Source organism: Takifugu rubripes, chromosome 2 (assembly GCF_901000725.2).
Source record: "Takifugu rubripes chromosome 2, fTakRub1.2, whole genome shotgun sequence".
NCBI classification, from domain to species: Eukaryota; Metazoa; Chordata; class Actinopteri; order Tetraodontiformes; family Tetraodontidae; genus Takifugu; species Takifugu rubripes.
The window spans coordinates 3,610,310-3,746,089 of NC_042286.1; the positions used below are offsets into that span (position 1 = coordinate 3,610,310).

A 135,780-nucleotide genomic window follows, 5' to 3' on the forward strand; every position below is an offset into this window, starting at 1 on the left:
TCTAGTGCCTGTCTATCGCAGGCTCAGGTTGCAGGTAATGTGGCTTGTGTGTGTGCGTGTGTGTGTGTGTGTGCATGTTGTACACATGTGGGGGGGAGGGGCTTGTTATTATACCCGTGCATGTGTCACTGTTTGTGATTCATGCCATGACATCATCTGCCATTACAACCAGACTGTCTGGGGAACCATAGGGCAGAAATAATCTCTGAGACAACACACACACACACACACACACGCACGATGTAGACATGCTATACAAAGACAAAGACATAAACAGAGATAAGCCTGGAGACATCTAAACAAGCAAAAACACATCTGCCAAGATGGAGACTTGCGCGTGCACACACACACACACCCCCACACACACACACAATGGACGGTGGTCACGACGGTAACCTTGCCGTGACCCTGGTCTATCCTGACCCAATGACCCCCGCTGGCCACCCCTCCTCTGTCTGCACTGATGATCACACACTTGACTTCCTATCCTTATGGGGACGCGGGGTCAGAATTAGCAGTCGGCGTTCCCCTCCTCGCCGCTGTGCAGGAAGGGCGACGTTTTAAGCGGCTCCCTTCCGATAAACGCCGTCCTGACGTAAAGCTGCGCGTGGCTGTGTCGTAAGAGTTTTATTGATTGTTGCTAAAGGTAAACGGCTGCGGGTCACCTGTTCAACTTTTTCCTCATTGTGTAATTATTGACAGCCCGGTCCCATAAACCCACATAAACCCCTGTGGCCACACAGGGAAGGGAAATCCCAGATTCCAGACCTGGATCCATGATTCCAACAGAACCATTAGGGCTCAACAGACAGGCCGAATTAGGTCATTCAGGCGGGCACAAATCCAGAGGCGTCCTCGGGCGCCCGAGGCAGGACGCCGCACCGTCCACAGCAACTGTCCCGGCTTACGTAACCTCGCTTATTTCAATGCCGCCTCCCACACTATTATTTTTAAACAGGCATCTTTGCCGGAGTCCCGAGTGCCGTCCTCACTGGCCGTCGCAACTGCAGGGAGGAACGAACCGCTGACGCGTGTGTTTTGAACACGCATGAAGGCGGATCAGCGCTGAAAGGTGTGAAACTTACAAATGTGTCCAAAGCTGCGACTGGCGTGAAGCGAGCGGGTTTCTAAGGAGGCCTGCAGAGTCTCCACCGGCGCTAATGGACGCACAGTCATAAGATTAATGCATCCAGGGTCAGATGCTGCTACGGCTGACGACAGATGGAAATTTGGGAGGGGAAAAAGAGCCTCCAACGATGAATCTGTGATTAAACCGCCGTCAAATCCGAGCAGGAAGAGCAGAGAAGCCCGTTCGGGAGCCACCGGGGGGGAACTGCAACCTTGGGCTCCGAGGACAAGAGAGTTCTTGAAACCTGATAAACGTTAGCGTTTGATGTCGGCCTCCCGGCCTGGTGCCGCGCTAGCATAGCAACAGGCTGAAACTGTAGCCGGGCGGGCTCTGGCCCGGGTCCGGAGAATGCACAGTTATTATCAACATCGGCGCGTCAGAGGCGGAGTGACGCGCTCGCATAGCTCTGGGTACGAGCCGCGCCGGTCAGGAATAGCCGAGACGGGAGACAGGGGCAGACGGAGCGGGGCGCCGCAAGCTCGTCTTTGCCGTTTTCACCTCCTATAGACGAACGCAACCTGACCTCTGGCGTCACAGGTTCATCATCAGCCCCCCCCCCCCCTCCCCAAAACCAGCCAGTCACAGTCTGTCAGAACCACAACAAGCCTCTCTTGCGTCAGTGCTCTGACGAGCGTTCCCCGCGGCGGCCGTGCAACAAGTCGAGACAGCGACGCCGTGGCGACGCCAGCGGCCGACCACCTGCTCGCTCGGCTTCACCTGATTCATGGCGTCGGCCACAAATAACCCGCGTCCCTATGCCGCTGGAAACTTGCTAAACAGCCAAATGCGATGTTTCCGACCCATCGGTCCTGGGAAGAGTCGTGAACACAGACGCACAGCGGCCACCACCCCCCCGTCCATCTCTAAACTGCTCAAATCAGCCACAAAACGTCTTCAGGCCTCTCCAGTCTCTCCAGGTCCAGCCACATCAGGACACACAAAAAGCCCGTCTACTTTTCCAGAGCCCGTCTAGGTCCCCCCAGCAGCGGGGATGGGCAGAAGCGTGGACTTTCTGACCAGATCCAGCTCCAGACAAGCTGTCCGAAATAAAAGCCAGCTAATGATGACAGGGAGACGCCAGGATGAGGCAAGAAGGCGGCCAAAGGGGAACGGACGCGTGCGAAATCTGCTGACAAAGGGAATTAAAAACGTTTAAGTTGATCAGAACGCGAGCGCGTTTCTCCGAGGGGGGAGGATGACGAAAACTTGGCTTGTGACCATCACGACGCCACAGAGAGACAAGTTCTGCTGCAACGCGCTCAGGGATTTTTGGAGGCGTCCTGCAGCGGGTCAGAACCATCTCCAAAAATCCTGACGGGCACATTTGCCTCATCCACCAACCAGAACCAGAACACATGGGTCAGAATCCTGAACAGCTTCCGAACGGTCGACATAAAAGAAGCCCCTGCAGAGCAATAAGCCATTAGAAGACCAGGACCGGGACCGGGCTCTGAAAGGCCACTTAAGGGACGTTTCAGGATCACGATAGTTGGCGTTGTGACAGCAGTTTTACCTTTCGTAAAGCTTGCACGAAAAGGCCTCTCCATTTGTGACTGTTCTCGTCACTTGAAAAGTCGTATATCTGCTGGGGCTGCATGGCTGTAGCGGCTCCTGGCGTTGCCGTGATCCGGGCTGAACTGTCAGCATCGGCCCCGGGTAGATAGTCCTTGTGGGTGGGTCAGTCCAGGGCAGGCACGGTGGGAAAAGTCAAAGCGCCTCGCTTGCTAATACAAGAGGAACGCAAAAACACGCCGCCCGTCCTGGCTCGAGCGTGGTCAAACGCCGAAAAACGAGCAAAAGTGTAAATAAGCACATGTAGGTATAAAGTTAACTCGTTAGCTCGGTGGCTAGTGACGCTAGCCTGCTACTGCTGTAAACACGGGACGGCGGCTAACTAAAAGAAGCTACTGGCTAACAACAATGTTGCTAAGTGTTCTACTTGCTACTTGGCGGTTGTTAAAAGGCGGATAACAGGCACACAGAGTTCGGAAATTAATCACGCCATTTGAGCTGGGCTTGTTGCCAGAAAACTACGGCTACCAACTAAGTTTGGTTATTTGCTGTCTAAACACCTGTAACGTTAGCAGGCTGTCGTTAGCCGACTAGCTAACTAATGCTACAGGCTGCTGCTGGCCTTGATGCGCTCCGAGTTTTATGTTGTGGCACACGAGCCTTTCCTCTCCAAACAAGGCACACTTTCTCCGGCGCCGCGTACTTCAACTTTAGTCATCTTTTCCGGAGCGATCGGGCGCTAAATCCAAAGCAGATCCCCCGAACGGCGGCAGTTCCGAGGCAACGTCCATGAGCGGAGCAGCCGAAGGGAGGTCGAGGTGTTTTTGGTTCGATGAGGCGAAGATGTTCGTACCAACTCGGCTGCCTGCCTGCCTGCCTGCCTGCCTGACTGTCTGCTGCTCCCCTCTGAGCTGCGAGTCCCGCTGTCAGTCACGCACGCTGCGTGATTTCACATTTTATTGGACGGGGCGGGGGGGACGAGGCTGGACTTCTCTCTGGTTTCAACTGGAAGAGCCTCAGCCTAACAGTTCCAGCGACACTCCAAAAGGCCCCGGACGCACGAATTTAGCCCCCAATTATTGACTTTTCTTATCCGACAGACGTGTTCACAAAAAAGCAGCGCAGGCATTCCAAAAAAATGCGTTTTATTGGATGCACGTGTGCGCGTACATGCGTTTTAATTTTGCGCAATTGCGCAGACAAACAGTCACGCAGGATTAAGTGGTTTTCGTGGCATTTTGCGGTAGATTTTAATATTTGCGCGTCCATTAAACCTCAGGTTGTCCGTCGCGCTGCTGCCACCTTGTGTACCAACAGGTTCCATTTTTAATTCAACCACAATTCTTCACTTAGTACCTCGGAATAAGATATAAAAAGGACGATACATCAACAAGCGCCAACAATTATATGTTCATAGATGCCTTTTGACTTTCATTTGTCCACAAATGAGATGATATAAGTGACAGTTTAGATGATAATGGCAGATCCTGATATGTCGATCTTCTGCATCATAGTGGAAACATACACAAGTAAATATGAGCACAAGTGTGTTGAGATGCTCGTAAATTCGATGGTAAACTGCCCGAAACAATAAAACACACACACCAACTATATTTTGGTGTGTGCAGCATCCTTCATCCACACTTCTGTATTTATATTTCACTCACAGTTCACCGTTAAAATTCATTGATAAATTATTTTTTTGGAGTATATTTGCTAAAATGAGAGAAATCCCATATATAAAAAAGTCGATATATATTTTATTTTAGATGTGGTCACCGTGTAGCGCGACCAAGGCTCTTTTTACGTGGCGTGAGTGAGATTAAGGCTTGAGATTGGGAATTAAAGGACAGTGGTGATGAGGTAGTGGCTCAAATCTCTGCTTCGCTTCTCTTCCTACAGGGCGAAGCGACTCTCCACCTCATCCGCGATCATTTCAGCAATGGCGAGCGAGGAGGTGGCCGCCGGCGAGGGGGCGTTGCGCACGTGGAGCACCCGGCTGCCGACCTCCCCGACGCCGCCGTCGAAGACGAAGTCGTCCACCAGGTTTCCGGCGCGGTCGAGCGCCTGAGCTCGGACCCCCGACGGACCCCTGTGGAGGAGACAACGGCGGAGGGATTAACCACCTGGAATTCTGTCCTCCCAAATTAACGTTCCCATTAAAAACAACGTTCCCATAACGCGGAACAGGCAAAGACGCGACGCCTCACCTGAGGACGTCGCTGGGCGAGATTTCAGGAATGTACTTCTGCAGGAGCTTGACCTGCGCGCTGGTGAAAATCCCTCGATACATCTCTCCGATCCCGTAGGCGACGTTCCTGAGGACCAGCTTCTGGAGGCCCCTGGATTAAAAGGAGGCGAGACGTCAGCGGCGGCCTTCAGACAGCCGCTCACAGAGGAAAAGCCTCGGGTACCTGAAGGACATCGCGTCGGCGAAGTCCCGCACGTTGAAGTCGTAGACTCTGTAACCCTCCCTTTTGAAGGCCAGGACGGCGTTGGGGCCGAGCCAAACGCTCCCATCCATCCTCGGGGTGAAATGGACTCCGAGGAATGGGAATCGCGGGTCAGGAACCTGGGTGTGAAAGGGAAGGAGCGGGCGTGTTAATTATGACGTGCGTCTGCTGCACGGATGATGAGTCCCATCTAAAATAACACTGGTGGGCGGAGCCTATGCTTTAACCTCATCCTACCGCCAGACTCAGAAAACAGGGTTAAAAATGCATCAGATCTGTTCTTCCTGTTTGAATTGTGAGTGTTTAGACCTGACAATCATCAACAATCCAGGTTTTTAGCTAGAAACGGTGATTTCACCCACGGGGTAGATGTTTCCTTTGACCAGATAATGTTTCTCCGGCTTCAGGACCAGATAGTCTCCTCTGAAGGGGACGATTCTCGGCTCCCGGCTGCACCCGGAAATCTGTGAGAGGCGGTCCGAGTACAGGCCTCCACACGTCAGGACGTACCGGCACCGCACCTTGTTGCCCTGTTGATACAAGCAGAGCCTGTGAGATCACGCCAAGCAGGTGAACACAAGCTGCCATTTTTACCTTCTTGTCTCTGATTTCAATCGGATATTTCATTCCTGCAGGTTAAAAAACGTGACGCATTTCAAAGGGGGCTTCAAATGTGCTGTTAATAGATGTAATGAGGCATTCGTTACCTTCGGCGCTCCCGGCCGGACTCTCGTTGGACACGGATATGTCGTTGACCTCACAGTCCGTCACCACCTCGCCGCCGGCCTCCACGAAGTCTTTGCCGTACTGGAGCGCCACCACCCTCCAGTCCACGATGCCAGTGTAGGGGGAGTCCAAGGCCATTATTCCCTGTAAGGACGAGAGGATTTAGGCTCCCGCAGCCGCCCTCGTCTCCGCCCAGCATCCCGGCCCCTCACCCTGCAGTACGGCTCGCGCTCTCGGATCTCCTTGGCGTCGATGATGCTGAGGTCGCGGACGTTGTTCTGCATGCCGCGCTCGTACAGCGCTTTCAGCCGGGGGATCTCCTCCTGCTCCACGGCCACGATGAGCTGCGGGTGCGGAGACACGCGGATCAGTGGCGGCAGAAACCGGAACACCAAGCACATCATTCACTGGAAGTCCGTATTCTGGGCCTGAGTCGGACCTTTCCACATCTCTTGTAAGGGAGTCCTTTCTTGTCGCAGTACTCGTAGGCTAAAGTGGCTCCTCGCACACACAGACGGGCCTTCAGGGAGCCGGGCGTGTAGTAGATCCCGCTGTGAATGACTCCGCTGTTGTGGCCACTCTGGTGCACAGCTGCCCAGTGACAGAGAAGTTGGACATCAGAATATAAAACACTCCGAATTTAAAAGCCTGGCTGAAAGAAAGGACTCAAATAGAGCTGAGGGTACTGAGTGTACGGGTTATTTATGTTCAAACAGCAGAAGAAGAACTGAAACATCCAACCCTTGGCTGGCGGAGGCTAATAAGAAGAATCATCAAGCTCCGTCTCCAGCAGCATCACAGAAAATGGATCCATTCAGCCATAAAGTTGCTATACTTTCACTGTCTAGACGTGTGGTTTTAATGACAGTCTCAACATTTTGTTGCTGCTCCCTCCTCAAACATCTCGAACCCACCGAGCTCCTTTTCCTTCTCCAGCAGGATGAAGCTGAGCGAGGGGTGCCGCAGGAGGAGCTCCCTGGCCGTGGCCAGACCCACGATGCCGCCTCCCACCACCGCCACATCGTATGTGCTGAAACGCAGGTCAAAGGTCAGGTTACACGCTGTCAACAAATGAAGACGTTCGCCTGATAACGGCCACATCGATGTGTTGCAAAACACTGCGAGTACAACAGAAAAATGTAGGTCGGCGGGTCAACGTCCTGCTGGTCACGGCTGCAACGGCTGGACCTTTGAGATGGATCTATATTTTTAAAAAATGACCAGCGTCAGCACCCACAGGCCACTTCTGTCTAAAGAGAACAAAAACCTCCATTTTAGCATGTAAGCGACCGCCGATTGTTCTCTTGTGGGCGGAGTCAGAGGCCAAAGAAGCATATCCAGAACATCAAATCACATGAGGGTCTGCGCGGGAATCGAAGCGCCCCGTTTTCAAACCAGGAAGAATATTTGGAATTCTTTGGCACTGAACCCTGGTTCGACATCTAGAAGGCGTAGTTAAATAAGGCAGACGCGGGGAGGAACCGATATATTCACAGCTTATCTGGAGCATCTGTAACTAAAGGGACCACTTGAGCAAATGTCCCAGAGAAAGGCAGCTCCACCCAACAGGGCCAATCAGTCCCTTAAATAATCCAATTAGGAACGAAGAGAAATGTGATTCACTCCTCACTATCAATGATGTGATCTTAAAACGCTTAGATATCACGGTTTACTTTAAGCAGGCTGGGGAGGAAGTGTTATGTAAGGCCTCACCCCCCACACATGGCCCCTCATTCCTTACAACGGTGCCAAAACTCAACTGCTGGACAGATGGGCCGAACGACATAAACTTACTATAGTTGTTCTAAACGCACAGATTATAGGTTTGCTCAAGAGGTCTGCCGTCTTCTGCACAATTTAAAGATATTTGTTCAGATGAGTTAAAACATTCGTGTTACAGGCTACAGCAGTATTTACAGCATATTTACATTTGTGTCTTCCATTTTTTGGGGAACTTTTACTACCCAAAAAACCTGTTTTAATTTTTAAAAAAAAGTCTAGTTGCAGCCCCGCTAGGAACTTTATGGCTTTAATGTGAAACACATGTGGACTGCATGCATCTCCAGAGGTGCATTATAGAGCCGGCCTGTTACGCAACAGTTTAAAACAAACAACAAAAGAATAATTACTTCCTTTATGTATAAAAATATGTCTACAAGTCCCTTGTGCACAAATCTGGAACGGCACATGCATAATTGTGGACATGTAAATATTTTGCGTGGGCAAAATATGAAGCGGTTCGTGCACCAAGTGCAGGTGAAATGTGGATCTGCTCGTGTGTCCTTGGCGACGTCTGGCCTCGATTAAAAAGTTCCTTCTCGCACTTGGACTCGACTTTGGTCTCTGCCCTTCGCCTGTCTTTGTCTGTCTGGTGCAGAAGATGACAGTTCTGGGAAGTTCCCTCAGCCAGCGCCACGGAAGTTAGCGGTAGCCTCTTAAGGTCGCTCCTACCTGTGCAGCTGCCTGCTCGGGGAGGCCTTCAGCAGTCTGGGCTGCGCTGGCCCGGCAGCCCGGAAACACGCTCCGCTCAGCGTCCGGATCATTGCGGTTACTGGGCCGACTGCATCGTGCAACTGTCACAAAATCTTGCCGACTTCTGTTTGCTTTTCCTCCTCCCGGTGACTCTCCGTAAGCTCACTCCCCGTCCACGGACGGACCCGACGTCCAATGGAAGCGCGATGAGGCGTTCGGCCAATCACGAGGCACGTTGCCTCTGACGTCATCACGCCGCGCCCGACAACAATGGCCGTCCCCGGAATGTAAACAGGTCGCTTCGATGACCGGGGAGAATCCTGCTTTAACCCAGCGTGTCAATGGAATTGCAGCCTTAAAATATACAAGCATTTAAGGATATCTCTATTTTATTTTTGCGCAGGTATGAGATATTTATTTTCGGCAGTGACGTCAGCTGTGGGTTCGAGAGGGTGGAACAGGAGACACTTCTGGGGTTGGCTCAACGCAGTCTTCAACAAGTGAGAGCTCGCTGTTATTATTCTTAAATGAGGGATAAGGACGCGCTTCTAAGCGTCCAGATTACGCCGCATTACGTCGTCCTGATGCTGGTGTTGCTGGTTTGTCAGGGTGGACTATGAGAGGATCAAAGCTGTGGGCCCTGACCGAGCTGCCTCAGAGTGGCTGCTGAGATGTGGGGCCAAAGTCAAGTTTCAAGGGTTTGAACGATTTCATCACGACTACAACGGGCTGCCCGTTGGCCCCCTGGGCAAATACAAGATCCAGGCTATTGATGCAACTGAGTCGTGCATCATGTACAGAGGATTTGACTATTTAGGTCAGTGACCCATCTGGCAAATGTGTCATTTTTTGTGTGGATTCTTCTATTTTCTTCCAACAGATTTTAATACTCTTCTTTCTCAACGGATTTCTGCCCGTGCCACGAAGCCGCAGATCATTCTAAACCTCTCTTCTTCTCCTTTCTGCTCATTTGCTGCCAGATGGTTTAAAACATGTGGAGGAGATCAAGTTTAACAAGTGTATCTACATCGAGGACGCGTGTCTGGAGAGGTTGAGCTCCGTCGAGAGTCTCCAGGAGAGCGTGGTCACCATGGAGGTGGTGTCGTGTGGGAACGTCACAGATAAAGGCATCATCTCGCTGCACCGGCTCAGGTCAGTTCAGTGGCTGAACGGCTGATTCTGTGATCCAGACGGTCAGGAACAGTCACTGTCTGTGTCTCCCACGCAGGAACCTGGAGAACCTGTTCCTCAGCGACCTCCCGGGGATCACCGACAAGCAGACGATGGTCACACGGCTGCAGACGGCGCTGCCACGGCTGGACGTGTCGCTGGACCTGGACTGACTGGTTTTCAGTTGAAAACTGCCTGAATGACCGTTCCAGCATGTTTCATCCTTCACCTAAATGTTCAATTAAGATCTTTGTTCAATAAAAGAGTGTGAAAACAACAAGTTATCGTTGCAGCATTTCCCAAATCCTTAGTATATATGATACTGTAGCTGAGGGAAAAGGAAATTTCATCATGAATATAAATCTTTTTGATTAATTGTGAGTAAAATAAGGACAAATTCCAAAAGAAACAAACTTAGTTAATAGCAGAAAAAGGAAATCAAGTCAGTTACGCCTCAAATTATAAACTCTTGGTAGAATAAAGTGTTTATTACAGTTTCAGCATATATGTGAGCACAACGGGACATTTTTACATCTGTTCTCCAAAGACAAATTTGGCATTTGTGCGATATTGGAAAGTTATTAGCACCATAGTTCCAGTCGGTGGAATTGTTTACATTGTGATGCTAATGAATATTTTCAGACAAAACCGTCAACCGTTATTATAACTTAGTGACTATCTCATACTGGAGTCACTGGCTAAAACACGGGACTCCTCCAGAGTCCGCCGTCATACAAAAACTACGTTTGGCAACCCAGGCGAGGCACTACGTGATGGCGCGACCTCCGGTCCCGTACGAGCAGAGCGACGCTTCACTCTTTGTCTTTGTGCATCTACAGGAAATCTACAAGACCTACTGGGATTACTGGGAACACGGGGACCAGCGTGGCTGCGCGTTGGCGAACAGTGCATAGACTGAACCAGTGGTCCATCCTCCTGGGCTGGAGATCCTGAGCGGAGCAGAAAATTCCTCACGTTCGGCTTTAGATGTTGGGGAGGTGGTAGTTGAACTTCCGCAGGTTGTAGTACCTCTTGTTGTCCACAGCGGGGAAGATGCTGCTGCTGGTCAGCTGGGGGAGATACTGGGAACAAAGGGAAAAGGGTCAGGAACGGCTGGGATAACTGTGGAGGGTAAACTTTAGGAGTATTGAGGAGTGTTTGATGGATGCGTGCTCACCCCTGTTATAGAAACAGGGGTAGTTGTGTGGCTTCTGGAGGTAATACTGTTGAATATCGTGTGTGACAGCAGGTTATTTTACCCCGGGAGGATGGTGTTTCCGAGGGAAGCGCGTCCTCCTGCTGCGGTCCTGCTCCCGAGAGCTGCTCTCGCTCTTTTCCCTCAGGCTGTCGAAGTACGGGTGCAGCAACAGCTGCTCGCAGGTCAGCCGCTCTGACGGGTCCATCCTCAGACAACCCTGAACGTTGGAAACCATGGAAACCGTCAAAACAACAGCAGCCGCAGAACGGTAGCATTTGTACCTCATCCATTTCCATAATCTGGAAATGGATTTTTGTGATCTTTACCTTCATGAGACTCAGAGCCTGGACTGAGACATTTGGATATTTCTGCTCCAGAGGGTCCTGGAGGAAGAAAAGAGAAAAGTTCAACTGTATTTTTGCATAGAACAGCAGCTGAGGATGAGGAGGATGAAGCAGCTGCCCGGTCTCACCATCTCCTGTGGTTCTGGGATTGAGACGCCACAGAAGAACTGGTTGTTGCTGAAGACCTGCTGATGCCGAGGGATCAGATCTCCTGCCGACGACAACATAAAACAACAAATCATTCCGCCTTCATCAGAAATCCACACCTGCCCTCGTTCATCAGAACGGCTGCTCCCACCCAGAGTCTTTCTGATCAGGTACAGCTGGTCCATGTCCGACTTCCCGGGCCACAGCGGGATCCCTGACAGCAGCTCTGCGAACACACAGCCGATGGCCCACACGTCCACCGGAGGACCGTACTGAGTGTCCCCCACCAGCAGCTCGGGGGCCCGATACCAGCGGGTCGCCACATAGTCCGTGTAATAGTCAGATGGTCCAGCTGAGGACGCAGGAAGAGAAGTGTCACGTGTTTCTCAGGAGGGTGGAGTTAGTTTCACCTTCCCCTTTCAAAAAAATATTCAGTCTTTTCAGTTTCAAATTAAAAAGTCGTCTCCAGTGTTATGGAAGTGGGTGTCCAGCAGGGGGCAGTGTCAGGAGGAGCTACATTCTTACTGAGAATCCTGGCAAAGCCGAAGTCGCAGAGTTTGATGACCTGCTGTTTGGTGATGAGAATGTTTTCAGGTTTGACGTCTCGATGGATGCACTGAAGAAAAGACCAGGGAAAATGGAATCATCGCACGGAAAACACCAGATCCTCAAGATGCAGACAGTAAAATCAAGCAGCGGCGCTGTGTTTTCTGGACCAGGCCGCCCTATTAAACGGTGGCCTGGTAGCATTCGTTGTGTCTAGGTGACACATTAACTGCTGGACAGCCGAGGGGGAGGAATTCTTGTTAAAGCAAAAAAAAAAAAAAATACAAAGAAGAACTGAGCCATAAAATGAGAGGAGAGCTGGAGGAAGGCAGAGCCGCGAGGAACCCAGAGTCAGAATGAGCCACTTACACTCTGTTTGTGACAGAAGTTGACAGCTTGAAGAGTCTGCCAGGTTATACTCCTGACCAGCGGCTCTGGAACCCTGCAAACCGGACCAGATGCAAAAAGTTATTTTGACTAAATACATCACTGCTGCTAAAACTACTGACTCTTTAAAGATATCAGCGTAAACAGTCCGTTACGACTTTAATTACTGGCAATTAAAAACATTTAACTGGTGGTTTTGTATCATGTAGCTCATGTAGCATTGAGACGTTCAGGCCTCGATGTTCCACGGTGTCTCTTGTTGTTTAGGGGGAACCGTCGTCGATCGGCGTTGCCGAGGAAATACCTAAAGGAAACTTTGTGAGCAGCAGTTAATAACCGCCTCCACCCCCCCCCGCCCTCCTCCTCGCCTGTCTTCTTTGTGTGGGAGGCCTCGGACGGCCAAAACACTCCTTGTAAAATGTGGCCGAGGCCGGTCAGCAAAGCCTTCTGGGAGAGCATCACTGTAAACATTCCGCAATGAGCGGGGTCAGCGTCCCCGGAGACGAGCGCCGTGCCGGCCCGAGCCCAACAAAGCGGGTGGTGGAGTGTGTGATGGGAGGGAGGCAGAGATAATAGCGAGTACACAGAGGCGGGATTTATGCTCTCTGTATCGCCATTTATCTCCGCTCAGTCCACTGAGCTGTGTACTCACTCCAAGTAATCCAGAAATAGGTCCTTTAGAGCATATTTATTCTGATGATTCTATTATGAAGGATAGTTCCCCCCAATAATCAGCATATAAGGAGTTATTCCTTCTTATTTCATTAGCCGTGATTCAGTTTCGCCCTAAACTTGGGTTTTTATGGATTATTTCAATGTTTTTGTTTTGCTTTGTTAGTTTTTCTGCAGACAACCGTCTGGTTTCATCAGCAGCAGCTTTAAAATCAAAGAAAATGGCAAGTTTGCTGCTTCAGGCTGACATGTGAGGCCGCGGACGTCTCTGAACAAGCGCCGCCATCTTGGATCCAGCGTCTCGCCACGCTGACCTAAACAGAACGGCCGCTTTAAACGCGCGTTTGTCCCGTTGACCCGGTCCACACTCACCCTCTGGGATGGCGGTCCAGCTCGTTGAGGACCGTGTGGTCGCAGTACTCGAACACCAGGTGAAGCTTCCGTTTGCGGCGGAACACCTCGATCAGATTCACCAGGTTGGCGTGTTTCAGTTGCTGCAACCAGGAGAAACAGCAGCGTCTTGGCTCACAGCTTCAGGGTGGCGTATTGTCTGACAGCTAGTCATAAACATGCAGTTGCCCCTGACGACGGGTTCGAATCATGCCATATTTATGAGCCTCTGGTGTCCAGCCCCCCCCCCCCCCCCCCCACACACACACACACACACAGCATGACTAATTAACTGACTGATTCATTGTTGCACCTTTGATAGCAAAATAAATCAAGGATCTGGGACGGGGGACTGAAGAGTCATGAACATCACCCTCGGCAGGATGCTCCTTTTATTGGATTGGTTCACGTCTCAGCCTCTTTTTAAAATGTTGCCCCTTTAAATGACGTTTTTATCAGCTACAAAAGTGCTTCCCGTCCCATCTCCCGCTGTTCGCTCCTGCTGGCTGCACCAAGAGGAGCAACAATGGACAAGGAGCATCAATTAGCCTCCGTCTCCATCGCAGCAGTTTGATTGACAGGAGCTTCTGTTCATACGTGAAAGGTTCAAATGATGTTTAATGTTCAAAATTGTGCCTATTTGTTGCTATTTGAATGTAATTATGTTCTTTTCCAAACTGTCAGTCTCAAAAGTTTATCTTCATAAACCAAAGTTGGATGTATTGGAGAATGTGAACCTTCAGCATCCGGATCTCCCTCAGCGCGATCTTTTTGATGACGGGATCGTCTTCGGACTCCACGAACTTCTTGATGGCGACGATCTGGCCCGTGTCTCTGTTCCTGCACTTGAACACAACACCGTAGGAGCCCTCGCCGATCTTCCCAATCTTCTCGTACTTCTCCATCTTCAGGGATCTTTAAGGCGGACTGACAGATACGCGGAGGGTCAGGACAGGTCGATGGGAGGGTCTGATGGAGACAGTCACTGGAAATGTGAGAAATGTGACTAATGCTGGTTTGTTAAATCAGAATTATGAAACAAGCTCTTTCTGCCTTTAACCTCTTGAACATGCAAAGTGTTAAGTAACCTCTTACATTGCCTCCAGATGATGGATCTAATGTCCTGAAGGCAACAGTACACCCGAGTCTGGACTGTCTACAACTGTCTGACAACCTTCACCGTATTGTATCAGGATGCTGGTTAAGGCGCCCAGCAAGTTGAACGAGCCAATTAAATATTGGGATTTTAGAGCAGGTTTACTTTCCTTGCTGGTCATAAAGGCTTTTTAAAATCAAGATTTTTTTTTACATAATTATTTAGTTGTTCCATAAATCAGAAAATATTGCTAGGGTATATATATATATATATATATATATGTGTGTGTGTGTGTGTGTGTCAAAGTAAAAGTTATATATATCTAAATGTCTAATATATATGTCTAATCTAAATCTAAGTTTAAATAAATGTAAATTCAAAATAAATAAAATAGAATCATTTATAAAAAGATTTAGAGATAAAATGACAAATAAGAGTAAACCGATATTAAAGGTTTAAAATAATAACAATAGTTCCAACAATCCTCGGAGGCGCATCAGAAAACCGGTTGATCACAAAAAGTTGATTTTTATCACATCCGGTTTATTCAGAATTTAACATTTGGAACTTACCTTCGGGCCAGATGCTCAGTTGTCGGTCAGTCAGAACCAGTCAGTGAGTCTGGAGCTTCCAGCACCAGCAGGGTGGTCCAGCACTCCTCGACTGGCCCCGCAGAGCCGCAAATGGACCAGTTATTCCAGCATGAACAGGGACATCCGCTCTGGCCTTTCAAAATAAATTCCCAAACTCCGCGTCATCGCTAGCTTAGGCAGTCATAAACGACGGCGCTAAAAATAAGTTTTTATGGGCGTTTTGACTGCATTAAATCTTTTATTTTTTATTTTATTGGGCAAATAAGAGAACAGTTTAATAAGCAGCCCAATTCAGACAACTCAAAATTAATTAATGTACGTATAAATTTTAATAAAAGCATTTGAGATACAGCGATTAACCCTTCAGGTTTCTGATTAATTTTGAAGGCGAACTCTGACTTCCTGTGCTGACCAGCTCTGCTGAGCTCTGACGTTACTTTTCCACCCCAGTCCCAATAGGAAGCAACTACACCTTCACTTAAATAAAACCAGTTAAACTAGACTCCTACTGGGTTTGTGACATCCAACAGACTTTGTGTCTGAGACGGTGTGAAAACAGAAGCTGTTTGTTCATTTATGAAGTTAATATCATTAATCTTTACTGAAACTACAGCCAGTAGATGAGTCTGTGCTGCACTGATGATGATGGTTTAGTTCTTCCACCCTTGGATCCACTTGAGCAAAACCTTCATGCATGACATAATCATGCATGTGACAGCGGGTCTGACGCGCTGCACTGAGACCAATTAGTGCAGACGGGAGACGCCTGTGGAATGGCAGACAAAGGAGACAAATGATGGAAACAGGAGTCACTCACCATGGTTCCTCCCAGTGGAGCCCGTCCTCAGCTCAGCCGTGATCTCACAAGAAAACCAAACCCGTCACATAGTCACGTTAACAACTGGGTTTTTTTAATTACAAAAAAACAAACAACAAAACAGCATACAATTAACAATTTGAGAAGGGAATGCAAAGATGTTAACGAAACCTAGCAAAATCCCTTATTTTGTCATTTCATTTTAAATAAAAATGTACAAAAGTGCTTACATGGTGCAAATAATGAGAAGTAAAAGGTCTATAAAAGATGGAAGTAAAGCAAAAAAAGAAAAACAAATGTACATTTCCCAAATATCTAAAAATGCAGTAGATGCTGAAGAGATGTGAGATTATTTATCTTACACAGCATTAAAAGAACCCAAAGCTGCTCAGAATCTGTCCATTAGGTAGTTAATCCTCATGCAGCAGGACTGCATGTCACTGTCTGTCAGAGGGGTCCTGGAACACCCCCCCACAGTTAACATGAGGTTAATAAATATGGTTTAAATAGCCCAGGATGCTGGTGGGTTTCTGCCTGGATTTGGCTGCTAGTCGGACTAAATCAAACCCTAAAAACCTTTGTGATTTCTACACGTTACAAGGTAGCAATGATCTCCCATTATCTGCTAATACAATCCCAGACTTGTGAAACTTAATGGCACTTTAGTCGACAATACCTCTAGATAACGGTGTCTGGAAGTCAGACTAGGGAAAATGGCTGAGTGACAGCTTGAGATGCTAATGTTTGCCCTCCATCGGTCGAGGCGAGCGTGTCGTTGCTGGTCTTAAGGCTGTATGTGCGGCTCCGCGTTCTCTCGCCGCCCCGCCATCAGCAACAAAACTACTGTCTGAAAACGGACATTTTCCTGGACGCAGACCTTTGCATCCCGAAACGGAGGCGTTTTCGGTGCTTTCCGATCTGTGCGTGAGGCTCAGTAACTGTTCTCGTGACCTGCCAGGATGTAGAGGTTGCTCAGGGCCGTGGGGTTGTCCGTAGGTCGACTCTCCAAAACCACCACCCTGCGGAAGACACACAAACACACCCCCATCTTCAGACACCAGAAATCGCCTGGAAAAATCCATATATTCAATTTCCTGATCAACTTTGGATGAGGGGATGGAAGCGGAAGAGCAAAGCTAGCTGTTAGCTTAGCATAAAACAGGAAACGGCACGCCAGTCAGGTCAGGACAGCTGTGTGTGTGTCCTCAGGTCCAGGTCTTGTGGTGACAGGTGAGCTGGGATGCTACAGTCCATACCGCCTGTTCCATCAGATGAAATTACAGAGGCGAGGAGATGGACGCAAACCAGGCTGGCAGTGAATAAAACATGGCCGTGTGGGCAGAGAGGGGCGCAACTCTGGTGCCACAGACAGATCGGCGACATCGGGAGTCGCATGTGAGTGGAGATTAATCACAACTGGTGTATCGGCGAATAAAAGTCGTGTTTAACCGACTGACCCGGCAAACCGAGAGCAACCTGAGGCGACAGGAGGCGAGAGCTCCTGACACGGCAGGCGAGGAGGGAGTTTGCTGGTTTCCAGGTAATAACACCTGGGAGACAACAGCTATAATCACGAGGCCGCCTAATGACAACAGGGCTGACAGAAATAAGGAGGGTGAGAGAACCTCTTTACACCCTATGATTTTTAAGACTGATCTGAAATCAGCACCAACCTGTCAGATCCCAGGAGGTGAAAGACTCTGCTCGGATCAGAGATCTCCTGAGTCACCTGTGGGAAAAATAAGTAAATGACATCAATGCAAGGCAAGTGAACAAACAACAATAACCAAAGTAAAACCATGTTTTCAGTGAAGATGAGGATCGTTGTGCATAAATAAAGCAAGTCAATCATCACAACTATGTCAAAGGCGACAAAGGTTTTTTTTGTACAAATTAAAGAGGAACATGTCCACTTGTGAACAGTCATTATGTAATAATAAGAGTTTCTAAAAATAAATATTGTTTTTTATTGTTTTTAAAAAAAAAAGAACTTTTGAAGCGTTTGGTGAGAAGGCACAGATTGAGAATAGGTGAAACAGCGCCCCCTCTACTCAGCGGATGCAGCTGGTAATTACATCAAACGTCAACCATTTAATACAAAAATCATTGTCAAAAAAAAAAAAAGGATTTAGTTGGTAACTGTCACTGCAAAACGCATCATCTTAGTCACAGTCTGTGTCCAGCGTGGCTGTTTACCCTCAGATCAGTGTGTCAAACACAAGCCAACACCTTGAAACACACCTTTGTGGTGTTTGGGATGGATTCACACACTTTGCAGAGCCCCTTCAAAACACTCCTTTGTGTGTTAAAATAAAGACCTGTGGACAGATGTGAGGCGGTTGGCGTATGACAACTGACAGGTGTGAGCCCTTGGCCTCGGGGGGAGACCTGATCTGTTAAGGTCTAAAGGAGAACAGGGTCTCGGGTGTGCCGCGGAGCGCCCGCCGAGGCGAGCACGGATCAACGGGCCCTCCCGCTTTTCAAAGGAATCATAAGGAGACAAAGGTTGAATAATTTAGCGCTGCTCTCTGCCGTGTGACGGTTTTCGATTATAATCGGGCATGAATTTTGCATGGCTGCTGACATTTCAAAAATCCTCGCCTGGGGGGGGGGTAAACAAAGCTTTGTCTGGCCCGAGCGTTACGGGACCACGTCTGACGCCGCCGGCATTCAAAGAGGGCGACCCGGATCGCTTTCCATGAAAACAGGCTTCACCTGTCCGCGATCTCCTGAACTTTTGATTGGCGCGAGTCCTCATCGGGTTCACATGGGCGCCCGCCGTTAATGAGGGGCAGCAAATTCATTACCTCAGCCTGACACACAGACACCACCGCGGCGGAGACCTGATCCGGGATCAGAGGTGTTGACGTGGAGAGCAAACAACTCTAATGCTTCGGAATACAGCGTTCCTCACCTCATTAGACTTGAAGCTCTTTCCCTGCATGCCGTGTTTCCAGAAGGCCAGGACGCTGTCCTGAAGACACACTGTCAGGGGACAAAGGTAAGGCAGAGGCTCAACACTTCCCGGGATCTCTCCTGTATGAAAGCTCACCAACACATTCGATGGAGAAGTCAAAGCTCAGTTCAGAAGCCAGCTTCTTGTTGGACTTCAGTCTGCCCTGGAGGTTCACAATCTTTAAATTTTCTGCAGAGAAGAAGAAAAAAAAAAAAAAACGCATAAGAGGTTGAGGCTGCAGGAGCGCAGCTGCTGACATCTGCTGAGGAGGTACTCACGGTCCAAACACACCAACACCGTGTCCCTCTCCAGCTGGGTGACGTGGATCGCGTCCACCTGTTGATTATCTGGGGGAAAAAAAACCAAAACCCCTCCAATGATTCGGTTCTCCAAACCTCAAACATCTCCCATCTGTGGGACTCACTTGTTCCGATCTCTGTGAACCAGGACGAGCAAGAGTTGAGGTTGATGGTCTCGAAGCGGACCACCTGGCTGGGGTCTGAGCCCTGGCTGATGGCCACGCACACCAGAGGATACTCCTGCTCCGGGACCACCAGCATCTCAAACACCTTCAGGGGGCTGGGGAGCGGGAAGTCAAAGAGCTGCGGGAGGAGAGAGTGAAAAGAAGGGTCGGTCTCGGTCTCAGTCTGAAGATCTTTGACCTTTCCACGCTCTGGGACACCGACCTTGAGGAGCATGAACCTCTGCATGGGCTCGTACCACTGCAGCAGGACGATCCCAGACTGCAGCGCTCCACACAGATACTTGTGGCCCGTGTAGGGATTTCTCACTGTGATGCAAACGTGGACAAAGTCCAGTCAAAACAAGAATCTTGGCAAACTCTTTATTGGCCAAGTTTAATCTGATAGACAGGTGAGTAAATAAAAACAGAGGTTAGGAGGAAGCTCACCGATGCAGCATTTGTGACAGCCCTTTGTGTCGGGGATCTTGGTTGTCAAGGCAAACCTCCTAAAGAGAGAAACAGTCAGACCACTGGCGAAGCAGTCTGCCTACTTTCGACCTCTGACCCCGTGGAGTGTCTGCCGATGGACGCTCTCACCTGGGTAATATCCTGTCTGGGAAGCGGTGAGTCTGGAACTGAGCCGCCAGGCCGGGTTTCCTCAGCTGCTCAAACAGCCCGATGAGGTTGTGCGAGTACAGCTGGAAGGTTTTTCCTACACCGCGTTCAAAACACAAACACGGCGTGATGGACGAAAATAAGACCCGCGGCAAGCATCCGGAGCATCTGAGCGATGAGGCGGGCTTTTATGTGGACTGGTTAGGTGTGCAGAAGCAGAAGTGTGGCGATGATGTGAAGCATGATTACCTTCTGATGAAGCCAGTTAGTAGAATATCAAATCAAGCCAGGCGAGAGGAGGGTGGACAGTGTCCAAGGGAAGAGAAGAGAAAAGAGGTTACGTAAATCGAACCTGATGAAAGCAGACATCGGCGCTTTGTAACCTCAGCCTGAACCGTTAAACTCCTCCTAATGTTTCTGTATCGTACATGAACATGTGCTGCTTCCACTCTATCCTACAGAGGTCAATAAATGAGCAGAAGCACCCCTCCGCTTGTAAAAAGGCCTCTGGTGGCAAAACAAAGAAAGGGCTGTTTCAGGGTGCAGATGTAAACGACCGTTTTGCCCTCAGAGACGACACAGGAAAAAGAAGCAGCGGGTTATGACAGTGTCCAGGGAAGCACGGGGGAGGCCACAGCCTGGTACCCACCAGAGAGAGACATCAGGTTGTTGTTGATGACGTAGAGCCACGTGCACTTCCTCGGGAAGAGCTGAACGAAGAATCCAATCAGATACGGACAACCACGGAACGACCAATCACGGGTCGGCAGTCGGATGCTAAAATAAGGAGACGTTCATGTTACCTGCTCCATTGTGGCCTCATGCAGCTCATTCAGGTTCAGCGTGTAGATGCCATCCTCAGTCCCAAAGATGAGGTACTGATCTGCAAGAAGACGGGAAGCGTGTAAAAACGGACCTCGGCTCTCACAAACCCTCTTTATGAGCTCCACCTTTGGTGTCAGGATGGATCCATGACGTGGCACAGTTGATCTTCAGCGGACATCCGTCGAACACTTTGGAGAAGCAGGCTCCCATCTGGAGGTAAACACAGCAGTTCAGCACGGTCCCGCTCACTGAGGCACCGCGAGGTTACCAGAATTCCGGAAACTCACCAGGACTTTAGGAGTGGGGGGCAGACCGTTGATAGCTGGTTTCTAAAGGTCACCAAAAGTTCACAGAACCATCAATTCGGTTACTGTCACATTAAGACGCCAGCGGGAATCATTCTGACTCACAGGAAACTCCTTTTTCTCCTTCCTGTGCTGGCGGTTGGGCGGTTGTCTGGGGCTGCCGTTCACGTCATCGTCCGAGTCGTTATCTGGCAGGAGAGAGCAGGCTGTGAATGCATTTACAATCAGCAATAACGTGAGCGTGACAGCATCTAAATACAAGGCTCAGGTTTATTATGTCGGGCTGCCTTACCTTTACATTCAGGCTTACTGAGAGCTTGCAAAAATAAAATATCTGCTCATTTAAATGTCAGCTTTCACGAGAGAAGACACTGTCAGATAGACAGCGGGACTGACCTGGATCTGAGGCGTGAGACAGGAGGCCAGGGCTGCTGACGCTGGCAGACAGGTAATCGGGGGAGGAGTTCTCCACCTTGTGGCCCTGCTCTGGCGTGCTCTGCCTCCGGGACGCCTGGCTCGGCCCGTTCTCGTAGTTTGGGAACCTCCGGACCGTCAGGATTCTATCATCGTTCAGAACGATTTCATCTGAAGAGCTGTTCAGTCGAGGCTGAGAGGTCCCAGAGGAGTAAAGATGACGAAGAGCTCAAACAACCAACAATCCGAATCTGGGGTTTGACTCTCACCTTTGGGGGTAAAGGAGGGGGAACCCCTGGCTTCAGAGTGGAACTGAAATTCAAATCTGTGTTTTAGAACTACATGAAAGTTCCAAAGGGAAGAATTATTTGCAACATCACTCACATTTCTAACTCAAATGCATCTTCAAGGTGGGTGACGTGTCCCCTGCAGAGAGAAGAAAACAACAACAAGTCAGCAAGCTAAGACTGAGCACAGCTCAGGGGCTGATGTTTGTGTTGAAATCCTCCTCAGAGATGGAGAAAATATGACTCTGAGGGGAAGAATGAGAGCACGGAGATGGATGTGGGAGGTAAAAACATCAATATGAAATGCTCTTCCATACAAATGTCAAACTTAGTAACCAACGAGCAGCAGATACACGTTGGTAAGATGCCAGCTGAGGATCCTCTAGTGCATCCTAAACTATGCAATGGAGTGATGGCGGTGGGATGAGACAGGTGGGAACTAATCTTTGTCTTAAAAAAGGGGGCCAATGGGTGGTGTTAGGGTGCTACAGTGCACACAGTGTTAGTGTTACCGTTGGAACAACTCGTCTTCAACGCTTTTGAGAAGGCTCCTTAGAGGGAAAGGAGGAGAGAAACAGAGAGAGCGACAACCAAAAGGCACAGGGACAAGTGAAATAAGTGGAGGAACGTTCATGCGCAGTTTCAGTGAACGAGCAGGTTAATGTGAGACATGGATGAGCAGCAAAAATCAACTAATTTACACTTTGAGCAACGGACATTAGATTACAGAACATACGGGATCACATTTGTCTGAGTCTAAGACGTAAGCAAGTCAGAAGAGAGAGTGAGACAGAGACAGAGAGGAGGAAGTAAATAAGAGCTGCTCCCGTGACAACAGTTTCCATAGATTACCTGGTTGTTATTCCTCCCTCTGCAAACGGACTCCAGGGGGAAGGAAAGTCATTATCTTTACTCACATCCTGTGGAAAGGCACAAAAATAGACTACTGACAACGCAGCCCTTTTTATGTGGAAATCCAATTATTCATTCATTCGCACATAACACGAGGTGGTGACAGAGCAGCGGTAAGTTTAAACTTGTTATGATCACCATTTCAGAATGAGCCTCTGTTTCCTTCCGGAGTGGAGGTTCAAACTGCAGCTTGTCGACTGTAAATGAAGAGGAAAATATTGTTTTTTAATTCGTCCAACAGGAATATCGTCCACTAGAGGGCGCCAGAGCTCAGCACAACATGACATGGGGGGCGGCGGTGTTGTGGGTATAAGCCTTGCAAAAACACTCATTCTCAAAGAAAAAAAATGATCAGACTGTGATGCAAAGACCTAAACATTTCACAGAAACAGTGAGATGACTTTTTGAGGAACCAGAAAACTCATTTTTGAGACCGTTTAAATAATCTTGCTCTAATTATGAAGCCGAAGGCAACAACCTGCTCAAACATTCTCCCATGTAATCGGCTTGTTATTGACAAAGAAAGCTTGTATCCCTTATTAACAGCCCAGATATTTGTTCTTTAGTCAGGTTTGAGGAATGTTGGACCTTTTAAATCAAATACATTCACCACCAACGAGGTTAGTTTCCAATATTAAATGTGAGAAAAATTGAAAATCAACCGCAGTCATGTTAGGATTTGATTAGTTATTCACTATATTATTTAATTGTAAGAGGAACCAATATGTCAATGAGCTCAGTATGCACCTCCTCTCATTAGTATCACTTCAAACCTTCACACATTTACCTCTTTTCGCTACTTTGTTCTACTCGGGCAGAATCTTGGGAATGGGATGGCAAACAGACACACACTACGCTGTCACTAACCTGCATCCCCCCTGTGTCCCCCAGTGAGGTTAGGACTTGGGCATGGCCTTCCTTGGTCTGCCTCATTGTTTGCTTCATGCAGAAGAGGAAAGTCAAATGTGACGGTGAGAAGCGAAAGCAGAGCTAACCGTGAAGGTGCATCTACTGCACGATGAACTTTTGAGTTTCCGGAACAATGCCAAACGTTCAGACGCGGCACCACGAACACGACCAAACGGCAGCTTCCCCAAGCGTTGCGAAATAATAGACACACATCTGTGAGGCTGTTAAATTTAGGCTCGCTGACGTCTGATGAGCTGTGAGGAAGTTACATGCACATCCACTTTTTCTTCCATGAAGGCCTGAGCTATAATTACACTCCAGACTGGAAAAGTGCCAGCCAGTGCTTCTGTATTACGGGGATGACCCTCCGATTGGCGGCCAGATGACTATCCCGGCTGACAACGGGACTGATGCTGGTGTCGAACGGGGTGTTTGTTCACTTACAGTCGATCTCCGAGCGCGTCCTCTCAGCTCGGGCATGTTTGTTGGTGGAGCGGATGGTGTGTCGGACTGCAGACAGAGGCTGAAACAAAGAGAGTGAAGCAGGCAGAGATGTTCAGATAAGGAAGCAGCTCCTGGCGATGGGACCGGACAAGTGGCTCGAATTATGTAACGTGGGCGCAGCGGTTCCTACAGCTGCTCGACACAATTGTGACTTTTATCTCCAGGAAAGTTGTGATGCAGAGCTGAGCTGCTCCTCTGTGCTGCAGGTCTGCATCACCACATTACTATGCACCCCCTGACTTGTCTGCTCTGCTGCTGGGAGTCAACAGCCTGCAGGGCTGGTTTCATTCACCGCAGCCAACAGTGTTGCTGCTGTCAGGGGGAGAACAGCACAATGATCTTTTAAAAAGCCACTGGTACCACCTCTTTGGCTCCCATACTGTTGTGACGCTGATTCCAGTGGGAACCAGAGTGCTGCAGTAGACTGGGGAGAGGGGACGGGAAAGTTCAACTTCTTATTGCGACATAATTGAAACAGTTTGTGCCGTTAAGCGAGTTCAGTGCTGCTGGATCAACAAGGGGCTGGTTTTAATGTATCACTTTCTGCAACCAAAACAAATATGTCATCAGCTTTTACTTCCTCGCTGTCTTCTGTGACCTTAAAGTGAGGGCGTTACCTCCAGGTCGTCGTCGTCCACCTCGCTGTAAGGCTGGTGGTTGTCTGGGTTGTTCATCTTATCCAGGAGATCGACGGCGAGCCGCCAGGTCAAACCAGTCTGGGCCACAAACACATGCTGCCGCAGAACAGACGAGTCAATGCTACTGACCAACACACAGCATGTGCATGTGTGCACACACAGAAGCATAAAGATGTGATCCAATGTTGAGAAACATTACTGATAAAAGCTTTTCTGCTGTGGGCCTCTTCTTTGGGTTCTTGGTGAGGGACACTTTGACAAAGTTATGGAAGCTGGTGGACCTGAAAGAGGAGACGGTTTGGTTTTCAATGAGCCCATCGGCACCGTTTCACCAAGAACAGCTCGTTTAACATTCCGCTCACCCACCATTTGTTTTTGTCTTTTAGCTTTGGAGGCTGGAAGCTGCTCTTTGACATCAGGAACAAAGCTCTGAGGAAACCAGAGGGAGAGTTAGAGGAGCTACAAGACAACAGGATGGCTGCAGAGAGAGGCTGGAGGTAGCTGAAGAGACCTCATGGGGTGAAGGTCAAACATCGGCGGCTGCAGCTCGGCCAGCTCTATCGACGTGATCCCGACAGCCCAGATGTCACACAGCTGGTTGTAGCCACCGTTCTTCTCCACCGCGGCTACTTCTGGAGCCATCCTGCACAGAAGAGAGTTCAGAGGTGACACAGGGGAGGGCTGATGAAGAAGAACTGGTTTTTTTTGTAAAAAGCAGCAGGCCAAGTCAGCAGAAAAATCAGATAAAAACGTCCAGTCCACTCACCAATAAGGTGTCCCAATAAAAGACTTTCGTTTCGCAATAGTAGCTGTAATTTTGGCCGCGACTCCAAAGTCGGCTGGAATGAAACGGGACAGGATGTTTGTTTTAAACAGATTGTGACATTAGGCTGAAGTGGAACTTGTTAATAACTTACCTAATTTTACATCTCCTTTGTCTGTTAGAAGAATGTTTGCACCCTGCAGAAATACCATCGTTTTTAATACACTTAAGCAATTTGAGGAACTTGAAAAGGTCTGTAACCATGACTGGAGATATTCTGAGTGATAGTTGCGTAGCATTTGCAACCCTGCAGCTCATCGGTTTCTCAATTCTTAATTTGAACATTCTCTGCAAAATCAGCCACAGCTGAAATCTGTTCTTGCTGCCATCTATAACTGCAGCGTTTCTGGTGGCATCCTGCAGCGAGAGCAGAGGAAACAGGAAGTGCTCGCTGTGTCGAGCCGAGCAGAAATAACAGGTCCAACCCTGACCTTATATGATAACAGGCAGGACGGGGGCTCCTGACACACTGTTCGCTCTGGCTACAGTGACTCAACAAATTGTGACCGTTACACCTTTCTGGTGTCTTCAGCCGACACACCTGAGAGGTGAGGAAAAAGGGCTCGAGGGGGAAATGTCGAGTCTTCTGACTTTAGATTTCACAGCTAAACTGTTGTGAAGAGTGAAAAATGTGGCATAACACTACAGCAGAGCAATACCTTAATGTCACGGTGCATCTTGCCCATGCTGTGCAGATATCCCAAACCCTGTAAAGAATGATCCAAAGTTTAATAAATTCAGCCTGAATGTCCCAGCTTGAAGATATGTTCAAAAGCAAAGCAATAACCTGTATAGTCTCTCTGCAGACGTAGGCTATCTGGAGCTCCGACAGAGGGCCCGTCACTGGAATCACATGATGACCGTTCACGTTATCACCTTTGGGATGGGAATGTTCTAACTGGTTGAGAGTGAAGCTCACCGTGGTAGATGTCCTGCAGAGATCCTCCGCCGCAGTACTCCATACATATCCACAGCTTCTCGCGACTGAGGAAACCAGACCAAATCACCACGTTAGCATAACGCTTGGCTAAATATTCTGCTGACTACAGGGTAAATACAGCCAAGCACTTCAAAATGGTGTACACAAATGTTCACCTCGTCTCTGGGCCAGAATCTAAAAGCTAAGAGTCTGGTCTGACTGTGACAGTGTGTTCACGTGCACAGCTTAAAAAGCTATACTCAGAATTGAACTTTGCCGTCTCGTCGGAATCGGTCCTTGTCCTACTTTACATTACACTACTACACTGCTTTACATTAAATAACATGCTGTCCTCCGGAACACTAGGGGGCGATATTTGTCTTTTCAGCAAGTTAAGGTGGCCGCCTTTTGGGTCATTCCTATTACGTCACATGATAGTCAACTGGAGTCAGGCGGCAGACCGGCATTTACAACAGGTGGGTGGATAATTGTTCAGCTTCGTTCGTCTCCTACGTATCGTATGCTGGACAGATACGATGGCTTTCTTGGATGGTTTTGTTTGAGGGGGTCGTGAAGTATTTGCACATGCATTGCGCACTTTAACCCTGCTAAAGGCGCACACATGATGGAGCGAAGCGATTTCCAATGGCATTATCTGTGGGTCTTACACCAACAATACACAGGATGTGATTCTCTGTCCTCGGCCAAGATACACCGGCTGTGTCTTCAGGTGTGAAATTCCAGCACTTACTTTCGATTGCACGATATTACCACTTTTTGGTGTATGAAACGCACACCACACAATTGTTTTCGTTGAGATTCGTGTTTCTTTAGTACGTAACTCCATCATTTCCGCACAAGGTTGAATTCACAGATTATTTATTGTGTATGAGGTTTATTTTTTTCATATAAATGGGTTTTGTAAGTGCGGATCCCTATGAAACCGCTAAAAAATACCCTGCCCTAAACAGAAAATTGTATTTTGTAGGTGACTTCCTGTCCCACATGCACTGCATTGCCAGATGGCTGCAACGTGCTCCGCCATCAGGCAAAAATAGGAGCCGGTGTACACACACATTGATTTGAATGTAAACAAATCAGCTCCGCAGAGATGCTCCACAAGCACATCCGCTGCATTTCAGGGGTCAGTTGGACCACTCGATTACTAATCAGACGAGCATGTTTACACACTTCAGTTGTCTAGTTGGTCAGATTAAGGCCATCATTTGGTCTTTCAAGCGTTATGTTTATGGATCAGGAAATCATAACTGCGCCACATTTCAAACCTGGACACAGAAGTGAATCTGAATCCGGAGAGTTACTCTCCCATTTTACCGTTAATCAAGTGAAATGTGGCGCCCATTTACATTTTATAGCCAGAGTTTGTCCTTTGTGTGCTGGGATACAACACGTGTGTCTCTCTGGGCCGAGAGCCACATAAAACACATCAGAGGCTCATGTTCTTGTTAAACCTGCTGGAGGTTGGAGGCAGCTGTGGGCAGATTAAGCACTTCCTCTCAGATACCAGCCGCAACATACACAGGACACATGCTGGCACTAAAGGGCCTGAGACAGCACCGGTGGGCCCGGTTCAATAGGCTGAGTCATGCTTCACACACGGCTGTATGGGAATACACACAAAGTGACAATTTCAGGCGTCACAGACAGTGTTTTAAGATGGCTCCTACCAGAGGTAGCTCCCGAAGTAGGCAACAATATTCTTGTGTGTGCATTCCTTCACCATGAAGATTTCCTGCTGGATGATGGAAAAGTCATCCCCTGGAAAGAGTGAGAAAAAAAACACAGACGTGGAAAAAAAGCCTTTAATTTCATCTTTTCCAATGTAAACTGAGAGACTTTTGGGTAGAAGAGACCGTGGTCATCGGCTTTAGTTCTGCCTTTCTGATCACGTTCACTGAATTTTCCCCTAATCTCTGTGGAATCCCAAACTGGACGGAACACCTTGTGCTTTGAAAGTTTATGCGGAGCGAGCAGATATCCTGGTTGTTTTCGACTTCGGCGGAGCCCTACGACACATCCGACCAGTAGGAAGTAGGGAAACAAAAAAAAAATCTGCTCCAGCTGCTGCCAATTATGCAGACACACAAACCCTGGAAGACATTAGCAGTTTAACTCCGGCGGGGCTGCCAGCTACGGTGCTCCATCATTCCGTTGTCAGGCTTTAAAACTGAAGCAGCGCTGGAAACGGCAGCCACGGTTTCAATCAGGCCAAAAGCACCCGTCAGCCTGTGTACATGCACAGCTTAAACGACCACGGCTCAAAACCAGACCCTGGCGTCTCGGAAGAATTGGTTCCTCGTCCCGGGTTACATGCAACTCTGGAGGAAACTGATGGGACCATGTCATCCTCCACCACACCAAGCGGCGACAGGCATCTTCCCAGTGAATAAAGCCTGGTCGACCTATTCCGTCAGGTAACGACGGATAATCCAACAGCTTTTTACATCTCGTGTGTAAATGACACTTCTCTTTATTAATCACATTATCTGGGCGTCTTAGTTTTACATATTAATTGGACTCGCACGCTTACGTGCACTTCCCAATATCGATGATCAAGGCAATTTCCCCCTAAATTGTTGCGTGAATATACAGCGACGAGTCGGTTCACTCTCTGTTAGCCTGCGCAGGTAATATTCAACAACAATGCCTCTGACTCAGCCATGAAGGTGGGATGACCTGCGAAACGCAGAGTCACGTCACATCGACCCGTCACCAGAGCGGAATGATGAACGAGCGTTTGATAAAAGCCCGATAAATGCCTCTCGCTGCCGTTACACAAGCCTCCGCTGCAGGCCAAAAACAACAAAGCCGCAGCTTCTTAACGACGGGCTGGGGAAGTGCAGTTTATCGGGTTAACTCGCGCGTCCTCAAGCAGAACAATGCTGCCGTTTCTGTCGGGGCACCGCGATAAACTGGGTCCTGACAGCACAAAGAGAAGGGAAGTCTGGAGACACTGACACACGGCTGACTTGGGTTTTAGTTTATCTGTTGTCAGTGACAGAAAATAGGTAATGCGACTAATCCTGAAGATAAATCAAAATGAGGAGGCTACTTTTTTTTTTTTAGCTTTTGCACCCAACAGATGTGTTTGGAAACTGGAGCCTTGAGTCTGACTCACACGGTCGACTCTGATAAAGGACGTCTGCACAGAATCTCCTCCCGCTGCTGCATCTTTCGAAGCCACGACCCACAAAAATGTGAGACGGACGATTTCAGTGACGCATCTCTCAGTTTGGTAAAAATAAACTGAAAAAGAAAACCCACAGCCACTTCCTGTCCCTGAAGCTGCGAGTAAACATGCCACCACTTGGTGCTCATCTGAGCTTTTTAATTTGCATTTTGTTCAGAGAGAGACGTAAAAAAACACGACATAAAGATGTCAGAGGGAAGACTGATGTGACCCAAATGTGAAACCAAATCTAAACAAGCAGAGACCCCAAACAGAGGCTGGACTTTTCTCCTCGGGAAGAGAAAAATCCATATTTTGGTATCACAACAACAACAAAACTGAGAAGATGAGAAAGTCATGTGACTTTCAGTCGTTGGTGATACAGAACGCTGGACGGAGACGTCGGTACTGATAAGATCCGATCATGCGGATCATTTCCAGTCATCTCTGCCTTGTGAGCTAAAACTTATTCTCTTATTTGGTAGGAAGGGTTGCTCGGCACTCCTCCCTCGCTCCCTGCTCTCGTACAAGCGTCACTCCTCCCGGTCAAACCAGTTTGAGTACGCGGTCCACCTCAAAAACTGTTTACCTGAAGCTCAGGGAGGAAGAGCTGGGCAGATCTTTGTTTAATTAGAGATAAAATAATGTAAATATGAACAGAACAACTAAAGATAAGTCAAGAAAAACCTGACTATTCTTCTACACCAGCTTTCACAGTTCTCTCGGCCTCTTTTTATTCTAATTAACGACTATCCTTTACTCTGTGTGGGTGTTACATGATCATGTGCTCAAGTTGGGTGTGATATCATTTGGTGCAGCTCCTCTAAAGAGCAACTGGCCAGTATCTTTCAAAATGGAAGGTCTATACCAGGTTTTTTTTACATTTGTTAGAAAAACCCATCAGTTTAAATAAGAAATATGGAGGTATTCTTCCTGATCTTCCCTCACACACATACAGACGCCCAGACACATACACTATTCTGATTCTACAGGTAGAATGCATCTGCCCTGTAAATAACCGGCTCCAGAACCAAACCAGAGCAGAAATATTGCAGAATATTGCTAATCCTCCTCTTCAGCGCCGCTCCGTCTGTTCTGATGGTGTAAAGCTCTCGTCGTAATCCTAGTAATCTAGATCTCTGTCAGTAGGTCAGACTACATAACCTCACAGTCACAACACGATTACAGATGTGGTTTGTGGTCCGGTGGGGCAGCGGTTTCTCTTACCTGGTTCCAGCTTTATGATCTTCACAGCAGCTAGCTCCCCTGTTTTTATGTTCCGAGCCTGAAAGACACAACAGGAGACAGTCAGAGCAGGATTCCCGACCTTCCCGATCCCATGTTTTTGCACAAACTGCTGTGGCTGTACAAAAAGAATCCCGATTTTACAATGTGTTGATGGGGTAACTGGAGGGAGAAACTTTATTTTCCAAAACCCAACCTGAGAACTGTGTAACCTGATGCTAAAGACAGTGGCCCTCAGCCTGGATAAGCATTAATCCAATAAAAGTCACATGGGTGATGGTTTTGTTGGAGAAGTGGAGCGAGAAATACTCATGGCTGATCATTAGCCACAACAACAGTCCGCTGATAAGCATTTCCAAACCACGTCCGTCCCCATGGGGGACACGAATACCATAAAGTAGGCTGATCTGACATGTGAATTCAGGTCAAGATGGGATGCTCCTTAATCTGAGACGAGCTGCTCAATCAACCATAAACCCCGAAACCCCCCCATCGCGACCCGCTTCAACACAGGAAGTCCGAGCAAGTCGTTCCCAGAGCGTTGCCTGCGGCGAGACGGCTCAGCACGCCACGCTGTTCAGATCAAGCACCTGCCCCCAAAGCAGTCTTTACTCAACCTGAGAAGTGATCCCAGAAAGGGGAACTTGTCAAAGGTCAACATCACATTTGCCAATGACAGCGTAAACCACAGCAGGAGCATTCAAGCAGCAACGACACCCGAGCAAACACAAGAGAGGATAAACAGGTGCGTGCATGCGTGCGTGCACGGATGAAGGCCCCAGATAATTGTAGTGAGAGTGTCATAAGACTAATTACCACCAACACGAGCAGCCGCCAAATTTCCCTTGTCGGTTAACATTTCTTTGGTCAGAAGTGCCTGAGGATTGTGGGTAGTGTAGTTTCTGAGACTGACTAAATCATTTTGTCTCCTCCAGAAGCATATGTCCTCTATGTAAAGGCAGCGCGTGGTCACGACAGTAAAGCCGATCATCGCATCAATAAATCGCACCTTTGCTTCCAGAGGCGCACAAATGACCTCAAAAACCGTATAAGTTACCGGGATGCAGTCCATCAAAACTGCGCCCATTCAAAGTGAACCCAGCACAGCAGCCACGGCAGGACTCTTCCCCATGTGAAGCGGTTCCTCTGTCAGCGCAGCCCTGAACACACCCATGGAGGAACACATGTTTAGACAGGGGCCTGATCATATTTCAGCCTGCTGCAGCCCCATGGCCTGCAAGCTGTGGGAGAATACCAGGCGCAGCATTCCACCAGTGGCCCGTCTGGGGGTGGGGTGCTGTGTGTGTGTGTGTGGGTGGAGGGAGGGGGCGAAGAGCGTGACCACGAGAAAGTGCCTCAACCATCACACCCTGTGGCAGACGGATAAACAGGAGAAAACACCTCGCCGGAGCCACCCGGGGGTCACCTGGATAAATGAGCCTGTTTATCTTCGAGGTTTCTCATATTTCACTGCAAAAAGGCTCCATTAATAAAACCAGGGAAGGTGAAAGCTGATATTTAAGCAGCCCTATAATTAAATATTTGATAAACATCTCAGAAAGCTCCTGAATTACTGCGGAATGTTTCAAAACTGCTCCCCAATAAGGGAAAAAGTCTGTGAGGAGTTTTTCCAAAGACGATTTTTTAAATAATAAAGCGTTCACGTCCTCTCAATCTCTACCTACTCACACACTATTTCAGTTCTCCAGTTACTGACCACGGCTTCAGAGATGGCGAGCGTCTTCTGCAACAGAGGCGACCGGCGCCGTCTCCCATGAAGCATCAACGTCCATCAGACAGACAAACACTGATCACTCGGTGTGACCAACCAAATAAGTTCAGGAAATGGTTCCGTGTCACCGACACGGAGCTGCACACAGCTACCAGTTAATTCACTGGCTAATTCAAAGAAAAGCAGCTGGTTTAAAGCGGAACTGGAACCCCGGTTAATCTGTTGATCTTAATCTAAGCTCTGAATGCATTTTCAGAACATTATAAATTGCAACGACCCGGGTGGAACCCCCCGCTGAGCTCTCAAGGGCCCTGAAATGGGCCCTCAATTACTGTCTAATGTCAGAGGATGATTAAAGTGTCAAATCCAGGGCAGCGGCGTGGCTCGACACAACTGGGATGCACCACTGGTTGTGTGTTCGGATCTCCCCAGTTCAGCAACTCCTTTATACCTTGTACACGTCTCCATAGGTGCCACTTCCAACCCTCTGGATGAGCTCAAAGTCTTGATGAGGGTTCCTCCTCTGGATTTCTCCACTAGGCCGAGGAAATATATCCATGGTGGATCTTTGACATCGAGTAGATCAAATCTGATGAAAACTTGTTTGTGGGTCCTGGATTCAATCTGAACACTGAGATTCAGGCGATCCTTCTGCGCGCTCCATAGGCTGGAAACAGATCAGCAAAAAATAAATTAAAGACTGGGTAAAAACCAAAAAGACAACATCAACCTGACAAATATTTAACTTGTGACGCTGAAGGAAAACCAGAACAGACGGCTACACTGGTATTTATCTGTCAGCCAACATATCATTTATCACTCAAAAGACAGTTTCCCAATTAGAGCAGGCAACAAAGGAGAGGCCAACAAGAGGAATCACTAGTAGAACAACTTGTTAAAACATCGGTGTGACCACTGAGGCCAGCCAAACTAAACTTAGCCTGCAAACTACCGGGAGTTAGTTGTCTCGGCGTTCGGGCAGATCGGCTAATGCTAGCAAACCATAACTTAGCCGCGCTACTGCTCCAAACTCAAGTCGTAACTACCTTTCTCGACGCACACGTCGCGGGCGAGTGGGAGTCGCATTTCTAAAGATCCCCGAGACGATCAAACGTAGGCTGGCGTCGAGTAGGTGCAGAAAAAAAACACAGGCGCCCCGTCGTTATCGAAGAAAAGGTAATAAACTTCCAGCAGGCTGATCGCCCCGTCCCCTTCAATGGCAGTCGTTAACAGCACAATTCCCGCATACTTTTATTAAGCACAGCCCGTGACATGTCGGTTCCTCCCGGATAAAGTGTGAAGAGAGGCGTCGGATTAGCCCGTCAAACAATACTGGTAAAGTTTTGAATAATATCAGGTTTTCCTGGTAGATTCACTCCAAAACAATCAGCCGTAGGAAAAGCAACAGTGTGCTGCTAATCTCCCTGGGGTAGCAGGGTAGCTACTGATGCTGCGTTCACGGCGCCTCGAAAATATTACACCCCTAACACAACGTTGTAAAATGACTGAATAACATTTTGCACCGACGCTGTGTATCAAAAGCATTTATTGAATTAAAACAATATTCTGTCGTACTGTACTGAATTAAAACGCCTCTGTCGGACCCATATTCCACGATGACGCGAGTCCGGATTGTAAATCCGGGAGTATCTACAACGGTCCGGAATGCATCAAATTTCCCAATCTCTTTGTACGTGTCGCCATCTTGTGGTGAAACCTAAAAATGTAAAAACGCCACACAAGAACTATTGCACCAGAAATGCTAAACGTATCCTGCGGTTACGCTTCAACACAGTACACAGTAAATGAGGAACCACTTTCTTTTCCCGTCCGACATCATCAGGCTTCCTCCCTACAGGGACACATCAGCGCCCCCTGGCTGCGTGTTGAAGCTCTGCGTCGCGCTGGGAATAAAAGCTCCATCATCGTCCTCCTTTACGAGGATCGGTGGATCTCGGGCATCCTCCCTACACCTATGACTACCCATTAGGGTCGCCTATTAACGCAGAAACAGAGGGACACACGGACAGCATCATGTCGAAACACCGTAAAGACAGAGACAGCTGGGGTGAGTGTACGTACAACATTTCATATTTCATTGACGCACAGATCTGTTTTCTCCATCATGCCGTCGAGGCGAGGACCTTGCCCGAATCGATGTTTATTTCAGGCTCCACCACCAAGGGCTTGTTCGCCTTTTCGTGGCAAATGTGCATTTATCTGCACCTCGATCTTCTTGGCTGGGAGAGAAGCAACGCGATTCCTTCTCTTCGTGTGTGACTACGGGCCAGTCGTGCAGAAGCGAGCGGACATTTTTTTTTAAGAAAATGCTTATTACGTCTTGAGAGATGTCTTTAATAAGCACAGTGGAAACCGACTGGGCGGTTCTGTCCCCCCTCCCAAAGGCCTCAAACACACCACCCTGTCTTTATTATGATCACTGAAGTATCACAGGGGCTCTGTGGTGCATCTGCCCTCAAATTATGTAATATTGCATCAGTAAACCTCTTTAAAATCCTCTTTAAAGCATCATTTGGGTCCCAATTATCATCCCCATATGATCCAGCATCCTCCACGGGCTGTGACCTCCCTCTCACACTCATGTTAACTTTAAATAGGATAAGAGCGTGTGTGTGTGCCAGTGTGTTGGGGGCTGGGGGGGTGTTGACTGCAGGGCTGCATCAGAGGAAGAACTCATGTTAGAGTTGATCTGGTCTGACCCACTTTAGAGGCTGACGTCTTCACTTAAACACAGCCCGATCAGTTTAACCAGGCGGGGCCGTCAGCCGGGCCTCTGCTGGAGTCCAGGAGCCCGACTGACGGCCCTCCTCGCACCCCCCCCCCCCCCCCCCCCCCCCCTCAATTATTCACCAGACTTTCATGGCACCCTGCAGGACAACCCTGAACGTGCAGAACTGAACTGTCCAGATGGGATCCTATTTTTTACAGAATCAACATTCAATAGTTTAGCCACCAAACCAAAGTTGATTAAATAAACATAATGGAGTTAAAGGCTCTCTGAGTCCGGTCTGCATGACATAGCAGGGGCTGGAATCCGAGTCAGTGCCTGGAAAGTGCTGGAAAAAAGTGAGGCGATTGGACACGATGTGATCAGGTGGTCACGGCGTGAATCATCATTAGAGCGATGAGCACGGAGGCCATATTATTGATCAGAGCTAACAGGAAGGAGTAATGAACCCTGATTTCCTGTTTCTGCACCTAATGGACCACAAAGTTCCTGTCTGGTCTCTGTCAGGTTCTGGTGATGTGGGTGGGTTTCAATGGGGTCGACTTTTATTGTGTTTCTCTGACTTTCAGGGTCCCTCAGTGACAAAAATGTCTACGACTGGAGCTCAGAGGAGGAGGAGCCTGATGGACGGGCCCGGCCCATTCAGGTGCTGCTGGTCAAAGACGACCACACCTTTGAGCTGGACGAGGCGGCGCTGAGCCGCATCCTGCTGGCCGAGGAGGTCAGGGACCGCGAGGTGGTGGCCGTGTCCGTGGCCGGAGCCTTCCGGAAGGGCAAGTCCTTCCTCATGGACTTCATGCTGCGTTACATGTACAAGCAGGTGAGCACTGACGAGCACTGACGAGCACTTCCTGTTCCTGCAGGGCCACACACAGGGGTGGGGTGGGGGGGGGCACCTTTACGCTATCATAAGGGCTGCATAAGCAGGTTTTCTGCCACGAAAGGGAGAAGTTCTAGAGAAAATTGTGGACATTGTGTGCTCAGGCGTCAGAAGACTGGCTGGGAGACAACGAGGAGCCTCTGACTGGTTTTTCCTGGAGAGGGGGCTCGGAGAGGGAGACCACTGGGATTCAGATCTGGAGCGAAGTCTTCCTCGTGGACAAACCGGATGGTAGAAAGGTGAACTAACCATTAAATTCCACACATGTCCTCATGCAGCAGGGGACGGCGTCCTCACGTCTTGGCTCTTCCAGGTGGCCGTGCTGCTAATGGACACTCAGGGCACGTTTGACAGCCAGTCAACGCTGAGGGATTCAGCCACCGTGTTCGCGTTGAGCACCATGATCAGCTCCATGCAGGTACGGCCACCTTCACCTGGCCCACCCCGGCGTCCCTTCAGTCATTAGCATATCAGAACAGATTTGTGGAAGCTTTCCTAGAGCCCAGAGGACTGATGGGCGATAGTAGAGTTTAGCACAATGCTATGTTTTTGATTTTAAAAATTCTCAATTTGTCCAAAAAATGAAACACATCCAATACTTTTAAGGTCAGCAAGCTTCATATGCACTGCTCATCAATATTGATGATTATTTTAGCTGCCCAGCAAAGGGCATTCTCAATTTAGCAAACATTAGCTGTTAGCTTTCTTGCTAAAGTTTATCCTTGATTGGCCTTATGTTCTTTATTTCCACGTTATTTATTATTACATTTATAATTTACTCGCATTAAATAGAAGCACTGCACACATTGTGAGTAATTTGTTGAAACAAATTGTCTTTTTCAGGTTTACAACATCTCTCAGAATGTACAAGAGGACGACCTTCAGCATTTGCAGGTATAAGTGCTAACATGCTAACCTGTTTGTGGAAAATCAAATATGGTGAGCAGAAGAGTCACTCAAATACAGGCATTTTTTAGAATCTCCACTAATGTTGAAGAGTCTAGAACGTGTCTATGACTGGATGTGTAATAAAACACTGAATTGTTGCAGCTGTTTACCGAGTACGGCAGACTTGCCATGGAGGAGACGTTCCTCAAACCGTTTCAGGTACCATCCATCATTTTCTCCTGGATGTAGAGTTCCTTAAAACGTCAGGGAACGGCATTTCCAAAGGGTTGACAAGAAATGTACCAGAACTAAAGTCAAATGGTTCCGTGTCCTTCTCAGTCCCTGATTTTCCTCGTCCGGGACTGGAGCTTCCCGTACGAGTTCCCCTACGGACAGGAGGGAGGCATGAAGTTCCTGGAGAAGAGACTGAAGGTCAGTGAGGACGCTGCAGACATCTGTGACACCTCACAGAACCCTCCAGAACCACCTAATCCGAACCGACGCGCTGCGCTCTGCCGCGTTTGTGCCGCAGATCTCGGAGAACCAGCACGAGGAGCTGCAGAACGTGCGTAAACACATCCACTCCTGCTTCACCAACATCTCCTGCTTCCTGATGCCCCACCCCGGCCTCAAAGTGGCCACCAACCCCAACTTTGATGGGAGGATCGTAGGTACGGTGCAGAAATACACGGAAAACGCTCCAGCCGGACAGCCCTGTTGCCTTCAGGTGTTGATGTGTCTGATTAGAGAATCCTAATCCTTTGTGTTTTTCCTCCACGTCCAGAGATCGACGGTGATTTCCTAAACAACCTGAAGGTTCTGGTCCCGTGGCTCCTCAGCCCCCGAAACATCGACGTGAAGGAGATCAACGGCAGCAAAATCACATGCAGAGGCCTGCTGGAGTACTTCAAGGTCAGGGGAATGTTTATCCAGCCCACAAAAGTTCCAGTTACAAGGATTCCTATTTACGTCCCTTTACCTTCAGGCATACATCAAAATATACCAGGGGGAGGAGCTACCACATCCCAAGTCCATGCTGCAGGTAGAGCAGCGCCACGTTGAGCAAACAAGCCTGGTTTAGATGCTTTTAATGAAGGCTTTTATGGAATAATTGGCCACTTTATTCCCGTCTTCCTGCTAGGCCACAGCGGAGGCCAACAATCTGGCGGCGGTCGCTGCTGCGAAGGATCTGTACAACAAGAAAATGGAGGATGTAAGTAAAGAAGGGAAAAGGTTTCAACTGAAGCTCCACGCGCCTCTTTAACCCTTCTCTGTGCATCCATTTCCAGGTGTGCGGGGGCGACCGGCCATTCCTGGCCCCCAACGAGCTGCAGGCGCGACACGGCGCCATCCGGGAGGAGGCCCTGCAGGTGTTCCGCGGCGTGAAGAAGATGGGAGGCGAAGAGTTCAGCCGCCGCTACCTGCAGCAGCTGGAGAGCGAGATCGACGAGGTGTTTGTCCAGTACATCAAGCACAATGACTCCAAGAACATTTTTCACGCCGCCCGCACGCCGGCCACTCTGTTCGTGGTCATCTTCGTCATGTACGTGGCCGCCGGCATCACTGGCTTCGTGGGCGTGGACATCATCGCCAGCCTGTGCAACATGATCCTGGGCCTGGCCCTCATCACGCTCTGCACCTGGGCCTACATCCGCTACTCCGGGGAGTACCGGGAGCTCGGCGCCGTCATCGACCAAGTGGCCGGTGCGCTGTGGGACCAGGTCAGAGAATCGGAACAAATTTGATTTAAAAACCTAAAAGAAAAAAAAGGAAATAAACAGAAGATTTCAAAAAATACTGCATATTAGAACGTACCACCCTGTTAGTTATGATAAATGGGAACATTTGGAGATTTGTCCCTTCCAGAAAGATAAAAACAAGGAAACAAACAACACAAACAGGCGAACCTGGCTGAATTACATTAGACTTGATTACATTCCATGATTCAGCCCTGAGGTTTCTGCTGATTGATTAATCAGATGATCCCTGCAGTGGCAGCAGTTGATATTTAACAAGTCTCAGTAACTCCCTGACCTGATGGGACAGACTGACACTGACAGGAGAACATTTGGTTTAATTAGAATGATTATAGCTCTCCTAGTCCAAACTAAATCTGATTAATTCCTTTTTAAGAATTACACAAACACTATTTGACTTGTACTGGCTCCACCGGCCACTAGAGGGCGTCGGTCGTATTTTAAGCAACGCTCTGTTTTCCCTTATGTTTTATGTCAAATACCTTATATTCTCCTTTTCCTCCCTTCTCTAACACATCCACAGGGGAGCACAAATGAGGTAAGAGAACATGTTCAGTGCAAATATCTGTAAATCAAGTGTAAGTGTTGTAACTACTGTTGTACCCACCTCTGCCCCCCACAGGCTCTCTACAAGCTGTATAACGTAGCAGCCAATCACAGGCACCTCTACCACCACGCCTTCCCTGGGCACCAGGTGGAAGAGGCCGCGGGGGAGCGGGACAAGAAGCGGGACTGATCAGATAAGACAGAGGACGGCGGGCCCATCCTGGCGATTGAGGAGCATCCTCGCCTCATCAGGCACCCTTAGCTGCTGGTGTTGGCCACCAGTACACCCACTACTCCACACCGGACTGGACGACGTTCATGTATAGGCTGCTGCAAAGTGACGGATGCCGTGTTTTTCTTTTTTTTGCCTGTGTAAACTATAAACGTGCGTGTTGGCACTGCGCTCCGGGAGCCCTCGGCGCCACCCGAGCTCGTCCGACGCCGTAATCCAACACATCTGTGACCATTAGTGACGTTTGTTCTGTTCTAAAGTTTAGTGCTGTTCACCAGAAACCACATCGACGCGGCCCCACGCGCCCGAGAGCCACAATATGTCCTGTGTGTTAAGTAACGAGGCGTAAATGAGCGCCGTCAGCATGGTGAGTGATGTCTGTCCGTCATCTGGAAGCGGCCATCTTTATATTAAACCCTTCAAGTTGTGTTTCAATGTCGTATCACAACATGTAAAACTGCCGTTTTGTTTTAGGACTTGGACGCCATCTTACTTTGCAGGTTTGTAACGAGGCTGCGCATGTTTGGTGTACTGGGGGGGGGGGGGGTCCTGGTCATTGTGATGTGGAGGTGGTGGGTCCAACCATTGTCCCCCCCCCCCCCCCCCTTTTTTTTTTTTCCTCCTCGCTGAATGTTCCAGCGAACGCCAGGAATGTAGCGATCCTGTGGCCGCCGAGGAATCAAAGCGTGTGCGTGTGAGGCGGGGCCACGGGGCCGCTCTGGAGAAGGATCCTCATTCCACGTCTCTGGCATCACTTTCACATGCTCGTGTTGAATCATCTGTAGGGAAGAAAAGAGAAAAAAGCTGCTCTCTGGTGAGAGCAGCAGCCCCCCCACTCCGCTTCTGACCTTAAACGCAACAAAGGGAGAAAAAAACCAGGATTTTAATTGAAGAGAATCACTTTTTGGTGTTGAAACCGTAGATTGTTGGGTTGTTTTTAGCGTACTAACGTGAGCACTGAAACCTTCCTAACCCGCCACCACATAAAGGTCGGAGTTGATACGGAGGCTCGTCCCGCACGGCCGAGCGTCATCTCAAGTCTTCCGACCAGTGTGATCACCTCCGACCTTCACGCGGGCCAGGGGCCAGCGTTCATTCCTCAGTCTGGTTATCAGCAGTTGTGTCCCGGACTTTGGTTGTGGGTTCATTCCCGAAGCCTCCGTGGGGAGAAACATCCGCCCCCGGATGTGCTGACGTGGTTTGGGAAAAGGTCGGAGGAACGAAGCGTGTGTCCGTTCCCACACTCGCGCTGCAAACTCTGATTGAATAAAGCTGGACCAAACTCACGGCAGCAGCAGCAGTCGGACCCTTCCTGTCCCACACACACCTCACACACACTCTTAATACCTAAACACATCTCTATCGCTAAAACGGACAAAATGGTGACTGTTAAAACAGGAAAAAATCTATTAATAGTCTTAAAAACAGTGTTAAACCTACAGCTGCAGGGTCCAGCGCAGGTTTCCTCCTGTTAAAGACAGCTAACCCTGGTGGGTCTGGCTCCAGGTGTAACCATAGTGACCAGGGCCAACATCAGCCGGAACCAGAGGCCTTTCTTTCTCCACTGCAGACTTTATTGACCTGTTTGTGGTACAGAAGCAGGCGGGTTCACACCGACCCGCTCGGGGGTACAGACATGACTGTTGCATAGCGACGGACCCGGAGACGCTTCCCGACATTCCGCCGCGAACCCGTCGCCGACGGGCCCAGAGCGACGGCCCGAGAGGCTTCTGGGCGGCGGACCCAAACCCAAACTGCAGCCCAGAGCCGCTTCGGAGCGTCTTTGGGGCGTGGCGAGCAGCGGCTGACGGGATGTTTCCACAGAAGGGTCCGGAAAGATCAGGAAGAAGCTGAATTGCACATTTTTGGCAAACTGACTGTGTCTGATATAGTTCCAGTAGCTTATTTATGTTTCAGTACACACTCTCTCACACACACACACACACACACACACACACACACACACTTCCTGACTTACAGTAATGCCAAGAGCCTTGAGATGCTCAAACTGCTGCATCATGTGATGCTTCACCCCCCTCGAGAAAAAGAGCCTTTAAATAAAGACCCTTTGAATATCAAAACTTAAATATCTGTCAGTTTGGTAGATTGTCAAAAAAGGACTTTTTTTTAGAGTGATAAGAGCGCGCTCGCAGTGGAATATGTCAAACAAAGATGCTCCTGGATGGCGTCGCCGGGGGATACAGACGTGAGCAGGCAGAGAAGAGCAGGTTTTTTTTCTTTTTTTAACTTCAAGGCAGAACCTGAGGAGGTCTGTGAACAAAGACAGTCTTAAAACAAGTGTTCCCTGGCCAGATCTACATGAAAGGCTCCCCGTCTCCGCGATGGCGTCTCTGTCCACCACGGCGTGCGCGCCCGCGGTTCCCGCCCGTGTCCCCATTTCCTGGATGATATATTTGGATCAAGCGAAGGCACAGATGTGTTTGGTAAAGAGTCGGTTAGGAGTGGAACCCCCCGGGCCGCTCCCAGCCTGGGAAAACCTCAGCGAGGTGTGGCGGCCCCGCCCTCACATGTTCCCGATGAAGTTCTTGGCGGGCTGCTGGGCGTACCACTGCTGCTGCTGCTTGCGGGCCTCCACCTCGGACAGCAGCGCCTGGCGGTACGCCTCGTAGGACTTGACGATGTGCTCCAGCTCCTTCATGAAGAGCAGCTTCAGCATCCCCTGGTAGGTGTCCAGGTCGGCCAGCTGGAACAGCTCCCACTTCAGGATGTGGTCGTACCTGTGTGGGGAGGGAGGGGGGGGGGGCGTCGGTAAAACCGCATCACAACCATCTGAAAGCTTCCACCCTGGACCGGTCACTCACTTGAGCGGGGCGCGGGCGTAGACCTGCAGCCAGTCGGGGATCTCGGCCGTGTGGTAGGGGTTGGCGGGCACCAGCACCGGCTGGTTCCTCTCCGCTGGGCGCGGCTGGTAGGCGACGGGAGGCGGCAGCGGGGGAGGCTGGTCGTAGCGGGGGACGCTGAGGGCAGACGGGGAGGACAGGGGTTGGAGTGAACGTACAAGAATGAGGCGGCGGCGGCGTGGGAACGGTACCTGGGGGCACAGGGGTGACGGTACTGGGCTCTCTTGTTTATGTGATCCACGTAATAGACGCCAAACTCTGCCGACTCCACCTTCTCCCAGCCCGGGGGGAGCCCCTCCCTCTCCAGGGGGTGGCTCCAGTGCGTGGTGTTGGTGTTGTGGTCAATGTAGTACTTCCTGCCGCGGATGGTCCAGTCCACGGTCCAGCCGGCAGGAAGGGGGAGGTCCTCTCCCGTCAGGCTGGAGAGGTTCCCCAGGGATTTGGCCTGGATTCGCCCGATTCCTGCGCAACACAAATATTTTGTCTTCAGGCGGATGTGAGCAAACATCTGGGAGAGACTCAACCTGTGAGAAAATGACATTTAAAGGAGGCAGACGCGTTCTTTAGCTGTCCGGGAGCCAGGATCCGGGCTGACGGGCAACATTCGATGAATGGTAGGAAGTGGGAGTGTTGCACCGCCACATATACACCCCCCCCCCCCCCCCACCCAACACGGCTGCAACCACTCGACTGTGCACGCGAGACAATGTGCTGGGAATGAAAAACCTCAGCAAAATGGAGGCTACAGCGGGATAAACTCTGCCCCGGAGTGACAGCAGCAGGGCCGCAGCTCCCTGCCAGCCGAGGGACGGAATGTGCGTGCGCACCGCAGAAATGCACGCCGCCGCCGCCTCCCCGTCATCGCCAGCCCTGCCCTTTAACTCGGAGAAATATGGCAGGCGGCCATACTCGCGCTGGCACCTCCGACCGTCGCAGGAATGCCGGAGCAGTCGGGAATAGAAGCCTCTATTTGCGGGGAATGTTACATCCCGACGGCTGCAGGTTCACGTTGCACCAGTTGCTGCAACATTTTCAACTTTTTCCTGAAACGTAAGCAGGCCCGGAGTCTGGCGGCGATGACGTCATCCTAAAACTGGCTCCCCACCAGTGGGAATGGGAACGGCGAGGCTGCATAGTGCTAGTTTGTGGGCAGAGAAAGATTGAGCAAACAGAGAGGTGAATAACGCAGAGCCCCTAAAGCCTGTTTGAACTCCCTCCAAACAGGACACGACGGGCCTCGCATAAACCCCCGTGCACCACGTCTGACGCTTAAAAATAATTTTAAAAAATCCCGCAGTTCCGAACGTCTCGCGCAAATTTTCAAAGTGGAGCCGGAAAAGAACGCCCCGCTCATCCCAGTGAGACTGAAAATTCCGACCACGTCGTGCTGATTCTGGCAGCCTGGACCCCAGCAGAAGGTGGCGCCTTTACCTGAAGGTGGTCTGCTCGGAGCCGGGGGGGTGTGCTGCCGCGGAACTCTTTGGAAGCCGTGTTCATTGTGCTCATAGTACATATAGTCCTCAGGAAAGCGGTCCGGGACCCTCCTGGGCTGGCGCTGCTGCTGGCTGTCGTAGTACGGTTCAGACGGGTAATAATACCGGGCGGCGTCCCCGTTCTCGGACATGGGGCTCACGTCTGTGAGGAAGGACTGCGAGGAGCCGCTGTACTCGTGGGGCAGGTCTCCCAGACTGCGGGGCAGGTACGGCGGCGCCGACATGCGGTGGCTCTCTCTGCGGGCCACTTCGTGCGGGGGCCTCTGCACAGGCGCGCGGAGGAAACTCTTGTTGCGGGGCACCGCGGGCTCCCGGGTGGGGGCCACAGGATAGGGAGACGGTCCCATGTCGGGCAGAGAGACCTCCGCCCGTCGAGGAATGGTCGGTCCATGACGGATGAATGAGGGCATGAGATCTGCAGCAGGGTTCAAAAATAGTGTCAGCAAAGCACAAAGGTTTATCCTAAACTGGTAGTTCATTACACCTGGTAACAACAATCTATCACATCTCCAGATGCAATAGTTTATTAAGTCTTTCATCTGTTTACTGTTAGAATTTATGTGCAAGTTAATGCTGACCCAAAAGGAGCTATAAGTTAACACGTTTCAAAATGATGACAAGATTAAGGGGGGGCGTGGGGAGGCTAACTTAAACTGCACGTCTGGGTGGGTTTCGAGTCAGAAAAGTATAAAATACAACTTATTTAAAGGGTAAACGGATCAATGGACATGGTTGCCGTCTGTTCTTTAGCGCTGCCGTTCAAGTTCCAGTAGATTAAGTCAACGTTAGCTAGCTAGCTAGCGGTGCTGGCATCGAACTGCTTTAAACTCGATTAAAAGTGGCTTTAAACGCCCGATAATCGCACTGGTGTGAAGTTATCTCTCGGTTTATTCTCGCCGGGCCGTTTGTTACCGTCATCTGCTACTTGGCGGCGGCAGTGCGGCCACTTTTTCGCTCGCCTGCTAGCGGATGCTAGCGGGAGCTAGCGGGCGGTGGAAGCATTTGTTGCGCTTACTTCTGAGGAGCGGCGACGTTTCCTTCTTCACATACTTCCCGTGGACCTCGGCTGGTTTCGACGCTTCGTTCTTGCTTTTCTTTCGGGAGAGCATCACTCAAGGCTCCGACACATCAACAACGCGGCGCACTGAGGTCATGGCACGATCCGTCGACTGGAAAACCACCTGGTTCGGACCGCAGCGCTGGGAAGGTCAACATTTTGGGCTTTGGGTGGGCTAGCAGCGGGTTAGCCGGCTAACTCGGGCTGCAGGATGAGCGTCTCCCTGCGGAGGTCCAGTCAGTTCTGGAGCTGCTCCACTCCCCCCGCCGCCGCCGCCGCCTGCAGGATCGTCCTCCAGACCACCGGGCTGCAGAGGGATTACCCGTCACACTCCCGATGAAGTAGAAATAGCCCCGCTAAGACTTTGCTATAATCTGTCCCGCACATTTCCTCAGCAACAGGCTGAACTTTACTGCAAAAATACGGGAGATTTAATTAAGTGAAGCTTAAATTACTAAACGATCCCACCCACATGTATTATTAAAGCCTTATTACTCGGTGGAGACAGATTATATATGGAAGTAACCTAAATAGTCATTAATTATTTATGCAATCGCTATAAAAATGCAACACAGGCCAAACATTTGCGTTAGAGTTTTAATGTTGTGGGATTTTGCGTCATAAAAAGCTACAGCAGGGTAGAAGATATTTACAAATGAAACATAATTCTTTTTTTCACATATAAAACACTATTATATATTTAGAATAACATATCCTTTAGTTCTTACAGGTGAATATTCGCTTGAATATCTACTTTTACAGTTTGCAAGAGTTTAATTGCAGCTTCCACTTTAGGATTATCCAACCTGAATATAACTTATGTTACATGTAACACAGGTGCTTTAGCAAAACATATTTAAACATGATAAATTACTTAAAATAAAAGTATTGCTTGATTACAGATTGAATGCTTTGCAACTTTCTGTTGCACGTGTAACAAATAGCAGAAGTCAGATGTTTAAAACTGATTTTTCAGTGAGTAAACAGTGGCATTTAGGGCTTGGAGGTGCTGTCCCATCAATGCTGGCCTCTGAGCATTTATACTGGTAACGCAGTGGGGACAGTGGGGAGGGCTTCAGGTCACACACCATCTTGTTCAGACTGGAGATCTTCTCTTCCAGGAGGTAGTTCTTCTTCTCTGTGATCTTCTGTCGCTGCTCGGTGATCTCCAGAGCCTTCAGCAGCTGGGCGTTCTCCACATACAGGTCACCGATCAGCACCTCCGCTTTCCCCTGCTGCTGCCGCTGGAGGGGCAGAGGAGACGTGAGATGACCGGAGACACACGAATGCACCACGTCCGAGGGCAAACCAGTCCATTTACCCTCCCTGTCCCAGTGAAACCAGTCCATTTACCCTCCCTGTCCCAGTGAAACCAGTCCACTTACCCCCTCTGGCCCAGTGAAACCAGTCCATTTACCCTCCCTGTCCCAGTGAAACCAGTCCATTTACCCTCTCTGTCCCAGTGAAACCAGTCCATTTACCCTCCCTGTCCCAGTGAAACCAGTCCATTTACCCTCTCTGTCCCAGTGAAACCAGTCCATTTACCCTCTCTGTCCCAGTGAAATCAGTCCATTTACCCTCCCTGTCCCAGTGAAACCAGTCCATTTACCCTCTCTGTCCCAGTGAAACCAGTCCATTTACCCTCTCTGTCCCAGTGAAATCAGTCCATTTACCCTCTCTGTCCCAGTGAAACCAGTCCATTTACCCTCTCTGTCCCAGTGAAACCAGTCCATTTCCCCTCTCTGTCCCAGTGAAACCAGTCCATTTACCCTCTCTGTCCCAGTGAAATCAGTCCATTTACCCTCCCTGTCCCAGTGAAACCAGTCCATTTACCCTCTCTGTCCCAGTGAAACCAGTCAATTTACCCTCTGTCCCAGTGAAACCAGTCCATTTACCCTCCCTGTTCCAGTGAAACCAGTCCATTTACCCTCCCTGTCCCAGTGAAACCAGTCCATTTACCCTCTGTCCCAGTGAAACCAGTCCATTTACCCTCTCTGTCCCAGTGAAACCAGTCCATTTACCCTCTCTGTCCCAGTGAAACCAGTCCATTTACCCTCCCTGTCCCAGTGAAACCAGTCCATTTACCCTCTCTGTCCCAGTGAAACCAGTCCATTTACCCTCTGTCCCAGTGAAACCAGTCCATTTCCCCTCCCTGTCCCAGTGAAACCAGTCCATTTACCCTCCCTGTCCCAGTGAAACCAGTCCATTTCCCCTCCCTGTCCCAGTCTAACCAGTGGAAGTCACCTGTTCCTTCAGCTGAGCGTCCTTCTCTCGGAGCAGCAGCTTGAGGTTGCGCAGCGACAGCTCCACTTCCTTCATCCTCTCCTCCATACCCTTCATCCTCCTCATCCTCTCCTCCGTACCCTCCATCCTCCTCATCCTCTCCTCCGTACCCTTCATCCTCCTCATCCTCTCCTCCTGAGGACAGGGATGAACACGCTGAGAAAGGGAAACGAAAGAAGCAGCAGCAGCAGAAAGGAGGACACTTTTTAATGAGCTTAAATCTTTATTTCAGCCATTTCTCACAGGACAAACACAAAAATAAAAATAAATAAAATAAATAGTCATAATATTAGAGTCCAAATGTAGCTACAAAATAAATTAATGCATAAATTTAAATAGCTAACATGATTTTATTAAAATAACTAAAAATTACATTTATATTGAAAAACAACATGGATATGACATTATTGAACATAACACTAAGACAATACAAACATAACTGAGACGGGACCTTTTTGTTAGTTGTGAGGATTTCGGTTGCCCGGCAACAGTAAGACAGAAAGCTGACAGACATGTAGCTGAAAGGAGCATCGCGTGTGTTAGCAAACACACACACACACACAGGTAAACAAACGTGCAGAAGAAGACTTCTGGATAAAACCCTGACTGGTGTGGATCACATGACTTTGCTCCAGTTAGGCACTGATCTGTAGTCCCTGAGGATGGTCACTCCCTGTCTCACCCCAAACCAAGACATAGCACACGTTTTCAACTGCAGATTGCATTTAATGCAAAGCTGGAAATATGATGGTTAAATCTTTTTTTGTTACAATTCTATTGAGGAAAAGCCTCATTCAGGGGCCTCCGCTGCCACCTAGTGGCAGGAGAGTGCAATAACATTTTTGGAATCAGGCTCCGAGTTTGTTCAGTCTCCTACAAGGACACAGATTTTGGCTCCAAACAAAGCAGAGGCCAGAGAGACATTAAAAGGAGGGACAGAGGACGGCGTTAGAGCCCGCCGATCCGCCGGTAGCTGTCTGCGTGAGTGGCCCGCTGCTCCGGCGTCGCCCCCTGGGAAGAAAAGGTAGGCACACTTCACCACAGCTCGACCTCTTCCACGACCCCTAATCCCTGTACAGGCCTGGTCAGTGAACACACCATTACTCTGCCTTCTACCCCAGGATATGTTTGATTTCAATAAGAAATATATAAAAACTAGTCCACATTTGTAGCATGAGATCGTGAGGTTATAATCATTGATGGTCACATGACTAGATTGGAAAATTGGACTAGTGGGGAAAATCATTTCAGTCTGATCGTGCTGCTGAATAGAATGAAATCAAAAGATAAAATCAACACTAAAACTACTTTATGTGATGACTGGCGAGGTGACAAATGGAAAACGACCACACCCGAAAACAGCCTCACCGCTGCCGCTACCTCAGTAACGAGATGGAAACTTAAAAGTTCAGAAGTGCACACACAGACACACACACACACAGAGGCAACATTGAACCCAACAGTGTAAACAGAACAGGAGACGAAGACAAACAGGCGCCGCTATGAAGCCAAAGGAGAGCCGAAACTCAAACAGAAAGAGAATTTTAAATAAATGACCCTCGGCTCTGCTGCTTTCATCATCTGAATTCACCTGAACCGGGTCGTTTATTCGAGTGGATGAAGGATGGAACAAGGTGCAGTGATATTCCCAAGCATCAGGTGTGAGAGTGAAGAGAACAAAACGCTCTCGTACCTGGGCGTTTTCTGCGTCGTCCCCGGGGTTCTGCACCCTCGGCATCCTGAGAGGCGACGGGGGCAACAGTCCCACGAGCTGAGCCTGCAGCGTCTGGAAATAAACCCTCATTTAATCTATGGAAAACAGGAAGAAGCCCAACATGTCCTGTCAGAAGGGAAATATCCGCACATCTATTAGATGCGTGGACAGTCGAGACATCTGCGCCTTGAGTGCTTCGTTCTCCTGCTGGAGGCTCTCCAGCCGCACGTGTCCTTGTCCTCCTGCGCAGCTCTGGAAGCACAGGCAGAACCTGAGCCCACAGCACCAACCTGGGCCACTGGAGACACTGAATTATTCTTACGCTGGAGAGTTCCTTCTGTGCCGCGAGCTCCCGCTTCAGAGCGGCGTTCTCCTGCTCCAGCGCCTTCGCCGCCGGAGACTGGCTCAAGGACAGGACGGTCGCGTCCAGCTGACGCACCTGCGCATGGGAGAAACGACTCCAGGTCAGCGGGACAAGCGGGGCGGCGATGGGACGTCTGTAAAACGAGGCGTCACCGTTTCTCGGGACTGGAGGAGGTCTTCCCTGGCGCGGCGCACCTCCATCTGGAGCCGCTCGTTCTCCTGCCGCAGCAGCTGCTGATCCTGCTCCACCAGCCGAAACACCTCATCCCTGTGCCGCTTCTTGCCCTGACTCAGCAGGCCGCCGGAGTACAAGGCCTTCTCCAGCACGCGGTTCTGTGAGGTCAAGGGTCACACTGACTAATGCCTCCAGAGGGAATGAGAACTCTGAATGAGAGCATCATACCTTTTCGTTGACGTTCTGCAGCTGCTTTCTCAGAACTGTGATGTCGTGTTTGAGGAAATCCCTCTCACGCTGCACATCAAGCAGCTCTGACCTCAGGCAGCCATTTTGGTGGGTCACATCCTCAAGACTTTCTTCTATTTTCACCACCTGGAGAGGGGAAGTCTCATCAGGACAGGATCAAATCTCCATTTGGTTTTGTGTCCGTGCGCCGTTCTCACCCTGTCTTTGGCTTTGTGCAGCTGGTTCTGGAGGCCCCGGGACTCCTCACTCACTCTGTCCCTCTCCACCACCAGCTGGCTGAGCTGAATCTCCATGGCATCGGCTTTGTAGGCCTGAGAATTAGAAAACAACCACCGTGAAGCGATCCGTCGTGAACAATCCCAGCTCCGAGGTGCTCTCAGGAAAACATCAGGGTAAAGTGAAAAGCTCAAGGTCAAGCTCCGACTCTCCGGTGAGATCATCTCGCGCTCACCTTCTCTCTGAGGACAGAGAGCTGCTGGGACAGCTGGGTGTTCCTGTTCTCCATGCGTTCCGTGTCCTCCAGAGCTTTTCTCAGCTCTGTCTCCAAAGCAGACACACACGCTGCCAGCTAACACAAAACAGCCTCTGATTAACTACCACCGCACGACACCGGCGCCACCAGCGCGCCACCGCCCTCGCTTACCTCTCGTCTGTCTTCCTCCGGGGACGCCTCCCTCTGGGGACGCTCCACCAGCTCCGCCAGCTGCCGCCGAAGTGTCTCCATCTCAGCGGCGTTCCGGGCCTCTTTCTCTGACAGCATCCGGTTCTTATCTTCCAGCTGCTGGCTCTGCAGATGCATCCGGGAAACCTGCAGATGGGATCGATGGGATGGACGGGATGAGGCGAGTCCCCGCCGATGCCTGTGCTCGGCTCCTCGGCTTAGCTTCAAACTAGCATCAAAGATACCAAAGACTCTTCAGTACCTGCTTACTGAAAGCTTCTGCTTCCCCTTGAGCCACCACCTTCATTTTGTTCAGATGCTCCAACTTGTGTCTATACAGAAGAGAACAATTTGAAATATCAAAACGTTGCCACGTCACACATAAATTCCCGTGGACTCATTAACTTACAGTAACTCTTGCTGGGCTTCCTTTAGGTCCTCCTCCTTCAGTTCAGTGATCTTTTGTCGGAGGAGGTGGTTTTCTTCAGCGAGCCGGCCGGCTTCAGATCTATAAACAAGCAAAACTCCAGTCAAAAACATGAAAACGTTCCATCCGTACGCGGATATTCAGCTCAAGGTGACATAATAGCATCAATGATGCTGGAATATTCACAGGAATGTTTCTAATCCGTTGATTTGGTGATGACAGGTTCGGGTTTTAGAAAAGCACCACCACTGGAGATCTAAAACGGGTCCAAGTAGGAAACACTCCACGAAGGGTTCATCTAGAAAAGGTCTGCTGGGGACATTCAGGACGGGACCACGAGGAGCTGCAGGAGACGCGGATTCCTAGTTTCTCCTCTCGTTACCTTTGAGCCTGCGTGCTCTCGTGTAACGTCTGAGACTCGTCCTGCAGCGCCCAGATCGCTTCGCGAAGGCCGATGTTCTCCTTCTCCAACTCTGCACAGCAGCCCTGCAGCTCAGTCGCCCCCTGACCTTCAACGTCCGTGGGCCCGGGCCGATCCACGATGGTTTCCACTGCTGGGATAGCAGAGAGAATCTCCCTCTGCAGCTCCAGTTCACCCAGTAACTCAGAGAACTTCCTGTTGTCTTCCCTCAACGTGCCAATTTCATCCAGCAGCGACACTTTGGAATGGTTTGGGAACCCCTCCCATCTACTCACCCCTCTTTCAAACCTCTGGACACTCTTTTCAAGCTCGCCGTTTCGGTACTTCAGCCTGGCGTTTTCACACAGACAGTCCTCATATCTGCCCTGAAGAGCTGCGGCCTCCGAGGCCTTCAGCTCCAGCTCTTTGACACGTTCCATCAGAAGCAGGATTTTAACTTTGAGGCTGTAGTTCTCCTCCAACACTTGGTTTCCTGTTTTGATCTTCTCACTGTTATGATACAGAAGCTTTTCTAATATTTGGGTCTTTTGCTGAAGCAGAGAAATCTTCTTGAGCAGGAGGATGTTCTCCTCTGTGGCCACATCACACATGACCTGAAGTCTGAGCAGAGGACAATCGGCACCCTCATCAGCCGTCTCCAGGTCGCCATGTGAGCGTTCTTCATTAATATTAGCGCTCGGTTGTTCAAAAGTCAAATGTGCCGCAGGTTCCACTTCCTGTTTGTCGTGGGAAACCTGAACATCAGGAGGAGATGGCACATCGGGGTCACTCACCTCCTCCGGCATGAAGGGCTCGTCTTCAATCGCTTGATTTCTCTCTTCATCTTGGGAAACGTTAACACCGGGCAAAACTGGAACGTCTTGAGGTTTGTTTTTCGCCTCACATGACTCAAGATCCAAGGTTTTCTCCGTTTTCCCTGTGCCGGCATCCGAAGCCTCCGACGCCCGGAGCGCCACGACCGTCTCACACAGCGGCCGTGGGAAAAAGGCTTCACTGTTGGAGTCTACACTGAAGTTGTTTTCATCTGGGCCAGAGGAATCCAGGTCCAGGCCTTTACAGGATGTTGATTGTGCAGAGCAACATTCTGGAGAAGATTCTCCATCAACTTCCTGTTTACTTCCAGCCAACACGTCAGTCTCATAAATCCAACCATCCCTTTTTACTTCTAAATTTCCATGGTGCTTACTGGCTAAATCATCATCTTCTCCAGCACATGAAGCTGGTGCCATAATCTGAACATTTTGCTCCAGAGGGTATGAGGAATTCTGAGGGCCCTCAAAACACATGTCAACAGCAGCTTCTTCTTCTAGAGCCTTTTCAGCCAAACCCTGATGGACAAGAAGTCCTTTTCTGGCGTTTTCTGGATCCCTTCTTAAACCCTTCTCCAGTGTGGATAGGTGTTCTTGCAGTTCTTTCGTCTCATGGTAAAAGTCCACCGCCGCCTGCTGAAGGAGCACCTCCAGCTCTTCAATCTTCATCTTTAGACCATCGCACTCGCTAACCAGCTCAATCCTCTCCTGAGTCTGCTTCTCAGAAACAGAAAGCATCTCAGTATTTCTAGCTTCAAGTTCTGTGTGGCTCCTCAGGAGTTCCTCCTTCTCCTCGAGGGTTTGTTGTAGCAGGCGCTCGGCCTCCTCCGCCTTCCTCTCAGACTGAGCGAGAAACTCGTCCCTGGTTTCCAGGTTCTCTTGAAGCCTGTTGTGAAGCTCGTTCAGCTGCCTGCTCAGTTCTAACTCTGCAGTCTGAGCCACGCTGCTCAGCTCATCCAGCTCAGTTTGCAGTTGCTGGTTCTTCATGGCAAGTTCTTCCATTTTCTTCTCATGCTGGCTTTCCTGCTGACGCATCTCCTCCCGCCACTGCTGATCCAGCTGCTCTCGCTCTCGCTCCATCGTTCTTCCTTGTTCTTCTGCTTTCTGAAGTGCCTCCTGTATCTCTGCATCCAAGAGGAGCTTCTGCTCTGTGTGGCTTTGAGAAAGGGCCTCAAGCTCAGTCTGGTAGTGCTGCTCAAGTCTCAAAACATCGGCCTGAAACCGCTTCTCGACAGAATCCTGATCACCTGAGAAACGAGCCTCCACTTCTCGGATTCTTTGTGAGAAGCTCAACTCGAGTTCCTTCCTGCACATGGTTATGTTAAAACAACAGTTTTCAACAGGATGTTATTTAAAACTAGAGCCTAAAATCCAGGAGCCCCTTTAGCTTAGCACAAACACTGAAATGGAAAGGTTTATCCTAAGGTGTCGCTAAACTGACACCTCACAAAAGAAAGTGTTTTTGAATTCTCACCTTTCTTTGGCGATGTCGTCTCGCAGTTTCTCCAGCATGCTGCTCAGCGCGTCCCTCTCCTCGCCGTGTTTGCTGGTCAGCTCCTTAATGGCTTCTCGGTGACGAGTCATCACCTGTGCCATCAAGAATTCCTGCCTCTTCTCCTGTTCCTCTGCTTCCGACTGAAACTTCTCCCGCTCCTCACTCAGCTTCTCCTGGAGCATCCCTTCATAATCCTCCTCCAGCTGCAGCCTCTCCATCTCCCACTGCTCCTTCTGCCTTTTCTCCCTCTGCTCAAACTGCTCCTGCAGCTGCAGCCTTTCCTGCAGTAGCCTCTGGAGGAAAGTCTCCTCTTGGTGCTCCTGAAGCTCAGCCACATTGTGCTCCCACTGCTCCCTAAGTTTGTTCTCCTTATCTTCATGTTCTTTGATGAGCTTCAGCATCTCCTCCTCCAGCAGCACCTGTAGAGACTCGCTGTGCTCCTCGTCGAGCCGAGCCCTCTCTTTCTGCCACTGCTCCGTCAGCCTTTCCACGATCTCATCACGCTCGTGCTCAAACCTCAACTTTGCCTCCTCTGATCTCACATTTAGTTGGTCCTCATGGCTCTCCTGCATCACCTCCCTCTCCCTTCTGAAGTCATCCAAAAGCTTCTCCATCTCAGCCTTCTCTTCCTGTATTTTTGCCCTTTCCTCATCCAGTCTGGCTTCAGAGAGCTCCACATGTTCCTGCTCCAGTTTTTTAATCTCATCTGCGTGCCGTTTTCTCAGATCTTCTATCTGATTGGCGTGATTCTCACCCCTCTCTACCAGCTGGGTGCTCAGGGTGGTTAGCTGCTCCTTCAGGTCTTCAGCATAGGAGTGGGCCTCGGTCAGCTGCTGTCTCAGACTCCTCACTTCCTCCTCCCGTTTGTTTTCCAGTACTTCTCTGTCCTCGGCCTGCGCCCTCTGCAGAGTAGCGTTCTCCAACTCTGCCTGCTCTAGCTGGCTCTGGAGCTTCTCTATGTGGCTCTGGGTGGAGGCCAGCTCCACCTTCATCGCCTGGAGCTCCTGCTGGTACTGGAGGGATAAAGCAGCCTTCTGGTCTTCATGGATCAGACCGTGCTTTTCCACCATCATGTCAAAATCATTGATCTGTGCCAATGAAAAGAATATTTCAATTTTGATGGAGGATATCAAAAAGATTAATAGTAGTCACAGGCTGTATTAAACAGTCAAACAAGTTTTGACCCGCTGAAAAGACAGAAATGGTAGACTGTCTCCTGGACCCACCTTGCTTTGCAGCTGGTTCCGCAAATCCTCCATTTCCCGAAGGTGTTGTTCCTTCAGCTGCTCCAACATCATCTCTGCTTCGAGGCTGAACGGCTGAACTTCCTCCGATCCAATACCTGCAGAAACAGTTCCGGTAGTAGAGAACCTCATCAAGTGCCATTAAGTCGCAATAAGAGATGCTGGGCCTGTAGTGACTTCTCCGGGGAGAGGTCTTACCTGGATCGGACTCCATGCCCGGGCTCTTACTCTCGAGCTCTTCAGAGAGAGGCTGTCCGATGGGTTGCTGGACCCGCCCAAGACTGTGGAAGTCCCGCAGTTCTGCCTGCAGCTCATCAATTCGATCCTGCATCTCCTGCACAACAAGAAAAGCTAAATACTGAAAATCTCAGCCTCTGCTCAGACTAACTTACCCTGTACTGAGCTTCGTAGCCGGCACCAAGTTGTTTCATTCGCTCCTCTTGGAGAAAGAAATCTGCACTGCTGGGGTCCAAGTCTCCAAACTTGAGAAAAAGAAGATCATGAGAGTTAAAAGTCATTCTCAGAGACAGCGGGGAGAAAGCAGCGCTCCGTATACCCGTTCTTTCATGATGTTGTCCAAACTCCTCTGCAGTTTTGCTACTTGACTTTCAGCTTCCATCAGTTTTTCAGTGCTGTCCAGCAGCTCTATTTCAAGACGTCTGTTATCCTGAAAATAACAACCATTCATAAACGATCTGTTTATGAAGAGGATACGTTCGTGTTACCGATGGTTTTGGTACCTTCACCGAGATGGAGAGGTGGTCTCTGAGGAAAGACTCATCCTCCCTGATTTTCTGGATCTCGGCTTCCAGCTCCTCGCGCTGCAGGCCCGCCTGCTGCTTGAGCTGGTCCATCTCCTTCATCAGCTCCGATCTCACTGCTGACAGCTTCTCCTTGTGGTCCTGCTCAAGCTTCCTGTGGACACCCACAGAGAGGCTGAGTAATGCTTACACACAGAAGAAATGACACAACCTCTTCCGACACTTTGGGGGGCGGTGGATGACCTGAGATTGAGGTTGTTCTTGTGCTCAATTGCAGAGTGGTGCTCATCCACTTCGGTAGCGAGCTGATTTTTTAGTTTCTCGGCTTTTTCCAGGTCAGAAAGGATTTTCTCTTTCTCTTTCATCTCTCTGTCCACTTGTTCTCTGACAAAATTAAAAAGAAAGTCGCATTTTACATTAAAATGGACAAGGATCCTAATCTGTAAGGCGTTCTCACGAATAACATACAAAACCTGCAGAAATGTAACATTTCTAAGCTCTGTATACTAATAATACTGAAAAACTCCATTGATGGTTTATAATTACAGGAGATATCTGATTTCAGCTTTGAAGCTTGCAACTGCCGCTTGGTGGATCCCATTCTTGGTAATCAGAAGTTCATTCTCCAGGGCCGTAGTGAGGTCGCTCAGACTCAGTTTTCCATCCAGATCAAAATTTAAAGCCTGGAAATGAGAAAAATCATGAAGATTTTGCTGCGTAAACTTCAGCTGCTCCAGAACAAGGTCTGATACCTGCAGGATCTCAGCGCTGTTCGCGATCCCCTCGTCTAGCCAGGCATCCAGGATATACTCCACTGGAGTGAAACCAGTCCCGTCATCCAGGGTGGAGAACAGGCGCATGCCTATGGTGCTGGTGAGAGCAGATGGGGGGGCTATCCTGCGGCCTCCTTCATCGAATGGCTGCATAGAAGTATATATTTTTTTAAATCATGATTTAAAATGAGCAGAACCAAACCAGTAAATGACTGTACCTGGGTGGAATGGTGTCGCTTAAGCTGCCTGTACGGGGTGGAGGCAGGTGGAATCTGCGTCTTGTTGCTATTTAAAACTCTGGAAACAAACTCCTCCACACTCATGACTCCGTTCCCTGATAGACTCTGGAGCAAATCCGAGTTTAACTGGAAAAACAGAGATATTCTTTTTTAAAATCCATGAATCAGTTTCAACAAAATAACTCCAGTTTTGGTCTCACCTTCAGGCCCAGGTGTTCAGAGAGGACCAGCAGCTCGTCGTGATCCGCAAATCCATCCCAGGAAATCATCAGCTGGCTGCAAGCCTCCCGCAGCCTCTCCTCCAGAGAGGTGGATGGCGCAGCGTTGGATCCTCGAGGCGTGCTCGGCTCATCGGGGTTCCACAGACGCAGCTGACCTACAAACACAAAACACTGGTCATTAGATCTTCAAACTCCAGAGGGGTTTTTAACCTAAAATACAGAAAACGGGACATACCTTCTGCTTCATATTCCTCCGTGCTGCTTTCATTACTATTCCAGCGCTGTTGGAGACAAACACAAGTCAAAGCTCGACACACTTTTCCTAATATTTTGGTTTCTTTTTGAAAGACAAAAGATCTCTAGCGTTGTATAAACTAACTGTATAAAATCCTACTTTTCTGATGCCTTTTTTAACTCAATTAGTTTCACACATTTTGAAGATTCAAAGTAAAAAGTGAGAATATATGTGGATATTTTTGGACGAAAAGAAATTTCCTTTTGTGAATCCTGAATCTAGAAAACAAAACAAAACGGGGGGGGGGGGCAGGGTAGGGGGGCTCATGCTCATCTGACGTCCGAGTGCTCCAGTTCCAGCGTGACCCGTCTATTGTGTAGGATGCAAATAGTGAGAGAATGCAGGACAGATGGAGTCTGCAAGTGCCATTGAATGGGGTGTATAGGCATCTACAAGGGTGGGAGGGGTCATGGGGCTCATTGTTCCGCTGTCACCCTCCTGCAGCCCCTCGTCCTGCTCCCCCCAACAGCACCAGGCCTGCCCTCTTTGCAGCAGAGCCCTCTGACCCATCCCCATCTGCTGATCACTGCCGTATTGTCGCAACACAGATCAGTCAATGCTGAGACACGCTTCTGTTCAGCGTCTTGAAGGCGGGTGTTCGGTAGACATCTGGGAGGGAGTCAGGAGCGTGCACAATGCACCCGATATTTATCCCGTCCCTGTGCACAAGCTGCAGCGACCATCATTCAACCATTTGTGTGATTTAGTCGGTGACAAATTAATATGAGAAACGAAGTGCTGCCTTGAGGTCAAAGAAGCTCAAAATAAACATAAAAAAAAAAATCTTTGTTTCAGGTCAATAATTGATCAAAAGCTTTTTAAGAATTTGATGGAGATTTGGGATGATGGCACCTTCATAAATGCACAAAATGTGACTTTAAGGAGCTCCACGTCAAACAACTTTCACGCGCCAGCATTAAGGGTAATCCAGGATCAGTCCTGGGAACCACGCAGAGAGACGGTGGTGAAGGCTCCAATGTTGTCGCGTCAAACAGGAGCCCCTCATTAAAGCCACCATGGTAACGTGGACAGGGCACCAGCCTCACCGCCAGTGACAGACCGGCGGAAATATCGACAACCATAAACTCTCCAACCAACATCTGTCGCTCTTTAATCTTCCGCACCAGTTCAGTCAATTCCTACGTAACTGCGATGTTGCCGTGACTACCAGATCACCTCCATCACAAACACTCAGGACAAAATTCAACTCAACACAGCCGCATCTTGAAAATGCTTAAAACCATCACGATCAACAGTCAACACGTGTTTCCCAGCTATGCAAGAAACCCCAAACTTGTGAACAAGGCCCTCCGGAATCGCTTTTTCAGGATCCACGGCAAATGCCGCTAAGCTGATTAGCTAAGAATAACAGCTCACTGCCAGCCAAAGGTTGGCCACAAACATTTGAGAGTTGGAAGGTGATAAGAACGGCGTCCGCCTGTCTGGATCTTGATTTGGCACCTTTACCTCACGCTTTCTGGGAACGGCTGAATCATAGTTGTCCTCAGCGACCTCCTCTTCTTCCAGATTAGTGTTTCTAACTTCAGAATGGTCGGAAATAGGCTCAATGAACTCTGGTGTGGAACGGCGGCCGTAGCGTTTGCTGCCCTTCACAAACTTTGGTTGGATCTCAGGAGAATCTGGGCAAAGAAAATGATAAATCAGTCCAATCCACGAATCTGCAATGGAATAAAAATAACATTCTAATGTCTAAATGTTTAAATGCTGAACTAAAGACTTAACTGTCAGTTACTTGAGATAAATATGACACATGATTAAAAACAACCTACAAATACATTATAACTGACTAGCACACCTAGTAGATGTTCAACACATAACAGGATGTGAAGCATTTGAAATAGTTTCATCATCCGTGGCAGTACAAACACTAACAGTCAGCTAAGTGGCTTTGGGCAAACACTTCAGGCTGGGTGTCTGTGGGGAGAGAAGCAGCTGACTCAGCAGGTTAGCTGATCCACTCTCACACGTAACCTCTGATCAGCTGACATCTCTGTCAAGTTCAATACTAAACAGGGACAGAATTACATCTAAAGCCTTTACCTGGTTTCGACAACGTCTCCTCTTCACTTGGTTGCGGCTCGACATTTGATGACAACACAAGAATCAACGCATCCTTGAACTGCTCAAACTCCACCTGAAACAAACAAAAAAGGCATTTGTATGTCAAATGTTTAGCATCTGAAGTAACTCCCACTAAATTCTTCAGTCTGGATGTAATTCCCCGGGTGTTGGGTGGAGGAAGGGTTGTCGAGCGCAGAGGTCACACTTCAAGAATCAACAGCTGCTGACCTTGAATATGCTGATCGTTATTGTGCGAGCAGGCTGGCGGCTGCCGCTTCTTGCAAATTTGGTGGGGGAGCGATTCTGTTCTGACTTCATTGTTGGATGCCATGGGTACGCAATTGGCCCTCTGCTAACACTTCCCCCACTCCTACACTTAACAATGCCCCCCCCGTATGTCCACGTGCTTATGCACAAATGCAACTTGATGCAGAAGTGCACATGAATATGCATTCCATCCATTCAAAATAGATCTAAAGATAGATTTCCTGATTAGCCAGATCGGTTGTCTTGGCGACAGACACCTGGGCTGTTGGGGGCGACTCAACAGGACTGCTCACAAAGCATGAAAACGTCTGGACAAACAAAGAGCCCAAGAGCTGAAGTGGCTTCACGCAGATGTCTGCATGGACACCTGACAACATCTGACCTACGACGATATCTGATACAACAGCCTCCATCCTCACATCACAGATGCAACCTTTCCATAGAAACTTAGAAGGGTACCCTGGCGTCGAGCTGATCCTGGTTCTGCAGCAGTGCCTGGAGAACCGGTGTGGCATCATCCAGATGGAGGGACTGGCAGAGCTCACAGAGCTCCTCTGGTGACAGAGAACCAGCGCCGCTGGCATCAAAGCTGTCAAAGACTTCTTTTAGGCGCTCCTCGTAGTTGCCCTGCTCCTGGCAGTCATCCATCCCACAGGACAGCACCCTGCCCTGGAGGAAAAGCAAGGAAGATTCCACATTAATGTAGCAGAAGAGACGGTTTTTAGGAAATATGATATCAAGTCCCTTACAACAAAGGCCTCAGCATGTCTTCTCAACACGTTCATCTGAGCTGTGCTGGGAAACTGAGAGACCAACAGAGCTTCTCCTGAGTCATTTGTGGACAAGGCTTTGACTAATCCAATCAGTGTGATTAGACAACCAGTTAAATTGACAGAAGTGGTTAAAGTCAGACTCTGACGTCCACTGTTAACGCATTGGCCTTTGGAACGGAGGCAGAGCGAAAACCCTCAAGTGTGGCACAAATCTGTCTTTTTGGAGAAGGTAACGAAGCAGCTCATTCAATTGACCAAACTAAATGCTGCCCAAATTAGCAACCAAAGACACAGAGGGGGAAGTGGAACCAAGTGGAAGCAGCAGCCAGAGACTGATTCATTGATTGAGGGTTGTTTACTGGCTGTCGGCACCATTAACAACCACAAAGACTAATGTGGTGTGATTTAACTGCTGTAAATTAATTATTTGAATGCAGAGCAACAAAACAGGAGAGGAAGTCCAGAGGTACCCGTGGGTCAAAACCAGAATAGAGAGATCAGCTGCCTGAAGCTTAAGGAAGGTGAATATCTGTTGCCATAACCGGAGAGCTCAGCACCCGTCCGCTGCTATTTTTACTTAAAGTCTTTGATTGCGCAACACATGTTTTATGGACCGAATTTTCACATTTTGCCATTTGTCAGAGTAAAAGGTCTGTAAATCCTTGACAAAGACGCTGAGAACAAAGTTTGACATTAAGTTAATTGGACCGAGTGAAAACATCCGTACAAAAGGCGAACCTGTCCTGTTTTATGTCAGTTCATGGTGCTCTTGCCCAGGTGCCCCCCCCACAAAAGCACCAAGACTAATGGGAACCCATTCATTCAGACAATAAGGGGAAATCAGTATTCTGCATCTGCAAATTTGAGCCTTTTGTCAATTTAAAAATCAATAAAAAGCGAGGTAAATAATAAGAAATGAGAATCAATGCAGTGAAATTTTACATTTTTTATACACTTTTCCACTGTGCAGGTCTCAATTTCTATAAAAAGGTGTCACTCTGTGTCTTTGCCGCTTTTCAGATTAGCTATCCCTTTCACCCTCACACACCACTGCAGTCACGGTGGGTCACGGAGGATCACGGTGGCCGAGGTTTGACAGCTGCTGCAGCCAAAGAATCGCTCTAGTCCGGGTCAAGTAAAGGAGGTTAATCTACATCCACTCCTGCTGCTGTGGCAAGTCATTATCACAACCTGTGGTCCATCCATGTCCATTATCCTGCTTCTTAAATCTGTGTTTGTTGGACACAACTCCTAATCCTTTTGCCTGTAAAATTAGAAAACCTCAAAATGAATCCGATCTCCTGCAAATCCAATTTCTAATTGCTTTAACTTTCTATGCAGCTTTTTGCCAAATTTAATGCGATGGTTTTGTGTTTTCCTCTGACAATAGCCAAATACTCCATTATTCAATCATACTTACTAAAATAATTTAATCTGGCATACCTTGCAAAGCAGATAATTAGAGGTAGCAGTATTAATTATTGACTACTTGTTTTAGAAATCCTGAGGTAATATTTAAACCTTAAGAGTCGATGACTGGAGTCCACGCTTAAAATAAAGAATATCAAACCTGAGTTTTCTGTTTGAGACAAGCAACAACCTTTAAAAGACAAGTTGGGTGGAAAAACGTTCAGAAAGAAAATAGGAAACAATTCAAATTGTGTAATTGAAAACACACACAATAGTCGTCCTTGAAATGCCTGAATCACGAAAATTGGGAATATTACAACAACTTATGGGTCATTAAAGAAAAACAGCAACAGCATGGTATGGTTTAACAAGTTTTACTCAACAAGTTTAACTTGTTAAACCACAATAATCCCAGCGATGGGACGGGCTTTGCTAACCGGACGGTTTTCCAGCAGGCACTTTGGAGGGAGCAGCAGTTAGCCAACATCAGCCAACGTTTCCATCCGAGCAGCACACACAAGATCAAGAAGCGCTTTCGGGGGATATAATAAACTCACCAAAGTCTCCGAACTTCTGACGAGAGTCGACTCCTTTCTGTGGGATTTACAGAGCGAAACGGGCGTAAAAGTCAACTTTTAGAACATCTTTCCTGCTGTGGCGTTGCGGTTCCCTCGCAGGTAAAACGATCGTTTTTAGAAAGAGAAGGTTACTATCTTGATAATGCGGCCGGTGGACTGGATCACAGTGTTGCTACTCCGAACCGAAACAGGGAGGCTTTTTGTCCAGTGTCTCTACAAACTTCCCGCTTCGTGTCCCCGCTTGAGTGTTTCATCCTCCTGTGGTTGGTAGCGGATTTTGAAAAGGGGCTGTGGAGGAAGGGGCGGTTACCGAGAGGCTGCGCGGCCCCGGGAGGACCCCCCCGCGGGCTCCAGGGCACACTGACCACGGCAGTGATGCTCGGCCTTAAAGCGGTGGAGAATGGATTAAAGAGTGCCTGTTATAGCTGACTTTATGAGTTAACTTTAAGATATTTCTCCCAGTTCTTGGAAATAGATTGGGTTACGGTTATTTCTAGTCGTCTATCTCTCTAAAATGCACGTGCGTATGTGTGTGTGTGTGTAAGTAAGTATGTCATAAGATTTTTGCGGAAGTTGCACAAAAATACACATGAAATTTTAAAAAAGTACTGTCCATTTTATGTTGCCCATGATGTTCTCTGCCAGTAAGGTGCATTTTGTTTTAGATTTAATTGTTTTTGTGTGTTTCTGCTCTATATTATGACCTCTATCTGCCTTTCTCAGTAAAACCTCAATGGATCACACTCCTCCTTTGGTTTGAGTCGGTGCATCAGCCCTGAAAGCATGACATGATCTGATTTGTCACATTTGAACGTTGACCCCTTTTATGATCTCTCTTTCACAATCCTCGTGTTGTCAGGACGAGCGCCGCTCCGGATCCCCCTGCAGCTTCGAGGGTGAAGCAGAGAAAACAGAAACCGAGTTGGACGGTGAGTTTGCTGCTGCAGACGAGAGGCCGGATCCCCTGAGGCCAACATGAGGAGAGCTCTGCTGTATGTGATCACTGTTTACGCCTCAGCGCCTGTCGTTCTCTACCTGTTCCCCTGGATACTGGGACACATCGTATTCTCTCACCTTTGTAAGTATTCTTCCTTTGATCAGTGTTGGGTAACTGAATCAGATCCATCAAATCCTGATTTTGTAAATGTCAGAAACTGTCTGGGAGCAACGTGATGATCCGGTTATCTGTTGTGCACCACATTAAAGGTTGTTTTCTAATATTCTACCGACCTCTTTAAAAAAACAATATCATAAAAGTAAAATATATGAATGAAGACAGATATGTTTACTCTAGAAACCTACTGATCAGATTTATATTTGATTGTGAACTAAATAACTTTATAATACACCACATTTAAGTGTGATAGAGACAACTGACAAGTCAAACATAACAAATAAAGTTGATTTTCTATTTAAAAAAAATAACATTGGCTTTTTTTATTTTAGTTAAAGAACATTTAAATATGAATAAATGGGACGTGTGTTTTTATGCCCTGGTTTTCCTTTGCAGATTCATTATTATTATCTTCATGGATAACAAAAAAGTTGGAATCAAAATAAAATAAAGGCATACCCAGAACTGGTAATTGACAAGATGTGATGAAAGAGGATGATTCAACATCTTGGATAATCTAAATGAATAATGTCTTTTCTGACATTCTGTAAAACAGAACACATAATCCGGTGTGGTGGAAGGGGCGCTCACCTTGTTGATGTGTCTCTGCAGTGAGGTTTCCATTCTTCGTGGATCTCAGCAGGCCAGAGCTTGTGCTGAACCACACATGCAACTTCTACCTGAACACGGACGAGGGCGTCTCGGTCGGAGTGTGGTAGGTCGTTTGCTGCTTCCTCTTTTGTCCATTGGAGTGCATCGGTGCTTGAAAACGAGGTGGGCGGGCGGGCCAACATTGGGGGCAGGTGACTCTCCAGCGAAGAGGACGTCCACTTAAAGACGTCCTGTGAAAGACGCTGTTTGTTTGTCACGCTTGATCTTTGTCTCGCAGGCATACGCTCCCCGCCAGCCAATGGGAGGAGGCCGCCGGGAAAAGACCTGAGTGGTATCGGGAGACGCTGAAAGACGGCAATCCTGTTATTATCTATCTCCACGGCAACCTAGGGACCAGGTGGGATGAGAGCAGCATAGAGGTCGTTGAATTGATGCTAAGAAACTCCAGTGTGTTTCAGAGGCCCAGGGGCTTATCCAGAGGCACAATGCCCTCTAGGGATTGTGGGTAAATCAGCCTGAAAGCCACTTGTTTGTTTTCATTCACATTCACATTATTTCTGCAGGGCAATACACCACCGAGTGGAACTTGTGAAGGTAAAGGCTCCTGATCGGAAGCGTGCAGGTTTGCTTTGACATGTGATTTTCATCTGTGTTTCCTGCTTTACAGATTTTAAGTGCTGCAGGATATCACGTCTTATCTCTGGACTACAGAGGTAAGACACTCTTTTTTAGAACTTTGGGACGTCTCTCTACATTAAAGGCTGGTATTTTCCTTGTTGAGGGTTTGGAGACTCAACCGGGGAGCCCAGCGAGGCCGGGCTCACCAGCGACGCCCTCTACCTGTACCACTGGGTAAAGGTGCACAGCAGGGGAGGGCTCGTCTGTCTGTGGGGGCACTCGCTTGGCACCGGGTCAGTTTCTCTGCAAATCACCGCATCGACATAGGAGCCCCCAAAAACACCAAGTTACAAACATGCAAACTCTTTTTGTTTGCTTTCAGGGTGGCAACAAACACTGCAGTGAAACTTCAAGAGCAAGGTGGGTCTAAACACTCATGAATTCAAGACTTAGAGAAGTCCTGATTGGCCTTCTTTGTTTTCAGGGTCTGTCGCTGATGCATTAATCCTTGAAGCTCCTTATACAAGAATGAGAGATGTCGTGGACAGCCATGTGATCGCCAAGGTGAGGTCAGGATTTTCAGGAATAAATTCCTTTTAATGACCAAAAAAAATGCAACCCCACATGGGTGAGTCTTTTATGAGCAGTCTAAAATGAACTGTATTGAACACTGCCTGTGAAGCAGATGGTTTCCTGTGGTCTTTTATCCGGGCATACCACCGTTTTTACATAACACGCTTCATTCCTTGTGTTCTTCCAGATGTATCTGTTCGTTCCAGGAATTCAGAACTTGCTTTGGGACATACTGGATAGGAACAACATTGAATTTGCTAATGATGAAAAGTGAGCATTCTCACCAACGTCCATCTTTAGCTGCTTTTTGTTCAGCTGTGTGTGACCGCGACATGTTTCACCTCAACACCTCCAGTTTAAAGACTGTGACCAGTCCGCTCCTTATTCTGCACGCCGAGGACGACAACATTGTCCCTCATCACATGGGCTTGAAGGTACTCTCCATCCTGTTTCATTTCCTCCTGCGTGTTGCCTCCTCTTCATTTAGAACTTCTTTTCCCTCTCCAGCTGTACCAAATATCACTTCAGGCCAGGAAAAAAACTGAGACAGATGCCCAGGTTGAAATGATCTCCTACAGCACGAGGCGTGGATTCTCCCACAACGACATCTACTTGGACCCCAATCTGTCAGACGCGGTTGGGTAAGTTTCATCCGAGGTGAGCCAACGCTTCGGAACGCACGTGTAATCGGAATCAGACCCAAACGTTTGCACGTAGACCTTCCAGACAGCAGCAGACTTTAGTGTTGTTTTACTGTTAGCATCAGGAGCTGCAGGCCAGCAGGTAGCCTCAAGCTGCATCTGTGTCCTCAATAAAGTGGGAGGAGCACCGCCATGACCTCTAGTCCACGTTTGCAAACAAACGTGGCCCAGCAGGCCCTGCGTAACCTTCAAGAGGGAAGTGGCACCAAAACAGATGGGAAAGTCTGATGTTGAAGTATATTAACGTGCGACAACAAAAGCAGGACAGAGGACTCATATGTTATCAATTTTTCGATTGCAGGAGTTTCTTGCAAAAACTGAGGAGGTAGTCGGCCTCTTCTTCCTCCTCCAGATGCAGGATTACCTCCCTCTTAACTGCTGGCTACATACAGGAGCATTTGGCCAAAGAAACGGACCCAAACTCCATAATCTTATCTTTTATTACATGGCATTTTGATTTTAACACTGGAACGAGCCAATTGATGTGAAATTCAGTGTAAAGCTGTGTAAAGGTGACAATAAAAATCTCCTCCATCACCTGCGTCATTTCTTAAAATGCACGAAGGACATTTGACAGGAAGGAGCCTCATCTACTGGATCTGTAACAGACGTGTGTCCTGCAAACACTGACCAGGATACGTGACAGTAAAAGTGAAAACATGCAGCGGGGGCTTCCCCCATCCGTCCCAAAGGTCTGAGGCACTTTAGTAAACAGGCATTAATGGCGGGCCCTCGTCACGGAAAAGAATCAGAGTTTCTTCAGAGCCCGGGCCGTCTCTTCGATGGCCTCCCTCGGCTCGCTTGGAGGCGGGATCTTCAGGTCGGTGGGCTCCACACCCCAGACTTCAGTGGCGTACTCTGTGATGGTTCTGTCGCTGGAGAACTTCCCAGTGGCGGCGATGTTCTTGATCACCATCTTTGTCCACTCCTTCGGATTCTTTAAGAAATAACATTAAGAGAAACATGAAACTTGCTGTTTACTTATAATCCAACCGGAAGGTGAACTTAAACAGGTCCCAGGTCTGTTTGAGGGGGAGCAGGTACCTGGTAGAGCTTGCTGACTCGTTCTTGACACTTTAAGTAGTCTTCAAAGTCTGCAAACACTTTGAAACTGAGGAGGGAGGAAACGGAACAGGAATTAACGCAGCCGTTCACGTCGGGGCCCAAGGAATCGCCCGCCTGCGTCTCACCGGTCATGTTTGAAGAGCATGTTAGTCAGGTCTTTGAAGAGTTCTGGGTTTTTGGGGCAGAAGAACCCGCTGGTGATCTGGTCCATCACTTGTTTGAGCTCTGGGATCTTGCTGTAGTACAACATGGCATCATATCTGCACCAGAAAGCACAGACGTTAAACCGGAACCCACACAGGAAGATAAATGATCAGCAGAAGAACGTCCTTCACCCCTTTTTATCAAGTTCCGCCACATCCTCCACCCTCATGCCGAAGATGAAGAGGTTCTCCTCGCCGGCCTCCTCAGCCATCTCCACATTGGCTCCGTCCATGGTGCCGATGGTCAGAGCTCCATTCAGCATGAACTTCATGTTGCCTGTTCCTGAAGCTTCGGTTCCTGCAGTGGAGATCTGCTCCGACAGGTCAGTGGCAGGTATCACTGAAGGAGATCCAGAGATCATTGGAAAGGGTTGTCACCTTTAAAGTCTCAAATCAGGAATATCTTTGGACTCGTCTGCACCTTTCTCTGCCAGAGAGACCCGGTAGTTCTCCAGGAAGATGACCTTCAGCTTGTTCCCCACCACAGGGTCGTTATTCACCACTTCAGCCACTGACGTGATCAGCTTGATGATCATCTTGGCCATGTGGTACCCTGGAGCAGCCTGCAGGGGGCGTCAGAGGACATTTTCTGCCAACTATCATCTCGCTCACACACAGACACCGCCCCCCCCCCCCCCACACACACTACACACGGCTGCTGGTGGGTACATTCATCCTACCTTTCCACCGATGATCACTGTCCGTGGCACAAAGGGTGCGGCAGGATTCTTCCTTATACCTGAAAGGCAAATGAGACGTGTTGTGCTCTGTAAAGCAGTTTTGTTTCATACATTTAAATGAATCCTGACCACACCCTCGTCACAACATCAGCCCTCATGGTATTAAAGAACTGCAGGAAATGGAATGCAGGCTGCCTGGATCCGACTTCCTGTTTATATCCTGCTGATTTCATGGAATATTACAGGACTTTAAGACCAGGCTCGGCCTTTGTTTTGACTTGCTCGAGGGCCGGTCGGACGGGAACGTGACAGAGTTCTGATGCAACCCCAGAGCTCGTAAAAGGCTCATCTGACGTACGGTTGTACATGACGATGATGTGCAGGCAGTTGAGCAGCTGCCGCTTGTACTCGTGGATCCTCTTCACGTGCACGTCAAACATGGAGGCCGGGTTTATCTTCACCCTGTACTCCTGCTCCAGGTACTGGCCAAACTTCACTTTGTTGTCCTGTGAGAAAAGACATCAGACATGATTTGAAGAAGTAAAAAAAATAGGCAGTTGCAAAATCAGGTCTGAAGTGCAGAAATGTGAATGTTGCAACAGAGACAAACAACATTCTGCCTGCAGTGACCTGCAGATCAACAAACGTCGTCTTCTTCGATGTGAGATCAGATGTGGTTTGGCGCCGAGCTGTCGAAGCACAAAACAAAACAAAAGAACCCGGAGCAGCAGAACGGCTCGTTTCTTTCTACCTGTTTCACTTTAGAGACGTCGCGGATGAAGGCAGCGTCGTCCACAAAGTCGTTCAGCTTCTGCAGCTGACTCAGCTCCTTCACGTAGTCCTCCCCGATGACCTGGTGGAGGCGAGAGACCAGCTCCTAGACCCCGTCATCATAACCCAGAGCGCCACAAAAGTACCCACAAACCTCGGCGATGAGCTCGGCCAACCCGGGGTTGCAGAGCAGCAGCCAGCGTCTGGGCGTGATGCCGTTGGTTTTATTCTGAAACTTTTTGGGCTCCAGGTCGCTGAAGTTCCGGAAGCTGGAGGAGAAAGAAAAGGTGTGGAGGAGTCCGAGATGACCCGAGGGAGACACCTGCTGACCACAGAGATCCCACCCACTCACACTTGAGTCTTGATGATGTTGGAGTGTATCTCAGCGACTCCGTTGACGGCGTGCGAGCCCACGATGCACAGGTGCGCCATGTTGACCCTCTTGCACCCGTCCTCTTCAATCAGGGACATTGTCCTCAGCTTGTCCATGTCTTCGGGATACAGAGCCGCGATCCTCTGCGGGCGCAAAGCAAACACCCGTCAGCCAGGGTGAGGGCTCTCTGAAGCCCGCGAGTGTGTGAGCGCGTACGTCGAGGTGGATCTGGTTGATCTGGTAGATGATCTGCAGGTGTCTGGGCAGGAGCGTCTCCAGCAGGTCCACGGGCCAGCGTTCCAGAGCTTCAGGCAGGACTGTGTGGTTGGTGTAGGCAAAGGTGCGCCTGGTGAGGTCCCAGGCCTGCAGGAGAGAGGAGCCTTAGACAGGAACACTGTCCACTGTCCTTCTTTCCCTGCCTGGTTGATGTTGCACAACCCTCAAAGAGCCGTTTCAAAAGCCCTTCTTTGATAATCTTCAACTTCCTTTCTTTCAAACTTCTCTACCTAACAAGTCTGTTGCACCGTGCACGCAGAAAGGACAAATACATTCAGACACAGCTCTGTCCCACCGTGTCCCAGTCCAGCTTCTCAATGTCCACAAAGATCCTCATCAGCTCGGGGATGGCCATGGCCGGGTGAGTGTCATTCAGCTGGATGGCCACCTGGAAGCAGAAGCTTTTCAGTTTCCCTCCAACAAACGATCACTTTAGACCCACTTTGATCAGTCTTTTCTGTCCAACTAAACATCCACACCACTAAAACACCTCTCGAACTTGATCAGACGCTTCACGCGCGTGGCGTCAGCGACGTGTCCCGACAGCCCCGATCCTAAAGCACGCTCCCGTTTACGCAACACCTGCATTGTTCCTGGAGGTTTACCCCCAAAATCTCTCACGAAACGCTCTCACTTCCGCACCAAATCCTCTCATGTGGCTTCCAGGTCAAAACAGGAACGTTTTATCTCTAAATCAGGCAGCCCAGGTACGATAAAACCCTTCATCCATCGTAACCGTCCACAGAAATAACGCTCACTTTCTCCGGGAAGCCCTCGAAGGAGGTCCGGCCGGGGCTCTCTTTCTTGGTGGTCTTGAAGCGGCGGATGATGTCTTGGAGCGTGGCCGCCACCACGAAGTACTCCTGCTTCAGCCGGAGCTCCTTCCCCTCAAAGAACTGCAGCAAACAGAAGGGTTCACTCTCATCCTACCACAACGCCGCGTTTTGGAGCCGGGTTCTCCTCACATTGTCGTTGGGGTAGAGAACCCGGGAGATGTTCTCTGCCAGGTTCCTGTCCAGAACGGCCTGGATGTAGTCCCCCACGTTAACTGCAGACACACAGGGCGGGTTTGCCTTCCTATGACACTCCATGTGACTCAAAAATTAAGTTTCAATCAAGAAAAAAAAAAAAACATTTAAGGGGTTTAGAAATGTCTGTGTTGCAGCAGTTCCTTATTTGTGTCGTAAGAACTAAAGGGGAACCGGCGGAGGCGTTTCACAAGCGTGTGTTCCACCAGGTTACTCACAGTCTCTGAGGTTGAAGTCGTTGGGGGCACGGGCGGACCACAGCCTCATGGTGTTCACCGTGTTGTTCATGTAACCGGGGATGGGCGTGTCGTACGGCATCGCCAGGACAACCTGCGACGACGCGGGGCGGGAATTAATCAGCCGTCCGGTTTCGTCTCTTTGGGGTCGTTTTGCTTCGGTACCTGAGTGTCGACCCATTTGGAGCCGCTTTTGGTTTCCTCCACGCGGCCGTAGAAGTGAACCGGCAGCATGTACTCGGGACGCGCCTTCTCCCACGGGTTCCCGTGCCTCAGCCAATCGTCCGCTTCCTCCACCTACAGGGCAAAGATGAGGCGCTCGTCTGTGCAACTCGCCGCCGTTGAGCAACCAGCTCTACTCTTATCAGAGTCTGAGGCAAGAAAACGCCATTTTCCGTCCCTCCTTACTCAGGTTTATCTCATCAGGTCTATAATTGGAATCACTTTTATGGAAAAAGCCTCTGCAATTGAATAGAAAGGCGGTTGAGAGGGGAGGGGCAGGTTCATTCACCCCAGGCTGAACACACCGGGGTCAGGGGTGCATGTTTGCACTGAGGGTCTGATCAACAAACAGCAGGAAAATTCTAAAGGGCAGCAGATGAAACAGCCTTAAAGCCATCCCATAATGAAGCCAAGAAGGTGACGAACTGCAGGAACCTCCAGCTGAACGTCCTTGATCAGCTCTTTGACCCGGGGCAGGGGGGGCGCGCTTACCTGCCAGCCGCCTCTTATCTTCTGGTTAAAGATTCCGTACTCGTATCTGATGCCGTAACCGTAGGCAGCCAGCCCCAGCGTGGCCATGGAGTCCAGGAAACAGGCTGTGGGGGCGAAGGAAACACACCTGAGGGGTTAAAGGTCACATCCCCGGGGCCGTGCTGCGTTTACCTGCCAGCCTGCCCAGACCACCGTTCCCCAGCCCCGCGTCCTCCTCCATCTCCTCCAGCTCCTCCATGTCCAGGCCGAGCTGCCGCAGACAGGACAGTGAGTGCGTGTGAGCGCGCACCTCCGGCTCGCCACCGTGCTGGTACACACCTGGTAGATGGCTTCGTCGCAGGCGTTCTGCAGGCCCAGGTTGATCATGGTGTTCTGCAGCGTCCTGCCCATGTAGAACTCCAGGGACAGATAGTACACCCTCTGGAAGAGACCATGTTCAGTCCGGACAGGAGGCGCGGGAGCTGATTTTTGCCCTAAAGTGGCAGGAAATGCGCTGTTGCACCGCAGATTTACACAAAAAGCTACTGCGCGAGCGTTACTGATACAGGAACTGCAGAAATAACTCGTCCTAAACAACCTCGGGTCACTAAAACGCCACTTTTTTGGTTTGATTTCCCCCTGTTGCGCATTAATAACGCCCCAGGAAGTCGGGAGTCGGAGTCTCAGGGCCGCTCTGTGGTTCACCTGTGTCGCACTGATTCTTACCTTCGGGTCGGTTTCATAGTAGAACTGCTGGGTTCGGATCCACCTGCCCACCAGGTGATCCCTCACGGTGTGAGCCAGGGCGAAGTAATAGTCCCTGGGCGTGGCGATGTTCCTGTCCTTCACCAGGGTGAAGTGCAGGTGACGGTTGAAGCCCTTCTTCAGCTCCGCCACGTTCTCCACCTCCACGATGCCCCTGATGCTGATCTGCTTGCGCTTCTCCTGGTCGGTCAGAGGTTTCGCCATGGCGGCCTGAGGTTGCGGGTTCGCTGCTCCGGCTGGAAGTGAAGCGGAGAGGTGAAAAGGTGGCGCATTTCAGGCGACGGCCCCGCCCAGCGCCGCTGTTGATTGGTGGATACAGACAGAGGGGCGGGTCCGTTCGATCAGACCCGCCCTCTTTCTGCAGCATCAGGAAGTGGCTGCCCTTGCTTTCAATGTTATTATCACATTATTTAGTTGAATAATTATATTAGAAATATTAAATATATTTAATTATCGGGCCTTTTTAGGGTTGTTTTTTATTTAAAGTTGTCGGATACATAAATCCCCAATTTGATCTGTTTTATCCACCTGAAAAATGAGACAACAGCAGCTGTACAGATGCCCAGACAACATGTGAGCTAGCTGACACCTATTTATTGAATGTTCACATGTACAAAAAACCCACAGAGGCTCAGTTTATAACTCAGTTCATTGTCATAGTAACATCAGCATGGATGCACACTCGTAGCGACTATAATGAAATAATATTAGTGACATTTTTCATTCATAAAACTCTCTATAGGCAAACATCGGCATCACTTTAAAGTTTTCCTTCAAACAACCAAAACAAAACAGCTCACTTTGGACTTAAAATAAAGTTATACTGCAGATCACACACACCTCACACACATTTGGAGTGTCGCACAGCGACTCTGAGTTAGTTTTTTTCATCATTCCTTTAGGTTTTACCAGATCCTGGGCCTACTTTTGTGTATTTACAGTGTATTTTTGGCCTTTTGGAAAAATAGATGTTACAATCATACGTGTGTATTTATTGTCAGGACAGAACTACACTTTTTTTATATATAAAATTTGACATTGGAGGAAAAAAAGTTGCAGGAAAAGCATTATTTGCACTGAAAAGTAGCAGAAATGTTTATCTGCTTCATGTGGATGAAGGCGGCAGCTCTACCAATTTTACAATCAATATTAAAGAAAAAATAAATACATTTTGTTGCACCTGACTGATATTCTCTTCAGTAATATAGCTAACTATTCTTGAATTTGCTGATAGAAAAATACATAGCAGCAGCTGAAGTCAGGCATGACGAACTCCACTGATGAAGCAATTGATTAGCTTTTAGCAAAGTTTTGTGTATTTTTCAGGTATCGGGGGGGTAAAGGCACACCCATGAAGCTGGAACACAGGATAGCACCTTGTGTAAATGCTAAAGACGCGGGCCTGCGATGCACCAGGAACCTTTCAGGGCAACAGTTCCCTCCAACTGAAGAGATGAATGCTAAAGCTAACAGAGCTGAAAATGTAATTTCACAAGTTGGCTAGGTATTTACAGTCTCTAGACAATGTGTTGTAAACCTTTTGCTGATTTTCTGCATGACTAGCTAGATCAGGAAGTTGGCGTGTGTTTTTAGTAAGCTGACAACCAACTCTTTGCTCACAACACCTCCATCACCATACCTAGCTGGCTACAGCATGTTAGCCCTCTTCACAGTGAACTACTTCTCGGCTGAAGTTAGCTTAGCTGTTCCTGCAGGTGTTAGCATCCGTGGCTTCATGTATGACACCAAATCCTGTCCACACTGTCTGCTAACATGATTGCTAAGACCTTTGGCCAAATGTTCACGGTCCCCAGAGGATGGACATTTAGGACTCTGGACCAACCAAAATGTTCAACCTAAAATCACATATATGGTGTATCTTGACATCATAATGAAGAGGATATTATTAGCATTAGCATTATGTCTCATACATTGTTGCCCAAGCACAACAGCACAAACATCCAAGTGCATCGAAGAGACAGAACTCGTTCTCATTATTACTGTAAAAGCCTCTTCAAGAAATAAGTTTAACTGGGATTTATTGAGCAACAAAAAGATTCTTCCTGTAATAACCATACATCAAATAAGAACAAAACTCAACATTAATAAGTCATGTAGCTGTACAGTTCTTTGTTTCAATGACAGTGTTACAAAACTGCTACGACTACAAGTAAAAAAAAAAATGATGCGAGCCGTTGTAGCTAATTCAGGCACCTTCATCGTTCTCTTTGTTAGCCAGTTCTCAGCACTGGTTGATGCACAGAACTGAAGTTATGCGGGGGTTATGTGTGTGTGTGTGTGTGTGTGTGTGTGTGTGTGTGTGTGTGTGTGTATTTTAGGATGGTACAGATGTCTCACACGTGCGAAGCCACTTAGAAAAGCACCCTCTACGCAGATGAGGATAGGAAAGTGAGACATGAGCATCGGACTATTGCTCTTGTACCAGAACCACAGCATGCGCTGACCTCTCCTGCTACCCCTAGTGCTCCAGACACGCCACAACGCTCAGAGCTGACAACAAAAATCAATACACCCAATACAGTTTATTTTATATAAATCTAGCAATAAATAAGTCAAAAATTGCTAATGCTATAGAGGCTTCTTCAAATGATGTACAACCTCCCCCTTTTCATTGAAATGAGCCTCTTTGCGTTCCTGCAGAGAGACTGAACAACAAAAATGGCTTTATGCTAAATATTAAGCTACACAAAGCAACCAGCTAGCTGAGCTAAATGTGATGACTTCTTGATCACCCTCTGGAGGTAGGCTAAAGGAACGCTAAGCTATAGAGCAGCATGTGCAGTCGCTAGTGTGGTTGTGCCACTTGGCGGCGGGTTACACACTCGGTAACTTGCACACCAATTGGTGTTTTAGCTCTGACTCCATTATGCTAAGCTAAGCTAACTGGCTGCTAGTAGAGGTGTATCTTTTATAGCACAGTAAAGTATGTGTGTCAGTCTCTCTGTATGAAAGCTAACAGCTGAAACATATTCTCCTATGTTTGTAGCCACACATGATTCAGGAATCGTCAGCTCGTGAGGATCCGCTGGCCCAGGCGTCCTGGGTCCAGGCGAGATAAAGGCATGGCTCGCGGCTGGACTGGTCCTCCGACACAGAGGAACGGGGTCAGTTGGTCGGGGGAGTGTGGGGGGTGGGGGTGACAGGAGGCGTATCATAGTTAAAGATTGACAGGCTGAACCCGAGGAAAACAGGTTAGGCAGCAGTGAGTCTATTTAGCATACGGATCCGGTGGGGTCGGCCTCCCCAGGAGTGTAGAAATCAGGGATGGGTAGTCCAGTGTGGAGCGTCACCTAAAAACACACAAGTGTTTGGGTTAGAGAAGCTGTTAGTATTTGTCCCACCTGCAGGGGGAGCTGTGAGGTTACATCCTCAGAGAGTTTCCTTTGCTTAGCCTTCACATTCAGCTCTTTCTCCCTCAGCTAAGATCAAGCCGTACATTAACCGGGTTAATTACAGAAGCTAAATCTTCACCTGGACGTTTCGGTTGATGCTGATGGCGGGATAATAGACGCCCTCCAGCCCCTCGAAGGCGACGGGGCCCTGCTGCTCGTCGTTGATGAGGAAGATCATGATCCTCCGTGAGAAGTCCAGCAGGATTCCTATCGTGGACCCTTTAGCGATGCCGCCGTCCGTCCTGCACAGATTAGCGGGTCAGATTAGCCACGTTAGCTTCTCTGTCGTCTTCCCTGAGGAGACTCCAGCGCTCACCTATTGGTGTGCGAGTTGTTGTGCATGAACCAGGAGCGGTTGTTGTCCACGTACATGGCCCACGCCTTGTCGTCCTTCCCCAGCATCACGTCCTTCCGCACGTCGCCCCGGGCAACGCCGAAGGCGGGATCCGGGTGGTTGTCATAGCGATCCAGGGTCATCTCCCAGTAGTGGACCCCGCGGGAGAAGGCGGAGTTGCCCAGCACCACCCTGTCGTCGTAGCTGCTGCACGTCACCGTCAGGTTGTCGTTGGAGAGCATGATGTCAGGGTGGGCGGAGGCGGGGTCAAAGGTGAACCAAGCAACTGCGGGACACACAGGGGTCACCGTTACCGGCGGAAACGCCACCGAGAGCTGATGAGCATGAGTTTGGAGGTGACGTGAGTCTACAGACTGGGGGTTAAAAGAGTGATGTTGATATGTAAATGCCTCATTATGACTTATTCAACTATCGTCTTAATCATCTACGACATCATCACGCCTTCGCCAGTCTGCAAACGCGTTCTGCTCCTGCTCCACATCGGCTGTTGTTAATGTTAACGTGCGCTGATGTTTCATTACGCAGCCTTATTTCCCGAAGGAAATAAGACATTTATTAGAAGAGCTTTTGACCACTGAAGCCCGCGGAGCCCCTCCCCAGCTGAGAGGAGTGAAGTGATGAAACAGGAAGTGGAAAAGCGGCAGTTGTGGGGGGGTGGGGGGGTGTAAACAGTCAGCCAACAAAAGCCGTTCGTACCTGTGTTTATAGACTGAATATCGCAGGGCGGGTGTCCAGCTGCAAAGTGGAGTGAAAGGGGGGGAAGAGAGGAGGGGGAAGAGAGTGTTGCAAAGCAGCAAAGCAGAGGGGGGGGGGGGTAAAAAAAAGCACGTTGGATCAGCGAAGTTGACAAGAAAACACAAAGAAACCCATCAGAGGACACAGAGAGGAGGACGTCGATCACGCGTTCTCTGTCAGCTCCTCTGATGGGTGACGAGCTGCCTCGTCTACATGGCAGCTGATGGGTGAGCCCGTGGGGGGGGGGGGGGGGGGGGGGGGGGGGGGGGGGTTGGAGAGGGGGGGTACCCAGAGTGGAGCCTAGAGCAGAGTCTCTGAGACAAGCTGATGCCCGAGAAGCTTCAGTGCTATTGAACCACAAACATGAAAGTGAATGAAGAAGGCGGTGGAACGTTCGGACCCTTCAGGAGAGCAGCGCTAAAATCTTAGAACAAATAGACAAATATTCCCGTTTCTCTCCAAGTTCCTCAGAAGGGAAATTCCTTCTGAAGATGCGGAGCGTCGCTCGGGCAGCGGCGGCGGGTCCTGCTTCAGATCTCGAGTCCAGTCCACATTTATTCGCGGTTTCAGGACAGCGAGCGCACGAAGGCGGCGCCGACGCTTCAGATTGCCTCTATGCTGCCTGATATCAGAGACACTCCAGGGGGGCGGGGGGACATTCTCATGGCGGGGGGGACATTCTCATGGCGGGGGGACATTCTCATGGCGGGGGGACATTCTCATGGCGGGGGGGACGTTCTCAATCCCAGCATCTACAGGCTCAGTCCCGCCTCTCAGGGTCGGTTAGCCAGCGTAGCCAATTAGCACGTTAGCGGATAATCTTGTAATATGCTGCTGGAGCTGCGATTTGGTGAAACTATGGGTAAAATCGCCGCCCCTGACGTGCTGCGGTGCAACTAAAGCAGATTTTTCTCTTCTTTCCTGCTCTGCAGAGGAAAACCAACGCTAACACGAGCCCACCGCGGTGCATCGTCCACGTTTCTCACAGTTTTGACACCGCGCCTGGACGTCGGGATGGAACAAAGGTGGGACGTACTCTCAGAGGTCTGCATGATCAGGGTCTTGCTGTACTGGCCCACTCCGCTGGCGTTGAAGGCCTTCACCCTGGACTTGTACGTGCTGTGAAAGTGGAGGCCGTCCACCGTGCAGATGGTCTCCGTCCCCACGTAGACCTCCTGCGGAGACACACAGTGAGGAGTCGTGATGCAGGACTGGCAGAGCTGCCTTCGCTAACCCCCCATTCAGCGCCGCTTCCGTTGGAGCGTCCCCCACTTGGCAAATAACCCAGCGTGGGCGAGGCTGCAGCCCACGCCACGGTAGAAATAGAGCCGAGGACACGCCGCGGCGAGGAGCTGCGTTGGCGAAGCCCCGTGAGTCAACTTCCTCTATGCTTCCATCAAAAATGCATCATAGGTGCCCAAGATAAACCTCCGAAGGGGCCACACAACTGCCGACAGCTCGCCAGTTAGCATTTGGCGGCTACGCTCGAGTTTGAATGTCAATGATCAGCTTTTGATCAGACAGCAGTAATTATCTCCGTGGGGGGTCGCGAAGAAGGACAGAAGCAAACGTTTGTTTCAGGGTCACAATATTGCGTTTAAATCAAAAGTGTTTATTCTTTTTCAGGCCGGAACCATGAAACCGGGTGGAGGGTTGAAGCTGAAACAAACCTTTTGTTTTCTAAACCATAGCATCATATCGGGAGTCTATGCTAAAACAACTGAAACGCTCCTTTCAGATCCTATTTCCAGTAAAGTGGGCAGAGGTTTAACGTGACTGTAGGAGAATGTAAAGATCTCCCAGACCGATTGTGGGGGGGGGTCAATAGGCGCCCTGTGCAGGGCTAAACGGAGGAGGAGGATACCTTCTGCATTGTACTGGCGCCATTGTTCGACGGGGTTAAGTTGCCGTTATAACAAAGCGAGCGGGGGCCTCAGCGTGCAGCTGGGGGGGTCTAAGGTGGATGGATTACACGAAGGGATCATCTGCACGGCCGACCGGTCCCGAGCCCCCCTCAACTCACCCTGAACGGACCCCCGTTCCCATCGTCCAGCTCCAGGATGTACCCGTCCACGGCGATGGTGGAGAGCGGCGGCTGTTTCCATGACAACGTGGCGCTGTTGTTCTGAGTGCAGCATTCTTCCAGCTGCAGCATCGGAGCAGCTGGGACTGAGGGGGGGGGGACCCAAAAACACAGATTACAGCCCGCAGAGTCCTGACAGCACCAACATTGATCACGCAGAAATGAAAGACACACGGATTCATAACGGCATCAAAGGCTCCACAGGACCGGAGTGATTCCAGGATTCCTGCTTCATCTCCTCTCACCTTTCATCTGGACAAAGTCCAGCTGGTGGATGGTTTGCAGGAGGGGCGCGTTGTCCAGGGTCAGGGTCGAAGTCGCTGGTCATCCTGGGCGTCAGGGTGCCCTTCCCCCACTGCCCCTCCGTCATGTGAACCCTCCGGATCAAAGCATCTGAGATCTGGAGACGCCAGTGACGTAAATGTTATTGTGACATTAATATATCCTGTATACATGCTGCCCCCCCCCCCCCCCCACACACACACACAACCATGGAGGAGCCGCAGGTTCTAGTTAGCTCCATAATGAGTGTGGCGATCTAGCAAAGATGATGTCATTCAGCACACACTCCTCACACACTCCTCACACTCTCCTCACACACTCCTCACACACTCCTCACACACTCTCCTCACACACTCACTCCTCCTCACACACTCCTCACACACTCTCACACTCTCCAACTACACCTCCTCACACACTCCTCACACTCTCCTCACACTCTCCTCACACACTCCTCACACTCTCCTCACACTCTCCTCACACACTCCTCACACTCTCCTCACACTCTCCTCAACACCCTCACACTCTCCTCACACTCTCCTCACACACTCCTCACACTCTCCTCACACTCTCCTCACACATCTCCTCACACTCTCCTCACACTACCTCACACATCTCACACTACTCCTCACACTCTCCTCACACTCCTCACACTCTCCTCACACACTCCTCACACTCTCCTCACACCTCTACACTCACACACCCTCACACTCTCCTCACACTCTCCTCACACCCTCCTCACCTCTCCTCACACTCCTCACACTCTCCTCACACTCTCCTCACACTCTCCTCACACTCTCCTCACACACTCTCCTCACACTCTCCTCACACACCTCCTCACACTCTCCTCACACTCTCCTCACACACTCCTCACACTCTCTCACACACTCCTCACACTCTCCTCACACTCTCCTCACACACACCCTCCTCACACTCTCTCCTCACACTCTCCTCACACTCTCCTCACACTCTCCTCACACACACCCTCTCCTCACACCCTCCTCACACTCTCCTCACTCTCCTCACCCACTCCTCACACTCCTCCTCACACCTCCCTCACACACTCCTCACACTCTCCTCACACACTCCTCACACACTCCTCACACTCGCCTCACACACTCCTCACACTCTCCTCACACACTCCTCACACTCTCCTCACACTCTCCTCACACACTCCTCACACTCTCCTCACACTCTCCTCACACTCTCCTCACCACACTCCTCACACTCCTCCTCACACTCTCCTCACACACTCCTCACACTCTCCTCACACTCTCCTCACACTCTCCTCCCACACTCCTCACACTCTCCTCACACACTCCTCACACACTCCTCACCTCTCCTCACCTCTCCTCACACACTCCTCACTCTCCTCACACACTCCTCACACTCTCCTCACACCTCCTCACACACTCCTCACACTCTCCTCACAGTCTCCTCACACTCTCCTACACACCTCCTCACACTCTCCTCACCAACTACTCAACACTCTCACACACTCCTCACACACTCCTCACACACCCCTCACACACTCCTCACCAACCACACGACTCAGAGAAGCGTCTGACCTGCAGGAAGCCGCTGGGGTCGTTCTCCTTGATGACCTCCAGGCAGTACTCCATCAGCCCTGTGGTCTGGCGCAGTTTCACAGTACAGTGGGAGATCTGGTCCCGTACCACCTGGAGAAAAGGTGCAAAAGAGGCGGGATGAAAAGAGCAGCAACACCAGCCACCTTTCAGCCACCTTTAAACTCTCTTAAATCACTCTGGAGCCGGACGTGAGGCACGTGGCGTTGCTCTCCTGGAACGCTGCAGCAAAACGTCGGAGGGAGCGGAAACGGGCGAGCCGCCCTGTTACTGACGTTAAAGGGATGGAAGCGACATTTGGTTTTCACACGGACAGTCGTCAGCACGGTTACATCATGAGTGAGGCTGTTAAAAAGCCTCTTTCGGGGGAGGGGGGGTATGCTATCATCATTCTCTTATCTCTGCCCCCACTTCCTGCAACAACATGACCCCTTTCAGGTGGTGTGTGTGTGTGTGTGTGTTCTTGTATTTGTTACCGTACCTATTGAGTACCACAATACTTGCTCTACCAGCAAAGTGAGGACATGTCCTGTCCCTAAAAGGACTGTTTGGGGGTTAATGAATTGGGTCAGAGGTCAGGGGGTGCATTTTGATGCTTAGGAGCCAGGTGATGTGTTATGTCTGTGAAAGTCCTCACAAAGATAGATGGACAAGGGTGTGTGTTTGTGACACTGTCCACAGAGCTGCCTTGAGCGGCGTGAATGAAACGGAGTTGCTGGACCTGGAGTTGCTAGGTAACAGAAAAGTGCTGCTATCTGAAGAGCTGAACAAAGAGGAAAATCCTTTCTGCTGCTGCCAAACACACGAGGACGAGTGACAGCAGCCAGAGAGCAGCCAACGTTTCAGGGGTGCAGAAAAAGTGCGTTCAAAAGCACCTGAACACACAACACTGGGAATTTAGCCACGGAAATGGTCCCTTCCTTCCATTTGGTCTTGATCACGCTATAATTTACTGATATGACTGGATTACTTGGTGTATATTTTAAACTGTACATATGTCAATTGTAAATTTGTATGTAGATTTTGCATTTGATACTTTAAAAGGGACCTTCATTGTTTAAAGTGCAATTCATTTTTTTGTAAGTGATCTTGTTGAGTGACAGGCTGTTTGGGAGGCTAAGAGATGTTTATTTAGCCAGTCTAACCAATCAAAGCTGCTCAAAAACCCATGCGAACGGGCTCCTCTTCCTCAGCTGCTTCCTCTTGTGCTCATTATTTGCAAAGGCTGCAGAAAATCCCCATCACAGACGCTGGATTCACATTTTTGAACTTCCTTTATTCCTCCAGGCATCGAATGTTAGACGTTTTGCCACGTTTCAGCTGAGGCAAATGAAAACCAAAATGCATTTTCTCCTCCAAAGTTCATAAACTTTTGTACTAAAAGTATTTCTGCTGCCATAAAACGACTTTCTCTTCATAACTATTAAATATCGCTGCTTTGTTTATACTTATGAATGATTCATGTTGGCCATTAGCCAAGGTTTTCCTACATTTTTGCTAAGGTTCCTGTGGAACAGTACACCAGAACTGTGTTCACCCTCACCAGCCTGTATCGCCCTGGCTGACCTCCCCCGTCCCCTCCCTGCTGACGGAGGCCTGGAACATCCACAGCCCTGCAGCGCCCTGACTGTTTCCCCACTGCTGCAGCAGCCTGTCAAGCTCTCAAACCCACGGTCCCGTCTCCGCATGCAGCCGGAGTCAATATTCACTTTCTGCACAACCTAGAGACACTGGAACTGTGCACCGCTTCATGTTCTTCTCTCGGCGCTGACACTCGTCCATGCTTTCATCGTCCTTGTTCCCTGAAATCTGCCCTACATCGCACCGGGACGAGATAAAAGACAAAGCTGCCGGTGGCAAAACGGTTGTGCTCGGAGATGGGCAGATAATGGGCACGGCAAGAAGCACGCGAGCAAAAAGAGAGCTGGAGGTTAGCTGAGGAAACTGGGAGAGAAGAGACAGCATAATGGAAGTGGGCCACCGTTTCTGCAGCAGGCTCCTGCACATGTGGTTGTCACGGTGATGAAGCACACGGCCGTGCAGAGTCCCAACACTGCAGCTAAAACAAAAACAAGGACAGCGATCATCCCAGCAGGCGAGCGAGAAGTGGGACGCAGAACCTTAGAACATCACACGGACTTTTCCCGTGGCTCATCACTGAGTTGTGACCAAGTTGTTAACAACATGCTGTAGCCGTGACAACAGCTAACTCACCGCATTTATTCAGCATCTGGTCTTTGAAGCTCTTTCTTCCCCGATCAAACTAAAACAGAATACACCTACAATCTTAGATCAGATTCTGAATGCGGTTTCGGTCCATAGTTTCTCCAACTTTACAGATGGACCACAAACAATGCAGTACCCCTTCAAACCACAGGGGTCGGTATTGGACGCAACCAGGGAAAGCTTTATTTTTATGCATAAGTATTTATGTGCTAAACATCCCAGCTCATTATCTAGGCTGTCTGTAACTAGACTTAATATCTAGATAGAAATATTCTGCAATTTCTGTAGCCATGTCATGCCAAAGGATTATTCCAAATTAGATCTAATAAGCAAATACTAATGTTGTGTTGTACATTTGGCCAGTCTAAAGGACCTGCTTTTCTTTGGATTACAGTTCCGGCTGTAATCATCAGACCACTGCGGCACTGTTGGTCCTGTGTGACTGCAGCATCAGAACCTCTTTACAACAGCACAGGCTTGAATACAGCAGACAACAGTCTGAGATTAGGATTTTAAAATGATTAAATTATACTAAAACACTGCGTCATAATAGAGATTATGGAGGAAAGAGGAATATGAGGGATTATGTAAAGTGGGGAGAGTGTGAAGCAGAGAGGAAAGAGAGGTTATGTGAGGTGAAGAGGCAGAGGAGACGTGTGGCACAGCGATGGGAATGGCACTGTTAAAGGACTGGAGGAAATAAAGATCATAGAAAAATGAACTAACTTGCCAGCGAGGATGGAGGAAATGGAAATATTGTCTACTCTAAGAGCGACTGTGTGACGCTAATAAGAGAGAAATGAGCCACAGGAAGAGGACGCTGAGTTTCTGCTCATCTAAATAAATTAATAAATCAAATTAAACTGAATAAAATCCCTCATCTGTTTAAATGATGCTAGGATGAAATATTGACAGCAGAGCAGAGTCCTGGCTAATGTCTTCCACAGCCAACAACCGCCACAGACTGCTCTTTATTCACGGTCTCTTTTTGCTGGAAACTAGCAGTTAACTGCTCTCATGCTAAGCTTAACACCAGTCTTCATACCAACACGGTCATTAAAAATTCCCTGTGATAGATTATCAATTAATTCAGTCTGACCTTTAAGAAAACTGGCTGCCTGGAAAATGAAGATAAAGCAGCCAATCGTGTGTGAATATCTGGAGAAACATTCAACCATTAAAGAATCTGCATGCAGAAAAAAACCTGATTCATATTTGTCAGATCTGCTTCCCGCCTCTGCTACTTCACACAACAGGCTGAAGGGGCCCTGGTCACCATGGTGACCATGCTTGGTGTCAATGTGCAGAACCGGAGTGCTGCAGTAAGAAGAGACGTGTGTTTGCGCTGTCACAGGTCTGGCTGAGCTTTCCCCAGCTTCTGCTCATTAAAAGAGTTCTTTATATGACAGAAACAGCCCAATTTAATCAGGACGCTTCATTAGCAGCTTAATCAGACGTGAATAAACACGCATGGTTGGCATTTTGACACACGCGAAAACTAGCTTTTCATATGGAAATAAATCCAGATGCTGCACATAAAATAATTGAGTGCTCGTGTCAGAGGGGCTGGAGGTGCCTGCAGTGATCCCCCCCCCCCCCCCCCGTCGAGGGTTCGGACATGTGCCTAAAGTGAGACGGCCTCCAGGACCAGACAGGGAACACACATGCAGGTTCTTGCCTGTGAGGGTTAGCTTTAATGAGTACGTGCTGAGAGATCAACCTGAATTTCAGATGTGGCGGATGGCGGGTGGGGCCCAGGCAAGATGGGCCTGTTGATGCCTCCACATGTGTGGGGGAAGATCTTAGCTGCAGGCCAAAAAAATGGCTGCCGTTATTTACAGGTAACATCTGTGGTGCCTTTGAGCAGCTGCTTGCAGTTTTTACCTGTAAAACTGCAGAAGCGGAGCTGCCAGACAAAAACCTCTCAACAAAAGACGGAACGCTGGGTGGACGCTTGCAGCAGAGGCTTTGATGATGATGATGATGATGATGATGAAAAAGAGTTTTCCAATTTGGATTTTTGAGCCGCATTAGCACAGAAATTCATTAGCACAGACGCCTGCGTGTGTTTGCGTCGTCATGTGCAGGCATGTGTGTCTCAAACCACCAACACGTGTGAAAACTTGAATCTACAGAGCAGCCGAGTGTGAAATTGGATGCAGTACAGCACAAATCCGTCGCTCCCTCCTCCTCCTCCTCCTTCTCTCACGTTGGCTCGGTCTCCCTCTGTCCCAGATGGTCTCGAGACAAAACCTTTCATTCCCACAGACTTTAATGATGAAATCTGAAACCATCTCTGCCGCGTCCGTCCGTCACAGACGTGCGGGTGGCTCACCTTCAGTTTGTGCTCGTGCTCTTTGTTGACTTGAGCCAGCAGTTGTGCTTTGCGGCGGGTCAGGGCCTCGATGAGGGCGTCGCACTGCGCCACCAAACAGGCCTCGAACTCTACGCCGTTCTCCTGCAACACAGCGAAGGAAGTAGGGGGGGAAAGATCTGAGACGGTGAACGAAAATGCAGGAGATGGTGGTGATGAGCGGGACGCCATTAGCGTCGCAACCTCACACAGCCACATTCTCCCCATGACGCGCCCCCCCCCCGCCGTCACGCAGTGTTTAATCTCCACTCATCTGCTTCATAAACTGACCGCAGCCTTCTGTCTCAACACGCAACAGAGCGCCGGAAGCATTTTAACTTGTCATGCTGACAGTAAGTCCAATTATTCATGACTAAAGTCACTCTGATTTAGCGCTAGTGGCGTCTGAAGCCCCTGTTAAAGACTGTGGCCTTGCTCGTTCCACTTGTGGTTTTAGGGATTACGGAGCAGAATGAGGGATTATCTCCATCCTGGTGCAGCCATGAAAGAAGAAATCTGCACCTGCTTCTATTGTCTAAGTACCTGGATGTGCTGCACCATGTTCCTCAGCTGGACCAGGAACTCTTTGGCCTCAGTAGCTCGATCTGAGAGGCCGTTGAGAGCTTGAGACAGCTGACCCTGTGAGATATATATATATATATATATATATATATATATATATAGAGAGAGAGAGAGAGAGAGAGTTGTGTTAGAGGCACAGTGGCAGAACAATTGAAACAGTCCTTCATAAATATGGAGCTTTAAAATATTCCTGTGTTTATGAAACATCATTAATCCAAAAGTCAAGCAGCAGATGAGCTCAAGTGAAGCGAAATATCCCAGCAAACAAAATGGAAGTATTCTGGTCACTCTGGAAGCAAAGCTGCTTTTCCTGGCTGCTGAGAGTCTGACATTTGAAAGTGTCGGAGCACTCACCCCAGGTACCAGACGCACCAGAGGGCTAATTCTCACGGACGAATATGACATTTGGAAGAAAAACGAAGACGATTTGTGGACAGAAACGGGGCTCGATTCTTGAATGGTCTGGTGCTGGATAATGCAGAGGACGGCACACGTGACGGGAAATACCAAGGCTTTGGATGAGTGTGATGAGAACGGCGCTCCTGTTTGGGATAGCGGGGAATCAGCGGGGTGTTGGTGTATGAGAAGCAGGGTTATGTGAACAGAGGGGTCAGGACACGGCCTGGCCTCGTGGGATCCCTGTTCGGTTCACTGAACAACAGTCAACTTGGGGAGCTTGTGGTATTCTGTTCATATAAGAGGACATTAAGTGATTTTTGAAACAAAAAGGGGTGCTTGAACTCCAGAAGATAACAAAAAATCCTGAAATACTCCAAAGGTAGGGGAATCAACAGTGTCAAGCCAGCCAGCACACATCCAACGTTATAGCCAGTCAGATGGGAATACGTCGGCAGGATCCGGCAGCTGACCTTTAACCCCAGCGTTGGGAAAACCGTGACAGCTGCCACTAACATGATCCGACTACACCAGGGGACCGGCCGAGCTGGTAACAGCTGAGCAAAGACTGCAAAATATTCTTTTGTGTGGGACTTCAAAAGAACTTCCTGCTTGTTATCATGGGACCCTGTCGGAGAAACGTCCGTGCTAATTTGGTGTGACAAGAATATCTAATGGACTAAATAAATAAATAAAATGCAGGAAAATCATAACTTGTGTGGAGTCCCACAGGGTTCCGTCCTTGGTCTTTTTCAGTTTTTTCCAGTATTACAGTGAATATGCTGCCCCTGGTGTCCGTTTAGTTAAGCTTCATCTTGTGGCTGAGCCTAATCCAATCCTGAAATAGAAACTATGTTATAGTCAAGGGCGATTTGTTTTCTGGCTGCTGATGCTTTTTATGTTGTGGTTATTGTAGCATCATAAAATTATGAGGAAGCAAAAAAACATTTGGGTCCTCTGAGATAAGCCTCAAGTCCATCAGGTTCTAGGCCCATCAGGTCACTTAAACCAGCCCTCTAAGCTGCGGTGACATGGACTATATTTTATCTTTCAGGTTTCCCATTTTCCTCTGCGCTGCGGCCTCTTTGACGGCACTCGCGGCTCACTATCGGCGTGCGTTTGCCCACAGAGCAGATGAAATGAAAAGCACTTGATTGTCTGGAGGCGTTTTTCCGCAGTGTCTATCAGAGAGCCTGCAGAGCTCCATCCTCAAAACCAGGTCAACACGTGCCGTGAAACTAGATGCTTTCTCTACATAGCTTAAGGCTACTTCCTGCTAAAGACTGTAGCATCTCACCAGAAGGTCGGCATGTGGGAAAAACAAGAATTGTGCTCAACAAAGGGTTGAAATACTGAGCAGGACTAACTTTACAGGATATTTCAGTTGCTACACTGCTAACCTGTCCATCCGGTCCAGTGGTTGCTGCACTGTATAGACAATGCTAGCATGTTTTTTTTCACGAGGGCCTCTTTCATCTCCATTTCTACGTGTTTATTATTAATGCAACTCAACTCTAAGCCTGTTGAGGGATGCCTCCATGTTGCAATACATGACAGAGGATTTGTTAATGTGGTGTAGGGAGTTTAGGGTGTCCCTGCTAATCATCTCAGTAATTAAGCCGAGCAGGAACACATGCAAGGCATGAATAATTCATCAGCAGCTTCGAGGCTGTTCTGCTTGCTTCGTGTTTTCACCATGGCCGAGCCTTCTCACCAGCCTGTCAGAGGTAAACGAACGTGTCAGAGGCAATGGTACAACCAAATCTCCCTCCAGGCGGTGGGAAGTGAGAGGACAAGAAGATGTAGGAATAATGCCAATTTAAGCTCTTAAAGCCGCTGCAGAGTAAAAGTAAAAGTATTCCCCTATTGGCTTAACATAAAACCACATAAATCTTCTGTCATTTCAGAATTTCATTTATCTCCAAGCTTAGGGTGTGAGCATTTTCAGTGGTTTTACACAGTATTTAACCTAATTTAATCCTGTTTCTGCAGAGGTTTATTCCATATTTTCACTCCAGTATGGTAACAAAGTGAGTAGATATTAATGCCTTCTTCTAGCAGCATGATTCCTGCCTGTACCACCACCCCCCCTCCCCAAAGAGTAAACAAGTAGACACTTAAAACCAAAAGGTTGCAGCTGTTCACATGCACTGTTACATGCTATATTGATGCTACTGTATTTTACTCTCTGGGGAGCTGTTCTCAAACATCTTCTTGCATCAAGATAAGATTGGGCTGGAGTGTGTAACTGCTGTGTGTCTTGTGAAACGGCCTCCCACACGTGGACCTGAGTGGCAGGTGCACTATTCATCACATCCCTGCTGCAGCAGCAGTCGCTAACTAACCACACGCAGGGGTTGTAATAAGGAGGGCGTCTGGAAGTTGCCACAGTTTCTTCACGTGAGAAACTTCTTTGAAGGCACCAGGGGACAGCAGCGAGGAATTTGGAGCAGAACTGAACTATTGTCTGTGTGTGTGTGTGTGTGTGTGTGTGTGTGTGTGCGTGTGTGTGTGTGTGTGTGTGACAGTACTATCTCAAAACAAAGCCTGAGTTAATGGAGCCTGGCTGCAGACTGGACTCTGAGACTCTGTTAAAAATCTCATCAAATTTGGTTCATTAGGCCCGAGATCGCTTTTCCTCTTTCAACGCATTTTCATGGTAGCTGGAGGGATGAATATATCTCTGCCCATAATGGAGGAGTGCGTACCCAACAGCTTTAGGACGATTGAGCCCTCCCTCCCACTGAGGTTGACTATCAAGCCTTTATCTTCATCCCACACAGTCCTCCATGATGAATAATCATTCAGCCACTTTAATAATCCTATCAGAGTAGATGTGAGGAAAAGATGTTTTGGTGGTTCAGGTCAACTCGAAAGGTCCAGGAACTCATCTGGAAAAGAGATACAACATATTGTTCTCTAGGATCAAACACAGTTCATCTTCCAGCTCTTCCTGACAGGACCCTGACATTAACAGAATGGGTCTGTCTTAGAAGGTCTTCTAAAGCCTCCAGAGGGAGACTCACCAGTCAAATAAATTCAATTATTAAAGCACCAGTAACAGTTCACTCATTGCCTCAAGGTGCTTTTGCATTAGCCTGATTGTGGACTGGGTTTGGACACCCCTGCTCTAGAGCAAGAAAGGATGCAAGAAAGAAGAGCATTTAATGGGATCTTGAGCAGAATGAAGTTCCTATAAGGGACCAATCTGAGGACAGCCAGGACCAGGTCCTTATCCATCTTAACTGGTATCATTTGATAGTCCAATAAAAAGCAAAAACAACATCTGTATTTCACACAGAAAAAACAACATCGTCTGCAAAAGGGCCACAATGCTGATGGTCCCAACCCAGATCTTCTCCTCACCCTGACCTGTTGCCTTAAATACCAAGCAGCTCCGTGGAGAGCCTGCAGCCCCGATGGACTCAAGCACCACAGACATGTTTGGATTTGTTCAGAGCTCATGGAAAGGGCTCATAGTAACAACTCCACCGAGGAATATCTGGTATCAATAAGACACATGTCCAGAGTAGACTCAGAACTCCCACAACCCCCCTAGCGCGGATCTATTTCTCACCACCACCGTCAACCTCACACCAAGGACTCAACCAAAAAGCGTTCTTGAAATTTCATCTATCAGCTCACAGTTTGAGATGAACCCTGTTGTTTTTCATGAAATCCCTAGAAAAACAGGTCATTTAAGGTGGTACAGCTCAAGTAAGCCTCAACTTTCTTCAGTTTGAGAACAGAATTGCACCTGTACCTCTTCTTCAGTTGCCAATGAACATTTGCTACAGGACACTTTGGTGCTGTCTTTTGTCTGGATGTCCTGGTTACTGAGCAGCCACACAGCAGGATTTACTGGGAACACAATATATCCAGCTTGACAGCTCGCCTCATTACTATTAGCAGAAGGGCAGAGATCCTGTCACCCCGGCCTGACATTTCCAGGCCTTTCTGTCCCCCCCACTGAGCTCAAGCAGAGCTACAGGAAGCTCATCCAGATGCAAATCCCCCTCAATATCAAGATGGGGCTTCCTTCCACAATCTGCCTACTCTGCTCTCATTAGCCCAGATTCCAAGGTGATAGTGCTCAGATGGCCCATCTGTGTCGGCTTCGGATCAGCCCGGGCCGTCTGTCTGTGTCACGAACCTTAAGATCAAACACCCGATGTCTCCTCAACCTCCACTTTGGATGGGGTGGTCCAGAAGACCAAGGGATGAACTTTTTTGACAGTAAATGTGGTCTGCCTCCATTATGGAGTGCTACTTTATGGAGATAATCACATTCATTTAACAGCCAATATGCAGCCTCGGGAGGAATTTGCAATCCCCTAATGATGGGGGGAAGCTTCCATTGACCTTCAGGTCACTGGGGGCCACCTCTCTTCCACCACAGATTGGTTAAAATGCCAAAAGTGTGCTCAACAGACTCTGAAAACAGTTCACGCGCACTACCAACTTGTAGAAATGGAGGGTAGCAACAGGTGGGCCAATAAAAGCAGCAACTTTCAATCATACAGAAAGAATTCAATGCGATATAATTAATCCCCTTTAAATGCAACTAAATGCTCGAAGACACGGCAGAGCCTGACCCAGATCTGTCCTAAAGGTGCTTCGTGATCCCCTCTGTTATCCCTGACTGAATGGACACCATTCATAATGTATGTAACGTGGATAACAGATTAACATGGACACTCTGTCTGCTCATAAACCCCTCTGACACAGATATGATCAGGCAGATGAACAATTGGATGAGTCAAACTATGAAGTTCTGAATATTTTGACTTGTCCTTTGCGACCGAATTTGACTTTGGAGGCATGAAATGGCTTGGTGTCATAGTTTAGACACGGTCATGTCATGGTACTACAGGGTCTAGGCGTGTATGATGGGTTTCTCACATCATCCAGTACCTCTGAGTCCTAATGCTGCTCGACACCAAGAGGGAATCGGTTGCCATGGCGGCAGGTGGTTCAGCTCTAAAGAGAAGTGTTTTAGGAAGACAAATAGAACAGAGTCTGTCCTCAGGTTGCCAAAGGTGATGCTAGAGAAGTACAAGTTCGATATAAATCTGGACAGGAAGTGAGAAAAGCATCTATTTATCAGCTCTGAAATGTGGCAGCTGCACTATTTTTTATTTACCAGTGACAGCAAAAAGTTCATGGTCTGATCACATACAGCAGCCAACAGCTCGGACCAGACTTTATTGGTGAGAAAACTGATGCGCATGCAAAAGCAGCTTGGAGTTTCGTACGCTGGGCTCTGTGTTGGGGTGTGATAAAAATTGACAACATATCTGCGGGAAACGGAACCCAATCTGGATACGAGGAACACCCAGAAGCCCTGAAAGATGCCGTCATCATCATCCACACTGCCAGCACAGAGCTGAAGGCCATCTGTCACAGCTACTGTGGGCCAAAACGCTTCAGATATCAGGTCAGAAATGAGAAGGAACCATGAAAAGAAGCCAAAAACTAGACGAAAGAAAACATGCTGACACCAGTATCAGTGCAATGGGTCAGCATCTAAAAATGTATCTTTCAGATATTGCAGGATGACTTGTGACTGGTGGTAATCCTGAGGTCAGTGATAGGATGCCCCCCTGGAGATTTTCCCATCAGTTTCTCAATCTGAGGTAATGTGCTATCTCAGCAGCCTGTGGAACAGATGATTGAAGCGGAGATGTGTTCAAATTGCTATTTTGAAGACATTCTGTCATTGAATCTGCGCATGTGTGGGTGAATTCTCAAATTCTCCATATTTTTGGCACTGCAGTAACTATCACTACATGCTGCTCGACTGTGTGTGTGCGTGTCTATGTGCGTGTGTGTGTGGGCGAGCGCTGATGTACTTTATCAAGGTCTCCATCCACCCACATTACTGGAAGTTCTTCTGCAGAGGCACAGAAATAAACACTGAAGCCCACAACAGCTTCAGCTTCTGAAATAGCCCCTCGGTCCGCACCCAGGGCCTGCATCTGTGCCCCGCCGCCTCTTTTTAAAGCATTTGGTGGCCGTGCCTAACATCTCGAGGGCGCCTGTACCAGCCGTCGAGGCAGAGAAGGGAGTGGAACATATATATATAGGGGTGGAGGAATTTGGTGCATGAAGAAACAAATGGTCGGCTGAAATCGTGCCTGGATGACCCCCACAGCTGGGTTCTGTTGTGCACGAGTGCGGATTTATGGAGGCAGATTCTCCTGCTGCTCCTGTTGTCCACGTGTGGACAGAATCTTAATCAGAGCTGCGTTCGTTGCTGACAGCTCTGCACGCTGGAGAGCTCCCAGCTGTGAGGACGTGCCTCATTCAGCTGTTGAATTCACGTGAACCGCGCGCAGCGGTGCGCGTCAGACGGGAACGCTCCTCTACTCAGCTGAATCCTGCGAAGCATTCCTAAAGCTGATGCGGCAGCGGAGCCAGAGCAGACTTGTTGCTCAGCTCAAATCTGAGACTCACGCGCACGACAGCAGCACACGGACATGTTGACGTCTGGTTTTTACGCACGTACCTTGTGCAGTTTCCACATTGCGCCCAGAGCTTTGACTTCGTGGGTGCCGTGTTTTCCCTCCTCCAAGCACTGGTAACACACCGGCGTCTTACACTGGACGCAGTACATGCTCAGATTCTCCAGTTCGTGCTCCGTGCATGTGGATATTTTGCGGGGGCTCGCGCGGCGACTTATGCGACCCTGCGCCGGCGGCACCAGGCGATGCTTGGCGAGGGGCCCGCGGGGAGGATGGCACCGCAGACGGCAAGGGTCGCAGTAGAACACGTCGCACTGCTCGCACATCACGGTGGCCTCCTTCGGACTCTTCTCGCACAGTTGGCATTTGAGGGCAGCCGCTTTGCTCTGCTGGTATCGGTCCACCACCCCCTCCAGCACCCGGTTCTTGGGGAATCCGCGGAGACCCCGCTCGTCCAGGATGAGGCTGCGGTGACACTGTGGGCATGTGATGCAAGAATTACGCGGGATGGGGGGCAGCGAGCCCGGGTGCGGTAGCAGGTGCTGCGGCGGGGGCTGTTGAGGGACGGTCGGTGGGAAAACTCTAACCCCGTTTGGAGATTTCTGGCACGGGGTGGTAGGAGTGCTGACGAAGCCCCCGTATGAGCCATAGCCACTGTCCGCCTCGCTGTACAAACTCATTTTATCCAAATCCAGATAATCGTAGTCGGAGACCCCGGATCCGGAGGCTCGGCTGCTCTGCGGGGACTCGGCATCGGGGGTCTGAACCAAAATATTCCGAGCACACGCCAGGCAAATGTTGTGGGAGCACGGCAGGATGATGGGCTCCCGGTAAAAGGAGCCACAGACGGGGCATTTCAACTCTTCCTCCATCTCATCCATGGCTGCTTCTACGAGGCGGGAGCTTCCTCTGCGGGGCGCAAACGCAAACTCTGTTGATTATCGGCGCTGCTCGTGCGTAAAAGACGCTCTGGCACCGTCTGACCGACTACAGCCAGCGCAACCTTGACCTGAAGGGGGGGGAAAAAAGAAGCGTCAATGCCGGGGAGGAAGACCACAGCGCGATCTTCACCAATCAGCAAGCAGCCCGGCTCACGGCCGATTACCATTGGACAACAGGGGGCGGGTCCCGGTCATTGATTGGACAGCGCGGCTGTCACTGAAGGCTGTTAATGAGCTTTACTGCGATACAACAACAGATAAAGTGTTTAAGGCCTTACTAAGCGTCTAATACCAACCTAATTGCAGGGGATTATATGAAACAATTCCGTTTAATAGAGCATAAATGATTATTAATATGAGTGCAGACGCTAAAAGCGTGTTAATAAACTGAGCCATAAAAAAGAAGGCTATTGCTTTAGAACAATAGTCTGGATGTGCAGTGAGGGGCCTCAGTAGTTACGCATATTCCTGGAATCAGCATCAATCAGAAGAGCTAAGCACCAGAATAAATAACATTTGGTGTCATAAATAATAAAACAACATCCAACATTCCCATCAGATGTGACATTTGGTCAATGAACCGTCTTTGATCGTGTTGTTATTTACTTTTGTTGTAAAATAAACAGGAAAGTTATAAAATCTCCCAGCACCAGGACGGATTATCATAAAATCCAGGCTTGAGTCAAAATGTGGCTGTACAAACCACGCAACCCTCCAGATCCACTGCACACGTTGCAGGATCTTGCTTGTTTGTTTGTTTTTAAAATGGAAAGCTTCTCACAGCTGCTGATGGACCCAAAAAAAAGATTCAGCCTCATAAAAGTTGTGGCCTCATACCTCAGCCATCTTTGACACTGCCATGGCAACACGAGGACCCACTTTGAGTCCCTCAATAGGGCTGTTGATGGGGAAATTATGTGCAATAATCCCATTTTACTGGGCTGTTTCCCAGACCTGCAGAGGCTGACGTGTGGCCACGCCGTGTGATTACATTTGCATATTATGTAAAGCAGTTTGGGAAGGAGAAGGGCAACTTTGTCTGAAGAGGAGAAGTCTTGCGATGCATGAGAATCTAAAACGAGTCTCGTCTGTCATCAATAAATGTTGGAGTTTTGTGTAAATATGTAACAAACGGCAACTTTATCCACGGTAACATTCTCTGGGATTTCGGTAAAGACAGTGAAAGCCAACATTCCCGCACAAGATCGGCTATTTCCAGCCCCGCGTTTGCTCCAGTGCGATGCCATTGTTCTCTGCGTAATCTCCTCGGTTCGGAGGCGTGCTGCATCTTCCTGTGTGCTGCCTCGGAGCAGATGATGCGGCCGATCCTTCTAAATCTATTTCCTTTCCTGTGTTGGTGCCAACTCTCTCTCCTGCTGTCAGGACACCCACAGCCAACGCTCCGACAGAAAAATAACATCTCCGTTTCAGGCTTTAACGTCACATGACGTCGTCACAGAGGTGTCGGCGTTGTTCATGGTCAGGCCGTGTGAAGGAGCATCTTCTATTTAAGAGGGCAAAGTCAAAATCTCGCTTCCTGTAGCATCTTGAGCTTCAGCCGGAGGCCTGACAGGCTAATCTGAGCATGCTAGGTGCTTTCAAAGACCCAGAGCCTGGCCCCCGATCAAGCACTTTTATTCAACAGTGGCAGGGAGAAACCTTGAGCTGGACCCTCCTGCTGATGGCCAACAACCAGAGAAGGTGCCTGCACTAACCTCTCATTACGCAACATCTTTCTTATCACCACCAGCTGCTTGGTGGCTCCCTGAAACTTTTGGTGACACATAAAGTCAAAGTCATGCATCCGTGTGTGGGTGGAATCTTTTAAAATGAGCTCATGTGTATGGATTTGGTGCCATCTGCACCCTTCAAGGTGACCTGGAAACTATAATTTCATCTTGCAGTGTTGTTTAAATGAAACCCTCAGGGAGTGAAACTTGTAAATATTATCATATAATGCACAAGGAATGACTTTGTTACTTCTGTGGAAGGAGCGAGATTTTCGTATGCTTGAAAAAGAGCGATCGGAGCTACAGGTCGGAGCTGCACTCATGGAACACATTTCCATGTGTGTGGGCTGCCTGAAGAGCCACGTGAGGCCAAAGGCCCGCACGTGCAGCATCACTTTCCAGGTCCCTCGTGCAAACGTCCAGGCTCTGCAGGGAGCTTGTGCTGAATTAATAATGATAATTGGATCCTGCAGTGCAGAGTCTGGCGCAAAGTTCTTGCAGCACAGAAAAGTTTATGACTGAGTAGTGACAGAATGTAGCTAAGTACGTTTACAACATGTCTTCACGATGGAAATAGCAGCTAAGCCTGAGTGGAAATCTGTGTGAAATATAGTTAAAAATCAATAAAATTGAGTTGCAATGGACAAAGTGTTGCGTGTTCCTTTGACTGACCGTATAAGATCAGATACATCACGGATAAACAAGGGGTCATGGCCAGAATACGATGCTGTATTTGCTTTTCTTGTTTCCCACCTGCAGCAGCGCATCCTCAGTCCACGCGCTCCCTCTCTCCCAACCCCCACAGAGACTCCAGAGGGACTCCCCACTAATGGAGTCGGCTCCCGTTACCGCACGCCGTAGGACTCCTTTGTTTAACTCCAGTGTGGTGAGCAGGTGCAGAAAAGTGGAGCGAAGACAAAGAAACCAGTGTTTGAGGAAGACGAAGATCAGGAGTGTGCTGCATTTTTATCCTTAAAAACGGAGATGTGGTCAAATTGTGCATGAATAAGATTTATTTTACTTCTTTTGCAACATTTCCATGTGTTGAATGCCAATTTAATAGCATGTTGAACAGTGTTTTTGCCTGCTATTGAGCTCTTTGCCTCTCCTCATTGTCTTTGTCTCAGTTGCAATGATCCCCCAGATTTCCTTAAACTCCGCCCCTCAGGTCTCCCTCCAGGTAAATCCGTCCTGCCATTCACAGTTGACCTCCAGCAGGCAACAGGAGGTTGTAGGTTGTCGTGGCGACAATCGATTGGCTGGCCTGCACGTCTCGTATCCCCGTCTCACAGCTGTAGCTCCCCTGGGTGCAGATTAACAGGCTGTGTTCAATGCCGACACAACAGGAGGGCTCCACAGAAAAAGATCAATGCTAACAGTTATTTTGCTAGCAGGGTAAGTCCTCTGAAAGGGTCTGCACACATTAATATAGAGTTTAAAATCTGAGCTGCAGCCTGCCAGACAACCAGTGATTTAGTTTGTTCCCTTAGAACCTTTATTTTATACTACTGTTTTAGTCTCTCAGTTTTTAGTTTTTATATCCATAATCTTAGTTTTCTGTTTTAGCCCCTTTGTTTTTAGGCTTTACTCATTGTATCATGTATTGCAGTTATACAATTCACCCTTTCTTACTGTCTTTTCTACTTTTTAACGTGTTTTTCCTTATTCTACCTTATACCTTTTATCTTTTTTTTTTTACTGTTAAACGCCACCATTTTGTAGCTCCAGGAGGACTGTTGATCAATCTCTCTCTATGCTGATGATGTAGCACAATCTGAAATCAGCTCTACATTTACAGCACAGAGCAACAACAGTTACCAATCGCAAACAGGCTGTTAATCCATTTTCACCAAATAAATATAAACAGGATTATGCTGAAAAACAGGATGGATATCATCCTAGATATGATGACATTCTGCTGTTTGTTGCCTTAAATTCTTTAGTTATATCCTCATAAGCTGTTGGAATGAACTCACAGAGACTTAAACAGACTGATGTACATGTAATTACCAGCACTAAAAGCTATCCTTTAGCGTCACAAACATTGATGGCAGATTCTGACATGTTTTTGCAGAGGAACTGGCCAAAATTATAAGCTCAGTAGGGTCAAAGGTCAGTGAGTGGGGATGTCTCTTTGCTAAAGCACCACTGCCCGTCAGTGACAGAGTTCAAAGGTCATCAGAGGAGATGCTGAGCTCAGGAAGGTTTCAGATTCAGGACTCAGACTCAAGGTGATTCTGGCCAGCACAGTTATTTTTCATTTGTCTCTTACATTGGAGAACAAGTTGTATTAATTATCATTATTCTCTTCTCTGGCCTGAAATCAAGCTTTCCTCAGAATAAATCTCAACACTACAACACTAAAAGATTTCAGGTAAAATGGGAATGTGTTTTTTCAAACAGAACCAAACTCTTCACGACAACTTTCATTTTTGCTGTATTTTAGCGAGAGCAGAATATGTTTTATTAAAAAAAACAGCTACAAATAGTTGCTATAAATTTAAAATGCACTCAGTGTAACCCTCCTTGGCTTTGAGAAATTAATTATTTCTTCTCTTAGCTTATGATTAAAGATTAAGCCTTAATCAAACGTCATTCTATGACAATGTTTTTTACAAAAAAAGGGAAAAATCTAAAATAACCTGTGTGACGAGGTTACGCAGTTTAACACTGGATGTTTCATTTTGTCAAACGGGATTTATGCATCCACTTTACCTGGAGTGAGATGCTGGTTACATAAATGCTTTAAGTGATGAGTGTGTGTGTGTTTGTGAGCCACCGTGCACCTCCCACCTTTCTGCTGTGCTGTTCAGACTAGCTGCTCGCACCTCCTCCCACAGCTCCCACTATCCTTTCTAACTCAGGCGTCAGCATCATCTCACACGTTATTGCACTTATATGGGCATCAGGCACCTTCTGAAATGAGTCAAACGGCTTTATATAAGAGCCGTGGTCTGTTCGGAGAGGAAATATGAGCATGCCGACGCTCTTCTGGTAGCAGAGGACTGAAGGGAAAACACGGAGACACACATCCACGCTGGTGCTGGTGGTGACTGGTGGTGACTGGTTGATCCAGCACCACAGAGATCACTGGTTCACTTCCTTGCCACGGCTACATGTCTGCAAACTAATGAACCCCGAATACCTACCCCATTTTGATCTCACTCTTCCTGAACACACACACACACACACACACACACACACACACACACACACACACACATAGGCACACGCGTGTTAGCCTATCTTTCACAGCTCTATTAAGCCTCCACAGTTGTGTCTGGTTGTTAATTGCACCATTAGAAGCTGAGGAGACGCCTGGCGACGGCGTTTGTGTCACACCTGTTGGGCGCTCCTCCTCTGGAAGGACTGGAGTGTCTGTACGAGTGTTGATGTCGATGGTGCATTGACTGAGATCTGATGAATGCTGTGTTGTTAGACAAAGACACATGCTTAAGGCTGATGGAGCGTGATCACGCTCAGTAATGATGCTCAGAAAGCCCCCTTCAGTTGGTCTTTGGTTGGAAGTCACCAACCCTGTTGTGCTATAGCTCCAGACAGATGTTTATGTGTTTGTTTATGTGTTTCACTGCCATTTCCTTCTTTATCATTAATTCGCAGATGTCAAGATTGGTGTTTGTTCCCTGACATCATAATTCCTGAGTGCTTATTGTCACTTTTTGGGGTTTTTTTGCAGAAGGATTTGCAAAAACGATGAGTCATAGTACAACAAAACACCCAGGAACACGAGCGAAGCTTATCAAATCAAATCAAATCAAATCATTCATCTCCAGCATTTTTCCTTTTATAAATATTAAAATCTGAGCCTATGCCTGATTATGGATTACTATCCTGTATGCAACCCCCCCCCCCCCCCCCCCCCCCCCCATACACACACACACACACATAAACGCACGCACACACACATACACGCACATACAAGCATACACGCATGTGTGGATGCCAGGGGGTGTAATGTATGGAACATGTACTGCTCAGGATCATTAGAATAAAGTCTTTTGTTCTAAATGAATCCAGGCTTTTTGCTGCACGTGCAGATCCAATTAGAGAGGCTGGAGGAGAGAACCTTCCCCTGCTGACACCTGACACATTTACAGAGGCTCACGTTGAGGCGTCCCAGCATGCACACAAAGGTCTGGGATGGAGTAGCGAGCCTGGCCAACCTCTCCCTGCTGCCTTCAGAAGAAGGAGAAGTTCTTTATTAACATATGGCCTCATTTTCCTCCACGCTCACAATCTGTGATACTTCCTGACCCAATATTCAACAGTTTTGACACAGATTACCATTTAACAGACAATTACGATGCCAAGTTGTTGCGACGTCTTTTTTCCTTGCTAAAGCTGAGATCAGCAGAATCTCTGGCGCTCCCTAACCTGTTGACCCAGTGTCCGACTGACCCGGTTTTAACCTCCTCTGCCACTCACCGTGTCGGCCTTCCTTTGTTATTTCTTTGCACGCCACATGTGAACGCCCGCGCTAAATAACTGTAGCCATTTGCTGGAAGGGCTCCAATTTTGTGCTACAAGTGTGATTCAAAATTGTATAAATGATAATATGACAGTTTTTAGTGTTTTGACAGCAGATTCTCTCCCAACACTCCTTTTGAGATTGTGTTAATAATAACAATAAAAAAAGAGATTAACATTTTTCACTCTCTTTACAGTTTTGTGGACCCACATGCTGACCAGAGACACAAACAATCCAACAATCCTGGTGATAAGTGCAATATTACTGTCTTTGCAGCATTCTAGGATGTGATTGTCACAGATGTTTAATGGTTCCAGTCATCGAAGTAAACAAACCATTTTTCAAATCAATCTCAGACAGGAAATGAGGAACCAGTCAGTTCAGAATTCTCCAGCTTGACTCTCATTAACTGCACGCTGCCAACAAACAATGATAAAGGGTTGTAAAATAAATGAAGGTGGCTGAGATCATCAACGATTTCAGTAATATCCTCAGCCCTGATAAACAAACATGGCTGGAGATTAATTGGCAGTGGCTGCTCATTGCGACATAATGTCACAAATTAATTTAAAATTGTTTTTTCGAAAGAGACAAGCTGGAGTGCAGCCAGTAATGCATGTGAGCAGCTGGAAGTAGATCTCAAGGTGTTTGTGAGGACAGGTGATATTGACTGCTCTGCTGGTTCCAGATGTTGGAGCATCTGCTGTGTAGTTGCAGTTGCCATGTATGCAGGTATGCCCCTTATTAATGGTCCCCAAGGAAACCGTGATTAAAAAATAGGGATTTGAAAAAAAAACCAGTTATCTCAATAACAGCAGCAGAGCTAATGTGTAGGAAGGAAATGCATCTTTTGCTCTAAATGGAGCAGAGTGGGCTGGAGAAATGGGGGGATGGTATAATGTCACAAATGGATGTCAGCTGGGTGCCATTTTTAACTGATCACCGGTTGCCTGCAGGTTTATTAAAATAATTGCTCTTCTTGTGCAGATTCACTCCTTCCATGCTGAGAAATGCAGGCGAGTTGATAGACTCGGTGTTTAAAAGGTTCCAGGAAGAGTCTGTAAGATTGTATTACGCATTATATTTCTATTTATATTATATTACGTATTATTGTGGGCAATGCCCCCCCCTGGTGTTCGAACAATTCAGCTGGACCCAACGTTTGGATCGTTCTCCAAAACGTTGGCTTTACTTGATCAGTTAATTGATCAAATGATCGGATTTGATCAAATTTGTGACCCCCCCATCTCGCCATTAAATGTTTTACATTGTTTCCGTCTTTACATACGTCCGGGGCGGAATGACGTAACCCGGAAGTGAAAGCGCTGCCTCCGGTATGGCGGGTCTGTCGCTAAGCAGCCCTTCAGGCTTCAGAATGTTTTCACTGACAGCGCAGGAGTCGCACCGCTTCTGGAGATGCTTTGTGGTCGCTGCACTGTGTTTGTCGCCCCTCTCGGTTTCAGCCAAGCGGGAAAGCCTGAAGGAAGTGACCGACGACAACTGGGAAGAAATCCTGACCGGAGAGTGGATGATTGAATTGTCAGTGAGAGTAACGTCCACTGCTAACGGATTAGCGGCTAGCTGTCTGTCATGCTTTGCGCTCGCCGAAACCGAGACGTCATTCATTGTTTTCCTGTCAGATAAACCAACCTGTCCCTCGTCCTCTAGTTGTCGGTGCTGCCTTAGTTTAGTCGGAGGTGTTTAAAGTGTAACGCTTTGTTAACGTGCTGCGTTTGACGCCCTCTAAAGTAACCGCGTTAGCCTCCTCGGTTGCATGCTAGCCACTTTGCTGCAAGTAAGAAGCTAATAAAGGGCGTAAACAACGTGAGATGCCAGTGCACGCCACTTTTAACAAAGGGGTATTTTGAGGCTCAACTAAAGCAGCGTGTAGTTTTATTTCCCGGAAGTTTATTTTTGTAACTTATTTCCCCGCAGTTACGCGCCCTGGTGTCCAGCATGTCAACAACTCCAGCCGGTGTGGAAGGACTTTGCGGACTGGGGGGAGGACATGGGGGTCAACATAGCCAAGGTGGACGTGACGGAACAACCCGGTAGGCCTGCGAGGCTGCTCCCCTTGGCTTTCACACCTTTTACTGCATTTTGATTCCTCTTTCGCTCCTCTCTTAGGTCTGAGTGGACGATTCGTCATTACGTCACTTCCCACCATTTACCAGTAAGTTCTCTACTGGTCTGAGGTTTTGGTTTCTTTGCTTTTTCGGCCCGTTGACGGCTTATTTCCTGGAAGAACGTGGTTTAAAACATTTTAGGAAACCACATTTTCAACTGGCTATTCTGTGAAACTTGGTGTCATTAGCATTTTGACCACAACATCCTCTTTGCTGCGTCTTTGTTCAGCACTGGAGGTTTTGAGTGGTTTCGTTTTAATTTGACATCATTTCTGTCCCATATTGCAGCACAATGTGTTTTTAACCCTTTCAGCTGCAAGGAGGGCGTCTTCCGGAAGTACCAGGGAGCTCGCACTAAAGAAGAATTCCTCAGCTTTGTTGATGAAAAGAAATGGGAGGCCGTGGAGCCGGTGTCCTCCTGGTTTGGACCCTCCTCGCTTCTGTGGGTCTTGAATAAAAACTCATTTTACATTCCCGGTGACGCTGTTTTTAATCCAGATAACATCACAAACGGGACATCCCCCTGTGAACAGTGCTGATGATCTCACTCAGAAAATATAAAGCTGCTTTTGTGCTGCTGAACCTTTTTGTGGTGGTTTTGCAGGTTCAATCTTTTAACATTCTGCCTCTTCTGCTTCTCAGGATGAATTCAATGTCTGCTTTGTTCAAACTCTCCATGTTTATCCGGGTAAGTGAGGACTGCACCTTTAGAGGGTGTGGGGGGGGGGGGTAATCTGAGTGAAATAATCGCATCATCAAGCTAACGCAGTTAGTTTTTCCCGTGTTTTATCACATCAACCCGATTATCTTGATTCATTTGACGAGTTGCGTCGGCGAGCTCCAGAAACATCTTCCTGTGTTTTTCAGCGTTGTCACAACTACATGACGGAGCAGCTCGGGCTTCCTGTGTGGGGCTCGTACGTCATCTTCGGCTTGGCGACGCTGCTCTCGGGCCTGGCGCTCGGACTGGTGAGTGGAAACGGCGGCGCCCTGGCAATGAAATGACTCTTATCTGTCAGGGTTTTGAAGGGTGTCGTCCTGTCTACAGCTGCTGGTCTTCATCGCTGACTACGTCTTCCCCTCGAGACGGTTCTCTGCTCCAGATTACCACCAGAGTGAGTTCCCGACCTCTCGTTATGATCTGAGTAATCGGAATGATGTGTCGGAGCGAACGCAGCCTGTCGGTGCCGTCTTTGAGCTGCTTTCCCTCTGGTGCAGAGAAACAGTACTCCCAGCAAGCCAGGTTACTCCAGCAGGAGGATGAGCTGGAGGCCGACGGCGAGGAGGACGACGACGAGGACGACGAGCAGGACGACTCCTGGAGCAGGAGGAGAGGGGCCCCCGAGGGCCGGCCCGAGCCCAAGGGACAGAACCTCTCGGACGAGGCCCTGAGGAGGAGGGTGGTGGGGACCCGCGAGGAGGACGAGGACGACGAAGAGGACGCCTGAGGAGGCCGGCGGTCCTGAGAGCGTGTTTACAGAAGGGACAGGAACCCCCCCCCCACCCCTCCCCGACAGAGTCTGCTTGCCCCCCTCTTCCCTGGTTATTTCGGGGCGCTTTTAAGACTCCACTCCTGTTGACCCCGGGACGAGCCTCCCGCCGGAGCGTTCAGGGTCCCAGATGCTGTTCAGACGACCTCTGCAGTGTTGGTTGTGCTATGCAGTTTGGTTTGACATGTTTTAGGTGTTGAGGTTGATCCATTTCATTTTCCTGACTTGGATTTGAAGAGTGTTTTTGAGTTTTACCGTTCTAATAATATTCCATTTGAAAAGCAAATCTTTGATATAACAGCATTAAAGGATCTACTGTACAATAAAACGCAGCTGTTCTGCTCAAATATACCAGACGTTTGACAGTCGTCTTTCCCGCAGAGGTCAAAGGTCAAACCCGCTGTACTGCAGCCAGCAGCTCTGGTCTGGACTTGACGCTAGAAATTCGGTCCAGAGGAGACCCAGAACCGCTCCAGCAGCGTCCTGCTGGTTCGGAATCAATGGCATCCCCCCGCCAGCAGGTGTCGCTGTCTCACCGCCCTTAATAAGTCGGTTCAGCGTCTCTTCCTCCTCTTCATCTTCCTTTCCCTCCTCCTCTTACTTCTCCTCATCTTTCCTCCTCCTCTTCCTTCTCTTCCTTCTCTCCCTCCTCTTCCTCTCCTTCCTCCTCCTCTCCCTCCTCATCTTCTTTACCCTTCTCTTTCTTCTCTTCCTCCTCTCTCCTCTCCCTCCTCTTCCTCTCCTCCCTCCTCCTCCCCGTCCTCTTCCTCTCCGTCCTCTTCCTCTCCTCCCTCCTCTTCCTCTCCTCTCCCTCCTCTTCCTCTCCCTTCTCCTCCTCTTCCTCTCCTCCTCCTCTCCTCTTCCTCCTCCGCTCCCTCCTCCTCCTCTCCCTCCTCTTCCTCTCTGTCCTCTTCCTCTCCTCCTCCTCTCCCTCCTCTTCCTCTCCTCCTCTCCCTCATCTTCCTCTCCCTTCCCCTCTCCTCCTCTTCCTCCTCCTCTCCTCTCTCTCCTCTCCTCTCCCTCCTCCGCTCCCTCCTCTTCCTCTCCGTCCTCTTCCTCTCCTCCTCTCCCTCCTCCTCCTCTTCCTCTCCCTCCTCTTCCTCTCCTCCTCCTTTCCCTCCTCTTTCTCTCCTCCTCTTCCTCTCCTCCTCTCCCTCCTCTCTCTCCCCCTCTCCCTCCTCCTCCTCCTCTTCCTCTCCCTCCTCTTCCTCTCCTCCTCCTTTCCCTCCTCTTCCTCTCCTCCTCTCCCTCCTCCTCCTCTTCCTCTCCTCCTCCTTTCCCTCCTCTTCCTCTCCTCCTCTCCCTCCTCTCTCTCCCCCTCTCCCTCCTCCTCCTCCTCCTCCTCCTCCTCTCCCTCCTGTCCCCATCTCAGAGTCTCAAACTGGAGCCTGACCTGAGGGTGCCTCTTCATCAGCAGTGACGGTGGCAGACGGCTCCACTCTTGAAAGGTCTTCCTCACTCCTCTGTCCCCCCTCAGACCCAGTTCAAACAAGCTTGCAGATGATTTGGTGCCTTTCTGAGCCCAGGCTGGGAGCTCAACAGCAGGTTCTGCTGGAGGACCTGAGGCCTCCTCGGCCTCGCCATCACGACACAGGCGCCACTTTAGCACTTCCTGTTTTCAGCCCATTAGAGCTGCTCTCCACCCACGGTGGCCATCGTCTGTCCTCCAGCACGCACTTCCTGTCAGGTCAGCTAATCGCGCTGGGATCAACCTGGAATCAATGGTTTGTTTTTGCATCTGCAGCAGTTATAGTTTTAATAAAGGTTGCGGTCGCCTGGTTACAAAACCTTTGTTTGAGCTGATGGATGCAGGATACGGAAATAGCAACCGTCCCCCCCCCAAGGTGTAAACATGGGGAAGTGCTGGCTGCTGCTGCTGGCCAGCTCAGGTAATGTGGAACGAACGAATGAATGCAAATCCACATCATGCTAGCAGAGGAGCATGCTAGCATCCGTGGAGGGGGACCCGTTCAAAACGTATATATACATCTGACTGCTGGGTGAAATCTGGGTCCACCATTACTACCAACTTTAAAAAGCATGCATTTATGTTGATTTCTGGCAGTAAAACAAAGACTAAAAGTACTTAAAAAGCAGCCAAACGCAGTACTTTAAACTGCATGAATGACACCGAGGGAGGGGGCAGATGTTTGAGGATACTTGCAGTATAATTACACAGCGACCGGACTCTGACAGCTGTTCTCAGTAATGATGATGAAGATTACGGCTGAGGTCAGGACGTTTTGTAGAGGATAAATTCCTCTACAAACCCCGAGTGTCCTCGAAGTCGCAGTGATAATCATCCCAGTCAAGATAATAACCTTAAACGTCTCTACAGCTGATTTATAATATCCAGTTTTGCACTAAATCCACTCCAGGTTTGGTTCAAGGATCCGAGTCTTTATTGATAAAACCTGTGATCCGTCTGACAAAGTTAAGGTTGACTGGACTTTGTTTTTGATTTCAAACACGCCTCCGCTCCTCTAGGTTTAGCTAAAAAAAACAAAGAAAGTCCCTAAACTAACACAGCAAAACACATTCTGGGGTTAAACATTAGCAGAGGTCAAAACTCTGTTTCCGTATTCCACATTCTTGACATCCTAAAATGTCCTTGTGGGTCCATTGGAAATGTCTACATCCTGCTGGGAGTTTGAATACCACAGATCAAAATCAGACAGCACTGAGCAACATCTGTGATTAATAATAATAAAGTTGCATAATTGGGAGGTTGTGCAGGATTGTACAGAATGTTCTCAATCAATAGCTATTTTCTTTTCAAACCATAGCAGACAGATCAAAGCGCCAACGTAGCGGAGTTAGCATGGTGCTAGCGAGCATCCAGAAAATGTACATTTTGAAAATATGTGTGCTAAAATTGTTTTTATGTCTTTGAATCCTACTGATGGTTTCACAAATGTTGGACCTGTGCTAGCTGGTTAGCATGCTAGCTGCGCACAATTCTTCTGTAACACTGTTGTGGGTCCTTCCTGCTCTGTCCCTGCTGTTGACTTACATGAGCTAAGGTTACAACTCTGATTATGTTTTAGAAACAACACATTCTAAAGTCTATTTGCTAAAGAAACACCCACATTCCCAGAGGGATTAGCCCACGTCTCTCGTGGCTTTGCTGCAGCCTTCTCCTAAAGGGACACGTCTATCTTCTGTGTAGGAACTCTTGCTCCTCTGATCTCTAACCCTTCGCTCCTCACAGCCTGGCGCAGCTTATTCATCCTGTTTATATCTGAAACAAAGTCAGGAAAGGGGCTCCGGGCCTGCTGCTTCTCTCTGGAGATGCAGCTGCACGAGGCTGAGATGTTTCTGAGTCCACGATGAAGGAGGACACCGTCCCCTCTGTCAGGTAATCAGGGTGTTTATGGGCTGCGCCTCAGACCTTTAAATAGCAGCGCCAGTGAAAGAACAACAGCTGAATGTTCAGCACCTTTGTCAGGAAACTGTTTAAGGTCAAGACGAAGATCTAGATTTAATTAGATCCTAACCAGGGTTTACCAAAGAGTCATGACTGGAATATCCACACAGATGAGAGGACAGCATGGATCCCTCGTCCCGTCCCAAGGACAGAATATAAGACCTGTTCATTGGAGTCAGGGGACGATCGCAGGCTCATGGACGTGGTTCCAGGAAAAGTTTTATTAGATTCACACGGAGAGTTCAGCAGCATTCATTTCTAACTTTACATGTAAGACTCAACACCTGGAGAACCCTCTGGAGATCCATTCACCAGTCAGGTTGCCATGGCGACAGTCAACCCCTGCTGAAAAGCCAGGACCACCCTGGAGACGACGTCAATTTAAAGGAAAAAAGAGCAGAGCTGAAGCGTCCCAAGGTCTGAAAAAGAGAGGGAATTCTCCGGTTTTCACAGAAAACACAATGAGGAAACTCCTAGCATTAGCATTAGCATTGTTATGCTTATCTCCAGCTCAGTGTTTCTTCCATTTGGAGCCAACAAAGGGTCTCCTCCTGCAGCCTTTTCCTCCTCTTTGTCGAGCATCAATCACGCGACTGCAGCTGCTTAAAGGATTCACTCACAGATTATGAAACGTGACACCGGTGCGTTTTCGGGCCCGCGGGCGCCGTTTACACCGAGTCGACCGTGCAGCGGCGCAAAAGAGGGTCAAGTCTCCAGCCCGTGAAGGTCAGAGTCTCCCCTCTTTAAATTCCTGCCATTGTTGGAGTGCAGCCAATAAACTGATGGACACAAGCTCCTCCAGAAACATCCACCTCTTCACCTCATCTCAGTCGAAGCACCGATACCTTCAGCGTCTTTCTGATTGTGCTGAGTCATCGTCTGGCTGCAGCTGAAACCTTATTCAGCATTAAATATGGGCGCCATCATGCCTGATGACATCATCAGGAGCCGAAGGTGACATTCCCCTTTTTTATGACTCCCAAAACACTTGCCTACCACTACCTTGTCTACCACAGGACACACACACACACACACACACACACACACACACACACACACACACACACACACACACGCACGTGTGAAACCAGTTGTCAGTGGATGCGTTTATGGATTCTTCCCACTCAACACACTCGCAGTTGCATTTAGAAGATAAGGGGAATTTCACAGGTGCCTGTATTCCTGAACTCCTGGAGAAAGGAGGGTGTGTGTGTGTGTGTGTGTGGGGGGGGGGGTCCAGACGGACTCCCGGGCCGTCTGGACCACGACATTCCACCCGCAGCATGTGGAGGAATCATTGCTCCTGACTAAAGGGCTTCGCCTCCGGCCCTCTTAAACCACAATAAACTTCACAGTGAGGGTCAAAGGTCAGTCACAAGGGGCCGGGGGGGGTGATGTCTGAGGCAGTCCGGGTCAGGAGGGTCCACGCCACGAGGCTCGCCGTCCGTCTCCTGCACGAGATCCCTTCCTGCCGGACGTGACGTTTACCTGCCAACACTGATTTTAATCTCAAGATCACGTTTACAGGTTTCCTTTAATCCGAGAAACTTCCCGTTCCCGTTAGGATCCTCCTCATCCCGCGCGGAGCACGGAGGCCCGCGGAGTCCTGCCGAGGCTCCGCTTGGCTGTTTGTTTTGCTTCACGTGTCGGAGCGCTCGAGGGGTTTTTCACCTTTTGGTCATTGTGTTCCAGCGTGAAGAGAAGATCGTGTTGCGGAGATTTCACGCTCGGCGAGGAGACACATTCCTGCGTGTCAGCTCAGATCCTGCCCGGCAAACGCCGGACAGGCCGCAACCTGTTCCCAGCCTCTGCTCTGCAGGCACACACACACACACACACACACACACACACACCATTGTACTTCTATCTTTATGGGGACTTTCATAGACACAACCCATTCCCCAGCTCCTAACCCTAACTAGAACCATTACAACTAACCTACCCCCTCCTAAACTAAACATTAAAACCACCTACACAATATGTAGCAAGTGCAAGAACACACGTGCACTCTACATGCAACGCAAACCTGAGCAACCATTTTGACGCGGACACATTTCCTTTAAAAAGGGAATTGTCAGTGTGAGAAGGCGAAGCCTGGGATTATTGTGGGAGGCGCCCGCAGCGTTCCCTCCCGCAGTAGAAGGCTCCCGCAGGTCCCGACACGCCGGGACAACCAGGTTAACCAGTGCCGCGGCTGAAGGATGCCTGTCGGCGCCTTTATCTCGCGCTAACGTCGCTAAAGCACAGCAGCGAGACGACACGATGGAACCTCCTGCTTGGTTCCCTCACAGTTGCATCCCACTTTTCCAGGCGGCTATTTCCAGGCTGCTTCCCTCCGCACGCTGCCGAGGCCTCTGCGTGCGCTGCATGTGCACCGCACGCCTGGGTGCCGAACGCCTCCTGTTATTTTGGTTGTTCTGTGGTTCCCGCCGGCACCGCAATGGCAGGGCTGCTCAAGTGCTCCTGCACTTTTACAGTGATTTAGCGCCCGGCTAATTGTTCCGGTTTCACGCAAACACGACATTAATGGCGTCTCCGGGGACGAGGAGGCGGCTTCAGCGCTATCAGAGTACCTAAAACTCCCGCAGGCGTCATTTTGCCCACGTATTTGATGGATTTTGAAACGGCGGTTAGTTCAGGGAATCCTGTTGGTGTAAAATGTAATGTTTTCCTCGGGAATGTCAGGGAGCAAATGCAAAATTCCAATTCTGCTGTTAGATTCCAGCACCGGAGACGACGTCGGAACCTCCCATAAGGCCTCAGCTGTAACCACGGCGATCCCCTCATTTGCAGACGCGTCACAAATTTCAAACTTCCCGCAAACCTGAATGCAGCACATCTCCAGCTGAGCCTCAAGTGCGCGTTTGTGGCTATAAATCATATTTAATGTCTTTTATTCCCTAACGATGACGCTACAAAGAGATCTGAGCGGCTCTCGTGTAGAAAATGTCGGATGCGGAGGCTTCCTGGAGCAGTGAGATCATCAGTGGGATCTTAGAGCAGATGGAATCGGGAACCACAAGCATAAATGAAGATCTTCATTAGGAGTCTCCGTGTCCGTCTGTGGCTTCGGCAGCTGAGGTTTGACCTGTGGAAAGTGCTGCGTTTGGAGCTCACATCAGCCTGGGAGAATGTCGCCGGCCAGCCCGCAGGTTGTGTAACAGAGCCGCGGCTCCACAAGCCTCCATTTGGATGGAATGGAAGTGGTTTCTTTCCAAATATCCAGGGTGGATCCAGGCGAGTCCCCAGATCTCACGCTTCCACCCAAGAGGGGAATATTTGCATCATCCACTGAGGTCGAACTGGAGTCTTAACGCTTGTCAGGTGAATAAAAGATGCTCCGGAATGTGAAAATCTGTTGTTTTCAGTGAAAACACCCGCGGACCGTGGAGACAAATCCCGCGAAGCTGTTGTTTTTCCAAACGTCCGAGCTTTGAGTTACAACAAAAGGAAACTTCTTCTGCCAAGACAAAGTATTCTTCATCATCTCAAATTTTGGGAAATGCTGTTAACGACTTGGGCTAATCTGAAGATCAAGGGTCGGGGGGGGGGGGCTTTCCTCATGTCTGAACCAATGTAACTTTATATGCTAACGACTTATTAGCATTCACTAACAGCAGGATGAAAGCATCTTTGCTGTAATTAGACCAACAAGGTCATCAGCTTGTGGCTAAATGCTAAAGAAGACCCCAGAGGAGATGCATGATCGCAGATTAATGATTCCATCAGCATGCTGATGGAAGTCAATACTTTTAGGAAGGATATGAAAACATGACCACAGAAGCAGTAAAAGCACATGCTCAACATTCTGATGTCAGCTTCTAGCTGGCTGCTCACTGTCACAGGCTCTGATGTCTGATTAGTTTAATTGCACTTTAATGCAATCTGAGTTTATCATCTGGAAAATATGCAAGCTGCTGACTGACCCTGCGCGTCTCAAGGATAAGGCAAGCTCAGTGACGCACTTGGACTTGAGTTACAGACCTCAGAGTCACCGAGTCGCTTCAGAGATTTAGCATTAATGTCCTCTAAACCGACTGGAGGCATCACGGGATGAAAAGGTCCTCCGAGCAGCAATAGCTGCCCCCGTGTGATGCGAGGAGAAGCCGTTTAAGCTCAGGTCTAAATCCGGAGCGGGTTTGGTCTGCTGATGCTGGGAATCAGCCCAACCCAGAGTGGGATCACAGCGCTCTCCAGTTCATGGCTACAACATCTGGTTCCATTTAGGCACGGTGTTTATTCCACGCGTCATTCCCGGAGCTGTTTGTAATGCGTTCCTGCGTCTAAAGTGTCAGAGAGGTTCCAACGATGAGAGTTCAGCCACGAGATAGAGGACATAATCCCTTTAGGGTCGTTTGGACAACCTCAGCAGTTACCTTGGTTTCCCCTCATGGTCATGTGACTGTTGAGCATCAGGTGACAGGTGAGGGTCACGTGTTCAAGGGGAGAAAACTGCCCCATTAAAGCCCGGAAACAGAAAGTGGAGGGCATGACGCACTCCTTTCCTCTGCTTAAGGCCTATTTTGCTCCAAAACCCCCTGAATGGTTACAGACGACCATATTTTTCTCCCAGAGGGCAAAGGTCATGTTTTTGTCTGCTCTGGCATGTTTGTTGTGCTGTATTTAAGCCAAGTCCCAGTCTTGTGCCTGTGTCTGCATATTGATCCAGCCATATTCCGGGTCCTTCTCCTCCCCCTCCAATCATCGGCTCCAGTCTTCCCAGTTTCCTGGCCCGCATTATCACGACCGACGCACTGATCTGCTTGACAATTAGCAGGAAGCGGGCGACCTCGGCTAGCTTCAGCCCCACATTGTGACCTGCCAGGCGCACAGATGCTGTTATTTTGAGGAGAAGCCGTAAACATATATCTGTAGGCGAGGACTGTTTACAGAAGCCTGTGGCCTCCAGACTCGGTGCCAGGCTGACTGAAGGAAAAAACAGGCGGCGCACAAACAACCGGGTCTCATTCAGCACACAGGTCCAGTGGCAATTAGGTCTAAATACAGGAACAGTGACTCACAACACAAAAGCTCAGATTCCTCGCTGAATATTTCCCTGCTCTTGTTTTGGTCAGCATGCAGACGGGCTCTGACACAAGGAGAGAGGGATTAGAACCAACGACCCTCAGGTGAGGGAGATGAGGCACGAGGAAAAGGAGAAGGAGTCTTCAGAATTCCCAGAACTCTGGAGGCCCGGCAGAGATTAGATTGACTCAGGTGTGACTTTCCTTGAACAGAAATGGAAATGGAAAAATGGCACGCTCAGCCACTTTGAGTTTTCCTTTGATTCCTTTTTAATCAAACATCAAAGACGGGTTAAAAAAAAAGCAGCATTCAGAATCACCTTTCGCTGGGTTCAGACAGACGGGGGTGTGTGTGTGGGGGGGGGTGTGTGTGTGTGGGAGGGGGGGGGGTGTGCGCTAGTCGGCAAGTACTTTGAAGCCCAGCGGGCTGCTGCTGCTGGGGGCTCAGGAGGTTTGATCATTGGAGTATTATATGGGGGGGGGGGGGGGGGGGGGGCTGGTCTTAACTAAACGCTCAGCACGAGCTCACACATTCAGAGCCGGAGGTGAACTGGCTTCCACGGAGGAAATAAGGCACCAGTTAATCTTTGCCTAATGTGTTTTTAGTGTGTGTGTGTGTGTGTGTGTGTGTGTTTGTGTGTGAGCAAGCGTGAGCTCATGTTTAGCCTCTCACTGTTGTCTGAGTGTTTTTCTCTTGTGTATATTTTTCTGTTTCCATCCCTTTAGAATGATTTCCTTTGATTTGGATCTCTCGGCATCACCCCTGCGTTGCCTGTCAGGACCTGAGTCGACGGAGAACTTTGTTGCTAGGTGACCTTGCCGATGGGTCCTTACTTTTTGCAGGTAGTGCAGCACAACTGTTGTGAGGAATATTCCGTGCACAGGGGCCAAAAAATAACACGCTGGCTTTGAGATCAGCGTGGGTTTGATGCACATCGCAACAAACTTCCTGAAACAGACAAAAAGTGCAGAGTGCGCCCGCCGTGGGTGGTGCTTTCATGGGTTACTGTTCTCCTTAATTAGGCCATTACGGGATGACAGGGACACAGTCCTGCTGTCGGCAGATTAATGGCTCACAAAATTGCCTTTGTTGCTCTTTGCATCCCCCCAACAACCATCCCGCGGAAACTTTGAAGCTCGTTAACGACCGAGCTGTTGAAAATCAACCTTTGAGAACGTGTTTCAACCACGGTTAAAGCGGCGTCCGCGGCGTGTGACGGCGGCCCGGGCGAGCGGCAGGTGTGATTAATGGCAGGCGAGTAGCAGCGAGCCCGGGGTTGGTCAACATCCGGCAGCGGTGACCCCCTCGGCTTGCACTACCTCGTCACGCACCTGCAAGAATTCCTGGGGAAAAACAGGAATACGACGTCTTGTCCCGACCCGTCAGCCAATCAGGAGCCAGGAGCTCAAAGCCGGGCTGAAACACATGACGTGTCCATGGGGCGCCGATGATATTTAATCACTTACTCAGAATGTGGCTTCAGGTGTGTTCCTGTCATGTGACGTGGCTGCAGAGGAAGCGTTGGAGCAGGTAAAATGTCCTCATGGAAAAGTACTCATCAATGATTTACTGATGCTAATGAAACTTAAATATGGGGCTCAGCTAGCTTCATATCTGCTAGCTTCAGATAGCTGAATTATCTATAATGTGTAACTTGTGTCTTGATAACGCAGCAGAAATACTTCATTAAAGTGACGGAGACACGTTTGAGTGGCGCCACAGCTTGTGCTCGCCATGTAGTGAGTTATGGGTGATGTTTGGATGGCAAACCCGTGGCGAGCCTCCTGCTGGTTCCACTGGGACCAGACTCATAAATCTCTGCACCGACGGCTGATGAGCAGATTGAAAACTTCCACTCTGACCATCTTTTGTGGGCACAGGGGCCTTTTTCTCTCTTGGCCTGGAGCCCGTTGCTCATTCGTATGAAATACGCGGCGTCGCTGCCGTCGGCTTCAAAGGCGTCCTCAGACGTCACCAGACATCGACTTTCCCTGAAAGAGCCTTTTGGGAAATTTGAGTAAAAGGGGGGTGAAACGGGAAGCAGGAACTCGTGCAGCGGTTTTCAACAAAGTCCAATCAAAGCCAGATTTACATCCGAGGCTCTTTAAACAAACATCAAATGGTCTTTTACCCAAGAAGGAAGATCAAAACCGGCAAAAAAAAACCCACAAGACAGAGGAGACGCATCCCGGCGCAGGAGCGTGAAGCCCCAGCGTGTGTGTGGGTGGGTCTCGAATGAAAGGAAAGCCAATCTTTCCCAACCATTAGCACTGATGTTTGTTCCTCAATGATGGAAATTCAGATTAAACGATCAGCGAGGGGTAATGACAGATGAAATAGCTGATGCGCCACAAAAGAACCATCCTCTCCATGATGACTCTAAAAATCTACCCAAAAGGGCTGAAATGTAAGAGCCGCTTTCAGATTTTTACTTTTAAATTAGGTCAATGAGCTGCAAGATAAACATGGGCTGGATCAGATGGTAATTTTCAGGTGTGGCCAAATATCAGGGCTGCTGTGTAATATTAAACTGTCGTGTTCGTGGCGCCCACGAGAATGACGTCACTTCTGAAAGTGGGAGAAGAAATACGCAAGCATCAATGTGCGGTCTCGTTCCGACACGTCGCCAAGGAGACGCGCTGCAGGCAGAGGTTTGACGGTGGTGGAAGCAGCGGCCGCCAGGACGCGCCGGCATCTCTCGCCAGCCCCGCAGCCACATGATGTAATCAGATGCTGATGTCATCGAGGGTCAGCAGGGAAGATCCGCGGCCCCATCGCGACTGTCAGATCTGGCCCTGCACTCTGTCATCATCAGCCCCCCCCCCCCCCCACGCGGTTTCCGACTGGGCTAAGCATCGACGGTACAGCCTTTCTTAAACCGCAGCGTCAGTCGTTCTTCCCCACTCCCCCCACGGTCATCCGGAGGGTCGGCCACATTTCAAAACCCACTGATGGAAGCCTGGAAGTGGGTTTGAAGCCTCCAGCAGAGCCTGGAGGGTTCTGGCCCCCACGCGTCCTTTTCTTCTGCGTCTTGGCTTGTTTGGGATTTGGACACGTGAGTCCAAGTGAACCAAAAGGAAAACACAGAGCAGCTCCAGAGGTCGCCGTGTCCGTTTGTAGTTTATGGAGGAATCCATCACGATCGTTCCCGTCTTGCAGAGGTCCCGTGATCTAAAGTCCGAGCCTTTAAAACCTTCAACCAGCGAGAGCACAGCGGGGCTAATGTGCCTCTCTCACACAACCCCCGAGGGCCCTGAAATATTTCATCCAGGAGACTATTTTTATCTCCTTGACAATGTGGGACACATTTAGAGGGACGAGATGCATGCGATCCACACATCCAGCCTTTGTCTATCCACACGACGCTCCGAATTCCCGGGCAGGCGGACTCTTCAGTCAATGCATCCATTGTGGATCCTGACCTCTCCGCTCAGAACCGGCTGTGCTTTCTTCCACTTACCCTTTTATCATGAACAGATGCTGGGTTTGAGGCAGGTCCGTCGTATCCAGCATTGCCGTAAACCAGCGTCCTTAGCAAGTTAGCTGACATGAGGAGTCGTCTCTTATCGGTGCTGATCCGTTTCTAATCTACACACTCTTCCTCCCTCTACTCCTCCTCACTAGATTTACTCCGTGGTCCTGGAGGCTCAGACGGAGCCTTATCTCTGCCCGTGGAGACACAACAGGCAGGGAGTGGAGTGTGTAGGAGGACGGTGAGTTCCTCTGTATCAGCCTGTGGGGATGATTCCCTACAACGTGCGCTGATGTGATTTTCCCAGCCTTGACAACATACGTGTCAACAGGATTTCCAGTCCTCTTCCAGGAGCCCGTCCCTCTTCAATCTGGCCAATCAGGTGAGAGGAGTATGAGGGAACCCAAGGTCCAACAGCACCTGTGGGGCCAGGCCTGCGGAGCAGACCTGTGTTTGCTCTTGCTGCTATTTCGGTTTCGATGGGACAGTTTGGGAGGATCAAACTGTTGAGCCGAAGGGACGGTTTCGCCTCTGGACTTTGGTCAACGTGCTCGAAACCCAAACACCTCTCCGGTTAGGGTAAACAGTTGCTTCAACCCCCTCTGAATGAAAATTAGCAATTGTTTACCAGGACAAGATGCCCTTTTAGTTTGGTCTCGTGGATCCTGTTGTTATAGAGTCAAGGCCTTGGATTTCAGTTCCAAACAGATAAAAATGGCTCCGAGATTTTGGCGACTTCTGTTACATTGACCCTGTCCTCTCCACAAGACAAAATAATGTCCAGTCTTGATGTTGCACAGATAGTTTAGGGTTTATAATTTGTGGTCCTTTGCAACAGTGAAGAACTGCTCTGAGATGTGATCTGCTGAATTAAACAGGAGAGTTTTGGAACGTTTCTTCAAACATTGAGACTTAGCCAAGAGGCATTATAGTCCGATTAGCATTCACAGTATGTGCTAACCTAAATAGCAGGCTAAAATAAAGTCTGGAAATGAGGAACTCCTTTACAAAGTAAAGGCAAGTGAAGGAAAGACTTGGGGTTGTGTGTAGCTCAGTTTTGGATGCTGTCGCCATCAGTTGTACAGCACAAATGTATTATTTCCTGATTAACGACTCGAGGAAGCAACACTGTCCTCCTGGTTTGGGGCTGGAGATTAAAACACTAACTCCTAAACTGGATTTGCGCCCCTCTTGGCTCTGCGCTTCACCGCCAACTCACACAATTTGGGGATTGTGTGTACTGCCACACTGACCTGCGTGCATGCCGGAACCTGCCTTTTAACCTGGGGGTGACGTGAGTGTTAGCTTAGCATTTGTGCTGCTGGTGCAGCTAACAATGAAGGGCTCGGACAAACCTACATGGACATTCCTGTCCCAAGTGGTGGGGTGCAGCTGGAGGAGGGGTGATGTTTGTTTTGTTGCCCCCCCGAGCCTCCAGCTCCGTGACCTCACTCTCGGGAAGGATCAACAACTACAATCCAGCACTAATCCTTGAAAGACACCAACAACAGATATACTAATCTGTGTTGTGGCAATCGTCAGTCCTGTCGGACAAGGTCGGCCGCGGTGATTTGAGTCGGGGACAAGCAGTGACCTGCAGAGAGGCGCCCAATAACCTGCTGACTGAGGACCCCCCTGAGATTTCACTAAGAGGTAAACATCTTAATTCGTGCTAATGGACTCTAGATATCAGGACGTGACAATAAACTCCAGATTAAAAGCAATTGTCCGTAACTATTGACGGTAATACAATGGTGGGATTCAAGGCATCCTGAGCTCACGAGGGTCAGAAATACAGGAAGTGAGAAGAACTGTGTTGTCGTAAAATGAGACAAGAAAATCAATATATCTTTATGATTGTAGGAAAATGCTCCATTAGGCCTCTGTCTCCATAGGAGGCTCATAAGAGACCTGACCTGATGTCACACATGAGGAAAGCACGTATGAATTTTGCATCGGGCTAACTCAGGATTGCACCTGCTCTCAATAATTCAGCGCAAATATCCAACGATGAAGCCTAAAAGGTGACTCAGTGGGGTCTAAGAGCAGCTCCCAGCAGTCCTGGAGGATCCATCTTGTGCTTTAGAAACTTTCATCCGACAGGAGCTTCGAAGATTTTTAAGCTTTTTGTCTGAGAAATCATGGCAAAACTAAATAACATCCAGTTTTAATTTTATAGAGACTAAGAGCAAAGAGCTTTAATTTCAAAACAAATTAAACACCAATCTCCCAAAAATGTGGAGGGGACACTTCCTGTTTGGGAACAGGTGAATCATAACTCCCGTGTTTGGATCACTCCGGAGCGGTTATGTTGTGAGTCTGCTGAGTTAGCGGCGTGCCATGTGGCCGTGGGAACGCGATTGGATGAGGCCAGGTACGACAGCTGGTGCCTGGAGCCAGCCAGTATTGACTCACGGGTACAAGCGTGACCCCCATGTTGTCGTATCAAAACAAAACAAGCTCCCATTTCCACCCAAAACACACACACATGCACCGTGAAGCATCCTGGCTCGTATTTCTGCTAAACAGATGGAATCTTTTTTTCAACAGAATGAGCTCTATCACTTTTGATCATCAAACTCTGAAGCCGAACTCGTGCAACGATTGCGTTAGCGCTCAGGCACGGCTGCCATGGACACTGAAGATTCCAGGACGTAACGGAGCAGCACCAGTATGTTCCACGCTGCTAAGTTAGTTCTTTAAAAATAAAAGTACTCTCAAATCATTTTTAAATCCTAACACTCAGTAGCTGTCCATGAGACGCCCTCAGAAGACTCTTATCTGTCCAAACTCTGGATGTACGGTAATGGTGCACTCGTCAGCTGAACAAGCTTTATTATGCACATATTAGCTTACATAAGCCCATTGAATGGAGCCAGTGTAGTGTTACCATTGTGTATTCTTTTCACTGTACCATCTGGTGGCTTGCACTCCTCCGGCCCTCTTCGTTGCTCTTACTTTCTTCCTTTGTGTTCATTTTCCGACATCACCGCATCCTCCAAGTGAGGGACGAGCTGGCGAGGGTGCAGATGTGGGGGTGACCTGGCCGTTGTTGGTGGCAGCAAATGCGAGCGTCTTTTGTGTCGGCAACACGGGAGCAATTGTCCTGTAGGAACAAGGAAAGAGCTGTTGATGACTCACAAACAATGTGAAATATTTAGTGGGAACGTACAAAAATATTTGATTTTTCACCCCTCGCCTTCTACAAACACACGGAAGGACCTAATAATACACTTATAATACACTAATAATACAAAATTGTGCTGACTGATTACAAGTGGTTGAATTCAGAGCAGTTCCAGGAGCATTTAAGGGTTTTTTTTTGTCAAATTTGCAGCTAAACAAAGCAATTTGCAAGCATATTTTATGTTTCACATTCCAACGCCTCCCATCCAAGCCCACCAACTGCTCGCAAAAACATTTGTCAATGTTGGACCAAAACTCAATAGTGGGAAATAGTTTGGTCAAGTAAATTAGCATCTTTTGGTATCCTGAAATGCTTCTGTTTGGCTTTAAGATCATGTCGCATTAGAATTGCTTTAGAACTGTTTAGGTCTTCACACAACTTCTATTATCCTTTTTAAAGTGAACAATGGAGTGGTGCCTGTTGTAATAAACAGAAAAACAGGCAGAAGATTGTAGAAATCTTAATGCAAAAGCTTAGAATTATACTTGACATCTTTTTTTTGTGGCTTAAACGTCTAAAGTAGCTGCATGTGTCAAATTAAGACTAATGACATGGAGCCTGCAGCCTGGGGAACGGTGAGAGGGCTCCTCACGTTTCCCCCGGGAGACCGAAATACAGAGAGTGTTATTTCAATTAGTCAGATACAACCCTGAGAGAAAGCCCAACCTGCTCCTCCAGCCTGGCCAGAGACAGCTAATCAAATCAGGGACTATGAAAACAGGGACTGGAAGCAAGATGGGGAGAGTGTTATGAAATATATGAATAGAATTTACCGTCCCACAGGAAAACTTGCATTCAGTCTGTTAAGACAAACCTTTGCATTTTAATCAGCTGCACCATCCCTGCCATTTACACTAATACAAGAAACCAGATTAAACTACGATATCAAAACCTGCTTTGCACGGTCATGTATGTAAACAAAGAGGAATGTGAAGGTAACATGATCACTTCTATGTGTGGAATGGGGATAGTGGTCAGCATGGACCTTTGTTGTCCTCTGGTCCACTTCTGAAGTCACATCAAAGTTATAGGCAGTCTGGGCCAGAGGGGTTTAGCCGGGCTTTGCCAGGCACACTTCCGAGGCTCTTTTCATGTTTGCCACTCCATTTCTCCTCATCTCCCGCTCTCTGACAGGCAGAAGGAGCAGAATGTGGGCCCCCAGCACTAATTACAGGTCACCATGTCAACTTAAAGGGCCTCTCCCCACTGCTAAACCTCTGGATGACATCATAAAGGGGGTGGACAGGGCTATAGAAGAAATGTAGTCCCAGGGGGAATTCATCTCAATAAAACCAGAGGTGAAGCATCTGCACATTTAGAATCGTGGCAGATGGCGTGCACCATCAGCCATACATTATACCACATATGTGACTGCTAATGCTTCTGGGTTTCCAACACATGGATTAAGCTCATTAACAGCAAGAGATCACATTTGAAGCTCATTTTTAAAGCCAATCACTGTTACAGGAGTTATTACTGTGTATATAACAAGTGCTCACAAACCGAGTCCTGGATTAACAGTGTGCTTTAAAGTCTCCATATTGCTTTGCTTCCTTGCTTTTAAATCATACAAATCTTGAAAGATTTATTACGTTGTTATTAATATCTTACGCAATGGCACAACTCCAAAAAACGCGTATGTAAAGAATTAGGGACAGTGTAGCTGATACGGGCGTAAAAATAGACTGTCCGACACCTCAGAACTTTTTTCTGAACGCGCTCTAAACACATCTAAGTATTTCCCCCGGCCGACTTTCCAAAATTATTGCAGCAGATCTCCGCTCCCTCTGTTGGGAAGGATGGAATGAAAAGCAGCCGTGGGCGATACCAACTGGGCTTGTTCTACGGAGGGGGGGTGAAGCTGAGGCACCGACAATTCCAAAAAAAGTTAATTAATCAAGCTCGCTAATGTAACATCGTCTGTACCTTAGTACAAGCAAAATTGGAAAAAGCTAGACATCGTATGTATTTCCCCCCTGTCTATTAGTCAGTTCATCTCTGTTTGTAATCTGTACGGTGTCCCGCACCCCCCCGTCCGGGTTAGCACGCCCCGCACATGTATTTCTATCCGCCCGCTCGGGCTCCGGCGGGGACAGAATGTGGACGCCGTCGAAGGCGGCGGCACCGACGCTCCTCTCCAACTTGTTCAAGTCTGTCCCAAACTCAGGATTTTCCCCAGTTCGTTTTTCTTCGCTTCCATTGACCCAACGGATTAACAGAGTAATTGCGGAATAACTTTCTCATTAAAAGGTGAGTTTGGCCCCGATACATTGAGCGCATTTGTCATTTTGATGCCGTTCTCACGGCAAATCTTAACGGTTAGCTTAGCGCCACTACGTCATTTCCAACAATATTCAAAAACTAAATGTAAAAGTAAGCGCTTGGTAGTGATTCTTTTGTACATGTAAACGCCAGGGACTCCATGAGCAACTTTAAAAGTTTGTCTCGCCTCTGCCGTGGTTTCCATTTTATCCAGTGATGCCACGAAATAGAAGTAACGTTGCATAATTGGCTCCGGCTCGGTTCGTCTCCTCTCTCATGACACACATCTGCTGACTACATTTACGTGGCCCCTTTTGCCCACTGATGTCTGTTTACCACTTTCCTAACTCCACTTTGTCCTTTTCTTTGCCCGTTTTTGCCTCAAAACACCCCTGTGACGTCAGAGCCGTGCAGCAACATCTACTCCAGTCGTTCCCACATCAGACACACAAGTGTTGTGTTTCAGGTCCTTTTAACCAGTCTTTGGGGCTATTTGTGTCCACCGATGACCTGTCTTAACCAACCCATCACTCAATTGCTGTTTTTGAAGTGCTCATAATGACAGTGTGCTGTTTATGTCAGCTAATTAATGTTGTTGCAGGTCTATAGCTGTAATGGCAATTAATGGTTGGTGGTTGCAGGACTAGAACACAGCTGGGGTTGTTGAAAAAGTGCAGGATATTCTGTGCTAAACTCCATCTAAACACTTATGTTACTTGTGTTTTTGTTTGAGTGGCTCATGTAATGCGTGACGACCTGCAGTTTAATCCACTGTTCAAGGAATTTTCCGTCTTCTCCCTATCCGATCATCTGGATCTCTGTTCCAGCTATTGGGGAAAATCCATGATTTTGATAGTCGCGCTGGTTTTCTGGATGTCAGAAAGCAACGCCGCAGGTGTTGTCTGGGCAGGACGAGCGCCGCTGGAGTAGAAAACAGAGGAAACACATGAGCGAAGATGGTTGGTATGTCCGTGAGTCAGTCTGACACGTCCCTGATGAAGGGAGAGCCCAATATTGCACAAGACAAACCCCACTGGGATGGCTTTTCATTACTTCATTTAATTATATTTGTACTTTTTCAAAGAACTACGAAAATTAGGCTGTGTTTAGTACATCGTCGGTAGAGTTGCAACTAAAATGCTCATTAGTTATGACAGAAGGGGTTTGACTCACTATTAGCAAAATAGCTCAAAAGGTTTTGAATAGATTTTTTAAAAATTCAGCAAATGGTGCTGATAGTTGAAGGAAGAACGCATTAAATTTTGGGATTTCTTTTTGGCTTCCATAACTTTGACCTCAGGGCTTTGATTTTTGGATGCTAGAGCGAACAACAACGGCCTGTAACCGTGTATTACTACTGTATAAACACTCAGCCACTTTATTACAGAGGCTGCGCGTGTTCACTTGCTAAACGGTCACTAATCAGCCAATCACACGAAGGCCTTCAGGTATGAAGAGGTGGAGACAGCTGGCTGGAGGTCAGGGCATAGAAGAAAGGTCATTTACGTGAATCTGAACGTGGCTGGTTGCTGGTGCCAGTCGGGCCAAACAGCTGATCTACTGGGATTTTCACCCACAACCAGCTCCGGTGAGCAGCAGTTGCACGGAGGAACGTTGCTGTTGATGCGAGGCCAGTGGACAAGATGCTATAACACCGCTCCTGTTATTTTAAGGTTGAACAGCTTCCAATAAGAATGAAGCCAATGCGGATCTCTCTCCAAGTACCTGGTGGAGCTCTCTGAGTGCTCTTCCTGTTTCATTTAGATGAAGTTTATTAGGAATCTTATTTTATTACCATTCACTAAATTTAGCACACGTAGAAAAAGGATGAGAAAATAGAGACAGCCAATGGAACCTTAAATGGAGACAGAGGTAGCAGAAATGTAGCTCTGTAGATGCTCTGGGCTCCATTTTGAACCCTGGACCTTCCACGTTACTGCGTTTGATTCTAAACTTGCTTTTGAAACCTCTGTTTTTCAGTCGCGGCTCTGCGTCGGTTGTTTTAACTAATTTGACAACAATCCCACGAGTGAAAATGCTATAAAAACCACAATTTGAAGCTGTGGTTTGTAAAGAAGCCAAAGAATGTCGTGACTTTTCGGCAGCGTCGAGTGGTTAACGTCTCATCACTTCTAGCACATGCAGCAGAGGAGGATACAGACCATAATACCGCCGGCCTGTTCTTCCTGCATTTGTCTCTTTCTTGCTTTCCTTGCATTGTTTCTCCTCCTGGAGGTTGTCATCCACTGGCAATAACCGCTTGTGCTCACACTTCCTTCTCTACATGTATTCGGATTTGACCAGGAACAAAATAAAGTAGGAAGGAGACTTAAATCCATGTGTCTCCCATCTTAACTGAGGCAAATATTCCCTTTCCAGGAGTTTTACCTGCAGGAAACTGGTCCAATCGCCTGCAGCAACACTGTACCTGTAACACTGAAACAGTTGGGGTTCAAACCGCTGCTCATTTCTTAAAGCGTCTCCATTAAGGCCGCGTGCTCTATTTTAGGCGCCTGTAATGGTCGGTTTGATGTCCCAGCAGCGCTGCAGCGTGATTGCTAGTTTGGTGGCGTTACTCATGATTTCGGGGTGGGGCGGGGGGAGAGATGCTGCCGACTCTGTCCCAACACGTTAGTCAGCGCTGACAGTTTGAGGTGTGTGTGGGCACATCCGCCCAGAGACGACGCGGATATTTAATTCAGCAGAAGGTAAAAGTGATACGCTTTAAGCTGTCTTTTACCGTCTTGGATTCCAGTGCGTGGGCGCTTTGATGTCTGGAGTTTCTCTAGTTCCAGGCCCGTAGTGATTCTATATGAGACTTACTGACTTGAGATTTTCATTGGTTAAGAAAATTAGCAAAGGCATGCGAAGCTAATTCAATATCAGACGCATTTTCAGCCCTTTTTGAGTGTGACATGCTGAAATGATGAGCTGTTGATGCTGGTCCAGCTGAGCCGGAGAAGGTTAAGTCCTTAAAACAAGGACAAAAGAAACATCCCACCACGCCAGAGCAGCGGCGGCGGCGCAGGTTTCAGGGTGATGTCAGGGGCTGTTTTTTGGAGTTGGTGGCCGCGTTGCTTGTTTTGTGCGTCAGGAATCAAAGGCCGCCATTGTTGGAATGAGAAGCAGATGTTGGTGAGGAATTCTCCTGACTGCAGCAGTTTTTTTCATGCCCGAGCTTCCAGCGCGGCCTCAGCCCATCGCTCTCCCTCCTACTTCCTTTCCCTTTCCCTCTCTCTGCCGTGCGAACTCTTCACATTTCCATTCCTCCTCTCCTGTGTCCAACTTTAACACCTAGCAGGCTGCTCTTAAATCTGTAATAACATCCACAACAAAGCTCTCCTCCGCCTTCCAAAAGTCAGAGCTGCAGCCTCCGTCACCCTTTTCTGGAGCAAGCGAAGGAGGGAACGAATGAGAAAGGGACTTTTTCTGAATGGCAGCATGGGATTTTAGCGTCACGCCTGACGTTGGGGTCTGCCACGTTGACAGGATCCCTGTTTGAGGCAGGAGGCCGCTCAGCTGGCTGCCCTGTGCACCAGCTGCTTCAGATGGGACTCCACCGTAGAGGTTTAGAAGCCAGGCAGGGGTGATTTCATCATGCTGCTGCACGCACGCTGACTTTCCTGCACGCTGCACGAAAGACTCCTATTTCAGAGAGTCCGACGTTCCCTCGGCAGCGGCGTGACAGACGCGCCTTCAAATCTGCCGATAATGGAACGAGAATATGAGCGACGCACAAGAAATCCTATTGCTTTTATTTACCTGAGCAGGTCCCAGTGACCCTTTGAGACCGATGCGTGAGTCTCTACACCTCGTACACATTTAGATATTGGTATTTATCAGAGAAGGTCAGGTGGAGGTCATATCTCAGGTCGCACGCAAACGTTGGGCTACAAGGGTGCTGCAACATCTTGACACCCCTGAACATTGAACCAGTTTTGTATCCTGGCCATTGTATACAGTCCTATATTGTGGGTGTGAGTACACGTGTGCGGTTGCCGTAGCACTGGTGGGTTTTCCAAGGTCGGCAGCAGCAGAACAGGGAGCCACTCCAGTCATGGCTCGTCAGCTGAATTTGCTGAGTCAACTGCAATTGTGATGTCCCAGTCTAATAAGTGGTGCTGTATGTCAACAGTCTGTATTTACGGCTTCTCTCACAGCCCTAAAATCCTTCCCACACGTCTATAGCACGGCCTCAGGTATCACTCGGTATTACTGTAGAGCCTTTATTCTATTTCTATCATTTTCCTCTTTAAGAGCCAGAAAGTAGTGTTTTTAAAACTTGGCCTGCTTTCTGTCATTTGAATGACCTCAAATTTACCATCAAATGGAATCAGCGTAATTCTTTTCACTCTGTAACATGAACCTGTGTTTTATTTTAAATGACACAGCGGCTCAAGGTGCAGCACATTTCAACAGGAAGAGGCGATAATCTGGTCTGATTGTTATTTAACACGCTTTTGTCTGCTCTGACATTTTTCTGCGCCCCGTGAAGGGCTCACACACCCTCGGGCTCGGCTCATGCTGTGAGCTCGCAGGACGTCTGGGTCTGCTGGAGGTGTGTGTGTTCTTCATCTATTGTGTGTATGCATGAGCAGAGAGAGCGGCAGTACATAGTTCCTGCTAAAGGAAGTTTGAATCTTAACAAAAGTTGGCTAATCTGCTTTTTAGATTCCTGCCATGTTATTGGTTTGGATATTGTCAGTAGAACCCCGAGTTAAAAGAATGACAGTGTGTCCTGTGTTATGTCTCTGCAGCTCTGCAGCTGGGGTCCCCATGTTCCGCCCTGTGAGTGCTTCCCGGCCTGCTGAGCCCCCCGTCACTGGTAGATCTATTAAGGACTGCAGCTGAACGAGGAGGGGCGTGCTGCTGGTGGTATCGGTGGGCCCAGAGCCCCATTTGCAGGCAAAGACGCCTGTCCTGTCCCAGCCACACAAAGATGAACAAACTGAGCTTCCACAACAACAAAACCATGCAGGACCGTCGCTGTGTTTGTGTCTTTTTACCCAATGATGACACCCTCAATGTTATAGTTAATGTGAGTACAAGTGCAAACATTTGCCAGTCTGGAAAATGCTGTTTTCTTCTGTTCTCTATGCTAACCTGCATACAATCCCTGTCATTTGTTAAAGAATTTAACAGGACTGTCTTTTTCTGCCATGCTCAGGTGAAGACCCTGTGCCAGGAACTGTTGGTCCAGGTTTGTGACCTTCTGAGGTTAAAAGACTGCCATCTGTTTGGCCTCAGTGTCATTCAAAGTAAGAATTCTTTCCCACAGTGGAAAATGATTTCCTCCTCCTATTCAGTTGTAATAACAGATCTATACATATGCAGGTAAAGACGTATAAACATGTTTACCTCAGGGACTTTTGAATTGGTTATCACATGAACAGACAATGTTTACATCTTGGTTACTATTAAGTAGTGTGGAAAAGAGTCTTTTCTTAGAGAGGCCGTAGCGCATAAGCACATAAACACATCGTAACTAGGCTGTAATTTTCCACAGACCAATAACATGGCTGAGAACGGGGAAGCCGTCCTAAATGTAACATGTTCCCACCTACATGACAGCCGGGGCCTCCTCACCCCAACAGTGCCCCATTGTGCCGGAAAGTTGTTTTCACACAGCGAAGCTCAAACTGTACGTCTCTCAGCCAGCCGGTGTGTCCCGCCGCGGCGGGGAAACAATAGGTGACAATTGTACGACAGTTGTCGGCGGGCGCAGAGCAAGAGTGAATTGCAGGGGCAGTTTTCAGACAGCTGGGCTCCAGATGAGCCAATGACAGCACAGCAGATCAGTTGAGCAGGAGCCATTGGGTCTGATTGTGGGACATTCCTGAAGTTCTTCTGTGAACAGCATGAAATCCTAAGGCAAACGCCGGCCACACACTCTGTGTCTCAATCCAGCCTCCACTGACCACAGAATCCAGCCACCATCGATGAAGAGGGCATCGCGAGGGAGATTAAGTAGATGAAGATGAGATATGTGGCCTGGAGGTGCACTCTGTAGGGTCAGGAGAACATTTCATATGAAACCAGTGTTTTTTCTTCAACCCTATTCCTGTTCTTAATGTGCTGATTTAAAAACTAGATAAGATTGGGTTATCTAGTGCATCACAGTAATGTGTTGATTCTGAACTTGCATTGGAAGGCATGTCACGACACGTCTCCTCATCAGTAATGGATTATAAATACACACCAGTGTTCTGCCAGCGAGCGCTTCGGTCGCCTTTCTTTGTGCGCGATGAGGCCCTTTAGATCAGCAGGTCTGCAGATTCCCTACAGTGTCACATCTATAGATTAAGACAGGAAGAGAGAGGTAAAGAAATGAGAAGAATACGCAAGAATGGCAAAGGAAGTGCGGAGTTTGTGTGTTGTGATATCCCTGAGGCATTCAGGGGGGATTTCCTACTGCATACGGCAACATGGAGGTGCGTTTACAGACGACTTAAAGAGAATAAATTCCTGTGGCTCTCTCCTCACAGATAATGAACACATTTATATGGAGTTGGATCAGAAGCTTTCCAAATACTGTCCCAAAGAGTGGAAGAGAGAAGCCAGCAAGGTAAGAAAAGATGTGCTGCAGTTTCAGTTAACATTCCAAACAAAAGCACAAGCCACAAGCATGATTTATTCTGGAAAAAATCTGCTTCACCGCGTCACAAAAGGGGTTGTTAATGCGTCTTCTGCCTGGACTCCATGACATTATAAAATTCAGTGTCAGGAATTGGAAATATCCTGTCTGGCAAGCCCTCAGTTTTAAACATAAACTGCAGCTGCCTTTAGAGTCGCTGTGGAGTCATTGCACTGTACCTGAGCCTCCCTCTGGGTGAGCAGAGTTAAGGAGCAAAAGCTAAGGTAGAAACGGTGGTGTCTGAGGATTCTTCTCTTGTTTTTAGCCTTGCTTGCTGAAAGCTGTTACCACAGCGACAGGACTCTGGGTATAGGAGAGTATTTGTGTTTAAGCTTTATTGGTGGAAGGATACACCCAAAGAAACACACAGACGAGGGAAAGGAGTAAACACCAGGAAAACAGGAGACAAAGGGGGGAAGATCATCACACGGTGATTCACATTAAAGCTGTGGTCCAACTCTCAGGGAAAGAAGCACAGAAACAATCCCACAACTCAATTTTTATCTAAGTCATTGTGGTTTTAAACATCAACGTTGTAACCCGACTTTAAGTCACATCCAAAACCCAACGTATTTGTTCCCATAGCCATGTTATGCAACCACACTGGTGATTTTTTTGTTTTGGATCGTCAACAACACATTAAATTACCCGTCATGAACTGGTCTCTATAAAAATAAAGGGAGAGGAAACAACAACAACATCCAGAATAAATTATGCTTTGTTTGCTTGCAGCACATTTTTTGATAGATTTGAATCATAGACTTTTTCTTTCTTTAGGGCATCGACCAGTTTGGGCCTCCGATGATCATTCACTTCAGAGCCCAGTATTATGTTGAAAACGGGAGGTTGATAAGGCAAGTAACGCCCCTGCACTGACCACAGGAAATAGCTCAGATGACTAGCAGCTGTTAACCTGGGATCCTGACTCTCTTGCTGTTCCTGCCCCCTGCAGTGACCGGGTAGCCAGGTACTACTACTACTGGCACTTGAGGAAACAGGTGCTGCTCTCTCAGTGTATCCAGAGAGAAGAGGCCTACTTCCTCCTGGCTGCATTCGCCCTGCAGGCTGACCTCGGCAACTTCAAACGGAACAAACACTTTGGGAAATACTTTGAACCTGAAGCCTACTTCCCTCCATGGGTGAGTTTGTCCGACAGGCACCATGTGTGAGTGGAACCCCCGCATGTTGGATTCATCAGAGAAGGAGCGACCGTTTAAAAGTCCCCTTCCCTGCACGTGAAGTTTATGGGGCTCTCGCCGACTTCCATTAAGCAACAGTAATTGGGCCTGTGGAAGATCCTGAACTTTGACAATGTGTTTATTTTTAATCCCTGGAAGTGGAACGCACAAGAGTCCTTCTTAAATCCTGAGGAATGCACCGGTTGATGCGGCTGACTTTTCTTGTACCTATGTGGCTACGTCAGCCACACCCGTTTGATTGCTCTTCACTTCCTGTAATTAGCTTATCGCCCCTCTTAACCAGCAGTGACAGGAAATTGTTTGATGATGGGAGCTGCTCCACACTAAATCTCCTACGGATTTAGTTGCCTATAAAGCTTACTGAGTCTTCAAAAGCCACATGCCAAGCTGCTCGGTGTCTTCAGCCTGCCGTTTGTTTGCCCTGCAGCAGGAGCTTCGCTAGCGTTGTTGACTTCCTGCACTGCCAGCCTGCAGGAAGCTTCAGCTCTTTCAGTAGCCGAGCTTGACCTTGACTTGTGTGTCCCTCCGCTCAGGTGATCGCCAAGCGCGGCCGTGAATACATCCTGAGGCACATTCCAAACATGCACAAAGACCAGTTTGCTCTCACAGCATCAGAGGCTCACCTGAAATACATTAAGGAGTGTGCCCAGCTTGATGACGTCACTGTCCACTACTACAGACTCTACAAGGTAGGAAATCAGTTGGGTCCATTCGGATAAAGTGGGATAAAGTAGCATTTGAACTGGATGATTTGCTCTTTTACCAGGACAAGAAGGAAGTAGAGGCCTCCCTCACATTGGGACTGACTTTGCGCGGCATTCAGATATTTCAGGTAGAAGCAGAAATATCTAAACATAAAAAACACAGAAATGTTTTCTTTTCCACACAGATCCAGGAATAAAGTGAAAGCCTTTTGTACCTGTAATTACTGACTTTATGTGCTTTGGCTTCTGCTTTGCAGAACGTGGGTTCGGTGAGGCAGCTGTTGTACGACTTCCCCTGGACCAATGTTGGGAAACTGGTATTTGTGGTGAGTCAGCAGCATTATTACACCTCGTTCCAACATATAGCCTCAAGAAACATTTTCCCGCTCTTTGGGTTGTTCTTTCAAACGCTTATTCCAGTGATGATGAAACCCAATCACCCCCTGGCTTATGATGATGAGCCTCCTGATCGGGGTCCTGGAAATCTTTACGCAACTCTTTCCCCCCCCTCCGTGCTGCCATTTTATCTTAGTCTTGCAATTCCTCTGGAACTAATCAGGGATTTAGGGAGACTTGCTGTGCCCACATGCTCCTACACTGTTTACATGTTTTACATGTAATAACATCTGAAATTCTCCCTCACTTATGTCTCTTGTTGTTCCTATTTGCACTTTTTTATTTTATTTTTTACAAAAATATGCTGTTAAATGTAAATATTGGCACCTTTTCATGCCAGTCAGATGTTAAGCTGGATGCTTTAGCTGCTTTATCTTCTTCTGGAGGGTTTGTGCTGTCACAGGAAGAAGCTTACACTAGATGTGCGTCGCTGTGATGGCTCCACGGTGTCTGTCAGCTCACTGTTCAGCACAATCCTGGGCGAATAGTCGTGCTCGTCCCCGCTTTAATTCATTGGTCCACTTTTTACATTTGAAAACATTAGAGATATCATTTCAGGGAAACTGCTTGGTGGTCTGCAGTTGTCGTCTCTAAGGTGTCGCTTCGGCCTGATGCTGGCACAGGTAGCCGTCACATGACTGAGGCGGACATCCTGTCCATTTCACTCTTGTTTTCTTCTGAAGTCCGCTGGCTGCAGTGTTGTGAGGGTGAAGCAGCGGTGGCGTGGCTGTGGTTGCTCTCTGGACGTGAAGGGCCTCTTGTGGCCTCGTCCCGCCCTGCTCCAGAACGCAGACTCGCTTTTCCACCCCACCCACGACTCACATCGCCACTGAGTGTTGTGAACGGGGCAGGGCGGAGGGATCGGCAGGTCAATATACACCAGATGTTTGAACTGGCTTTTGCTGGATTGATTCTCTCTTTGGCGTACTTTCAGAATGACTTTAGTTCATCTTTGTCAAAGTTTAAATGCTTGGAAACCTTCGCTCTGGTCCAGTGGTGCTGGTTCCAAGACACTCTTTCTATAATCCTGGGTTTGGTGAGGAATTCTTTGGGTGATGCCAGGCGTTTTTCAACGTGTGTGGCCTTCTAAGGAGATTCTTTTTGTTGCACAAAGAGGTTGCACAGCTGTCCTCGGCACAGTGGAGACGTTTTATTTAGCTGACATCGGAACCAAACACTTGACAGCGATCCACTGCTGAGTATTTCAGGTCTTGAGTGGAGACTTACAGAGAGCTGCACAGATCAGATTCATTGTTTGTTTTTTCCTTTTAAAAAGGATTCACTTGCATGTCAAATTACATGATATTATGGATGGGAAAGATTTCCAGAAGGACTCATTAGCTTTCCCAAATTATAGCCCAGACCAAAACGCTGATCAAATTCAACCATCATCCACTTTTTTGCCTGCACTATCACATTTTATACTTTGCTTTTTAGCTTTTAGGAGAGACCCCTGCTTTCTACACGCCCATATAACCATAAATGATCAATACTGAGGTTTATACATGAGATTAGCCTGATAATTAGAGCTGTACAAACCCCAAGAGGGCTGGGAGCTCATCAAAATAGAACGTAATCGGTGAAAACACTTCACTTATTTATTTTAATTTGTTATTTGCCGGCGGGGTAAAAAAATATTCAAAAACATGCGTGCCATAAAAGCTACGTATATCCACAAAGGCAATTCCAGCATGTGTGAATAATAGTTGAGATATTTCAGGAACATAACAACCCAAGTGAAAACCAAGCAACGGTGTCACTTGAGAATCGTATTTTTGCATCATAAACACCAGGTTTGGCGTAGTCACACTAAACCGTTGCCCAGTTGTTTCACTGGTGGCCCCCAAGTGTGTTGTGGTGGGAGTCAGGAGGATGGAAAGATGCCTCCCAGATGCCTTAAAAAGAGAAAATACTGGACAATCCAGCACATAATAAAATAAACTGGATTTACTTTTGCTGAATTCTGTACCTGTGCACTGGCTTTAAACAGCGCTGACTCATCAAAAACATCTGGACGAATCCAGTGGAAGTTCCGTCCTGTGGTCTCAAATGTGCAGATCTTTGCGTTTCCCAGCATTAAACCCACTGGCGGCCATTGAAACCCCAAAGCCTTGCAGAAATGTTTATAGGGCTGTATTGAGAACAACCCCGCTGACACTAAATACAGCTGTTATTGGGTCTGGAGGCTGCCAAGAAGCACAGAAGAACACAGAAACCCACCATTTTAGCTGCTCCCCCGAATTCAATCAACATGTCTGCTTCCTGGAAAACCATCAGAATTCTAAAAAAAAAATGTTTTGCTTCAGTGAGCGAGCGCAGAAATGGAGAACGTGCACGCGAGCGGCTAGATTACTGCGACATGTTTTCCGTCTCCTGTAACTCACGGAGCTCTGGAGTCAACGTGCTTGTTCTCTCCCTCTCGCAGGGGAAGAAGTTTGAGATCCTCCCCGACGGTCTGCCCTCGGCCCGTAAGCTCATCTACTACACAGGCTGCCCGGTGCGCTCCCGTCACCTCCTGCAGCTGCTCAGCAACAGCCATCGCCTCTACATGAACCTGCAGCCCGTTCTCAAACAAGTCCGTCGCCTGGAGGAAAACGAAGGTACCTCCTCTGGTTTCTGCTCCGACATTCTGATGTGTAGAGGGGTCGGACCCAATCAAACATTTGTCTTTGTTGTGCGGCTCTGCAGAGAAGAAGCAGTACAGGGAGTCGTACATCAGCGATGCTCTGGAGCTGGACATGGACCACCTGGACAAGCGCTGCCGAGCCAGCGGCAGCAGCGCCGGGAGCATGTCTCACCACAAACGCCTGTCCAGGAACTCCACCACCAGCCACGGCAGCTCGCACACGTCGGGCATTGAGACGGACAGCTTCCGGGCCCCGGGTCAGGTCCCACACAGAGCTGTGAGGACCTGCAGCTCGTCCACAACCAGCCACGGGAGCTCTCACACGTCTGGAATCGAGAGCAGCAGCAAAGACCGCATCCTGGATGATGACGGTGAGCGTGACCGTTGTATATATTCTGTAAGAAATAATAATAATAACAGATATATGTGAATTTCTCACATTTGTTTGTGGGTTTTTTTTGTTTTTTTTTTAGAAATTGAGATGTTGGTGGACGACCCCAAAGACTACGAGGAGCTTCACGAGATGGTTCTGGACCAGGAGCTGTGCATCCACATCACCGAGGACATGTTGACCATGTCACCGGATCAGACCAATGGATTCTCTGGTACCTCGCATTCTAATGTGGTCCTCTATTGGGGAGTGTAGCTTTGTCAACAGTGATGGGAATATTCCTACCTGTCCTCTGCAGGACTCATCGTGAAAGACGTGAGCTCCTCAACCTCCAGCTCCTCTGAGACCGTTGTCAAGATGAGAGGACAGAGCATCGAGTCTCTGCCACAGGTAGGTCCAGGACAAGACAATGTTCTGCTCAACCTTTGTCCCGGTACAGTGACTAAACTGTCTCACGGCGGGAACAATCATTGCCTCCTTCAGGAATTCAGCTGAGGTTCCGACCAGAATCTGCTCTGGTCTTGGATCGTTCTCACCTGCTAGCAAACAGGACAAATCCACTGTTGATCTGCTGGAGTTATGGGGGGGTTCATTTCCACCAACCATCTTGTTTCTGGTCCACTTCTTTTGTTATTTGATCCTTTTTATAGGCCCAGCGGGTGATGTGGCAAGCTGCTTGCCCAGTGTTACCATCCAGAACTCTTTCTTTTTTCATGCTTTTGTTTTTTTCCTGACTGAAAAACATTGTTCAGCCTCAAAACAGCAGCTGAGGAACAACAACAGGCGTCCAGACGAGGCGTCAGCATGTTTGCAGTTGGACATTATTCGAAAGCTCCCGTTGAGTCACCACTGAATTAGCAGTGTTAGCGTTTAGATGTGTTTAACCTCAATGTGAAGGAGAGTGTTTTCGTGCGGCAGCGTTTACTTGTCACCTTTCAGTATTTGATCTGTTGTTTTTCCCCGCAGACATCTGCGTGCAGGAAGCCTCAGTCTTCGACCGACCGGCACAGCCAGTCCCTCGACGACATCCGCCTCTATCAGAAGGACTGCCTGCAGTGGGCGGAGCTCTGCCAGGACACCGCGCACAGCTACACCTTCGGCTGCGCCCAGGAGCTGAGTGACGGCGGCGGCGGCTATCAGAGCCTCGCTGAGCAGCGCGCCGGCATGCTGGCCGAGCAGCACCCGTTTCCCATCAAAAGAACAAATAAGTACTTCTCCCTGGACCTGACGAGCGAGGAGGTGCCCGAGTTTGTGGTGTGATGGAGGCAGAGAGCAGCGGTCAGATGTGCAGGGTGACAAAGCACCGCAGCAAACTGGCATCATGTTCATCCAAGTTGAGAACACAAGAATGGGATTGATGAACGAACAAACGTGCAGGAACCTACAGCCACTCCCCCGCGTGAAAGGAAACAAAAGGGATCTTTAAAAAACAACGTTTCTCTTCTCCAGATGTTTATGTTCATAATATCCTGGAGCTTACGTGGAGGCGGGAATCCATGAAGAGTTTATCAAAGATCTTCTATGGAGGACAAAGAATCACTCTGAGCTACAAACCAAAGATGAGAAATTAAAGGATTGGCCCCGCGCAGTCCACATTTGGAGGGAAGATGACGCTATAATGCTTTAAAAGCTGACAGATTTGCTTCATTTACCTCACCAGGAAGTGCAGAATACCAATGTCCCCTCCTCAGCCTGGACAAGCTCGTCACGTGACACACGTCCCACGTGCCTTCATCACACTATGCAAACAAAGTTTTCGCCTTGACAATCACACACTTTGTTCAGATTAGCGTATTTAGACCTCCATTGTTAAAATTTGCAAACTCCAGAGCATCCAGACAGTGACACATAGAACTAAAATGTTGTAACAGTCCTGTGAACTCCTGGAAGGAACGAGGTCGAGTGTGTTTATGCAAGTCCAAACATGCACTGAATGAGTGGCATCAAAGGCGTTCCCGTGGTGTAAATTCAAAATGGAGCTGGTGCGGCTGTCGGCCAAAACAAACTATATTTTTATTTCTGTGTTTCAGTTTTATTTCCCTTTCACCACAGCTGGTAATCAGGAGTTTGTTCCAGGTTTTATTCATCCACTTTGGAAGCGTTTTTATTATGTACGAACTGCCCAGGCTCACGTTTGAACACTCGCTTCGTGTGCAGTTGCTCACCTTCAGTATTATAACAAATGTATGAGACAGTATTAGCATCATGTGACTGGACAGACTGGTTTTTATCGTTTTAATCTCCAGTGAAGCTGCGCTGGCTGACAGGATGTGTTGTTGCTCAGAGAACGACTGCTCGTAACTAAAGAAGGAGGTGGTCACAGGTTGAAGCAACAAGTTCCGTTTTTTACTTGTTAAGGTACAGCTGACAGTTTAGCTTCCAACACATGAGAACCTGAACAGTGTGATTTTAAAACCAACTTTTTCTACACTTTAAAAAGGCTTAACTGATCACTTGTTTTTACTCCTTTTTAAATACTGGATTTTCCTCTCTCCTCTCACTCGTACAGAAATCTGAAGCTAGAGCCAGAAGACCAGGCTCTTAGCAGTGTTGTGTATATGGTACAAAAGCAAAGGTGGGAGAAGGCTAATTGACCCTGCAAAAGTTGTTTTATAGGTTTTGCAAGTTGCTCAAAATACACACTTCCTGCCAAAAAATACTCCAAAAAAGAAAAAGAACAGTTTATTGTAAGCTAATTCAGGCTTATTGTATTATCTTACCATAATATTTAGGTCAAGAATGAGGTTAATGGGCCTTGTAAGTCAAGTAAACGTCCACAAAAGGGATCATGGAAATGGAACACCTTAGCTGTTCATTTTATTAGTGTCCTTATTCAAACGAAGCAAAAATGTGTACAGTAAACCTCCAGTGGCTTCACGCTCAACCCACTTCAGTTTTCAGCAACCAAATATCGACCATATGAGGGTGAAAAAAACAAACCAACCGACCACATTTCTGTTTTCCTAAACATCTGAATTTGATTTTGATTTATTACATGATAAACTTGTTTTTTTTCTTTACACACTTATATTTTATATCAGTGGATAATGTCTATAAAGTCATATTTTGATGAATAATGTTTGGTATATGAATAGTATATGTGTGCATATTAAGGTCAGGTACACAGCCATAACTGTCATAACCCGTCTCTTTAAAACCTCCACAAACTCTTGTTTAATGTCCCCGTCTGTGTGTCTCTCCATAATCCTTTCTGTGAAAGGAAGAAAGTGGAAACTTTAGCATTTGTATTTTTGTTTTTGCCACCCTTTAGTTAATGCAGCAAAAGATTAGTTATTATGAAGTCTATTTTGTGCCTTCTTGGTACTAATGCCCTCAGTATATAATAAAATGGTACATGTATTTGTCACATCTTTGCATTTTTGGTGATCATTTCACGCATTTCAACACT

The 135,780-nt window shown here is 48.5% G+C and overlaps 14 protein-coding genes across 30 annotated transcripts in view; 5 read left to right on the forward strand and 9 right to left on the reverse strand.

The window, feature by feature from the left end:
• The window catches only part of sos2 (son of sevenless homolog 2 (Drosophila)), a 17,790-nt gene extending 14,119 nt beyond the window's left edge, over positions 1–3,671 (reverse strand). The window contains exon 1 of the mRNA XM_011615083.2: positions 2,643–3,671. Coding sequence (XP_011613385.2) covers positions 2,643–2,726 — 84 coding nt within the window. The 5' untranslated portion in view covers positions 2,727–3,671. The remainder of the gene's footprint in view (positions 1–2,642) is intronic.
• Positions 3,672–3,766: 95 nt separating this feature from the next.
• On the reverse strand, positions 3,767–8,469 carry l2hgdh (L-2-hydroxyglutarate dehydrogenase). Its single transcript, XM_003962361.3, has 10 exons — positions 8,272–8,469; positions 6,735–6,850; positions 6,260–6,411; positions 6,033–6,164; positions 5,802–5,964; positions 5,689–5,723; positions 5,457–5,624; positions 5,056–5,213; positions 4,852–4,983; positions 3,767–4,733 (listed from the first exon to the last, which is right to left on the reverse strand). The coding sequence occupies exons 1-10, from the start codon at positions 8,361–8,363 to the stop codon at positions 4,538–4,540; spliced, it is 1,344 nt and encodes a 447-aa protein (XP_003962410.1). The 5' UTR covers positions 8,364–8,469; the 3' UTR covers positions 3,767–4,537.
• Positions 8,470–8,544: 75 nt separating this feature from the next.
• Positions 8,545–9,739, forward strand: dmac2l (distal membrane arm assembly component 2 like). The gene is made up of 4 exons (XM_003962335.3): positions 8,545–8,792; positions 8,901–9,109; positions 9,273–9,444; positions 9,521–9,739. Exons 1-4 carry the CDS (start codon positions 8,698–8,700, stop codon positions 9,633–9,635), a joined length of 591 nt encoding a protein of 196 aa, XP_003962384.1. The 5' UTR covers positions 8,545–8,697; the 3' UTR covers positions 9,636–9,739.
• A 187-nt stretch (positions 9,740–9,926) lies between these two features.
• Positions 9,927–14,933, reverse strand: cdkl1 (cyclin dependent kinase like 1 (CDC2 related kinase)). Of its 2 annotated transcripts, none has more exons than XM_003962334.3 (10): positions 14,815–14,933; positions 13,884–14,115; positions 13,129–13,250; positions 12,067–12,139; positions 11,677–11,767; positions 11,303–11,503; positions 11,133–11,215; positions 10,987–11,043; positions 10,722–10,877; positions 9,927–10,544 (listed from the first exon to the last, which is right to left on the reverse strand). In XM_003962334.3, exons 2-10 carry the CDS (start codon positions 14,049–14,051, stop codon positions 10,446–10,448), a joined length of 1,050 nt encoding a protein of 349 aa, XP_003962383.1. In that variant the 5' UTR covers positions 14,052–14,115; positions 14,815–14,933; the 3' UTR covers positions 9,927–10,445. The 2 variants fall into 2 exon arrangements, with proteins under 2 accessions (XP_003962383.1, XP_029685803.1); XM_029829943.1 differs by having other exon boundaries at positions 13,884–14,073; positions 14,815–14,920.
• Positions 14,934–15,724: 791 nt separating this feature from the next.
• map4k5 (mitogen-activated protein kinase kinase kinase kinase 5) lies at positions 15,725–33,871 on the reverse strand. 7 transcript variants are annotated; one of them, XM_029829475.1, is made up of 36 exons: positions 33,639–33,871; positions 32,841–33,056; positions 30,640–30,697; positions 27,911–28,001; positions 26,223–26,287; positions 26,091–26,146; positions 25,963–26,010; positions 25,398–25,440; positions 25,247–25,319; positions 24,992–25,123; positions 24,847–24,909; positions 24,680–24,761; positions 24,460–24,576; positions 23,783–23,861; positions 23,297–23,368; positions 22,568–22,626; positions 22,370–22,437; positions 22,030–22,068; positions 21,615–21,656; positions 21,500–21,542; positions 21,213–21,423; positions 20,922–21,004; positions 20,799–20,840; positions 20,637–20,721; positions 20,490–20,569; positions 20,336–20,396; positions 19,936–19,938; positions 19,669–19,783; positions 19,519–19,577; positions 19,295–19,398; positions 19,033–19,210; positions 18,887–18,955; positions 18,705–18,797; positions 18,567–18,637; positions 17,326–17,381; positions 15,725–16,671 (listed from the first exon to the last, which is right to left on the reverse strand). In XM_029829475.1, exons 2-36 carry the CDS (start codon positions 32,946–32,948, stop codon positions 16,584–16,586), a joined length of 2,736 nt encoding a protein of 911 aa, XP_029685335.1. In that variant the 5' UTR covers positions 32,949–33,056; positions 33,639–33,871; the 3' UTR covers positions 15,725–16,583. The 7 variants fall into 7 exon arrangements, with proteins under 7 accessions (XP_029685335.1, XP_029685327.1, XP_029685353.1 ...); XM_029829467.1 differs by having other exon boundaries at positions 33,436–33,871; XM_029829493.1 differs by lacking the exon at positions 23,297–23,368 and having other exon boundaries at positions 33,436–33,871.
• A 247-nt stretch (positions 33,872–34,118) lies between these two features.
• On the forward strand, positions 34,119–39,869 carry atl1 (atlastin GTPase 1). Of its 2 annotated transcripts, none has more exons than XM_029829754.1 (14): positions 34,119–34,463; positions 35,708–35,958; positions 36,123–36,257; positions 36,332–36,436; positions 36,862–36,912; positions 37,069–37,125; positions 37,246–37,338; positions 37,439–37,577; positions 37,691–37,818; positions 37,892–37,948; positions 38,048–38,119; positions 38,196–38,627; positions 39,187–39,201; positions 39,286–39,869. In XM_029829754.1, exons 1-14 carry the CDS (start codon positions 34,424–34,426, stop codon positions 39,397–39,399), a joined length of 1,689 nt encoding a protein of 562 aa, XP_029685614.1. In that variant the 5' UTR covers positions 34,119–34,423; the 3' UTR covers positions 39,400–39,869. The 2 variants fall into 2 exon arrangements, with proteins under 2 accessions (XP_029685614.1, XP_011613378.2); XM_011615076.2 differs by having other exon boundaries at positions 34,119–34,457.
• Positions 39,870–40,993: 1,124 nt separating this feature from the next.
• On the reverse strand, positions 40,994–45,166 carry sav1 (salvador family WW domain containing protein 1). Of its 2 annotated transcripts, none has more exons than XM_029829891.1 (5): positions 44,708–44,833; positions 43,734–44,210; positions 42,494–42,764; positions 42,264–42,419; positions 40,994–42,179 (listed from the first exon to the last, which is right to left on the reverse strand). In XM_029829891.1, the coding sequence occupies exons 2-5, from the start codon at positions 44,203–44,205 to the stop codon at positions 41,966–41,968; spliced, it is 1,113 nt and encodes a 370-aa protein (XP_029685751.1). In that variant the 5' UTR covers positions 44,206–44,210; positions 44,708–44,833; the 3' UTR covers positions 40,994–41,965. The 2 variants fall into 2 exon arrangements, with proteins under 2 accessions (XP_029685751.1, XP_003962408.1); XM_003962359.3 differs by having other exon boundaries at positions 41,002–42,179; positions 44,811–45,166.
• Positions 45,167–45,437: 271 nt separating this feature from the next.
• Positions 45,438–62,189, reverse strand: LOC101079877 (ninein (GSK3B interacting protein)). 6 transcript variants are annotated; one of them, XM_029829171.1, is made up of 29 exons: positions 60,081–60,196; positions 59,791–60,000; positions 59,044–59,137; positions 58,450–58,622; positions 56,923–56,968; positions 56,667–56,842; positions 56,446–56,592; positions 56,207–56,374; positions 56,001–56,137; positions 55,698–55,838; positions 55,434–55,608; positions 55,250–55,360; positions 55,086–55,175; positions 54,892–55,027; positions 54,676–54,791; positions 53,429–54,537; positions 50,707–50,805; positions 50,560–50,629; positions 50,280–50,444; positions 50,088–50,204; positions 49,834–49,947; positions 49,616–49,762; positions 49,366–49,545; positions 49,172–49,288; positions 49,000–49,101; positions 48,829–48,921; positions 47,268–47,291; positions 47,097–47,237; positions 45,438–46,096 (listed from the first exon to the last, which is right to left on the reverse strand). In XM_029829171.1, exons 1-29 carry the CDS (start codon positions 60,114–60,116, stop codon positions 45,803–45,805), a joined length of 4,728 nt encoding a protein of 1,575 aa, XP_029685031.1. In that variant the 5' UTR covers positions 60,117–60,196; the 3' UTR covers positions 45,438–45,802. The 6 variants fall into 6 exon arrangements, with proteins under 6 accessions (XP_029685031.1, XP_029685033.1, XP_029685038.1 ...); XM_029829173.1 differs by lacking the exon at positions 60,081–60,196 and adding an exon at positions 62,072–62,189 and having other exon boundaries at positions 47,097–47,291; XM_029829178.1 differs by lacking the exon at positions 60,081–60,196 and adding an exon at positions 61,675–61,692 and having other exon boundaries at positions 47,097–47,291.
• Positions 50,815–53,422, reverse strand: LOC115247546 (uncharacterized). The gene has a single exon (XM_029829596.1). The coding sequence runs from the start codon at positions 53,266–53,268 to the stop codon at positions 51,103–51,105; it is 2,166 nt and encodes a 721-aa protein (XP_029685456.1). The 5' UTR covers positions 53,269–53,422; the 3' UTR covers positions 50,815–51,102.
• Positions 62,054–66,247, forward strand: LOC101079647 (lysophosphatidylserine lipase ABHD12). Of its 3 annotated transcripts, none has more exons than XM_029829981.1 (13): positions 62,054–62,191; positions 62,952–63,170; positions 63,819–63,921; positions 64,096–64,215; positions 64,382–64,412; positions 64,486–64,531; positions 64,600–64,729; positions 64,819–64,856; positions 64,921–65,000; positions 65,197–65,279; positions 65,365–65,443; positions 65,517–65,650; positions 66,012–66,247. In XM_029829981.1, the coding sequence occupies exons 2-13, from the start codon at positions 63,068–63,070 to the stop codon at positions 66,037–66,039; spliced, it is 975 nt and encodes a 324-aa protein (XP_029685841.1). In that variant the 5' UTR covers positions 62,054–62,191; positions 62,952–63,067; the 3' UTR covers positions 66,040–66,247. The 3 variants fall into 3 exon arrangements, with proteins under 3 accessions (XP_029685841.1, XP_029685838.1, XP_029685850.1); XM_029829978.1 differs by having other exon boundaries at positions 62,072–62,189; positions 62,949–63,170; XM_029829990.1 differs by lacking the exon at positions 62,054–62,191 and adding an exon at positions 62,231–62,355.
• pygl (phosphorylase, glycogen, liver) lies at positions 66,133–72,004 on the reverse strand. The gene is made up of 20 exons (XM_003962329.3): positions 71,762–72,004; positions 71,375–71,476; positions 71,228–71,306; positions 71,057–71,160; positions 70,508–70,639; positions 70,325–70,436; positions 70,044–70,126; positions 69,837–69,974; positions 69,374–69,466; positions 69,019–69,165; positions 68,782–68,945; positions 68,584–68,698; positions 68,410–68,511; positions 68,017–68,164; positions 67,659–67,717; positions 67,400–67,541; positions 67,111–67,318; positions 66,901–67,035; positions 66,755–66,821; positions 66,133–66,647 (listed from the first exon to the last, which is right to left on the reverse strand). Exons 1-20 carry the CDS (start codon positions 72,002–72,004, stop codon positions 66,459–66,461), a joined length of 2,562 nt encoding a protein of 853 aa, XP_003962378.1. The 3' UTR covers positions 66,133–66,458.
• A 373-nt stretch (positions 72,005–72,377) lies between these two features.
• Positions 72,378–93,306, reverse strand: trim9 (tripartite motif containing 9). The gene is given in 12 exon segments (XM_029829589.1): positions 72,378–75,111; positions 75,293–75,455; positions 75,530–75,833; positions 76,265–76,303; positions 77,340–77,478; positions 78,327–78,472; positions 78,632–78,695; positions 78,697–78,786; positions 80,234–80,344; positions 84,813–84,935; positions 85,374–85,469; positions 92,317–93,306. Coding segments are annotated over 12 exon segments (2,190 nt in total). The 5' UTR covers positions 93,154–93,306; the 3' UTR covers positions 72,378–75,033.
• Positions 93,307–100,734: 7,428 nt separating this feature from the next.
• Positions 100,735–103,399, forward strand: tmx1 (thioredoxin-related transmembrane protein 1). Its single transcript, XM_011614746.2, has 8 exons — positions 100,735–100,971; positions 101,368–101,483; positions 101,560–101,605; positions 101,872–102,000; positions 102,201–102,246; positions 102,426–102,527; positions 102,607–102,673; positions 102,777–103,399. Exons 1-8 carry the CDS (start codon positions 100,769–100,771, stop codon positions 103,004–103,006), a joined length of 939 nt encoding a protein of 312 aa, XP_011613048.1. The 5' UTR covers positions 100,735–100,768; the 3' UTR covers positions 103,007–103,399.
• A 16,836-nt stretch (positions 103,400–120,235) lies between these two features.
• Positions 120,236–135,738, forward strand: frmd6 (FERM domain containing 6). Its single transcript, XM_003962327.3, has 14 exons — positions 120,236–120,409; positions 125,179–125,459; positions 125,589–125,679; positions 126,907–126,986; positions 127,833–127,909; positions 128,008–128,194; positions 128,788–128,943; positions 129,021–129,086; positions 129,216–129,284; positions 131,780–131,954; positions 132,043–132,351; positions 132,454–132,585; positions 132,670–132,761; positions 133,338–135,738. The coding sequence occupies exons 2-14, from the start codon at positions 125,361–125,363 to the stop codon at positions 133,629–133,631; spliced, it is 1,827 nt and encodes a 608-aa protein (XP_003962376.1). The 5' UTR covers positions 120,236–120,409; positions 125,179–125,360; the 3' UTR covers positions 133,632–135,738.
• Positions 135,739–135,780: the final 42 nt, after the last annotated feature.

Excerpts from the sequence above, each read along its gene's own strand:
- l2hgdh (XM_003962361.3), bottom strand. The coding sequence starts at position 8,363 with ATGATCCGGACGCTGAGCGGAGCGTGTTTCCGGGCTGCCGGGCCAGCG. Across the intron at positions 6,851-8,271 it reads CCGAGCAGGCAGCTGCACAG|CACATACGATGTGGCGGTGG; the intron begins GTAGGAGCGACC and ends CCTGCGTTTCAG. Across the intron at positions 4,734-4,851 it reads TCGCCCAGCGACGTCCTCAG|GGGTCCGTCGGGGGTCCGAG; the intron begins GTGAGGCGTCGC and ends TCTCCTCCACAG.
- dmac2l (XM_003962335.3), top strand. The coding sequence starts at position 8,698 with ATGAGATATTTATTTTCGGCAGTGACGTCAGCTGTGGGTTCGAGAGGG. Across the intron at positions 8,793-8,900 it reads CTCAACGCAGTCTTCAACAA|GGTGGACTATGAGAGGATCA; the intron begins GTGAGAGCTCGC and ends CTGGTTTGTCAG. Across the intron at positions 9,445-9,520 it reads ATCTCGCTGCACCGGCTCAG|GAACCTGGAGAACCTGTTCC; the intron begins GTCAGTTCAGTG and ends TCTCCCACGCAG.
- cdkl1 (XM_003962334.3), bottom strand. The coding sequence starts at position 14,051 with ATGGAGAAGTACGAGAAGATTGGGAAGATCGGCGAGGGCTCCTACGGT. Across the intron at positions 13,251-13,883 it reads GGGAGATCCGGATGCTGAAG|CAACTGAAACACGCCAACCT; the intron begins GTTCACATTCTC and ends TCCTGGTTGCAG. Across the intron at positions 11,216-11,302 it reads CCTGATCAGAAAGACTCTGG|GAGATCTGATCCCTCGGCAT; the intron begins GTGGGAGCAGCC and ends TGTCGTCGGCAG.
- map4k5 (XM_029829475.1), bottom strand. The coding sequence starts at position 32,948 with ATGGATATATTTCCTCGGCCTAGTGGAGAAATCCAGAGGAGGAACCCT. Across the intron at positions 25,124-25,246 it reads TTTATTGGGACACCTTATTG|GATGGCTCCAGAAGTAGCCG; the intron begins GTGAGTGGACTG and ends TCTTCTGTGCAG. Across the intron at positions 18,638-18,704 it reads CTTCTCCATCGAATGTGTTG|TGTGTCTTCAGGACAGCGTC; the intron begins GTGAGCTTTCAT and ends GTCCCCTGACAG.
- atl1 (XM_029829754.1), top strand. The coding sequence starts at position 34,424 with ATGTCGAAACACCGTAAAGACAGAGACAGCTGGGGTGAGT. Across the intron at positions 34,464-35,707 it reads CAGAGACAGCTGGGGTGAGT|GGTCCCTCAGTGACAAAAAT; the intron begins GTACGTACAACA and ends TCTGACTTTCAG. Across the intron at positions 36,258-36,331 it reads ACAAACCGGATGGTAGAAAG|GTGGCCGTGCTGCTAATGGA; the intron begins GTGAACTAACCA and ends TGGCTCTTCCAG.
- sav1 (XM_003962359.3), bottom strand. The coding sequence starts at position 44,904 with ATGCTCTCCCGAAAGAAAAGCAAGAACGAAGCGTCGAAACCAGCCGAG. Across the intron at positions 44,211-44,810 it reads AACGTCGCCGCTCCTCAGAA|ATCTCATGCCCTCATTCATC; the intron begins GTAAGCGCAACA and ends ACCCTGCTGCAG. Across the intron at positions 42,765-43,733 it reads TCCGAGCAGACCACCTTCAG|GAATCGGGCGAATCCAGGCC; the intron begins GTAAAGGCGCCA and ends TGTGTTGCGCAG.
- LOC115247546 (XM_029829596.1), bottom strand. The coding sequence starts at position 53,268 with ATGTGCAGGAAGGAACTCGAGTTGAGCTTCTCACAAAGAATCCGAGAA.
- LOC101079877 (XM_029829160.1), bottom strand. The coding sequence starts at position 60,116 with ATGAACGTGTTGAGAAGACATGCTGAGGCCTTTGTT. Across the intron at positions 55,361-55,433 it reads ACCTCTCCATCTCGGTGAAG|GATAACAGACGTCTTGAAAT; the intron begins GTACCAAAACCA and ends TGTTATTTTCAG. Across the intron at positions 54,538-54,675 it reads GGAACCAGCTGCAAAGCAAG|ATCAATGATTTTGACATGAT; the intron begins GTGGGTCCAGGA and ends TCATTGGCACAG.
- LOC101079647 (XM_029829981.1), top strand. The coding sequence starts at position 63,068 with ATGAGGAGAGCTCTGCTGTATGTGATCACTGTTTACGCCTCAGCGCCT. Across the intron at positions 65,280-65,364 it reads GAATTTGCTAATGATGAAAA|TTTAAAGACTGTGACCAGTC; the intron begins GTGAGCATTCTC and ends CAACACCTCCAG. Across the intron at positions 65,651-66,011 it reads AATCTGTCAGACGCGGTTGG|GAGTTTCTTGCAAAAACTGA; the intron begins GTAAGTTTCATC and ends TTTCGATTGCAG.
- pygl (XM_003962329.3), bottom strand. The coding sequence starts at position 72,004 with ATGGCGAAACCTCTGACCGACCAGGAGAAGCGCAAGCAGATCAGCATC. Across the intron at positions 69,467-69,836 it reads TCGAGGGCTTCCCGGAGAAA|GTGGCCATCCAGCTGAATGA; the intron begins GTGAGCGTTATT and ends TTCTGCTTCCAG. Across the intron at positions 66,648-66,754 it reads GAGTCAGCAAGCTCTACCAG|AATCCGAAGGAGTGGACAAA; the intron begins GTACCTGCTCCC and ends TATTTCTTAAAG.
- tmx1 (XM_011614746.2), top strand. The coding sequence starts at position 100,769 with ATGGCGGGTCTGTCGCTAAGCAGCCCTTCAGGCTTCAGAATGTTTTCA. Across the intron at positions 100,972-101,367 it reads GGAGAGTGGATGATTGAATT|TTACGCGCCCTGGTGTCCAG; the intron begins GTCAGTGAGAGT and ends ATTTCCCCGCAG. Across the intron at positions 102,528-102,606 it reads CGGGCCTGGCGCTCGGACTG|CTGCTGGTCTTCATCGCTGA; the intron begins GTGAGTGGAAAC and ends TCCTGTCTACAG.
- frmd6 (XM_003962327.3), top strand. The coding sequence starts at position 125,361 with ATGAACAAACTGAGCTTCCACAACAACAAAACCATGCAGGACCGTCGC. Across the intron at positions 131,955-132,042 it reads TCGCCTGGAGGAAAACGAAG|AGAAGAAGCAGTACAGGGAG; the intron begins GTACCTCCTCTG and ends GCGGCTCTGCAG. Across the intron at positions 132,762-133,337 it reads GCATCGAGTCTCTGCCACAG|ACATCTGCGTGCAGGAAGCC; the intron begins GTAGGTCCAGGA and ends TTTTCCCCGCAG.